Source organism: Notothenia rossii, assembly GCF_949606895.1.
Source record: "Notothenia rossii genome assembly, chromosome: 8".
Classification (NCBI taxonomy): domain Eukaryota; kingdom Metazoa; phylum Chordata; class Actinopteri; order Perciformes; family Nototheniidae; genus Notothenia; species Notothenia rossii.
The window spans coordinates 14,105,658-14,248,064 of NC_136906.1; the positions used below are offsets into that span (position 1 = coordinate 14,105,658).

Sequence of the window (142,407 nt, forward strand, 5' to 3'; positions counted from 1 at the left end):
AGAGCTGTCAGTTCTTCCCCTCGCTGCCGCGAGAGTCGCGCTCTTATGCTGGCTGAGTTTAACTCCACTCCCAGATAAACGATTGTCTTAGAGGGAAGAGGACAGCTCTTCTTCCAATTTATTATGAAACCCAGGCTTTGACAGATGCGATACGAGATGTATCGTCTGTAAAGCGACTTCCTCCCTGGGGCGAGCCAGCAAATAGCAGGTCGTCCAGAGGAAAACCACACTCTCATCCCTCCTCTGTGTAGTGGCTCCTGCCTTCTCTACACAAATGCGAGGAGCCAGGAAATATCCGAACGGCAGACGATTGTCTGGTCTGATATTCCCTGAATGGAAAACGCAGGAATTTCGGGATGCAGGTGTTTCGGGATGATGGGTACGTGGAAGTATGCATCCTTCAGGTGGAAGTGAACCAGTCGTCCTGGTGAAAACATTCCAGCACCTGTTTGATCGTCAGAATGTGGAATACTGACAGATCCAGGATGTCTCATTCCCCCAGTCTTTTTCGGGATTAGAAAAATAACGGGAGTGAAAACCCCTGATTTTTCTCCCTTTGAGGAACCCTGGAAATATCCTCTTTCAACAGGAGTTCCACCAGCTCGGATTGGAGCGCAAGACATAGCTTCTGGGAGGACAGGAGTGTTTCCTGTATCCCATTGAACTGTGGGGGTGGGGGAGAGGCGAACTGCAGGACGTATCCTCTGCTGATCAGCCTGCTCATCCATCTGTCCATCAGACACACGCGCTGCCACTCTGAGAAACACTCTAAGAGCGGGCGCACATGCTCGAGATGTTCTGTGGTCGTCATGGCAACGAGCCACGCCAGGGAGTCTCCACACGCTGCGTTTCACTCCGGCTCTCATCATGAGGCGTGTACACGCTCAGGGGATGAATGGAGGTGTGTGCAGTGCTGTCCACACGAGGCGTTATAACAGCGCTCATGGGTTTATTATGACCGTGTGTAGGAGGCGTATCTCGGACAGAGGAATGCCGCGAGCTCTGCAGGTTATTAACCGAGGTTAAAACCGGCAGGCTTCTGCAGCGAGCCCTGCTGTCTACTTAATCAACAGATTAGTGGCAGCCGGCTTAATTAGCGAACTCTGCAGGTTATTAACCGATAGGTTAAAACCAGCAGGCTTCTTGCAGCGAGACCTGGCGCCGTGGCGCTGCGGGCGCTACCGCTGGGGGCACTCAGCCTGGAATACTGCTCATTCCCCCGTTCTGGCTTCTCTGTGATGCCATTGCCCTCGCCGCCACTGTGAGGAAGCCTCCACACGCTGCGTTTCACTCCGACTCTCATCATGAGGCGCGTACACGCTCAGGGGATGGATGGAGGTGTGTGCAGTGCTGCCCACATGAGGCGTTATAACGGCGCTCATGGGTTTATTAAGGCCGTGTGTACGAGGCGTATTTCGGACAGAGGAATGCCGCGAGCTCTGCAGGTTATTAACCGATGTTAAAACGGGCAGGCTTCTGCAGAAAACCCACAGTTTAAAGGGAAAAATGGGAGAAACCTCAGGGAGATCAACAGAGGAGGGATCCCTCTCCCAGGACGGACAGACGTGCAATAGATGCCGTGTGTAAATTGAAAAGATAATACATTTGCAACATAGGTAGTCCAAATGTTTGGAAATGCATGTGTGTATAATAGGAAGATGAATCCACAAGTATATCCATCCAGGACTTATGATCCAGGACCACAGCCACGACTCAAGATCCAGGACTCGCAATCCATGAGACAGGACCGCAGGATCATCCATGACTCCGGATCCCGGCGTATATAGACACCAAAAAGAAAGACATTTGGGGAGGCTGGGTTAATTGGAACATGAGAGTACACAGGTATAGACAGAGAGAAGGAAGAAGTAAGATGTCCCCCGACAAACTAAGCCTATATCAGCAAAACTAGGGGCTGAATCTAATCAGCCCTAACTATAAGCTTTATCAAAAAGGAAGGTCTTAAGCGCACTCTTAAAAACGGATAGGGTGTCTGCCGTCCAAACACAAACTGGAAGCTGATTCCACAAAAGTGGAGCTTGATAAGAAAAGGCTCTGGCTCCCATTGTACTTTTAGAGACTCTAGGAACAACCAACAACCCTGCATTCTTGGAACGCAATGCCCTAGTAAGACAATAGGGTATAATGAGTTCTTTAAGGTAAGATGGCGCCTGCCCATTAAGGGCTTTGTAGGCGAGAAGAAGAATTTTAAATTCTATCCTGTGTTCTATAGGGAGCCAGTGTAAGGCAGCCAGAACAGGAGTAATGTGGTCCCTTTTCCTAACTCTGGTTAGTACACGAGCTGCAGCATTTTGATCAGCTGAAGCGACTTGACTGACTTCTTGGTACACCCTGATAATAAGGAGTTACAATAATCCAGCCTTGAAGTAACAAATGCATGGACTAGTTTCTCTGCATCGTTTTGAGGCAAGATATGCCTGATTTTTGCAATGTTACGTAGATGGAAGTAGGCGGTCCTTGAAATTGATTTTATGTGGGTGTTAAAGGATAAATCCTGATCAAATATAACACCAAGATTCCTTACAGTGTCACTGGAGGCCAAATTAATGCCATCCATAGTTAGTATATCTTTAGATAATTTGTTTCGTAGATTCTTCGGGCCAAGTACAATAACTTCAGTTTTGGTCGTGTTTAACATCAAAAAATTTAAAGTCATCCACGTTTTTAAGTCCTTGAGGCAGTCTTGAATTTTATTTAGATGATTAATTTCATCAGGCTTGATTGATAAATATAGTTGAGTATCATCCGCATAACAATGAAAGTTTACAGAATGATTCCTTATAATATTGCCTAACGGAAGCATATATAGGGTGAACAAAATAGGTCCAAGCACTGAGCCCTGTGGCACTCCATGGCTAACTTTGGTTTGCATGGAAGATTCATCGTTGACACGTACAAACTGAGAGCGTTCAGATAGATAGGACCTAAACCAGCCTAAAGCAGTTCCCTGTATGCCAACTAAGTGCTCTAGTCTTTGCAATAGGATATCATGGTCGATAGTATCAAATGCAGCACTAAGATCGAGCAAGACAAGAATAGAGACAAGTCCCTTGTCAGAGGCTATTAGAATGTCATTTGTGACTTTAACCAGAGCTGTCTCTGTGCTATGTTGTGTTCTAAAGCCAGACTGAAAATATTCAAATAAATCATAGTTTTTTAAGTAATCACACAGCTGTTTTGCGACTGCTTTCTCAATAATTTTTGAGAGGAACGGAAGATTAGAAATAGGTCTATAGTTGGCTAAAACCTCTGGATCGAGGTTGTGCTTTTTAAGAAGCGGTTTTATCACTGCTAATTTGAATGATTGTGGAACATAGCCTGATAATAAAGACATATTCATAATATTTAATAAAGAAGTGCTAATTAATGGAAAAACTTATTTTAACAGCTTAGTTGGAATCGGGTCTAAGATACACGTTGATGGTTTAGAAGAGAGAATCATTGAATTGAATTGTTCAAGGTTTATGGCTGAAAAGCATTCTAGTTTACTATCTAGTGTAATATTAGAACTTACGTTTCCGGGAGCTGTTGATAACACTATACTGGTCAAAGGCAAGAGGTCATTGATTTTGTTTCTAAGAGTAACAATTTTATCGTTAAAAAAGCACATAAAATCATTACTACTGAGTGCTATGGGAATAGAAGGCTCAGTCGAGCTGTGGCTCTCTGTCAGCCTGGCTACAGTGCTGAAAAGAAATCTTGCATTATTCTTATTCTCATCTATTAATGAAGAGTAGTAGGCTGCTCTCGCTTTACGCAGTGCTTTCTTATATTCATTGAGAGTAATATGCCAAATTAAACGAGATTCTTCAAGTTTAGTGGAACGCCATATCCTTTCAAGTTATCTCGACTTTTGCTTTATTTTGCGGGTTTCGGCATTATGCCATGGAGCTAATCTATGTTGTTTTATTTTCTTCTTTTTCAAAGGAGCAACAGAGTCTAATTTTATTCGCAGCGCATCTGTAGCACTATCAACAACATGATCAATTTGGGGTGGTGTACATTTTGTATAAGTTTCCTCCCCTACATGCAGACATGCTATCGAGTTAAGTATTGGTGGAATCTCTTCCTTAAATTTGGCTATAGCACTAACAGATAGGTTTCTGCTGCAGGAGCTTTTGGCTAATGCTTTGTAGTCTAGTAACAGTACTTCAAAAGTTACTAAGAAATGGTCGGATAAAGCAGGATTATGCGGTTCGACTAATAGTTGCTCAATTTCAATACCATAAGTCAGAACAAGGTCAAGAGTGTGATTATATGGGTTGGTTATGGGTTGGTTTATTTACACTCTGACAGAATCCAACAGAATCTAATATAGAGTTAAATGCAACAGTAAGGCTATTTTTATCATCGTCAACATGAATATTAAAGTCACCTAAGATAATTACTTTATCTGTTTTAAGTACCAAAGCTGATAAAAACTCAGAGAATTCTGATAAGAATTCTGAATAAGGACCTGGTGCACGGTACACTGTAACAAATAAGATTGGCTGCAAAGAGATTGATAGACAAATGTTGAATCCTTTATTGTCTGGATTGTTATGCTTCGCCTACTTGTAGGGCGAAACCATTAAAGGGCCCAGAGTAACAGTTTCACGTGCCACCAAATCTGAAACATGAATAACAATGAAAATGAGAATCAAATAATCTTTAGTTGGGACAGTTTTCACAGACAGATCACAGATTATGAAAGTTATAAAACTGTAGGATTTACAGTTTATCTTCAGGGATCAGACTTCCGACGTTTTTATGACCGGTGGGAGAGTTGCTGGAGCATGCATCGTCGCAACATCGACACACATCATCAATGCCATCGACATTTATCCATCTGATGATTAGAATACAGAATTAAATCATTGTTTTCCTTTCGCTTTAAGTTGAGGGCATTTACACCCAAATCCAATGTTGAAATAACCATTTATTTGTATACATATATTCCATGGGCAGCGTCAACATTCTAAAATATTCTTAAAGCTTACATTTAGCACATTCCTCTCACATGTGTACGGTTTCAGTCAAAATGCTGAGGTAAGCATCACTGTTACATTGATCTGGCTCTACAGAGACAGCATGGAAAATTCCTTTTAGAAAGTCTTTATCCTTATATTTACAGTAAACATTAGACCTCATTAAAAATATGTTTCCTTAATTAAGTAACTTGATTACTTAAGCAGCAAGAAATATTAATAGCAACAATTTGAACAAGTTTTAGCTTATAAATACTTTTTAACATGAGCCTTTGTAAATGATACACTGACAAACCTCTTGCAATATTACAGTAAGGAGCAACAATTCACAAAATAAGTAAAAGCACCTTGAATTTATATAATTGCAGGCCTTGTTGACGGGGCTGCTCTTCTGCATTTCAGAGGTCGCTTTCAGCTGGCAAGTGATACAAATCTAATATAAGAGAGACCAAAGAAATGTCATTATACAACTTTGAAGCATTTCCAAACATGACAGTTATTCAGGTTATAGAAGTGGCTCACTGAGTTCCTTGTGTCCTGGGGAAACAGGAAGGCATCGAGCTGCAGCTGAAGAGTATAAGATCTTGTTCTGGGATTGAAAAGTGCATTTGATCCTTCCTCTTTGGCATCATTGAAGCACCTGACGAAACAAAATTACATTTGAATGCATTTTAATCCGTCCCCCAAAACAGGAGTGAATAGATTTGCTAAGCTAAAGTAACAACTCAGGACTTTGTAAACCATCAAATTGTACCTCTAAAACATATTGAATACCCTAGTAGAGGTTTGGTTACTTTATTAGAATTCAGTCTCCAGTCAGAAAACGCAATGGGCCTGGACACAAAGTTATGAGACCATGTTTGTATCTTAATGTTCAGGTCATTATATTGCCAGGACCCCATGGTAACTCCCCTTTTAAAAAAGAGGCTACTCATGTACAAAGGCTTTGTTGCAGCAACTGAAGTTCAAATATAAACTGGCTGACCTCCAATACATCACCTTTATACAGCTGTTACAACTAAAGCAAATGACACCCCAGAAAATAAATGCCATGGTGTAGTACCGTTTTTAGCAGCAGACAAACCCAAGAAAAGACATGGAAGACCAATTGCAATTTTGAGTCCACTCCTAAATGTTTACAGTTATATGGAACACTTTTGCTCATTAGAAAACAATTGTTTGCATTTAATTGTTTTTAGCTGTGAGCAGGTCATCAGTTTTCTTTGTGTATTGCAACATTAAAAAGCAAACAAATTAAAGTTTGAATCATTTATTCTTTGGGTCCATCGTTTCAGAAAGGTCAGATTATGTTGCAGTGGTGTTGGACAGCGGGGGCACAGCCACAGTAACCGCAGCAGTTGGGAGGACTTCATCGAGTGCCGCTGTGTGGGTACTGTTCAGCACCGCTGCCTTCGACTGCAGGTGGGCCTCAGGAGAGGTTTTTTCTAGAAGTTCAGGAACTTCCTCAGAATCTTCATCTGTAGTCGCAGAATAAATGTGTTACTGTAAAAGGTGCATTCCAGAGTGCCATTTAAAAAAGGGTTGAGACTTTTCACATTTAACCTTTGTCTGTTCCATTTTCGTCTTCTTAGTCTTTATTCTGCTCAGAAGCTAAAGTCAGAACGTCCACCTGGTTTTGGGTCGATGATGAATCAGGAAGCAGTCCTTTCCTCTGATCTTTGACAGAAAAACAATTCAACATTAAGATTTCATCATGGGCAATTTTAATTTAGAGATTGTTAAAGGCTTCAAATGAACAAAGAATAATTCAATACCGGTATTGACCTACCAACTCGGTTTATTCCACCCCTCCACTGGCTGCCATACATTGTAGATCTGCTGATTTGATCAAGAATGGAAGAACGCTCCTCTGCAGGTATGGGCCGGCTTTTATGTTTGGCTGGCAAGACCATCATCGGACCCACTCTGGCCTGATGTTCCCACACTAACACAAACCAGCATAATGCATGTTAACTCAGTTACCCAGCCATCATCATGTCTAAAACCTATGCCAAAACATGTCACAATTGATCATTATGACAACATCTGCAGCCAATATTCATCATACAAGTTTCTACAAGCTCCCCACCTGTACTGGTCTTCTGTCCGCTCCTCCAGAGGGGTTCACGCTCTTCTGGCTTCACAAACCCTCGAGGCCTAAACTTGCTCTGGCTGCTGGGCTTACCGAGAGTTTGCTTAACTCCAATTGGTCTTTTGCATTGCCCACATAAGTAGTCATTACCATCAGCAGACCGCCATCTGATAAATTAAAAAACATTCAGCACCAATACTTGTGTGTAATTTGACATATTTTAAACTGGATCTCACTTACCTTCCATTCACAAAAGTGCACGCCTTGTTTGGTGCATCTGCGTTATTTATTGGCACAGCATACAGGTGACATGTGATGTAGAGCTATGAGAAAAGCAGGTGTAGGGAAACATAATACATTTGATTTTAACGGCACACGTTAAAGACAAACGTCATCTCAAGATGCTTCACAAAGCTAAAAGGAAAAAATAAATAAAAAGATATCTAAATGAGCATATGATAAAAAAAAAAAAGGCAATATAAAAAATAAAAAAGGTTAAGAGCATAAAAAGGATTAAAAATAAATAAATAAAGTAAAGTACAGTCTGTAAAATGCGGTGTGGAACAGGTGGGTCTTGAGGCATATCCTAATAACTGAGTGATGCCGAGGTCCGTATGTCCTCTGGAAGCTGATTCCACAGTCGTGGACCCAGGGAGGAGAACGCACGCTTTCCCATGGTGACCAGTGACCAACGTGCACACACAATCATGTTTAAGGCAATTTAATAGAGCCTCACCTCCCCTCTGTCCTCATTATAAAATCTGAAGGCATCAATGGACATGTGGAGCTTGTCATCCTGTGTCCTGGCTAAGAATTGAGACCTTGAGCCTGGAAGCTGAGAGTCAACAAAGCACCTATGATGAGGAAAAACAGCAACACTAAATTAGCACTCATTGACTACTATAACCAGAGTCTACATTACCCACAATGCAACCCCACCACTAACATTTCTAGTCATATAGAGAGGCGAAGTCCCTCCCTTTCCAGGGAAACTCCATGGGACCTTATTTCGAAAAAAGTTATGCATTGAAGTCAATGGGGAGAGAAAGATTACCTTTCGATCCCGTTTGAATTGTGCCACGAATTACACATATGATGTTTCTCAGATTTTAAAAGATACTTTTATTTTTTTGATTTGCAAAATTATGTCGTAAAATGACTAAAAACCGCTTATGTGTAAAACCGCTCAATGAACTACATCTCCCGTCCCGCACCAACACCAAAACGGCCGTCACGTTGGCACATTTCACTTCTTTCTTTCAGAATGAGGCGAAAGGTATTAAAAGAGGTGAAAATCACTACAAGTCTGGGCATGTTGAGAGCTGTACATACACACAAGGGGAGTTACTCGCTTCCTAAGAGCCAGCATGCGGGACCGGGATTCGTAGTCTTTCTAGTTGCGTAGTTTTCATAGTGTTATATTGCAACAGTTTTACGACAAACTGACTTTTTACATGGAATTTTTTTTATAAGATTGATAATCACCACATGTGTAATTCGTTGCACAATTGAAACGAGGTCGAAATATAATCTTTTTCTCTCCAATACATAATTTTTCCGAAATAAGGTCCCATCGGTCGGAAGTAAATGGGCAGGACTTCGCCTCTATAGGCAAGTTCTGGAAGTAGTTCTTTAGAGTCAGAACTGCACAAATCTGACCTGTGCATTTGCCAATAGTGGTACAGAAAGGAAGCACTAGAATACCAAAGATTAAAAGCAAACTGCAGCAAGCCTTAGCTAACTTGAAGACGACACTAATGGACTGATCTTTTATTAACCTGTCACTCGAGTCAGCATTGCTCGTGTCTGAATTAAACCACTTGAAGAGCCTTAGACATTAAAACAGCTCCCTCTAGGGTCAGAAAAAGACTTTACTTTTTGCCATTTAGCAATTTGCAGCCTTACCCATTTTCAATGAAGGCATGCCTGGGGCTGGAGTGCATATCAGGGCTCAGTGTAGCCACGCAGCTGCTCACAAATACTCGGAGCCCAATGTGATGCCCGATTCTGACCGAGGCCTCGATGCTGATGGGCTCACCGAGATGAAACACATTAGAGCCTCTTTTGTACTGCCAGTCACCTGCACGCGGACAGAAAAAAGTACTAAGCACAAATAGAGACATGACAACTCATAATAACATGAGAAAATCATCAAACCCCACTTGTCATGATTCTCAAGTTAAACTGCAACATTTCCACTGCAGCCTGGGTCGACATGAAGGGGATCCAGGTAGGCATGATTGAAGAACGGGACAAACTGTAATTCCTAAGAAACAGAAAACATGCATTTAAAAAGAGACAGACATCATTCAAAGATTTTTTACAATGCGAGCTTTAAAAACAAAGAGACAGACCTTTCGTAATGACATTCAATTGGAATTACAGCCTCCTCCATTCGAACAACACCATATGGAGAGGCCTCAGGAGAGTATATGAGGAGGTTTGTGTAGATCAGAGAGTCCTCAGTTACCTGCGGAGAGTAGACGTGTTTAAAACTAGAAGCTAATGAATTATATTTGAAATGAAATATTTTTAAAGTTACCAAGTGCCTGGTGCCACACTCCACAAGTCCAACACTGATACTGTACTCATCTGCTGAAGACGCTGTAGCTCTGCAGTACTGGTTGTTGGTCTCTACTCCAAGGCGTATCTCGTCACCATCAACAGGAGCTCCAACCGCAAACATGTCGGCTTTGATAACAATCTCCAAAGAGTCTGGATGACAGGTCACTCTGATGGTATTCACCTGCTGCGGTTCCTCAGCCGGAGACTTCTGCTGCCCGAGTTCAGACCTGCCTGTGTTCGCAAGGCTCTGAAACGAAGCATCTTGTGTGTAACGTGTGGGCGGGAAAGCAAAAGAGGTGCTAACACAGAGTCCTACAAGGAGAATAACCTGAAAATGAAAGGCCTTCATAACTGAAACTGGTCGGCTGCTCTCTGTCTTCCTGACTGACTCACAGTATGGTTCAGGGTGAGCGGTGGAGCTTTTTAAACTAGCCGATCATTATCCTCATCAGAGCAGCACACCTGCGTCCAATGAGACACTCATCAGGTTAATTGGCTGCACACTCTGAACTCAAAACATGAGGCTGATTGAGAGAGAGGTGAAGGGCGTTTTCACATGTTTAAAATGTGCACATATATTTGCTTCATTGCTTTTTACTTTGGATTTTAAATAAACTGTTTGTGTTGCAGTTCATGAAAACCATGCAGGAAGCATTTTGACATCCCCCCCGGATCCTTAATTTGTACACACTATCACATTATTATTGTGGTCTATGGTGTCATTTTATTATGTTTTTAAACTATCATTCATGTTTTGTTGATCTGTACAGACTAAATAAAATAAAATCAAATACAAATGTAAAACTTGTGATTTTGAGCTACATAAATACAATTTGATCTGTGTTTGAAACATAAGACACATATACAAATCAATCCATGCAGTTCAAACAAAGAAAGTATTGAAAATGCCTCCAAATACTTAAAATCAAATGACTTACGAAATATAAAGTTCAAAACTATATCCTTAATTATCCATTTCAGATGTTCACCCTGTACTGTTGCCTAAATATTTTATGTTATTTTAGATTGATCCATTTTGTTTTTTTCTGTTCATACTTTTTAGTTTTTTTCGGTCCAAAGGGCCGTTATTGGAGGTGTTAGAGTTGAAAGGGGGAGACAGAGGGGAGGACATGCCAGAAATGTTCAGCTGGTTCAGGATTCAAACTGGTTTACTAGGCAGCGGTGGCTGCATATGGGCTTCCAGCTCTAACCACTGACATATCAGGCGAACCTATTCTTATCAAGGGTTATTGACCTAACCTCTTTCACTCTTTCCTATTATTATCTCCTTTATATTTGGACACATTGTATTGTCTTGTATGTGAATAGCACTTTTTTTGGTGCGCTCAAAACACAACCTAAGCTTTAAAAAGATATATTTATTATTATTTATGAGAGCTTCTGAATCGGACTGTGCCGGCGTACATGTTTACAGGACACCAACTTATAATATATATCCACCCCTTTGCTGCTGATGACTCTCCTCCTGACCTGCACTTTCACACTCATCTTGCAGACACCAGACATATCCAGTGATACAACATGAAAGTGATGTTATCATATCTTCTTTTCTCACTTGATAATATCACAACAGGATCGCTATAAGAAGACTTACTATGATACTATAAAAAAGTGTTATATATAAAGTACTTCGTGGTGAGCAATGTTTATTATTGCTAGCAAATACTGAGCATTTTTTTTTGACAAGGGTTTTTTGGAGTAATTTTACACATTAGTGGTGTTAATCCAGTGGATGAGTCTGATTCAGTTCAGAAATTAAGTTAAACATCAGTGTGTGCAAAACCAACTGCAACGTTTCAACGGCAGTTCTTGCTTTGATTTCCCCTTCCTGCTCAGAGGTGAAGAACAATAAATAAAGTGAGGCTTTCCACAAAACCTCACAAAGACTGAAGGAAAGAGGAGGCGTACTGTTAGGGAATAATTCTTCCTTACTCATAAGATATTTAACCTTTTCTGTGTGTTGACGTTTATGACCAACCCTGAGTCTGTTATCTGTCTTAAGGAATGGGAGGGTTAAGCTATTGTTGATATTATCGGTCACGGAGGGTTTTATGACTGAGAGAACGCTGGCTTCTAAGCACCACAGACAGGTGATTCAGTGTCTCCAGATGTTAGGGCTATCTCCAGTGTTCCCAGAATGTTTACGTCAGCCCCCCAATATGTGGATTAACTCTCTGTAAGCTAGTTAAAAGGTCTATGGAGAGAGAGGCTGGTCAGAATTGATGTGGCAACCCACCGTGCAGTCAGAACCTGCTGTGACTTGTGATGTGAAATTTTCCAGCCGATACTTGTAATAAACTACCAGTGTTTGACATCAAAGCTCCAATTCTCCTCGTGTCTCTCTGAGTCCTGACTCTCCATTGCTGCAGAAGTTTCCCTTACAAGTACAATGAGAGTCAGCTTTAGTATTTATTAGTGAGTTCATAACTGAAAAGGCCATGAAGACGAGCTTGGCATGCATTCTTATTTTCATTCAGCTTTTTGAAGGTAGGAGAAATTCACATTTTATTTTCCTCTTTCAAAAACTGATACGTGTCTATCCTGACAGCTGGCATCAACATGTAATGTTCATACAGTGTAATCTGTTTTTATTTACGGGGATGTTTCATCAGACCAGTTGTGTGGCTTTGTTATGTTAGGTATTAACAGTAAAGACTAAACATTCTTGTTTATTTAATGTTTAATACACATTCCTTACTAAACAATCATTAAAATAATCGTGTTGCTCGTATTAAGCTATAAGTATTACGCTGAAGTTTGGTCAGGGAGGGTGAGATTGATAGACAAATGTTGAATCCTTTATTGTCTGGATTGTTATGCTTCGCCTACTTGTAGGGCAAAACCATCAAAGGGCCCAGAGTAACAGTTTCACGTGCCGCTAAATCTGAAACATGAATAAAAATGAAAGTGAGAGTCAAATAATATTTAGTTGGGACAGTTTTCACAGACAGATCACAGATTATGAAAGTTATAAAACTGTAGGATTTACAGTTTACCTTCAGGGATCAGACTTCCGAGGTTTGTATGACCGGTGGGAGAGTTGCTGGAGCATGCATCGTCGCAACATCGACACATATCATCACTGCCATCAACATTTATCCATCTGATGATTAGTATACAGAATTAAATCATTGTTTTCCTTTCGCTTTGAGTTGAGGGCATTTACACTCAAATCCAATGTTGAAATAACCATTTATTTGTATACATATATTCCATGGGCAGCGTCAACATTCTAAAATATTCTTAAAGCTTACATTTAGCACATTCCTCTCACATGTGTACGGTTTCAGTCAAAATGCTGAGGTAAGCATCACTGTTACATTGACCTGGCTCTACAGAGACAGCATGGAAAATTCATTTTAGAAAGTATTTATCCTTATATTTACAGTAAACGTTAGACCTCATTAAAAATATGTTTCCTTAATTAAGTAACTTGATTACTTAAGCAGCAAGAAATATTAATAGCAAAAATTTGAACCAGTTTTAGCTTATAAAGAATTTTTAACATGAGCCTTTGTAAATGATACACTGACAAACCTTTTGCAATATTACAGTAAGGAGCAACAATTCACAAAGTAAGTAATAAAAGCACCTTGAATTTATATAATTGCAGGCCTTCTTGACGGGGCTGCTCTTCCGCATTTCAGAGGTCGCTTTCAGCTGGCAAGTGATAAAAATCTAATATAAGGAAGGCATCGAGCTGCAGCTGAAGAGAAGAAGATCTTGTTCTGGGATTGAAAAGTGCATTCGATCCGTCCTCTTTGGCATCATTGAAGCACCTGACGAAACACAATTATATTTGAATGCAATTTAAGGGCCAATTATCAGTATCATACTGTATTATACTTCTCTTATCCATGGTTTTCGATAAAGTAGTATCTGGGGACTGATCTCGGGTCAGCAGACAGAGCGGCGACACAGTCGTCGATAAACATGCGTCTGTGTCCCGCATCAGGACCGCTGTAAGAGGCCTCGAGGTGCAGGACGTCTCCGGTGTAGAAGACACTGGTGAGCGTCTCTCCTGTCCAGTCCCCTGCAATTAAACACAAGCGTCACTTACCGTAATTGAAGTCAACATATTTCTGTGTTTCTGCTTATTCTCAGTTATATATTGTTTCCTCCCAAAAATTGCCTGACTTAACTCATAAAGTTAGGTAGATTTAAATGTATAATCAATTATATTTAACCATGTAACTTTGAATTTGGTGATTCTGTAATGAGTTTTGAAACTGTGAATGAGTCAGGCCCGGCTCCAGGATGAAATGACTGAGGGGGCTGTTAAAAAATCAGAGGGGGCGATTTTTTTTTTCTCACAACAACGAAAAATACTTGCAATATAATGAATTGACACACCAAGCTTTTTTCCTTCCCACTGCTCTACAATATCTTTCCTTCTTTATTTGTATTCCGGATTTACCCCTCTCATTCTGTTCTTTAATAACAGATAGTACATTATTAGATGGCTGCACTTTGGCTTACAGACTAACATTGATTTCCTCCATTTATAAATTAGCTCTGTAATTATACCATAACCTTTTCTCCTCTATCCCTTAACTCGTCTTCCTATACAGATGTTACTTACTTACTATCTAGAAAAATGTATCTGGTTGATTTTTTATTTCCAGGATTGAATGTTCAGACCAAGGCCTAAAACCTGGCATTTCATAAGAAAGTGACTAATATATAAACCAAATGTAATATTGGATAAAACACTACACCAAATGGACAGACACAGATTCAAAGTAAAGTCCCCTGGTTTGTCGCTAGAGTCAAACTGCCATGAGAAAAATCAAATCAATGTTCCACAATCCGCCACTAGATGTCGCTCATTGTACCAATACGGTTTATATAGTACAGATTACCACAACAGAGCTGTGTAAATGAATTTTCCCCTGGGGACAATAAATCTAATCTAAACTAATGTAATATTCAATCCCATACTTGGCGATTGAGAACATACATTCGTAATTTACCTCGTTTAAAGCACTTTTGTTGTAATACTATGGATTTAGTTGACACTACTAGCCGAGTTTCTTTTGTCAAATATCTCGCGGGGAGGTACATTGAATTAGAAGAAGTAGTAGAAGAAATACGCTAACGCTACAAAAAGGCACAACACTGTTACTCTGTTTTTACTGACATGTAACATTTTATTTCACCTTGCTCTTTTTTTTTAACGCACATTCAAAAACGGGAACATTTTCGGGAGTTTCAACCGGGTACCGGCCACCAAAAACGGGGACTTTGCCTGGAAAACGGGGACGTTTTGGTCACCCATCTGACTGTGTTTACAGCTAAGCACACACGCTAACATTAAGACTACAAGCTCACTTGGGGTTGAGGCTTGTTTACACGTTGCTTGACCCACACATCTGATCTAAACATAGTAACGTGTGTTGGGGAAAATAATTACTTAAAGTTATTTAATAATTGTGACATTTATTGTACTTTTTGATGGATGAATGATGCTCAAGGTGAGGGGGCAAATAAGACAACTGAGGGGGCAATGCCCCCTTGTGGCGCCGGGCCCGGATTGAATGTTTCTTTATTGGTTGAGAAAATGCTCCAATTTATAAATATGGAATACTTCACATATAAATGTTCATTTTGTATTAAACAATGACCAGTGGGTTTTTTCTAATTAAAATGGTGGTCGCATTTAACAAAAGCAAAACATCCAATTACAATGTCTTACAAAACTTGTGCAGGAAAATCAAAGACCCATTAGTAGTAGTGTACTAAAACCTTCTTAAAAATAAAATAATAATAATAATAATTGAACTGCGAAATACTACACTGTTTATGTATTATTTGAGAATTCAACGTAAGGAATGAATGTACACATTGTCTTGAGTGGGTGATATTCCTTTAACAAGATACATAAATTATATATTATTAAAAAAAACCTCCAGTTTTCAACATGCCTGGAAATTGAGAGGTGAGGGGTTCTATTTCGTATATGGCTTCGCCCTCTAAGGCTATCACTATTGGGTAATCCCCCTGCGTCCCCGCAGAGCACTGAAACACTTGTAGTCCACCCGTAAGGTGGGCCCCACCCTCGGGCCTCCTTCCGGTATGAATGGGAAGGCGGCCCGGCAATCTGCTCCCTCTTTTCTTCAGCAACCAGCAGCAGTACTGAAGCACAGGAAAATTAAGTCATGAGCAACAACTGTGTCCGTGATTGTCCCTCATGTAAGACAGGGTATATCATGAGCTATGACCTACACGCGATATGCGAATCCTGCCTGGGGCCAGAGCACGCGTACGCGGCTCTCAGCCAGCAGGTCGCTTGTTCGCATTGTGCCTGTCTCCCGTCAGCCGACAGGAAGCGAAGAGCGGATGCTCTAGCTGCTGCGGCTGAGGAGGACGATTGGCCCGTCCAGGAGCACAGGGACGACAACCTGTCTCTGGAGCCGAGTGCTGGGCAGGAGTCGGACGACTCCTAGCCTGTCTCCCTCCATGGCTCGCCATGCGGCTCTCCCCTCCCCCCCGGACGGGGGAGACGGGGTCGGAGTGAAGTACGGGTGTGGCGGCAGAGCACGCGGTCCCCTTCTCCGTTGCCACGGCGCTGCCGGCGTTGGGGGGCATCATGCTGGAGCTGCCGGAGATCATCGGCAAGGCGGCAGCCTGCAGAGGTATCCTCGTTCCCCCAGGACGGGAAAGGGTGGCTCTGGATGACATGGCCGGAGTTTTTTCCCGGGTTCAGACGGGCAGGAGTGACCCGATCTGGCCGCGCTTCCCAGCCATTAGGAGGTATCAGGAGGGGGCTGCGGCGAACCCGAGGACCCTGAGGGCTCCGGTGGCCACCTTTGTTCCCTTCACTAAGGTGGAGGGATTTACTGAGGAGGGTTTCCCAACCACCCCGCTCTGGAGCCGAGCTTGACGGCGTTTTTTGGAGTTAGGCAGGCCAACTTGATCGCCGGACGGCGCCCTACGTTGGCCTCCCCAAAGGACTAGTATGTCGCCCGCCAGGCTGACCGGGCGCACCAATGTGCGGTTCAGGCGTCTGCGGCGGAAAATAACATCGCGTTGCTGGCCAACTCGGTGGTTACGCTGGTGGAGCGGTCCACCACCGTGGCTCCAGAGGAGGCGGAGGAGATCGGCAAGGCGGCCAGCACGGCACTCACGCTGTGCGCATCCGTGGCTGTCTCCCAAGCGAAGATCGCAGCGTGGATGACGCAGATCCAGCGTCACCTCTGGCTGCAACAGGCGGCTGTTACAGAGCTGGCCAGGAAGGTCTTGCTGGATGCTCCGATCAGCCCGGACGGGCTGTTCGGACCCCATTTTTTAGCCATGGTAGAGTCCATGAAGGCGGCATCGGAGCAGGCGGATGATATCCGCCAGCACGTTGGCTGGCTCAAGCCGGCGGAGAAGCCTCAGCGGCACCAGCGGCAGCAGTAGTAGCAGCGGCCAACCCGGCCACAGCGACAGGCAGAGAGACGCTCATAGCAACCGCAGCCGAGGCATCAGACTCGTCCGTCGGCGGCGGCAGGGGCACCGTCCCGCGCCTCCGCCCCCCCACCAGTGGAGAGGGGGGTCAAAGGGGAGTGAGGTACTCCCGTTCGTCGTCTGCTCCACGAGAGCCGCCGAAGAACCAGAGCCGGCCATGACGGTTTGGGGGGGAGTGTGAAGGAAATAAAAATGAAAGCTTATTTCCCAACCTTTTGTCTGAGTCATCAGTTTCAAATGTGTTTCACATATCTCCCACTCTGGGTGAACCAGCTGCCTATGACCTATCGGTTAATAGCCAGCAGGGTTCGTTACAAAAGCCGGCACATTTTAATCTATCGGTTAATAAGTTGCAGAGCACAGTAACTACGCCAGCTGCCTCCAATCTGTTGATTAGTAGGCAGCAGGGTTCGCTGCAGAGACCTGGTGGTTATAACTTTTCGGTTATTAAACCACAGACCTCGCGGCATTCCTCTGTCCGAGATACGCCACCTACACACGGTCACAATAAGCCCATGAGCGTCGTGGTAACGCCTCATGTGGATATCACTGCACACACCTCCACTCATCCTCTGAGCGTGTACGCGCCTCATGATGAGAGTCGGAGTGAAACGCAGCGTGTGGAGGCTTCCTCACAGTCCTTTCGCTCTAGGCCCACCTTGGGTTGCCTCGCGGGCAGCGGCGGCGAGGGCTCTGGCGTGGCTCGTCGTCATGACGACCACAACCCATCTCGAGCATGTGCGCCCGCTCTCAGAGTGTTTCTCGGAGTGGCAGCGCGTGTGTCTGATGGACAGATGGATGAGCAGGCTGATCAGCAGAGGGTACACCCTGCAGTTCGCCTCCCCCCCCCCCCACAGTTCAACGGGATACAGGAAACACGCCTGTCATCCCGAGAACAGTGTCGGGCGCTCCAAGCAGAGCTACGGGAACTCCTGTTGAAAGAGGCTATTTCCAGGGTTCCCCGAGGGGAAGAAAATCAGGGGTATTACTCCCGCTACTTTCTTATCCCGAAAAAGACGGGGGGAATGAGACCCATCCTCGATCTGTCAGCTGTCAACGAGGCAATAATGAAAAGGCCTTTTCACATGCTGACGGTCAAAAGTGTGCTAGAGTGTGTTCACCAGGGAGACTGGTTCACCTCTATAGACCTAAAGGATGCATACTTCCACGTACCCATCATCCCACAACACAGGAAATTCCTGCGGTTTTCATTCCAGGGAATATCGTACCAGTACAACCGTCCGCCGTTCGGTTATTCCCTGGTTCCTCGCACCTTTTCAAAGTGTGTAGAGACGGCATTGCAGCCGCTACACAGAGGAGGGATGAGAGTACTATTTTACCTGGACGACCTGCTGCTGATGGCTCGCTCCAGGGAGGAAGTGGCTTTACAGACGGTACAACTCATATCGCATCTGTCAAAGCTGGGTTTCATGATAAACTGGAAAAAGAGCTGCCCTCTTCCCTCCCAGAGTATTGTTTACCTGGGTGTGGAATTGAACTCAGCCCGCATGAGAGCGCGACTCTCACGGCAGAGAGTGGAGGCACTGACAGTTCTCCTTCGACGCGTCACACCCTGCAGCGTGGTGACAGCCCTCTCCGTGATGCGGCTGCTCGTCATGATGGCAGCCGGCCACGGGGTGATTCTCCTGGGTCTCCTTCACATGAGAAGACTCCAGAGGTGGTTCATTCGCCTACGCATCGACCCCGTGCGACAGAGGAGGCGCATGGTTGCCATCCCTCTGTCCGTGGATTCAGACTTAACATATTGGAAAAGTCCCCACGTCCTGTCAGCGGGTGTGGCCCTGGGCAGAGTTACGTCACACATCTCGGTGTTCACAGACGCACCTCTCTCAGGGTGGGGAGGAACGTGCATGTCGCAGGCAGTGGGGGGACAGTGGCCGGCTCACATGTCCTTCCACATAAACGTGCTGGAATTGATCTCCGTACGGAGAGTAATTCAGCATTTTGCCTCGTTGCTGCAGAATCAGCATGTGTTGATTCGCAAAGACAACAGAGTCGCGGCAGCCTACATCAATCGCCAGGGCAGAAGTACGCTCAGCGCAGCTTCTGAACACAGCCAGACGGCTGTTGATCTGGGCGCGCGCACACCTGCTCTCCATCAGAGCACTGTATGTGCCCGGCGAATTGAACAAAGGGGCAGACCTCATGTCCAGAGGAGGTCCTCGCCAGGAGGACTGGAGCCTCCGTCCCGAGCTGATCGCCCAGGTTTGGAGCCGGTTCGGGAGGGCGGAGGCGGATCTGTTCGCCCCACACGGGAACGCGCAATGCACCCTCTGGTTCTCCCTGTCAGCACGGGACCTCCCCCCCCCCTGGGGGTGGGAGCGTTCGCACATCGTCCATGGCCCAGGGGGCTGCTGTACGCTTTCCCACCAGTCCCGCTGATTCCTCGGTTCCTGGACCGAGTGCAGGAGGAGCGGCTGTCAGTGATCCTAATTGCCCCAGAGAGCACGGGCGCTTCCTGGTTTCCATTCCTACAGCGTACGCTGTCAGGCAGGCTGTGGGAAATTCCGTGGCGCGGGGACGCTCTCTCACAGGTGGAGGGAGCGATCTACAGTCACCCAGTGATAGGCCAGCGCTTATGGTCATGGCCCCTGAACGGGAACACTGAGAGAGGTTGGGTCTCTCTCAAGATGTTGTACGCACCATTCAGGGAGCCAGGGCCGCGTCTACCAGAGCGTCCTCCACAGCCATGTGGGCAGCGTTCCAGCGTTGGTGTGTAGAAAGAAGCCTGGACCCCACTACGTGCCCCCTGCCTCACGTGCTGTCATTCCTCCAGCTGTTGTTGGACAGGAATTTGGCTTTCAGCACAATCAAGGTATATGCGGCTGCCATATCATCTTGTCACATGGTTTTCTGAGCCGGGACGTTGTTCAGTCATCCCCTGACGAAACGTTTTCTGCAAGGGGTACGAAGACTCAGACCGGTATCACGCGCACTGGCGCCTCAGTGGGATCTGGCTTTGGTGTTACGAGCACTAAGCAAAGCCCCATTTGAAACTTTAGAGCAGGTTCCCCTTAAAATGTTGTCAGCCAAAGTAGTACTGCTTTTGGCTCTAACATCAGCAAAAAGGGTGAGTGATCTATCCGCTCTCTCGGTGGCCCCATCATGCCTCCGGATCCAAGGAGATGGCAGTTCGGCTGTGCTACGTCCTAACCCAGCCTTTATGCCAAAGGTCATCACAAGCTCTTTTAGAGTGATCACCCTGGATGGGTTTTTTCCGCCTCCTTATAAATCGGAGGAAGAAGCCACATCTCATCTCCTCTGTCCGGTGCGCGCGCTGTCTTGCTATGTGACGCGCACGGCGGCCTGGCGCCGTTCTCAGCGCCTGTTTGTGCACTATAGAGAGCGCTCGATCGGGCAACCTCTGTCTGCACAACGGCTGTCACACTGGCTGTGTGAGGCTGTGTCACAGGCATATGTCTCCTCGGGGGTGGAGCCCCCGGAGAACATCAATGCGCACTCGACCAGAGGAATTTCCTCCTCCACGGCTTTGCACGGAGGAATGTCAGTGGAAGATATTTGCACGGCTGCATCTTGGTCTTCCCCCTGTTCATTTATTCATTTTTATTTGAGGGATGTCTCTCAATCCTCTCTGACACACCCTGTACTGGGTGTCCTGTCGGAGTGAGTGATGTCAGGGAGCCAGCTGTGCGCCTCTCTCATGCCTTTCGGCACACGGAGAGCGGCCCCTTTTTTTTTTCCTCTTATAGGAGGGATGTTCCTTTTTCCTCTGACACACTTTGTACGGAGTGCCTGGTCAGAGTGAGTGACGTCAGGGATCCAGCTGGGCACTCTCCTACCTGTCTGCACGCAGAGAGCTGCTGTTCCCCCACTACGATCGCAGGACAAGGTGGGACTTTCGTCTCTACTTTCTCACAGCGGCCGGTATGTATTGTTCCCAGCCTTCACCCCGTCGGGAAGAAAGGCATGTTTGCTATGTTCCAGGTACGGTGATGCGCCATTACGCATGGCACATCAGGCAGGGGGGTGTTATTGAGCAGGTATGACTGTGCTTCTAGTGCCGGGCGGACCCAGTGGGGCGCAGACTACATCATGCTTCGCCCTTAACCCAATAGCGATAGCCTTAGAGGGCGAAGCCATATACGAAATAGAACTGAGGTTAACTACTGTAACCCCAGCTTCTATGAGTAAATGGCGCAGCCCTCTAAGCGCTGGGCCCCACTGGCTCTACGAATAGCTGAAGAAAAGTTATGTTGTATGGGAGTAGATTGCCGGGCTGCCTTCCTATTTATACCGGAAGGAGGCCCGAGGGTGGGGCCCACCTTGCGGGTGGGCGTGGAATACAAGTGTTTCAGTGCTGCGCGGGGGCGCAGGGGGATTACCCAATAGCGATAGCCTTAGAGGGCTGCGCCATTTACTCATAGAAGCTGGGGTTACAGTAGGTAACCTCAGTTTTCCGTTCAAATCTGCAACATCACTGCTAGATGCCACTATATCCTACATACTGGTTCTTGAGGTAAAGTGTGTGACTACTTCATCCACCACAAACTACATGCACACTTAAAAAAAAACCTTCAATGAAACACTGGATAGGTCTCACATACCGTTCATCAGCTTGAGAGAGAAAGCAGCTGTTGAATACACAGCAGGAAGAGAGAGATGGGCGGCTGCTGAGAGTGACTTCCATCAAACTTTGTCCTGTCCCAGAAAGGTAACAAAGTCAGCCGAGAAGAAGAAGTCACAAAAAAGATTCTCTGCACAACACAATAAAAACATCTCACCTCTTATAGTGATGGGAAACAGGAACAACCGCATGGGTCGTTCTTTTAATGCCATGTTTCCCGACGACTAGTAAGATTATCAGCTTGTTTGAGTAGATCACAGAGTCCTTAGATGTCTAGAGAATAAAAAATAACTAAAATCAGAGACACTTCTGAAAACACAACAAATCAAAACTACCACTTAAGCAACCACAGTTATATATCCAGCATCTTCTATTAATCATCAACAACAGACAGTCACTTTGAAGCCACAGTCTTGTAGTCCAGCTTCAAATAAATATTCAGAGTTACCAGCAGCAACAGATCGACACTGACTGCTCTGTGAATGCTTGACTTCTCCCAGAAAAAAATCCCATGGAGACAAAAGGCGTTCATTTTTAAAGAAGTCAGCCTTTACCGAAATGATTATGGACACTTCTGTGCATTGTACGCTGATAGTGGATCCCTCATTGAATTGTCGTTCACTGATTTGACTTTGTGTCAAACCCTAATGCAGCAGTTTTATATTCCTTTCCTTCAGTATCGATCATTGGTCCATCTCTCAAAGTTCGAATGGCGTCTGCAAAACCAAAAGTAAAAAGTGACAGCAGTGCCACAGAGGCTGGCCGAGCTGCCGTGACCATTCTGCTCTTTTATCAGAACAGGAAAGCAAAGTAAGCAAACACACACAACACTACCAGTAAAACAAGTGATCATTTAGGAAATCTGAACCATACTGAATTTAAATCAGATGCAGAAGGTTCAAACTCTTAATGTCAAATACTTCCCAGTGCAGACTAATCATATGGAGAGGACAGCTGGAAGCAATTACTCATTAACTGATGAGAATTAAAGCTGCAGTCACACCGAAATACCTGCATGTGATCGGCCCACACCTGACATGTCGGTTTACATCTAGTAGTTAGACTGATGCTTCATTCCTTATGCATCAGTCAATGTTGAAATATTATACTACAGTTAATGGAGAGCAACTTAAAATGCAGGCCCGTTTTATTTTATTCAACATCATTCAGTATATTTTTTGCATGTATGTTTTAATGTGGTATATGAGTACGATTCAGTTCCAGTCCACTGTAAAGTGAAACAAAAACGGACACTTTTACAGCGTCACTGGTTTCTGGCTTTGAGTCCCAACAGGCACTTTGTTGCAGGGACCAAAAAACATCCCAGGAAGTTTCGTCTTCCACACGGCTTTTTGGTCTAAAAACAAATGTGTTATGTCATGGCTACAATTGCAATGCATTGAGCCAATATTTTCAAAGTCTTGCTTCAGTTTTTTCCCCCAGATGCCTTGAGATAATGGCATCCAAAACTATACTTATGAAAAATTCATATTGTCACTTTTTTAATCCGTCCCCAAAAACAGGAGTGAATAGATTTGCTAAGCTAAAGTAACAACTCAGGACTTTGTAAACCATCAAATTGTACCTCTAAAACATATTGACTACCCTAGTAGAGGTCTGGCTACTTTATTAGAATTCAGTCTCCAGTCAGAAAACCCAATGGGCCTGGACACAAAGTTATGAGACAATGTTGTTTATATCTTAATGTTCAGGGCCCAGGAGTTCAAAACTTTTAATCTCAATCAGATCAGATTTTGAAATCCCATTTGTGATCCAGCATCTGACATGTCAGCCAGATTTTGTCCCTGTAGTTCAAAGCAATTCAGGATAGGATCACCCTGATCCAGATTACGATTTTTCTATATTGCTAGATCCTGAATATCAGTGCTTTAATCCTACCGATCGCCATCTAGTGGACATGAAAAATACAAGGAAGACAAGAGACCACATTGCAGAGATCTATGTCTCTTTATATATATTTTTTTTTTTAATTTGAAAGGTGATGACAGATGGACTTTTTTTTGTTGAAGATATTTTTACTTTAATCTAAATTACATTTGTGATTGACAATCTTTGATACTTTGAGCATAAACATTTGTCAACATTTGGTTGAAAAAAAAAAAAAAAAAAAAAAAATCGGCCACCACCAACATGAGCAAAAATGGAAAAATAAAATGTATTTCCCATGAAGGCTAAAAATTGTGTATTAATTCAGTTAACAAACTTTGTCTTATTTAAATTGACTGACAATTACATTTTGCCCTGGTAATACACCCCTCTGGTGGGATCAGGATAATCCAGTTTTTTTGGATCAAACAGATCCCAATCCTGTGTTGTCGGTGTGAACTACCCATTTTGAAGATTTTGATCCAGATTAAAGCTTGGATTAGATTTCCTGATCGGTTATCAAAGTGATCCTAATCCTGTTTTTTGGTTTTGAACTACCCAAAATCAAAATGTGATCCGATAGGGATTAAACATTTTGAACTCCTGTGCTCAGGTCATTATATTAAATGACACCCCAGAAAATAAATGCCATGTTGTAGTACCATTTTTAGCAGCAGACAAGAACAAGCAAAGACATGGAACATGGATGTAAATTTGCAATTTTAGGTCCCCGCTAAATGTTTACCGTTATATGGAATACTTTGGCTAATTAGGAAACAATTTTGTTTGCATTTAATTGTTTTTAAGCTTTGAGCAGGTCATCAGTTTTCCTTGAGTATTGCAACATTAATAAGCAAACAAATTAAAGTTTGAATCATTTATTCTTTGGGTCCATTGTTTCAGAAAGGTCAGATTATGTTGCAGTGGTGTTGGACAGCGGGGGCACAGCCACAGTAACCGCAGCAGTTGGGAGGACTTCATCGAGTGCCGCTGTGTGGGTACTGTTCAGCACCGCTGCCTTCGACTGCAGGTGGGCCTCAGGAGAGGTTTTTTCTTGAAGTTCAGGAACTTCCTCAGCATCTTCATCTGTAGTCACAGAATAAATGTGTTACTGTAAAAGGTGCATTCCAGAGTGCCCTTTAAAAAAGGGTTAAGACTTTTCACATTTAACCTTTGTCTGTTCCACTTTTGTCTTCATCTTTATTCTGCTCAGAAGCTAAAGTCAGAACGTCCACCTGGTTTTGGGTCGATGATGAATCAGGAAGCAGTCCTTTCCTCTGATCTTTGACAGAAAAACAATTCAACATTAAGATTTCATCATGGGCAATTTTAATTTAGAGGTTGTTAAAGGCTTCAAATTAACAAAGAATAATTCAATACCGGTATTGACCTACCAACTCTGTTTATTCCACCCCTCCACTGGCTGCCATACATTGTAGGTCTGCTGATTTTATCAAGAATGGAAGAACGCTCCTCTGCAGGTATGGGCTGGCTCTTCTGCTTGGCTGGCAAGACCATCATCGGACCCACTCTGGCCTGATGTTCCCACACTAACACAAACCAGCATAATGCATGTTAATTCAGTTACCCAGCCATCATCATGTCTAAAACCTATGCCAAAACATGTCACAATTGATCATTATGACAACATCTGCAGCCAATATTCATCATACAAGTTTCTACAAGCTCCCCACCTGTACTGGTCTTCTGTCCACTCCTCCAGAGGGGTTCACGCTCTTCTGGCTTCACAAACCCTCGAGGCCTAAACTTGCTCGGGCTGTTGGGCTTACTGGGAGTTTGCTCAACTCCAACTGGTCTTTTGCATTGCCCACATAAGTAGTCATTACCATCAGCGGACCGCCATCTGAAAAATAAAAAAACATTCAGCACCAATACTTGTGTGTAATTTGACATATTTTAGACTGGATCTCACTTACCTTCCATTCACAAAAGTGCACGCCTGGTTTGGTGCATCTGCGTTATTTATTGGCACAGCATACAGGTGACATGTGATGTAGAGCTATGAGAAAAGCAGGTGTAGGGAAACATAATACATTTGATTTATACAGCACACTTTAAAGACAAACGTCATCTCAAGGTGCTTCACAAAGCTATAAGGAAAAATAAGTAAAAAGATATCTAAGGAGCATATTGGATAAAAAGGAAATATAAAAATAAAAATAAAAGGTTGAGCATAAAAAAGGTTTAAAAATAAATGAAGTAAAGGACAGTCTGTAAAATGTGGTGTGGAACAGGTGGGTTTTGAGGCATATCCTAATAACTGTGAGTGATGCCGAGGTCCGTATGTTCTCTGGAAGCTGATTCCACAGACGTGGACCCAGGGAGGAGAACGCACGCTTTCCCATGGTGACCAGTGACCAACATGCACACACACAATCATGTTTAAGGCAATTTAATAGAGCCTCACCTCCCCTCTGTCCTCATTATAAAATCTGAAGGCATCAATGGACATGTGGAGCTTGTCATCCTGTGTCCTGGCTAAGAATTTAGACCTTATGCCTGGAAGCTGAGAGTCAACAAAGCACCTATGATGAGGAAAAACAAAAAGAGCAACACTAAATTAGCACTCATTGACTACTATAACCAGAGTCTACATTACCCACAATGCAACTCCACCGCCAACATTTCTAGTCATATAGAGAGGCGAAGTCCCTCCCTTTCCAGGGGACTTCATTTAGAAAAAAGTTATGCATTGTAGTCAATGGGGAGAGAATTGCACAATAGAAACGGGGTCGAAAGATAATCTTTCTCTCTCCATTGACTTAAATACATAACTTTACCAAAATAAGGTCCCATGGGTCGGAAGTAGATGGGCGGGACTTCGCCTCTCTAGGAAAGTTCTGGAAGTAGTTATTTAGAGTCAGAACTGCATAAATCTGACCTGTGCATTTGCCAATAGTGGCACAGAAATGAAGAACTAGAATACCAAAGATTAAAAGCAAACTGCAGCAAGCCTTAGCTAACTTGAAGACGACACTAAATGACTGATCTTTTATTAACTTGTCACTCGAGTCAGCATTTCTCGTGTCTGAATTAAACCACTTGAAGAGCCTTACACATTACAACAGCTCCCTCTAGGGTCAGAAAAACACTTTACTTTTTGCCATTTAGCAATTTGCAGCCTTACCCATTTTCAATGAAGGCATGCCTGGGGCTGGAGTGCATGTCAGGGCTCAGTGTAGCCACGCAGCTGCTCACAAATACTCGGAGCCCAATGTGATGCCCAATTCTGACCGAGGCCTCGATGCTGATGGGCTCACCGAGATGAAACACATTAGAGCCTCTTTTGTACTGCCAGTCACCTGCACGCGGACAGAAAAAAGTACTAAGTGCAAATATAGACATGACAACTCATAATAACATGAGAAAATCATCAAACCCCACTTGTCATGATTCTCAAGTTAAACTGCAACATTTCCACTGCAGCCTGGGTCAACATGAAGGGGATCCAGGTAGGCATGAGTGAAGAACTGGACAAACTGTAATTCCTAAGAAACAGAAAACATGCATTTAAAAAGAGACAGACATCATTCAAAGATTTTTTACAATGTGAGCTTTAAAAACAAAGAGACAAAGACCTTTCGTAATGACATTCAATTGGAATTACAGCCTCCTCCATTCGAACAACACCATATGGAGAGGCCTCAGGAGAGTATATGAGGAGGTTTGTGTAGATCAGAGAGTCCTCAGTTACCTGTGGAGAGTAGACGTGTTTAAAACTAGAAGCTAATGAATCATATTTGAAATGAAATATATTTTAAAGTTACCCAGTGTCTGGTGCCGCACTCCACAAGTCCAACACTGATACTGTACTCATCTGCTGAAGACGCTGTAGCTCTGCAGTACTGGTTGTTGGTCTCTACTCCAAGGCGTATCTCGTCACCATCAACAGGAGCTCCAACCGCAAACATGTCGGCTTTGATAACAATCTCCAAAGAGTCTGGATGACAGGTCACTCTGATGGTGTTCACCTGCTGCGGTTCCTCAGCCGGAGACTTCTGCTGCCCGAGTTCAGACCTGCCTGTGTTCGCAAGGCTCTGAAACGAAGCATCTTGTGTCGGCGGGAAAGCAAAAGAGGTGCTAACACAGAGTCCTACAAGGAGGATAACCTGAAAATGAAAGGCCTTCATAACTGAAACTGGTCGGCTGCTCTCTGTCTTCCTGACTGACTCACAGTAGGCCTATGGTTCAGGGTGAGCGGTGGAGCTTTTTAAACTAGCCAATCATTATCCTCATCAGAGCAGCACACCTGCGTCCAATCAGACACTCATCAGCTTAATTGGCTGCACACTCTGAACTCAAAACATGAGGCTGATTGAGAGAGAGGTGAAGGGCGTTTTCACATGTTTAAAATGTGCATATATATTTGCTTCATTGCTTATTACTTTGGATTTTAAATAAACTGTTAGTGTTGCAGTTCATGAAAACCATGCAGGAAGCATTTTGACATCCCCCCCGGATCCTTAATTTGTACACATCACATTATTATTGTGTTCTATGGTGTCATTTTATTATGTTTTTAAACTATCATTCATGTTTTGTTGATCTGTACAGACTAAATGAAATAAAATCAAATACAAATGTAAAACTTGTGATTTTGAGCTACATAAATACAATTCGATCTGTGTTTGAAACATAAGACACATATACAAATCAATCCATGCAGTTCAAACAAAGAAAGTATTGAAAATGCCTCCAAATACTTAAAATCAAATAACTTACGAAATATAAAGTTCAAAACTATATCCTTAATTATCCATTTCAGATGTTCACCCTGTACTGTTGCCTAAATATTTTATGTTATTTTAGATTGATCCATTTTGTTTTTTTCTGTTCATACTTTTTAGTTTCTTTCGGTCCAGAGGGCCGTTATTGGAGGTGTTAGAGTTGAAAGGGGGAGACAGAGGGGAGGACATGCCATAAAAGTTCGGCTGGTTCAGGATTCAAACTGGTTTACTAGGCAGCGGTGGCTGCATATGGGCTTCCAGCTCTAACCACTGACATATCAGGCGAACCCATTCTTATCAAGGGTTATTGACCTAACCTCTTTCACTCTTTCCTATTATTATCTCCTTTATATTTGGACACATTGTATTGTCTTGTATGTGAATAGCACTTTTTTTGGTGCGCTCAAAACACAACCTAAGCTTTAAAAATATATATTTATTATTATTTATGAGAGCTTCTGAATCGGACTGTGCCGGCGTACATGTTTACAGGACACCAACTTATAATATATATCCACCCCTTTGCTGCTGATGACTCTCCTCCTGACCTGCACTTTCACACTCATCTTGCAGACACCAGACATATCCAGTGATACAACATGAAAGTGATGTTATCATATCTTCTTTTCTCACTTGATAATATCACAACAGGATCGCTATAAGAAGACTTACTATGATACTATAAAAAAGTGTTATATATAAAGTACTTCGTGGTGAGCAACGTTTATTATTGCTAGCAAATACTGAGCTTTTCTTTTTGAGAAGGGTTTGTTTGAGTAATTGTACACATTAGTGGTGTTAATCCAGTGGATGAGTCTGATTCAGTTCAGAAATTAAGTTAAACATCAGTGTGTGCAAAACCAACTGCAACGTTTCAACGGCAGTTCTTGCTTTGATTTCCCCTTCCTGCTCAGAGGTGAAGAACAATAAATAAAGTGAGGCTTTCCACAAAACCTCACAAAGACTGAAGGAAAGAGGAGGAGTACAATGAGAGTCAGCTTTAGTATTTATTAGTGAGTTCATAACTGAAAAGGCCATGAAGACGAGCTTGGCATGCATTCTTATTTTCATTCAGCTTTTTGAAGGTAGGAGAAATTCACCTTTTATTTTCCTCTTTCAAAAACTGACACGTGTCTATCCTGACAGCCGACATCAACATGTAATGTTCATACAGTGTAATCTGTTTTTATTTACGGGGATGTTTCATCAGGCCAGTTGTGTGGCTTTGTTCAGAGCCATGTTAGGTATTAACAGTAAAGACTAAACATCCTTGTTTCTTTAATATTTATGTTGTATACACATTCCTTACTAAACAATCATTAAAATAATTGTGTTGCTCGTATTAAGCTGTAAGTATTACACTGAAGTTTGGTCAGGGAGGGTGAGATTGATAGACAAATGTTGAATTCTTTATTGTCTGGATTGTTATGCTTCGCCTACTTGTAGGGCGAAACCATTAAAGGGCCCAGAGTAACAGTTTCACGTGCCACCAAATCTGAAACATGAATAAAAATGAAAATGAGAGTCAAATAATATTTAGTTGGGACAGTTTTCACAGACAGATCACAGATTATGAAAGTTATAAAACTGTAGGATTTACAGTTTACCTTCAGGGATCAGACTTCCAACGTTTGTATGACCGGTGGGAGAGTTGCTGGAGCATGTATCGTCGCAACATCGACACACATCATCAATGCCATCGACATTTATCCATCTGATGATTAGTATACAGAATTAAATCATTGTTTTCCTTTCGCTTTGAGTTGAGGGCATTTACACCCAAATCCAATGTTGAAATAACCATTTATTTATATACATATATTCCATGGGCAGCGTCAACATTCTAAAAATATTCTTAAAGCTTACATTTAGCACATTCCTCTCACATGTGTACGGTTTCAGTCAAAATGCTGAGGTAAGCATCACTGTTACATTGATCTGGCTGTACAGAGACAGCATGGAAAATTCATTTTAGAAAGTATTTATCCTTATATTTACAGTAAACATTAGACCTCATTAAAAATATGTTTCCTTAATTAAGTAACTTGATTACTTAAGCAGCAAGAAATATTAATAGCAACAATTTGAACCAGTTTTAACTTATAAATACTTTTTAACATGAGCCTTTGTAAATGATACACTGACAAACCTTTTGCAATATTACAGTAAGGTGCCACAATTAACAAAATAAGTAATAAAAGCACCTTGAATTTATATAATTGCAGGCCTTGTTGACGGGTCTGCTCTTCTGCATTTCAGAGGTCGCTTTCAGCTGGCAAGTGATACAAATCTAATATAAGAGAGACCAAAGAAATGTCATTATACAACTTTGAAGCATTTCCAAACTTGAAAGCCATTCAGGTTATAGAAGTGGCTCACTGAGTTCCTTGTGTCCTGGGGAAACAGGAAGGCATCGAGCTGCAGCTGAGTATAAGATCTTGTTCTGGGATTGAAAAGTGCATTTGATCCTTCCTCTTTGGCATCATTGAAGCACCTGACGAAAAAAAATTACATTTGAATGCATTTTAATCTGTACCCCAAAACAGGAGTGAATAGATTTGCTAAGCTAAAGTAACAACTCAGGACTTTGTAAACCATCAAATTGTACCTCTAAAACATATTGACTACCCTAGTAGAGGTCTGGCTACTTTATTAGAATTCAGTCTCCAGTCAGAAAACCCAACGGGCCTGGACACAAAGTTATGAGACCATGTTTATATCTTAATGTTCAGGTCATTATATTGCCAGGACCCCATGGTAACTCCCCTTTTAAAAAAGAGGCTACTCATGTACAAAGGCTTTGTTGCAGTAACTGAAGTTCAAATATAAACTGGCTGACCTCCAATAAATCACCTTTATACAGCTGTTACAACTAAAGCAAATGACACCCCAGAAAATAAATGCCATGATGTAGAACCGTTTTTAGCAGCAGACAAGCCCAAGAAAAAAGACATGGAAGACCAATTGCAATTTTGAGTCCACTCCTAAATGTTTACAGTTAGATGGAACACTTTTGCTCATTAGAAAACAATTGTGCATTTAATTGTTTTTAGCTGTGAGCAGCTCATCAGTTTTCTTTGTGTATTGCAACATTAAAAAGCAAACAAATTAAAGTTTGAATCATTTATTCTTTGGGTCCATTGTTTCAGAAAGGTCAGATTCTGTTGCAGTGGTGTTGGACAGCGGGGGCACAGCCACAATAACCGCAGCAGTTGGGAGGACTTCATCGAGTGCCGCTGTGTGGGTACTGTTCAGCACCGCTGCCTTCGACTGCAGGTGGGCCTCAGGAGAGGTTTTTTCTTGAAGTTCAGGAACTTCCTCCGCATCTTCATCTGTAGTCGCAGAATAAATGTGTTACTGTAAAAGGTGCATTCCAGAGCGCCATTTAAAAAAGGGTTAAGACTTTTCACATTTAACCTTTGTCTGTTCCATTTTTGTCTTCTTCATCTTTATTCTGCTCAGAAGCTAAAGTCAGAACGTCCACCTGGTTTTGGGTCGATGATGAATCAGGAAGCAGTCCTTTCCTTTGATCTTTGACAGAAAAACAATTCAACATTAAGATTTCGTCATGGGCAATTTTAATTTAGAGATTATTAAAGGCTTCAAATGAACAAAGAATAATTCAATACCGGTATTGACCTACCAACTCTGTTTATTCCACCCCTCCACTGGCTGCCATACATTGTAGGTCTGCTGATTTTATCAAGAATGGAAGAACGCTCCTCTGCAGGTATGGGCTGGCTCTTCTGCTTGGCTGGCAAGACCATCATCGGACCCACTCTGGCCTGATGTTCCCACACTAACACAAACCAGTATAATGCATGTTAATTCAGTTACCCAGCCATCATCATTTCTAAAACCTATGCCAAAACATGTCACAATTGATCATTACGACAAAATCTGCAGCCAATATTCATCATACAAGTTTCTACAAGCTCCCCACCTGTACTGGTCTTCTGTCCGCTCCTCCAGAGGGGTTCACGCTCTTCTGGCTTCACAAACCCTCGAGGCCTAAACTTGCTCGGAATGTTGGGCTTACTGGGAGTTTGCTCAACTCCAACTGGTCTTTTGCATTGCCCACATAAGTAGTCATTACCATCAGCGGACCGCCATCTGATAAATAAAAAAAACATTCAGCACCAATACTTGTTTAATTTGACATATTTTAGACTGGATCTCACTTACCTTCCATTCACAAAAGTGCACGCCTTGTTTGGTGCATCTGCGTTATTTATTGGCACAGCATACAGGTGACATGTGATGTAGAGCTATGAGAAAAGCAGGTGTAGGGAAACATAATACATTTGATTTATACAGCACACTTTAAAGACAAACGTCATCTCAAGATGTTTCACAAAGGGAAAAATAAGTAAAAAGATATTTAAAGGAGCATATTGGATAAAAAAAAAAAAGGCAATATAAAAATAAAAGGTTAAGAGCATAAAAAGGTTTAAAAATAAATAGATAAAGTAAAGGCAGTCTGTAAAATGCAGTGTGGAACAGGTGGGTTTTGAGGCATATCCTAATAACTGTGAGTGATGCCGAGGTCCGTATGTTCTCTGGAAGCTGATTCCACAGACGTGGACCCAGGGAGGAGAACGCACGCTTTCCCATGGTGACCAGTGACCAACATGCACACACACAATCATGTTTAAGGCAATTTAATAGAGCCTCACCTCCCCTCTGTCCTCATTATAAAATCTGAAGGCATCAATGGACATGTGGAGCTTGTCATCCTGTGTCCTGGCTAAGAATTGAGACCTTGAGCCTGGAAGCTGAGAGTCAACAAAGCACCTATGATGAGAAAAACAAAAAGAGCAACACTAAATTAGCACTCATTGACTACTATAACCAGAGTCCACATTACCCACAATGCAACTCCACCGCTAACATTTCTAGTCATATAGAGAGGCGAAGTCCCTCCCTTTCCGGGAGGACCTTCATGGGACCTTATTTCGAAAAAAGTTATGCATTGGAGTCAATGGGGAGAGAAAGATTACCTTTCAATTCCGTTTGAATTGTGCCACGAATTACACATATGATGTTTGTCATTTTAAAAAGATAATTTTGCAAGTCAAAAAAATAAAAGTGTGTCGTAAAATGAGTAAAAAAAAAACACTTTGTGTAAAACCGCTCAATGAACTACCTCTCCCGTCCCGCACCAACACCAAGACGGCCTTCACGTTGACACATTTCACTTCTTCCAGAAAGAGGCGAAAAGTATTAAAAGAGGTGAAAATCAGTCCAAGACTGGGCATGTTGAGAGCTGTACACACACAAGGGGAGTTAGTCGCTTCCTAAGAGCCAGCATGCGGGAGCGGGATTAGTCTTTCTAGTTGCGCATTTCTCATTGTGTTATAGTTCAACAGTTTTACAAAAAACTGACTTTTGTGACGTGGAAATGAGTTTTTAAAATTGACAATCATCATATCTGTAATTCGTTGCACAATTGAAACGGGGTCGAAAGATAATCTTTCTCTCTCCATTGACTTCAATACATAACTTTTCCGAAATAAGGTCCCATGGGTCGGAAGTAGATGGGCGGGACTTCGCCTCTCTATAGGAAAGTTCTGGAAGTAGTTCTTTAGAGTCAGAACTGCACAAATCTGACCTGTGCATTTGCCAATAGTGGCACAGAAATTAAGAACTAGAATACCAAAGATTAAAAGCAAACTGGTGTAAGCCTTAGCTAACGGCTAACTTGAAGACGACACTAAAGGACTGATCTTTTATTAACCCGTCACTCGATTCAGCATTGCTTGTGTCTGAATTAAACCACTTGAAGAGCCTTACACATTAAAACGGCTCCCTCCAGGGTCAGAAAAACACTTTACTTTTTGCCATTTAGCAATTTGCAGCCTTACCCATTTTCAATGAAGGCATGCCTGGGGCTGGAGTGCATGTCAGGGCTCAGTGTAGCCACGCAGCTACTCACAAACACTCGGAGCCCAATGTGATGCCCAATTCTGACCGAGGCCTCGATGCTGATGGGCTCACCGAGATGAAACACATTAGAACCTCTTTTGTACTGCCAGTCACCTGCACACGGACAGAAAAAAGTACTAAGTGCAAATAGAGACATGACAACTCATAATAACATGAGATAATTATCAAAATCCACTTGTCATGATTCTCAAGTTAAACTGCAACATTTCCACTGCAGCCTGGGTCGACATGAAGGGGATCCAGGTAGGCATGAGTGAAGAACTGGACAAACTGTAATTCCTAAGAAACAGAAACATGCATTTAAAAAAAAAAAAAAGACAGACATCATTCAAAGATGTTTACAATGTGAGCTTTAAAAACAAAGAGACAAAGACCTTTCGTAATGACATTCAATTGGAATTACAGCCTCCTCCATTCGAACAACACCATATGGAGAGGCCTCAGGAGAGTATATGAGCAGGTTTGTGTAGATCAGAGAGTCCTCAGTTACCTGTGGAGAGTAGACGCGTTTAAAACTAGAAGCTAATGAATCATATTTGAAATGAAATATATTTGAAAGTTACCCAGTGTCTGGTGCCGCACTCCACAAGTCCGACACTGATACTGTACTCATCTGCTGAAGACGCTGTAGCTCTGCAGTACTGGTTGTTGGTCTCTACTCCAAGGCGTATCTCGTCACCATCAACAGGAGCTCCAACCGCAAACATGTCGGCTTTGATAACAATCTCCAAAGAGTCTGGATGACAGGTCACTCTGATGGTGTTCACCTGCTGCGGTTCGTCAGCCGGAGACTTCTGCTGCCTGAGTTCTGACTTGCCTGTGTTCGCAAGGCTCTGAACCGAAGCATCTTGTGTGTAACGTGTGGGCGGGAAAGCAAAAGAGGTGCTCAAACAGAGTCCTAGGATAACCTGAAAATTAAAGGCCTCCATAACTGAAACTGGTCGGCTGCTCTCTGTCTTCCTGACTGACTCACAGTAGGCCTATGGTTCAGGGTGAGCGGTGGAGCTTTTTAAACTCTAGCCGATCATTATCCTCATCAGAGGAGCACACCTGCGTCCAATGAGACACTCATCAGGTTAATTGGCTGCACACTCTGAACTCAAAACATGAGGCTGATTGAGAGAGAGGTGAAGAGTAAATCGAGAAATGAAGCAAACAAGCTGATCTTCAAATTCCTCAAAAGCACTGGTCTGAGGACAAGGATTTAGTAGGGGAACATAGTGCTGCGTATCAGGGCTGTGAAGTGCAGAAAAAGGCCAAGGAGGTGCAGAGATACAAAGTGCAAAATAAAGTCTCATATGCTGAAGCAACAGAAAAGGTTTCACTAAACATAGCTAGGAAATCCCAAGTAACATCAAGTATTTTCTCTTCAAAAGATTTTCCCAAACTCCCACAGGCAAAGGAAAGCCCCACAAAGTGTTCACATAAGTGTGTGATAGGAGAGGATGCATTGATTGTTAATAAGTACAAGTTTGTGGCCTTTATTGGAAAAGTGGTGAATGTTGCGTTACAACAGACAAAAAAGAGGTCAAGACTGAAAACAATAGTGGAAGCAGCAGGTGAATTTTTGGGGATAAAGGATATAACCGTTGAAATGATACATGAAATGCTAGCCACCAATAATGATGATTCACAGATTGAGTAGATGAATGGTTTTTCTCATTCTGCAATGGAATGCTAGAAGCCTTATTGCAAATGGACAAGAATTCAAGACCTATATATATCAGTTAAAAGAAAAACCAGACGTTATTTGTATTCAAGAAACATGGCTGAAGACTCATTTGGACTTCATAATTGGGGGATATACTGCTATAAGACAAGATAGAAATGATGGCCAGGGAGGGGGATGTGCAATCTTTATCAGAGAAGTCATGTCTTATAGTAAGCTAACTTTTAAGAACAGTCATGATTTAGAAATAGTGGGTGTAGAAGTTTGGATTAATAAAAGGAAAATTAGTGTCCTGAATTTTTATAATCCATGTAATAAACTCAGAATAGAGGAATTAGACAGTCTTTGCCAAGGAAATGAAATAATATGGTGTGGTGATTTTAATGCACATAATACAATGTGGGGAGGGAGATCAACAGATTACAACGGACAGGTGGTGGAGGATTTAATGGAGGCAAAGGAATTAGTTTGTTTAAATAATGGGCAAGGTACAAGGATACATTTTAGAGATGGAACAGAGTCTGCGATCGACCTAACTCTTGTAACAAGTGAATTAGCTTCTGGTAGCAGTTGGGAAGTATTGACAAATAACAGTATTGGGAGTGATCATCTTCCAATTATAATCAAGTTTGATATAAATCATGTGGTTGAGCTAGACGGTATCATGAGATGGACTTTTTCTAAAGCAAATTGGGAGATGTTTGCTAAATTGTGCGACAATGAATTGGATCAGATTGATATGGCAGAAAGTATTGATGAAATAAATGAGCAATTTACTTCAAATATAATTAAAAGCGCTAATCAAACTATTGGGAATAAAACTGGGAAACTTGGTAAATGTGTTAAGATGGTACCGTGGTGGAACAAAGACTGTAATGATGCAATCCGAAACAAAATCAGGCTGTTTGGAAAGCTAAGAAAGACACATTCATTACATAATTTATTAGAATATAAAAAGGCACAGGCTCAGGTAAGGAACATTGTTAAAAGAGCAAAAAGTGAATGTTGGAGAGGATTCTGTTCAAGTATTGGGAGAACTACACCATTAGATAAAGTATGGGGAATGATTAAGAAGATGAGGGGAATAAGACATCAGAGTAACCTGCCAGTATTAGAGATTGGAGGGGAAGTTGCCACTGGTGCTTTGGAGAAGGCAGAAATTCTAGCTGAAAATTTTGTCAAAGTTCATTCTTCGGAAAATTTGACAGAAGAAGGTAAGATCAGGAGGCAGGAAGTGTTAGATGAGCATCCTAATGTATATGAAGAAAGACATTCGTCGCAGAGTGTTGTAAATATACCTTTCTCTATTCAAGAGTTGAGAAGAGCATTAAGTAAGTGTAAAATGACTGCTCCTGGGAAAGATAATGTATGTTATATAATGTTGACCAAATTAAGTGATTTTGCATTAGGAAAGCTGCTGGAGATGTACAATAAGATCTGGGAGAAAGGGAAGCTGCCAATAATATGGAAAGAGTCAGTCATTATTCCTATTAGGAAACCTGGGAAAGATCCAACCAGTCCAGGCAGTTATAGACCTATAGCTCTGACATCACACTTGTGTAAAGTTATGGAAAGAATGATAACAGAAAGGCTAACATACTACATTGAGAAAAATGAACTAATGACTCCTTATCAGAGTGGGTTTAGAAGAGGGCGGAGTACTTTAGATTCACTGCTGTGCCTGGAGTCTGAAGTCAGGAAAGCCCAAGCGAACAAGGAGTGTGTTGTAGCTGTATTCTTTGATGTGGAAAAAGCTTACGATATGATGTGGAAGGAAGGATTATTAATAAAACTGGACATTATGGGTCTGGGAGGTAATGTATATAATTGGATTAGGGATTTTTTGTTTGGCCGTGCCATCAGAGTCCGAGTTGGCAAGTCATATTCTCGAAGGCATGAAGTTGAAAATGGAACCCCGCAGGGGAGTGTCATCAGTCCTCTTTTATTTTCTATCATGATCAATGATATATATACACAAGTAGGATCTGATATTGGTAAGTCACTTTTTGCAGATGATGGAGCTATTTGGAAAAGGGGCAGAAATGTAAAATATATTGTAGCTAAGATTCAGGAAGCCATTAGGGAAATTGAAAGCTGGTCTCTGACATGGGGGTTTAGATTGTCGGTGGAAAAAACGGAAACTTTATTTTTTACGAGGAAAAGGATAGGTGAGGAGGTTAGGTTAAAACTTTATGGACAAGATCTAAAGAAAGTGAAGACATTTAAATTTCTGGGAATATGGTTGGACGAGAGAGTCACATGGAGTACTCACATTGATAAAGTCGTAGATAAATGTAAAAGGGTTTTAAATGTTATGAGGTGCTTGGCAGGCACTAAGTGGGGGGCTGATAAAGCTGCTTTGAGGAACGTATACACGGCCTTAATTAGATCAGCCATAGAATATGGACTAATAGTGTATGGGTCAGCTGCATACTCTTCTCTTCAAAAATTAGATAGAGTCCAGGCACAAGCACTAAGGATATGCTGTGGGGCAGTAAGATCTACACCAGTGTCGGCACTTCAGGTAGAGGTCAGAGAAGTACCTATTTCTTTGAGGAGAAAGCAGTTAATTGTTCATTACTGGGCAAATCTACAGGGTCATAAAGATACTCACCCTACTAAACAAACTGTACAAACAAGTTGGGAAAGTAACAAAATAAAAAAAGAAAGTTTTTGTTTTTGTGTTTCGGAAATATGTAAGGAATTCAAAGTTAAGGAATGGAATATTAGTCCGACGGTGTTGTTATCAGCGGTTCCACCATGGTTGCTACCTCAACCTATAGTAGATTTATCACTATTGAAACGGGTACATTCAATGAAAAACAAATTCAATGTACAGGCTTATGTGAACACTGTTCTACATGAACAATATGGGCACTTTATAAAAATAGTTACTGATGGATCCAAAAATCCAGATAATGGTCTAACGAGTTGTGCATTTTATGTTCCTGAGTTAAAAGTCAAAGTGGGAAAGCGTACAAGTGATCACATTGCAGTATATACAGTAGAGATGATGGCTATCTCTCTAGCACTTCAGTGGGTAGAGGAAATACAGCCAATGCGAGTGGTCATTTGCTCTGACTCCAGTGCAGCTCTGGAGAGTATAAACAACTTCTCTTCAGAATGTCGTCAGGATATTTTACATGAAATTTTACAAAGCATGTTTAGGTTAGTTCATCTGGGAATTGTTGTTCAATTTGTGTGGGTTCCAGCGCATGTGGGCATTAGAGGGAATGAAGTAGTGGATCAACTGGCAAAATGTGGTTTGAAAGCAAACGAGATTGATATTATGGTACCCATCAGTAGAGCAGAAGTCAAATCTTTTACTAAAGTGGTTATCAAGCAACAATGGCAAAAACTATGGGACAGTAACACCAAAGGAAGACATTTATATCAGATACAAAGGGAAGTAGGAACAGGAAGCACTTGGGGGAGTAGTAGAAGAGAGCAGAGCATCAACAGCAGGATAAAATTGGGACACTCTGGACTAAACTCATCACTGCATCTGATTGGAAAACATCCAAATGGCAATTGTGATGGTTGCCAACAACCAGAGACAATACATCATGTATTTTTTAGCTGCCCGGACTATAACACATCGGCGTCGCGAGACCCTTTTCACGGGGGCACGTGCCCCCCTGTAGATCTGAGGTGCCCCGGTATGCCTGGGTCACTGATTTTTTTATTAATTTATTAATTTATTCAGGGTTCGAAATGGCGACACGCCCGCACGCCCGGGTCTAGTAACTTTCCTATCGGACTAGTAACTCTATGCACTTGCCTGCCCGTGTGTCTGGTAACTTTATAACCCCTTTGCACGGAGCGTCTTTTACAAGCATTGTGGCCGTCAATGCTGTTAAATATGTTCTTTATTCTCGCGTCCAGGAGAGAAGCTTTAAAATGAGACTAAATGGAGTCTCTGAAAAGATTCAAATGGGATACTTTAATTAAAAAAGGCGCGGTAGTGTTACAGACAGAATATTGTTCCGGCAGAAAACAGCTGTGATCTGGTTCTCCTGAGCAAGAAGAAGACAGCGGATCTCTCCTCCGGCGCTGCTATATATATCCTCTGCTGGCTCCTCCCCGCCAGCCGGCTCACCTCGTCTCCAATGTCCGTTATTGCATTTAAACAGAGGATAGGTTCTTTTCACATTCAATATATGCTTAACACGCCGTTTCTCCTCATATTCTCTTTCATCACTTTTCATTTAACACATTCTAAACGCTGTAATCAATACTCTAAACAATACTTCTCGGCTCGTTTGGTTTCCGGTCATTCCGGATGTTGCCACATGCTACTCTCGTCTGTAAACAATAATGTATTCAAATAAACTGTACTTTCATTTAATATTCAACATGGTAGTATCTCGACATCTATCGTTGTAGTGTTAAATCAGTAGGTTTCGGTTTTCAACACACCAAGTCATTTCGCTTCTCAATTCATCTCTAGGAAATCGTATATTAGCCACATGCTACATGCTAACCGTAGATGAAGGATTTTCAGAATAAAAGCTTAACTGCTTGTGCACAAGAATTTCTGTTTTTTCAGTATAAAAGAGCGTTTAAACTGACGGTATGTTTAAGCTACATTATACCATCAAAACATTGATTTTAATTTCTAACAATGCGAACTCAATTTTGCTACTGTAAACCTCTCTTGCACAGCATAAGACTAGTCCTATTCAGCACACGCTGCTTTCATTTGTTTATTCGAATGTTTTTTGTCCCTTCTGATAACCCGTAGTGTTGATGCGTGTTTTGCCTTGGTAGTTCAGGATACCATGAAATAAAGCTTGCGGTCAATCTGGTAAGCAACGTAATTTTACGATGAACATAATCTTAGTTTTAGAAGTGAAGGTCACACAGGAGTAGGCTATATATTTTAATGAGTTTGCCTGGAAGCTAATCGTATAGGCTACACTGTTAAATGTTATGTGATTTGTATAAATAGCACTTTTTAATAATTTATAAAACATAATAGACTAGGCTAAATGGATGGAGATGTGAATAGCAGTGACATGCGCTGAGGTTCGTGGCTGGTGAGGCACTGACAGTTTCAGTGTCAGATTTAGAAATATATAAACCCAAGTATCTTAAATCACGAAATCTATTATTGAGGTGAAACATTTTCAAAGAAATGTGGCTTTGAACGTGAGTAGTCGATGGAGTTATCCTAACCGTCTTTTGAAACATACCTTTTAGCTCCGGCGTTGGTTTCCCATTATTTATCACTTCACGATTTGATTGATTTGATAGTATTCTGTATTTTAGTATTTAGTATCTTGTAAATGGACATCAGAAAGTTATTCGCTCGGAGCAGGGATAAAGCAGCAAGGAGAAATGAGAGCGGTAAGCAGGGGTTCCCAAACTTTTCCATGCCAAGGCCCCCCAAAAATCATTAGCTTCTGGCCGGGGACCCCCTTTGCAAACCCACCAACAATGCTACAAAATATGTCACACATCAACTTTAAGAACGTTTTTGTTACTTTTATTCTCTATTCAATACTGTAATTATTACATTTGTTTAGCATGAGAATAATATTAACAATATGTTTTCAACACAGAATAAGATTTGTATGGCAGGGCATCTTTGTTCCACCACAATGTTTTTCTTATTATAGACACTATGTTGCAATACATTTTACCCTACAGAAAATATATTTACATATGCAAGAGTTTTTTTTTTTTGTCTTTCTTGCATTATGTCTTCAAAAGTTTTCAGTCAAAAAAGAAAAAAAATCTATTAAACTGACTTGGTTCTGTAAGTTCAACACTATATTCCCACTGAATAACAAACCTTTCAACAAACTGTTGATGATACAAAAACAGAAAAAAGAAACCAAACCTCTCTTTTGTGTGTGTGTGTGTGTGTGTGTGTGTGTGTGTGTGTGTGTGTGTGTGTGTGTGTGTGTGTGTGTGTGTGTGTGTGTGTGTGTGTGTGTGTGTGTGTGTTGGAAGTGACAGACAGTGATCACACTAGTGGGAGGGATGGGCTTGGTGGCTCCTACACAGTCTGTCAAGCCTGGGCTTAATGTCTGTCAGTGCCATACGCATGTCATTGTCCACATGTAGACGTGCTCTATGTTTAGTTTTGAGTACCTTTAAAGTTGAAAAGCCAGACTCACACAAGTAAGTTGTTGCAAAAGGGAGAAGGCATTTCAGTGCCCTGTCAGCCAAGGTGGGATAGTCCTTTCTTACATGTAGCCAGTAGTTAGACAGGGGAAGAGCCTCAAAGTTTAGTTTTAAATCCCCTGAATTTGTCATCTCAATCAGCTCCTCCTGTGACTTTATGTCCAAACTAGAACCGACACCGGGGGAAAAGGGGTTCCTAACCCAGTTTAAATGTGTGTTTTCAAGGTCAGGGAAATAGTCTTTAAAATATCCTTGGAGGTGCTCCAGGTGGGACTGGATCATTGGAGAGATGGAGCCCAAATCATCACATGACAGCAGCTCCTGGTGAAGTAGTGGGAACATCTCTGTGACTCCCTCCTGGAGCTTGTTTGACCACAGCATAATCTTTTTGGAAAAAGCACGCACTTTGTCTTGCACCTGCAGTATGTACGTGTCACGTCCTTGCATGCTTTGGTTCAGTACATTTAGATGCAGAAAAATGTCTGACATGTATGCAAGTTTGCGGATCCAGGTTGCATCAGTGAACCGCTCTGCCAGCTGATGCTTTTCAGAAGAGAGGAACTCTCCAACCTCCCTCCGCAGCTCATAGACACGGTTCAAAACTGCGCCCCGTGACAGCCAGCGCACGTTTGAGTGAAGCAGCAGCCCCTCAAAACGGGCGCCCATCTCATTACAAAGCAGGGTAAACAGTCTGTGTTTCAAGGGGCGGGCTTTAATAAAATTCACCACTTGTACAACCTCCTGTAGTACCTGATTCAACTCGTTATCCATCCTTTTTGCGACAAGTGCCTCACGGTGGAGCATGCAGTGTGTGGCGACTACATGCGGGGCTTTCTGCTTAATGAGAGCGGTCACTCCACTGATCTTGCCGGTCATTGCCGCGGCTCCGTCCGAACACACCCCCACACAGCGGGCCCAGTTCAATCCGTTAGACTCGATGTAATCGTCCAAAACTTGAAAAATATCTTTCCCAGTGGTTCTTCTTTCAAGTGCTTTACAAAACAGTATTTCCTCGACAAATCTCTCCTGGGAAATAAATCGAATGTACACAAGCAGTTGGGCCTCATTCGATATGTCTGTGCTCTCATCTAGTTGAAGAGCGAAGTACTCGCTGGCTCTCACCTGCTCCAAAAGCTGAGCAGATACGTCCTGCGCCATGTCACCAATCCGTCGGCTGACGGTGTTGTCCGAGAGTGGGACAGCGTAAATTTTTTTAGCAGCATCCTCGCCAAGCAATTCTCGGACAATGTCTTTGGTAGCTGGTAAAAGCAAATCCTCTCCGATTGTGTGAGGTTTTTTTGCACGAGCAATGTGGTATGAAGCTAAAAATGATGCCTTCAGGGCCCGCTCGGGAACGGTAGCTTGCTGTGTGAATGCAGCAGATTGCCTGGCCAAATGCTCCTCTTTACGTCTGAAGAAGTCTGCCGTTTTTTCGGCCTCTGCCGGATGTTTTTGCATCAAGTGACGCTGAAGTTTCGAAGGTTTTAAACACTCGTTTGAGAGGGTCTCCAGACAGAGCACACACTTCGGGCAATCATGGCCATTTTTCTGTATGGCTGTAAAGCCATACTTAATGTACGCTGCCTCGTACCTTCTGATTTTAATTGGCCAGGAGTTCTTAGGTTTTTTTGCAGCAGTGTCCTCCACAGCAGGGCTGTTGGTCGGTTCCGTTGACCTGTTCTTTGTCAAAAACCTGTCCATTTTGAGCTAGCTAGCTTGCTCGCTTGAGGAGCAAAGCAGCTTGATAAATGGCGCAAACCGCCAGGTCTAAACATGACGCCATGGCGTCGTGAACGATGTTTTGACTGGTAGGCAATCAGAAAGATGACTATGGCAAATTATATGTTCCATTATTATAAATTATATTTTATAATTATGATTTGTTTTTAAAAATCAGATTTAAAATATTTATTAAAAAATAATTAGAATTTTTTTTTTTTGTCTTTCCTTTTTTTTTCTTATCTTCCCTCCAATTTTCTGAGGCCCCCCTAGCGCCCCCTGGCGGCCCCCCAGGGGGCCGCGGCCCCCACTTTGAAAACCACTGAGCTAGGTAACAAGGCAACCCAAACCACTTTTAGGTAACAACCCACAAGTTGAGTTCACCACTGGTCACTAGCCTAACAGTTACATATCTGTCCAGACAAAGAGGAGCAGCAGAGTGTCGGAGGAGGTGAAGGAGAGAGGGATGTTGATGAGCACGAGCAGAGGTGATATGGCTATTAATTTAATATTAATTAGGAATAACTGCAAACAGGTTATACACAAGTAACCTTACATCTGCATATGTAAAAATGTAGATAATGAAAATGCAGACATTAGACTGTAATATGTTCATGTTGTTTCAAGACTCAGTGCAGCAGAGTGCAGAGGAGGAGAGGAGGAGATTGAAGGGACACAGGAAGGGATGACACTGAGAGATGACACTGACAGGTGAGAGTGAGACTCAGCTGACAATGTAGTTAGCTACTGTAAATGTCCCTACTTATAGATGTGATGAATGTTATTTGAACTTTTAATGGTTATCTGAGGTAACTATTGAGCATATGATTTTTTTGTACGTTGCACCAGACAGGAGAGTCAGAGGGCAGAAGAGATTGAGCTGGTTGAGGCAGGGGAAAGGCAGAGAGAGAAGGAAGGACAACAAGAGACAGACAGGCCGGAGAGATCACACCCCAGAGATGAGACTGAGAAAACAGTTGCCACAGTGGCAGAGAACATTAGACTGGGGGCAAGAGAAAAAAGCAGTGTCCACAATCTTGAGGGACATACAAGTGATCTTGGGGGAAAGGAGTCTGGCCCAAACCAAGTTAAGTTGTCAAAATATCCCCAGCACAACTTTGGTGCAAAGAATCGATCATTTAACGCCAACTGGTTTGAAAGCTTTACATGGCTGGAATATTCCAAGGCTAAAGATGCAGCGCTTTGTTTTCCCTGTAGAATATTTGGGAAACATTTGAAGAATGACACCTTTGTAAACACTGGCTTTCAAAATTGGAAAAAAGCTCTGGATGTCTATAGAGAGCATGAGAAATCACCAGCACATAAGGCAAGCATGCAGTCTTGGTGTAGTTATAAAGCCAGTGAGGCTCATGGCAGTGTTGTCGACCATTTGGATTCTGCCAGTGAGCATGAAATAAAAGAGAGACGGGAGTACCTCAGCCGGGTTGTGGCTGTTACCAAGTTTTTGGGAAAACAAAATATCCCATTCCGTGGCCATGATGAGGGCATGTCCAGCGACAACCAGGGGAACTTTCTGGAATGCATGAACCACTTGAAAGAGTTCGACCCTTTCCTTCAGACATATTCAGCACCATCACACACTACATACTTGTCACCTTCATCACAAAATGAAGTAATTCAGTGCTGTGCCCAGGAGATAACAAAAGCTATCAGTAAAGACATTAAGGAGGCTGGAATGTTTTCAGTGATGGCTGACGAAGCAAGAGATGGCAGCACTGAGCAGCTAGCTGTGTGTGTCCGATATGTTGCTGGGGGGAGTGTGCAAGAACATTTACTAGCTATGGTAGATTTGAAGGGTTTTGACGCAGAGTCCATTACAACTGCCATTGAACAACAGCTAAGGTTGAATGGCATAGACCATGTGAAGGTGGTTGCACAGGCTTATGATGGCGCCTCAGTCATGAGTGGGGCTGTTGGAGGGGTCCAAGCAAAGTTCCGAGAGAACCATCCCATGGCCATTTATGTGCACTGCTATGCACATCAATTGAATTTAGTGCTCTGTTCCACATGTCTGGCCATACCAGAGGCCAGGAAGTTATTTGACCTCCTGCAGAATGTCTATACATTCTTTTCTGGCTCCCTTGTGAACCATGACAAGTTTAAGGAGACTCAGAAACAGCTTGGCTTACAAGCTTCTTAGCTTGTACAGCTGTCCAAGACCCGATGGTCTTGCCAGCTGAGGTCTATCAACGCTATGATAGAGAATTTCCCAGCAGTTCTCACGTGCCTGTCCAATATCAGCAACCCTACGGCTGTGGGTCTGCATGCCAACCTTGCAAGGTTCTCCACAGTTTATCTATTGATGATGTTCAAGACTTTTTTGTCTGTGACAGAAAGTCTACACAAATACCTACAAAGTGAAACTGTGGACCTGGCAAAAGCTGAGGAGTTCAAATGCGCTGTGTGCGCCACTCTACAAGAAATGCGCACTGATGACAAAGCAGCTGAGGTTTATGACCGCGCAAAGGCCTTGTGCGAAACACACCAAATCCCTGAGTCATGTGCTGTACCAAGACAAAGGCAGAAGCAGAGACGCATGGAGGAGTATGTAGTCGAGTCTAGTTGTGGGACAGCGAGTGACCTAGGGCAGGGGTACTCAAATACAAATCTTAAAGGTCCAATATTTTTTTTTCAATAAGACAAAGGTCCGTTTATTACGGTCATTCAAACTTTTAAACAATTACAACAAGATTCTTAACACGAGGTTGCAAAAACTAAAATAATCTGTATGCAGCAGTTTTCATTGTTATTGTGTCTGTGCTCGATCCCTCAGAGCTGCACAGTTATGAATAAAGGCAACTGCACCCTCTTTCATTTAGCATTCCCAATATTGCTTTATAAATGTCTTGCCCCCTTTTCTGTCGACTGAGGTTCGTCAGGCCCAACACATCTTCAACAAACTCCCCCTTTGCCTCATCATAAAAACTCACAAACACCAGCAACTGAGCATTGTCAGTGGTGTCAATGGACTCATCCACCGCTAAGGAAATGCACTATGCATTTTGTATTCCATCACAAAGCTGATTCATCAAATCACCAGCCAGTATGTTCTTCTGGTTGCTGTGGAATCTGAGATGGGGATTTGCTTGATTTGACCTGTTATTTCCTCTTTTAGTTTGCCTTCAAACATGGTCTCCATCACTTCAGTCATGCATTCTTTTATACTTCAGTTATTATCCAGTGGAAAGCCCTTACCTACTGGCCTAGTTCAATCAAAGTGGTTACTTTCTTTTTGCTGGGCAGTGTAGTTTTACACACCGTCTTATTTGACTTTCTCAGGACTTAAAACTGTTTTTTGGGGGAAGACCCCCACAAAGAAAAACATATATTTACACACGTAAGGTCATCCTCTTAACAGTTTGGTATGCTCATCCGTGAGCAGAGCATCAAGTTGACATGTCTATTAGCTGAATGCGGCGATTACCATCTTGTTCAGCAAAACGCCTCACAAACGTATTAAGATCAACAGCTTTAGTGCGTTTTGATTCAATGATGAGTACAGCCAACCTGACAGTCTCTTCTCTGTCATTGTAGACCGCAAATACCTAATTCCTTCAGTACTTGGGTCCGAATGCTTCTCGTTTTGCGCCGTACCGTTCAAATGAAATCGCCGCCAATCATATTTCCACGCTCGCGCCAGGTCCGGGGGAGGGGTTACAAGGCGTGCGTCTTGTGCTGCATTCACTTGTACTCGGACATTAGAGACTTTCTCTCATAAATGTCCGATGAGCCACAACTTTTCTTTCAAAACAAAGCTGCCCACTGGGGTGGCAGCTGGGGTGGCAAGGCCTATTTTGAGGGTAGCAGTTGCCCCCCCATGCCACCCCAGTAGGTGAAACTAGACTACTAGCTACAGTACAGATGCATGCAACTAGATGAGCTGTTAACTCTCGCTCGGACTTTTTCTTTTTTTAAACACACGCATCTTTCCCACCCGCATTCCGCGAAGACCCGCCCTACTGTGCCTCTGATTCGCAGACTGTTGGTGGGGGAAAAAAACGCTGACAGGATGCTGAATGTGATTGAACCAATGCGTTGACAGACACACAGACAGTGGAACAGTCGGACATGCAGAGCGCTGTTTGTAGTGGACATAGCGGAACATTTTGACTCGTTGCGTTGTGGCGATGTCTCGCAGATAACACAAATGAAAAGTATAATTTGCTCAGAGTCCAGAGACAGTTGTGGTTCGGTCCGGATCCGGACCGGAGTCCGGACTTTGAGGATGCCTGACCTAGGGAATGCCGAGAAGTTGAGAACCGCAGTGTATCTACCTTGCCTTGACAGGATGGTTGCTGAGATGGAGCAGCGTTTTTCATCTCTCAACAGCACAGTTCTAAAAGGTGTTCAGGCCTGTAATCCAGGATCTAGCAACTTTCTCTGTGAGGAGGACCTCAGAGGTCTGGCAGATCATTATAATGTGGATCTAAAGCAAGAGGAATTGCTGGTGGCTAAAAACTATCTGGCCAGAAAGCAGGAAAGCCTTCCAATCACTGACATGCAATGTCTTTTCAGTTTGCTGGATCATGTCATGTTCCCAACATTGACACAGGTCATTCAGATATCTCTGACCATTCCAGTGTCCAGCTGCACTTGTGAACGTACATTCAGCGTGCTGAGACGCCTCCACACGTGGTTAAGAAGCACAATGGGGCAAGACAGACTCCACCATCTTGCCATCATGTCTGTTGAGAGAGGAGCACTCTCCAAGTTAAGCCACTGTCAATTGATTGATAGCTTTGCAAAACTGAAACCGAGACGTTACAGTTTACTTTAAAAAAAATGAACATAGACCTCTCCCATCTCTCTGACCATGTACACACCTCATAGGATAGTCACCATCACACCATCATAGGATGGGGGGTTCTCTTTCAGTTTTCAGTTTTCAAGTCCATGTTTGCTGACAGATATTTCATGAAGATTCATTGTGCCTCTTTTGCCTTCATCAGTTAGTGATTTAGAGATACTGTATACAGTTAAGTTCACAAGTAGGCCAATTCAATTCAGTTTGGTTCAGGTAGGCTAGATATTTAATGATGCAGAAAATAACAATCTGATTGTACTATTTATTTATGACACTTTATTATAATAAATAAGTGCAAAAAAATGTTTGCTCGCGTGCTTGCATTAATTATCTGTGCCCATGCTTTTTTCAAAGAAATAACTGCAAAACATTTTTTTTTTCTGTGCCCCTGTTGTGCCCCTGTATAGTATTGGGTCAGCTGACGCCCCTGCTATAACAGACAAAGATTCATTCTGAAAACTGCACTGGAACAACTCAACATCAAGGACATGGATTTCAAGGCAATATTTGAAAGTAAATCAAGAAATGAAGCAAACAAGCTGATCTTCAAATTCCTCAAAAGCACTGGTCTGAGGACAAGGATTTAGTATGAACATTTAATAACTAAACAGTAGGTGGCGATATATGCTCCAAGTGGAAGCGATTCGCCATTAAAGAAAAGAAGAAGAAGAAGAAGAAGATTCGCCATTAAAGAGAAGAAGAAGAAGAAGAAGAAGAAGAAGAAGAAGAAGAAGAAGAAGAAGAGAGGTGAAGGGCGTTTTCACATGTTTAAAATGTACATATATTTGCTTCATTGCTTGTTACTTTGGATTTTAAATAAAACGTTACTGTTGCAGTTCATGAAAACCATGCAGGAAGCATTTTGACATCCCCCTGGATCCTTAATTTGTACACATCACATTATTATTGTGGTCTATGGTGTCATTTTATTATGTTTTTAAACTATCATTCATGTTTTGTTGATCTGTACAGACTAAATGAAATAAAATCAAATACAAAATGTAAAACTTGTGATTTTGAGCTACATAAATACAATTTGATCTGTGTTTGAAACATAAGACACATATACAAATCAATCCATGCAGTTCAAACAAAGAAAGTATTGAAAATGCCTCCAAATACTTAAAATCAAATGACTTACGAAATATAAAGTTCAAAACTATATTCTTAATTATCCATTTCAGATGTTCACCCTGTACTGTTGCCTAAATATTTTATGTTATTTTAGATTGATCCATTTTGGTTTTTTCTGTTCATACTTTTTAGTTTTTTCCGGTCCAGAGGGCCGTTATTGGAAATGTTTGAGTTGAAAGGGGAGACAGAGGGGAGGACATGCCATAAAAGTTCAGCTGGTTCAGGATTCAAACTGGTTTAGGCAGCGGTGGCTGCATATGGGCTTCCAGCTCTAACCACTGACATATCACGCGAACCATCAATCAATGTTTATTTATATAGCCCAATATCACAAATGTTACATTTGTCTCAGTGGACTTCACAGTTTGTACAGAATATCAGTATGACAATACGACACCCTCTGTCCTTAGACCCTCACATCGTACAAGGAAAAACTTCGTGAGAAAACCTACAGTTTAAAGGGAAAAATGGGAGAAACCTCAGGGAGAGCAACAGAGGAGGGATCCCTCTCCCAGGACGGACAGGCGTGCAATAGATGCCGTGTGTAAATTGAAAAGATAATACATTTGCAACATAGGTAGTCCAAATGTTTGGAAATGCATGTGTGTATAATAGGAAGATGAATCCACGAGGATATCCATCCAGGACTTATGATCCAGGACCACAGCCACGACTCAAGATCCAGGACTCGCAATCCATGACACAGGACCGCAGGATCATCCATGACTCCGGATCCCGGCGTATATAGAAACCAAAAAGAAAGAAATTTGGGGAAGCTGGGTTAATCGGAACATGAGAGTACACAGGTATAGACAGAGAGAAGGAAGAAGTAAGATGTCCCCCGACAAACTAAGCCTATATCAGCAAAACTAGGGGCTGAATCTAATCAGCCCTAACCATAAGCTTTATCAAAAAGGAAGGTCTTAAGCGCACTCTAAAAAACGGATGGGGTGTCTGCCGCCCGAACACAAACTGGAAGCTGATTCCACAAAAGTGGAGCTTGATAAGAAAATGCTCTGGCTCCCATTGTACTTTTAGAGACTCTAGGGACAACCAACAACCCTGCATTCTTGGAACGCAATGCCCTAGTAGGACAGTAGGGTATAATGAGTTCTTTAAGGTAAGATGGCGCCTGCCCATTAAGGGCTTTGTAGGCGAGAAGAAGAATTTTAAATTCTATCCTTTGTTCTATAGGGAGCCAGTGTAAGGCAGCCAGAACAGGAGTAATGTGGTCCCTTTTCCTAACTCTGGTTAGTAAACGAGCTGCAGCATTTTGAATCAGCTGAAGCAACTTGACTGACTTCTTGGTACACCCTGATAATAAGGAATTACAATAATCCAGCCTTGAAGTAACAAATGCATGGACTAGTTTCTCTGCATCGTTTTGAGGCAAGATATGCCTGATTTTTGCAATGTTACGTAGATGGAAGTAGGCGGTCCTTGAAATTGATTTCATGTGGATGTTAAAGGATAAATCCTGATCAAATATAACACCAAGATTCCTTACAGTCTCACTGGAGGCCAAATTAATGCCATCCATAGTTAGTATATCTTTAGATAATTTGTTTCGTAGATTCTTCGGGCCAAGTACAATAACTTCAGTTTCGTGTTTAACATAAAAAAATGTAAGGTCATCCACGTTTTTAAGTCCTTGAGGCAGTCTTGAATTTTATTTAGATGATTAATTTCATCAGGCTTGATTGATAAATATAGTTGAGTATCATCCGCATAACAATGAAAGTTTACAGAATGATTCCTTATAATATTGCCTAACGGAAGCATATATAGTGTGAACAAAATAGGTCCAAGCACTGAGCCCTGTGGCACTCCATGGCTAACTTTGGTTTGCATGGAAGATTCATCGTTGACACGTACAAACTGAGAGCGTTCAGATAGATAGGACCTAAACCAGCCTAAAGCAGTTCCCTGTATGCCAACTAAGTGCTCTAGTCTTTGCAATAGGATATCATGGTCGATAGTATCAAATGCAGCACTAAGATCGAGCAAGACAAGAATAGAGACAAGTCCCTTGTCTGAGGCTATTAGAATGTCATTTGTGACTTTAACCAGAGCTGTCTCTGCGCTATGTTGTGTTCTAAAGCCAGACTGAAAATCTTCAAATAAATCATAGTTTTTTAAGTAATCACGCAGCTGTTTTGCGACTGCTTTCTCAAGAACTTTTGAGAGGAACGGAAGATTAGAAATAGGTCTATAGTTTGATAAAACCTCTGGATCGAGGTTGTGCTTTTTAAGAAGCGGTTTTATCACTGCTACTTTGAATGATTGTGGAACATAGCCTGATAATAAAGACATATTCATAATATTTAATAAAGAAGTGCTAATTAATGGAAAAACTTATTTTAACAGCTTAGTTGGAATCGGGTCTAAGATACACGTTGATGGTTTAGAAGAGAGAATCATTGAATTGAATTGTTCAAGGTTTATGGCTGAAAAGCATTCTAGTTTACTATCTAGTGTAATATTAGAACTTACGTTTCCGGGAGCTGTTGATAATACTATACTGGTCAAAGGCAAGAGGTCATTGATTTTGTTTCTAAGAGTAAAAATGTTATCGTTAAAAAAGCACATAAAATCATTACTACTGAGTGCTATGGGAATAGAAGGCTCAGTCGAGCTGTGGCTCTCTGTCAGCCTGGCTACAGTGCTGAAAAGAAATCTTGCATTATTCTTATTCTCATCTATTAATGAAGAGTAGTAGGCTGCTCTCGCTTTACGCAGTGCTTTCTTATATTCATTGAGAGTAATATGCCAAATTAAAAGAGATTCTTCAAGTTTAGTGGAACGCCATATCCTTTCAAGTTGTCTCGACTTTTGCTTTATTTTGCGGGTTTCGGAATTATGCCATGGAGCTAATCTATGTTGTGAACCCATTCTTATCAAGGATTATTGACCTAACCTCTTTCACTCTTTCCTATTATTATCTCCTTTATATTTGGACACATTGTATTGTCTTGTATGTAAATAGCACTTGTTTTGGTGAGCTTAAAACACAACCTAAGCTTTAAAAAAATATATTTATTATTATTTATGAGAGCTTCTGAATCGGACTGTGCCGGCGTACATGTTTACAGGACACTAACTTATAATATATATCCACCCCTTTGCTGCTGATGACTCTCCTCCTGACCTGCACTTTCACACTCATCTTGCAGACACCAGACATATCCAGTGATACAACATGAAAGTGATGTTATCATATCTTCTTTTCTCACTTGATAATATCACAACAGGATCGCTATAAGAAGACTTACTATGATACTATAAAAAAGTGTTATATATAAAGTACTTCGTGGTGAGCAATGTTTATTATTGCTAGCAAATACTGAGCATTTTTTTTTGAGAAGGGTTTGTTTGAGTAATTGTACACATTAGTGGTGTTAATCCAGTGGATGAGTCTGATTCAGTTCAGAAATTCAGTTAAACATCAGTGTGTGCAAAACCAACTACAACGTTTCAACGGCAGTTCTTGCTTTGATTTCCCCTTCCTGCTCAGAGGTGAAGAACAATAAATAAAGTGAGGCTGTCCACAAAACCTCACAAAGACTGAAGGAAAGAGGAGGAGTACAATGTGAGTCAGCTTTAGTATTTATTAGTGAGTTCATAATTGAAAAGGCCATGAAGACGAGCTTGGCATGCATTCTTATTTTCATTCAGCTTTTTGAAGGTAAGAGAAATTCACATTTTATTTTCCTCTTTCAAAAACTGATACGTTTCTATCCAGACAGCTGACATCAACATGTAATGTTCATACAGTGTAATCTGTTTTTATTTACGGGGATGTTTCATCAGACCAGTTGTGTGGCTTTGTTTAGAGCCATGTTAGGTATTAACAGTAAAGACTAAACATCCTTGTTTCTTTAATATTTATGTTGTATACACATTCCTTACTAAACAATCATTAAAATAATTGTGTTGCTCGTATTAAGCTATAAGTATTACACTGAAGTTTGGTCAGGGAGGGTGAGATTGATAGACAAATGTTGAATCCTTTATTGTCTGGATTGTTATGCTTCGCCTACTTGTAGGGCGAAACCATTAAAGGGCCCAGAGTAACAGTTTCACGTGCCACCAAATCTGAAACATGAATAAAAATGAAAGTGAGAGTCAAATAATATTTAGGTGGGACAGTTTTCACAGACAGATCACAGATTATGAAAGTTATAAAACTGTAGGATTTACAGTTTACCTTCAGGGATCAGACTTCCGACGTTTTTATGACCGGTGGGAGAGTTGCTGGAGCATGGATCGTCGCAACATCGACACACCTCATCAATGCCATCGACATTTATCCATCTGATGATTCGAATACAGAATTAAATCATTGTTTTCCTTTCGCTTTGAGTTGAGGGCATCTACACCCAAATCCAATGTTGAAATAACCATTTATTTGTATACATATATTCCATGGGCAACGTCAACATTCTAAAAATATTCTTAAAGCTTACATTTAGCACATTCCTCTCACATGTGTACGGTTTCAGTCAAAATGCTGAGGTAAGCATCACTGTTACATTGATCTGGCTGTACAGAGACAGCATGGAAAATTCATTTTAGAAAGTCTTTATCCTTATATTTACAGTAAACATTAGACCTCATTAAAAATATGTTTCCTTAATTAAGTAACTTGATTACTTAAGCAGCAAGAAATATTAATAGCAACAATTTGAACCAGTTTTAGCTTATACATACTTTTTAACATGAGCCTTTGTAAATGATACTCTGACAAACCTTTTGCAATATTACAGTAAGGAGCAACAATTCACAAAAGAAGTCATAAAAGCACCTTGAATTTATATAATTGCAGGCCTTGTTGACGGGGCTGCTCTTCTGCGTTTCAGAGGTCGCTTTCAGCTGGCAAGTGATACAAATCTAATAAGAGAGACCAAAGAAATGTCATTATACAACTTTGAAGCATTTCCAAACATGACAGTCATTCAGGTTATAGAAGTGGCGCACTGAGTTCCTTGTGTCCTGGGGAAACAGGAAGGCATCGAGCTGCAGCTGAAGAGAAGAAGATCTTGTTCTGGGATTGAAAAGTGCATTTGATCCTTCCTCTTTGGCATCATTGAAGCACCTGACGAAACAAATTACATTTGAATGCATTTTAATCCGTCCCCCAAAACAGGAGTGAATAGATTTGCTAAGCTAAAGTAACAACTCAGGACTTTGTAAACCATCAAATTGTAACTCTAAAACATATTGAATACCCTAGTAGAGGTCTGGCTACTTTATTATAATTCAGTCAGAAAACCCAATGGGCCTGGACACAAAGTTATGAGACAATGTTTATAGCTTAATGTTCAGGTCATTATATTGCGAGTACCCCATGGTAACTCCCCTTTTAAAAAAGAGGCTACTCATGTACAAAGGCTTTGTTGCAGCAACTGAAGTTCAAATATAAACTGGCTGACCTCCAATACATCACCTTTATACAGCTGTTACAACTAAAGCAAATGACACCCCAGAAAATAAATGCCATGGTGTAGAACCGTTTTTAGCAGCAGACAAGCCCAAGAAAAGAAATGGAAGACCAATTGCAATTTTGAGTCCACTCCTAAATGTTAACCGTTATATGGAACACTTTTGCTCATTAGAAAACAATTGTGTGCATTTAATTCTTTTTAGCTGTGAGCAGCTCATCAGTTTTCTTTGTGTATTGCAACATTAAAATGCAAACAAATTAAAGTTTGAATCATTTATTATCTCTTGGGTCCATTGTTTCAGAAAGGTCAGATTCTGTTGGATAGCGGGGGCACAGCCACAGTAACCGCAGCAGTTGGGAGGACTTCATCGAGTGCCGCTGTGTGGGTACTGTTCAGCACCGCTGCCTTCGACTGCAGGTGGGCCTCAGGAGAGGTTTTTTCTAGAAGTTCAGGAACTTCCTCAGCATCTTCATCTGTAGTCACAGAATAAATGTGTTACTGTAAAAGGTGCATTCCAGAGTGCCATTTAAAAAAGGGTTAAGACTTTTCACATTTAACCTTTGTCTGTTCCACTTTTGTCTTCATCTTTATTCTGCTCAGAAGCTAAAGTCAGAACGTCCACCTGGTTTTGGGTCGATGATGAATCAGGAAGCAGTCCTTTCCTCTGATCTTTGACAGAAAAACAATTCAACATTAAGATTTCATCATGGGCAATTTTAATTTAGAGATTGTTAAAGGCTTCAAATGAACAAAGAATAATTCAATACCGGTATTGACCTACCAACTCGGTTTATTCCACCCCTCCACTGGCTGCCATACATTGTAGATCTGCTGATTTTATCAAGAATGGAAGAACGCTCCTCTGCAGTTATGGGCTGGCTCTTCTGCTTGGCTGGCAAGACCATCATCGGACCCACTCTGGCCTGATGTTCCCACACTAACACAAACCAGCATAATGCATGTTAATTCAGTTACCCAGCCATCATCATGTCTAAAACCTATGCCAAAACATGTGACAATTGATCATTATGACAACATCTGCAGCCAATATTCATCATATAAGTTTCTACAAGCTCCCCACCTGTACTGGTCTTCTGTCCACTCCTCCAGAGGGGTTCACGCTCTTCTGGCTTCACAAACCCTCGAGGCCTAAACTTGCTCGGGCTGCTGGGCTTACTGGGAGTTTGCTCAACTCCAACTGGTCTTTTGCATTGCCCACATAAGTAGTCATTACCATCAGCGGACCGCCATCTGATAAATAAAAAGCATTCAGCACCAATACTTGTGTAATTTGACATATTTTAGACTGGATCTCACTTACCTTCCATTCACAAAAGTGCACGCCTTGTTTGGTGCATCTGCGTTATTTATTGGCACAGCATACAGGTGACATGTGATGTAGAGCTATGAGAAAAGCAGGTGTAGGGAAACATAATACATTTGATTTATACAGCACACTTTAAAAGACAAACGTCATCTCAAGGTGCTTCACAAAGGGAAAAATAAGTTAAAAGATATCTAAAGGAGCATATTGGATAAAAAAAAAAAGGCAATATAAAAATAAAAGATTAAGAGCATAAAAAGGTTTAAAAATAAAATAAATAAAGTAAAGGACAGTCTGTAAAATGCGGTGTGGAACAGGTGGGTTTTGAGGCATATCCTAATAACTGTGAGTGATGCCGAGGTCCGTATGTTCTCTGGAAGCTGATTCCACAGACGTGGACCCAGGGAGGAGAACGCACGCTTTCCCATGGTGACCAGTGACCAACGTGCACACACAATCATGTTTAAGGCAATTTAATAGAGCCTCACCTCCCCTCTGTCCTCATTATAAAATCTGAAGGCATCAATGGACATGTGGAGCTTGTCATCCTGTGTCCTGGCTAAGAATTGAGACCTTGAGCCTGGAAGCTGAGAGTCAACAAAGCACCTATGATGAGGCAAAACAAAAACAGCAACACTAAATTAGCACTCATTGACTACTATAACCAGAGTCCACATTACCCACAATGCAACTCCACCGCTAACATTTCTAGTCATATAGAGAGGCGAAGTCCCTCCCTTTCCGGGAGGACCTCCATGAGACCTTATTTCGAAAAAAAAGTTATGCATTGGAGTCAATGGGGAGAGAAAGATTACCTTTCGATTCCGTTTGAATTGTGCCACGAATTACACATATGATGTTTGTCATTTTAAAAGATAATTTTGAAAGTCAAAAAAATAAAAGTATGTCGTAAAATGAGTAAAAACAAAAATTACTTTTTTTGTGTAAAACCGCTCAATGAACTACCTCTCCCGTCCCGCACCAACACCAAGACGGCCTTCACGTTGGCACATTTCACTTCTTTCTTTCAGAATAAGGCGAAAGGTATTAAAAGAGGTGAAAATCACTACAAGTCTGGGCATGTTGAGAGCTGTACATACACACAAGGGGAGTTACTCGGTTCCGTAAGAGCCAGCATGCGGGACCGGGATTCGTAGTCTTTCTAGTTGCGTAGTTCTCATTCATAACACTCCGTTCGATGTCTCACTATGGGATGCGCCTCAACGCATATGCACCAGAAGCATCAATCTCATTACGCCAATCCTGATTGGCTGGTGATCTTGACGCCAACGTCAGGGAATCCACCAACCCTATAAGTAGCTTGCGCCACGACGCAGGCGTCATTCAAACACCTCTTCTCGCTTCGGAGCACATCTCGAGAAAGATCAGTAGCTAGCTAGCTTAACGGTCCACAGACTGATATACGAAGCTAACCTTCGGTCGACGGGCGCTCGCCAGCTACTTTTGCTTCGCACGGGAATTTACTGTATTAACACTCCAGTTAATATCAGAATCTACCCTGCCGTTTTTTTCCAACGGATAACGGTAAGGTTTTTGGATTTTTTCCCGCAAACGGTAACACGCCTGTTGCTCGTTTGTCCTTTCTACGCCGCACCAAGGCTAGCTAAGATGGACTCTTCCCTCCCTCACACCAGAGGAGACGGAGTGTCGGAGGCTCGGCTCTGCGGCTGCGGGCTAAAAATATCGAGTACTGACTCACACCAGGTCTGCTCGTCTTGCCTCGGGCTGCAACATGCCCAGGAGGCTATCGACACCCCCGGCGCGTGCGGGCATTGTTCCCGTTTTACCGCCAAAAGCCGCCGCCGGCGTCTAGCGCGCCAAGCTAGCATGCCGGTCCGAGACCTCCCCATGCCTGTAGACTCGCCGGCCGGCGAGCAGGGCATGGTGGCGACCGCCACGGGTGCCGGGTCCCGCGCTGTGTCAAGCTGGGACTCGGTGGCGGCGACAGCCGCGGGAAGGGGGCCCCGTGCTGTGTCAAGCTGGGGCTCCCAACTGGACCTCACCATGGCCTCACCCGCGGAGGATGTCCTGGAGCTGGACTATGAGGAGGAGGAAGAAGAATACGCCTCGGAGTTTCTTCTCTCCGACTCAGACGAAGGCGAAGATGACATCTTCGTCTCGTCTGCCCAGGCTGCCAAGCCTGAGGCCATGTCTACCTCCCCGGGCGGGGACGAGCCACCGCTCCCCCGCCTCAGCATGGACCTGCAGGCCGTGTGTCAACGCGCTGCATCTAAGCTGGACATCCCCTGGCCTGAAGCGGCCAGAGAGCCCTCCAGGTCTAGATACGAGGGAAAGAACTTGCCCCAAGCCGCAAGGCTGACCAGGCAACTTCTCCCCGTATTTCCGGAGCTGCTGGATGAGGTGTCGGTCTCCTGGAGAGACCGCCCCTTCAGCAGCAAGGCCCCAATCCAGGGAGCCTCCTCTCTGGACTGTGAGGGCATGGAGAAGCTCGGGTTACTCCGCATGCCTCCTATGGAGCCGCTTGTGGCAGCCCACCTCCAACCGCGGGTGTCGGCGGCCCCGAGCAGGAACCCCACACTGCCGACAAAGGCGGACCGGTTCCAGTCCGCAATGACTGAACGGGCCTACAAAGCGGCTGCTTTGTCCGCCAGGGCGCTAAATGTCTCCTCCATGCTAACCGCGTACCAAGCGGAGCTGTGCGCGGACATGACGGTGAAGCCTGAACCGGCCGTGTGGGAGGAGATCATGGCGATCACGGATATTTGCCTCCGCGTGCAGCGCTGTGCAGTACAGGCCACAGGAAAATCGCTGGGGATGATGGTGGTGCAGGAGAGAGCCAGATGGCTAAACCTGACAAACCTCCCCGACCGGGAAAAGGAGGACGTGTTGGACATGCCAATCGTCCCTGAGGGCATATTCGGCTCAGCTCTTGCCTCCATGCAACAGCGGTGTGAGGCCAAGAAGAAGGAGGATGAAGCTCTCCAGCTTTGCCTCCCTCGGAAAGCCCAGCCGCCGCCCCCAACGGTCCTGCGACGGAACTTCCCCCAGGCTACCCCGCACTCGGCCCTGTTCAAGGTCCCGAGATGGCAGAAGCCACAGCCCGCCCCCGGTCTCCCACCGAGACGCGAGGCGCGGACGAATTGGCCGAGAAAGTCCCCGGTCCCGGCAGCAGCCACACAGGCACCGCCGACCCAGACTTTCAGTCACCAGGCGAGGAAGAAGAAGAGGGCAGCCTGACAGCCTTCCCTCCCCCCCTCGGGGAAAGGGCTGGAGGTTTCCTGTTCTCTTTCAGCCCTGGATCGTGTTCCACACGTATCCAGCACCCATGTGTTTCCGGGGGACAACCACGCTCCCGCCTTCCCGCCGCCTCGGGTGATGACTGCACGTCATCCTCCAGTTCGCGCCATGAGGGAAGCAGACTTCACAGCACTGGCAGCAGTTCCTGCCAGTCGTTCAAGTCACACAAACACACACAAGGGTCTAAAAATAAAATGTTTGCCACTGTTGCTTCCAGGCTTAAAGCCAAGGGCACAGTCGAAAATATTAAAAAGACAAATAATAATGTCAATAAACAGTCAGGCGACTGCTCCGCTTCTGAGAGTGGCTATGAACGCCTCTCTCGGAATGCGGACGGTGGCGGCGGTGCATGCGCAGTGTCAACCGAGGTTGTCACCCTAGAGCGCCACCGTGTTCAGACACTAGAGGGCGCCATAACACAACCAATGCGGTCACAGGGTGCAGACAACAGAGATATGGTGACATCCCCGCTCGCTCTGAGGAGCGAAAGGTGGAAAATGCTCACATGCTCTGCTTGGGTTTTCAAAACGATATCACGGGGCTACAGACTCCAATTCGCTGTCACCCCCCCTCGCTTCTCGGGCATTGTGCAATCACATGCCCGGGGAGCGTCGGCTCACATTCTAGAGCAGGAGATTCTCTCGCTACTAGAAAAGAAAGCCATATCCATCGTACCCTCCAAACGGAGTCAGAGCGGCTTCTATTCCAAATATTTCCTCGTTCCCAAACGGGGAGGGAATGGAATTCGCCCCATCCTAGATTTAAGGGCTCTGAACGGGTATCTCAGAAAATACAAATTCCGGATGCTCACTCACACATCCCTACTGCGTCTCGTGCGTCAGGACGATTGGTTCACATCAATCGACCTGAAAGACGCGTATTTTCACATCCCAGTATATTATCCACACAGGAAATATCTGAGGTTCGCTTTTCAGGGTGTCTGTTACGAGTACAGAGTGCTTCCCTTCGGTCTGTCTCTCAGCCCACGGGTGTTTGTGCGATGTACGGAGGCAGCGATAGCCCCGTTAAGACAACAGGGGATTCGCCTGGCAACCTATTTAGACGACTGGCTCCTTCTGGCACAGTCGGAGCAGGAGGCTATTATGCAGACGAATATCCTCATGAAACACCTGCTCGACCTGGGTTTTTGTAATAAACACAGAAAAGAGCATGTTGTCCCCAGCCCAGTCGGTGCTCTTCCTGGGCTTACGCCTGAGCTCGGTGCCCTTCACAGCCCGCCTGTCAGCGGAGAGAGTGAGAGCCTTCAGGGCTTGCCTCGCTCGTTTCCAGCCACGCAAATATGTTCTCTTCAGATCGTGTCTGCGGTTACTGGGGCTCATGGCGTCAGCCATCCTAGTAGTACGTCTGGGCCGCTTACACATGAGGGAATTTCAGCGCTGGGTAGCTGCCCTCAGACTAAACCCCACGCGTCATGGCGCGCGGAGAGTGATGGTCACTGTGCACTGCGTAACGGCGCTACGCCACTGGCTGCACCCGACTTTCCTGGTGCGAGGCGTGCCTATGGGTGCTGTCTTATCGCGGAAGGTGGTCACCACGGACGCATGTCTGACGGGCTGGGGGGGCATATACGAAGGTCGACCTGTGAGGGGTCTCTGGAGCAGAGACCTCCAACGGTCACACATAAATTATCTGGAGCTCTTAGCGGTGTTTCTCACCCTAAGACGCTTTCTGCCTTCTCTCAGGGGACATCATGTCCTCGTGAGGACAGACAACACGACCACGATATCGTATATAAACCGCCAAGGGGGTTTGCGTTCTCTACAGTTACACAGGCTGGCACGCAAACTGATCTTATGGAGCTGCGGACGTCTCCTCTCTCTGAGAGCGACACACGTACCGGGAGTGATGAACCTCGGGGCAGATCTGCTGTCCAGAGGTGCACCACTGTACGCAGACTGGACTCTACATCCAACGATTGTGAGTCAGCTGTGGGTGCGTTACGGCCGGGCCGCGGTAGATCTGTTCGCATCAAAAGAAAATGCTCAATGTCAGCTGTTCTTTTCAATGCGCGATCTAAATGCACCGTTAGGCGTGGACGCGCTCGCGCACGTTTGGCCCCCGGTCCTTCTATACGCGTTCCCACCCCTGGCTCTAATTCCTCCAACTCTGGCCAGAGTGAGAGAACAACGCCACACACTGATCCTGATAGCTCCACACTGGCCTGCAATGTACTGGCTGGCGGAGATATATCAGCTGCTGTGCGGACAGCCATGGCAGCTCCCGCTACACAGGGACATTCTATCTCAGGCGGGGGGAATGATTTTTCACCCTCACCCGGAGCACCTGGCGCTATGGGCCTGGCCCGTGAGTGGTATAACCTGAGTACAGTGGGGCTCCCTCAGAAAGTGATAAACACTATTCAGAGTGCAAGGGCTTCCTCCACCAGGTCTCTCTATGACTGTAAGTGGAGGGTGTTTGAGGAGTGGTGTCTTCAAAAGAAACACATCTCTTTTCAATGCCCTGTCGGTGTGATTCTATCATTTCTACAGGATCTGATTGATAAACACAGAGCTTTCTCCACGATCAAAGTGTACCTGGCTGCTATTGCCGCATGCCATGTGGGCTTTGGGGGAAAGACGGCTAGTCAACATCCCTTGGTCTGCCGTTTTATGAAAGGGGCTCGCCGGCTCCTCCCCGTTTCCAGGTCATTGGTGCCCTTGTGGGACTTGACGGTGGTTTTAGATGGGCTCGCTCGAGCTCCATTTGAACCCCTGGAAGACGCTGACATGAAGCACTTGTCACTGAAGACAGTGTTGTTACTGGCTCTGGCATCTGCCAAACGAGTCAGTGATATTCACGCGCTCTCTGTGCATCCTTCGTGTACTCAGTTTGCCCCGGGGCAAACGAGAGTATTGCTGAAGCCCAACCCGGCCTTTGTGCCTAAGGTGGTTGGCTCATGCACTCCCATTGACCTTGAGGCATTTCCTTCACCGCTAGGTTCCTCTGGGGAACAGCGGCCGAATTTGCTTTGCCCGGTTCGTGCTTTGCGCACTTATATGGACAGGTCGAAAGAGTTTCGGTGCAATGACCAACTCTTTGTATCTTGGGCTAACCCTCATAAGGGCAAGCCCGTTACCAGGCAACGGCTCTCCCACTGGATTGTGGAGACGATTGCTCTGGCTTATACGAGTCAGGGTTTGCAGGCACCAACGGGCCTGCGCGCTCATTCTACTCGTGGATTGGCTACATCCTGGGCTTTGTTCAAGGGTGTTTCCATTCAAGACATTTGTGCAGCAGCGAGCTGGTCCTCGCCGCTCACTTTTGTCCGCTTTTACAGGCTAGATGTTTCTGCTCCAAGTGTGGCCCGCGCAGTGCTGGGCCCCGTATTGGGACAGGGTTCTACCTGTTAAGTTCTGTTTTTGTGTTGGTGATTTTCGAGATAAGCATGTCTGGCAATGCGGGAGTCTCAATATCCCATAGTGAGACATCGAACGGAGTGTTATGAATGAGAACTATAGGTTACTTACGTAACCCCAGTTCTCAGAGTAACATGAAGTGAGATGTCTCACCTGACGGCCCTTCTTGCTGAGGCGAAGCGAGAAGAGGTGCTTATTTTGAATGACGCCTGCGTCGTGGCGCAAGCTACTTATAGGGTTGGTGGATTCCCTGACGTTGGCGTCAAGATCACCAGCCAATCAGGATTGGCGTAATGAGATTGATGCTTCTGGTGCATATGCGTTGAGGCGCATCCCATAGTGAGACATCTCACTTCATGTTACTCTGAGAACTGGGGTTACGTAAGTAACCTATAGTTTTCATAGTGTTATATTGCAACAGTTTTACGACAAACTGACTTTTTACACGGAAATTATTTTTTAAGATTGATAATCACCACATGTGTAATTCGTTGCACAATTGAAACGGGGTCGAAAGATAATCTTTTTCTCTCCAATACATAACTTTTCAGAAATAAGGTCCCATCGGTCGGAAGTAGATGGGCGGGACTTCGCCTCTCTATAGGAAAGTTCTGGAAGTAGTTCTTTAGAGTCAGAACTGCACAAATCTGACCTGTGCATTTGCCAATAGTGGCACAGAAATGAAGAACTAGAATACCAAAGATTAAAAGCAAACTGCTGCAAGCCTTAGCTAACGGCTAACTTGAAGACGACACTAAAGGACTGATCTTTTATTAACCTGTCACTCGAGTCAGCATTGCTTGTGTCTGAATTAAACCACTTGAAGAGCCTTAGACATTAAAACAGCTCCCTCTAGGGTCAGAAAAAGACTTTACTTTTTGCCATTTAGCAATTTGCAGCCTTACCCATTTTCAATGAAGGCATGCCTGGGGCTGGAGTGCATGTCAGGGCTCAGTGTAGCCACGCAGCTGCTCACAAACACTCGGAGCCCAATGTGATGCCCAATTCTGACCGAGGCCTCGATGCTGATGGGCTCACCGAGATGAAACACATTAGAGCCTCTTTTGTACTGCCAGTCACCTGCACGCGGACAGAAAAAAGTACTAAGTGCAAATAGAGACATGACAACTCGTAACATGAGATTATCAAAACCCACTTGTCATGATTCTCAAGTTAAACTGCAACATTTCCACTGCAGCCTGGGTCGACATGAAGGGGATCCAGGTAGGCATGAGTGAAGAACTGGACAAACTGTAATTCCTAAGAAACAGAAACATGCATTTAAAAAAAAAAAAGACAGACATCATTCAAAAGATGTTTACAATGTGAGCTTTAAAAACAAAAAGAGACAAAGACCTTTCGTAATGACATTCAATTGGAATTACAGCCTCCTCCATTCGAACAACACCATATGGAGAGGCCTCAGGAGAGTATATGAGGAGGTTTGTGTAGATCAGAAAGTCCTCAGTTACCTGTGGAGAGTAGACGTGTTTAAAACTAGAAGCTAATGAATCATATTTGAAATGAAATATATTTTAAAGTTACCCAGTGTCTGGTGCCGCACTCCACAAGTCCAACACTGATACTGTACTCATCTGCTGAAGACGCTGTAGCTCTGCAGTACTGGTTGTTGGTCTCTACTCCAAGGCGTATCTCGTCACCATCAACAGGAGCTCCAACCGCAAACATGTCGGCTTTGATAACAATCTCCAAAGAGTCTGGATGACAGGTCACTCTGATGGTATTCACCTGCTGCGGTTCCTCAGCCGGAGACTTCTGCTGAACGAGTTCAGACCTGCCTGTGTTCGCAAGGCTCTGAAACGAAGCATCTTGTGTCGGCGGGAAAGCAAAAGAGGTGCTCACACAGAGTCCTAGGATAACCTGAAATTGAAAGGCCTTCATAACTGAAACTGGTCGGCTGCTCTCTGTCTTCCTGACTGACTCACAGTAGGCCTATGGTTCAGGGTGAGCGGTGGAGCTTTTTAAACTAGCCAATCATTATCCTCATCAGAGCAGCACACCTGCGTCCAATCAGACACTCATCAGGTTAATTGGCTGCACACTCTGAACTCAAAACATGAGGCTGATTGAGAGAGAGGTGAAGGGCGTTTTCACATGTTTAAAATGTGCATATATATTTGCTTCATTGCTTGTTACTTTGGATTTTAAATAAACTGTTAGTGTTGCAGTTCATGAAAACCATGCAGGAAGCATTTTGACCTCCCCCCTGGATCCTTAATTTGTACACTATCACATTATTATTGTGGTCTATGGTGTCATTTTATTATGTTTTTAAACTATCATTCATGTTTTGTTGATCTGTACAGACTAAATAAAATAAAATAAAATACAAATGTAAAACTTGTGATTTTGAGCTACATAAATACAATTCGATCTGTGTTTGAAACATAAGACACATATACAAATCAATCCATGCAGTTCAAACAAAGAAAGTATTGAAAATGCCTCCAAATACTTAAAATCAAATGACTTACGAAATATAAAGTTCAAAACTATATTCTTAATTTTCCATTTCAGATGTTCACCATAGGCGGAGTTTGACATTTGCGCTTGGGGGGGCAAACTTTTTCACTGACGTCAGTACACAGTCCCAACTATTGCGTGGTGTGCTACGGATACAGTAGCAATGAAGCCAGCGTTCACCGCACTGAGTATGACTTTTCCACATACGAACACAACTCGTCCCGTCATGCACGCCTCATGCCCGCCGTACACACACACTCATATGGAAGGGTCGGTCTCTCCCCCCAACAACAGTGCATTACATAACTGTAAAACGTATCATAACTGTGCACATCTTATGCTCATTTGATAACTACTATATCCCTTGGTTACTTGAACACGCTACAATATTATTAACCAGTGTCCTACTTAGTGCAGAAGCAGATGCCTGAAAGGTCACAGAAATTGGACATTTTAAAAATCGCTGCATACTCAAGGGAACTTGCCCTTGACCTCATACTTCACAAACACACGTCACAACATTCGACTGCTCAAAAATGAAATTATTTCAAACAAAACATGATATTATTCAGATTTGTATTGTAACAATCATTATATCACATCTATTAAAATATTGATATAAAGAAATATTTGTATTGGAACAGTTTTAGACGTAGTAATGCTGTAACATATTTCAGCCACTAGGGGGGGCAATGCCCCCCCTGCCCCCCCTCAAAATCCGTCTATGATGTTCACCCTGTATTGTTGCCTAAATATTTTATGTTATTTTAGATTGATCCATTTTGGGTTTTTCTGTTCATACTTTTTAGTTTCTTTCGGTCCAGAGGGCCGTTATTGGAGGTGTTAGAGTTGAAAGGGGGAGACAGAGGGGATAACATGCCAGAAATGTTCGGCTGGTTCAGGATTCAAACTGGTTTACTAGGCAGCGGTGGCTGCATATGGGCTTCCAGCTCTAACCACTGACATATCAGGCGAACCCATTCTTATCAAGGGTTATTGACCTAACCTCTTTCACTCTTTCCTATTATTATCTACCTATTATTTATATTTGGACACATTGTATTGTCTTGTATGTGAATAGCACTTTTTTTGGTGCGCTCAAAACACAACCCAAGCTTTAAAAATATATATTTATTATATTTATGAGAGCTTCTGAATCGAACTGTGCCGGCGTACATGTTTACAGGACCCTAACTTATAATATATATCCACCCTGACTGTGAGAACGTTGGCTTCTAAGTACCACAGACCAGAGTCCTGCACGGGTCTGATTTTCAAGACCCGCTCCCGCCCCGCACCCGCAACGTGCAATACCGAACCCGCCCCGCTACCCGCACATATTGCCAATTAGTTCCGCAACCCGACTCGACCAGCCGGCACAAGATCCGCAACCCGACCCGAACCCGCATATATATGAGCAGTGAAAACGTGTAATTATTAACACACGCAGTTGCATATTTGGCTCAAAAAGCGTGGGATGTTGGTTATATTCTCCATCTAGAATGACACCAAAAGCCTCCCAGACGTTGGATTTCGCTCTTGAGGAAGAGTTATTGAAAATGCTGTATTCTCCGCTAGAGAGCGTCACCTCAGCCATTCAGAATGTGGCGTGCTCAGCAGCAGATAGATGCGCTTCAGAGGTTATGATTATGCTTGTTCCCGTGGGGGGGAGAGGTCTGAGGATTTAAACATTAAACTAAATTATTATTATTTAAATATATTTATTATGCGACACCCGCAACCCGACCCGCATCATCTTTGTTTTACCCAGGAAAAAGCGTTTGAAAAAATACCACCCGCAAATCACATTTTTTGCGGGTCACCCGTCGGGTACCCGTGGATACCCGACCCGATGCAGGACTCTGCCACAGACAGGTGATTCAGTGTCTCCAGATGTTGGGGCTATCTCCAGTGTTCCCAGAATGTTTACGTCAGCCCCCCTGTTAAGTATTATTATTTGATTACGCCCTTAGTCTGTGTACTACGGTAGCAGTCGCACTGTTATTCTGTTCTTGTATGAAGGTACGTCCTAATGTGACGTCACTACGTTGACTGTTGTCAGTCTGTGAATAAACTTACCGGAGACATGCTGAAGAAAATACCGAGTCTGATTTACTTATTGTTCATACGCGATTCATGTGCACCCAAGCTTAACAGGTTATGGGCCCAGGCAGAGTTGGACACAAACCGACTTGGAGATAAGTGAGTTAGATTATCGGAAGAAGTGTTACGCGACGTATTACGCGTTAGCCAATTAAGCTAACAAGCTAGCTTAGCAAGTGAAGTATATTAGCAAGCTAGTAGCCCTCGCGGTAAAGTTGGCGCGCAAAAATGGCAAGCAGAGCAACAGGTCTCCTGGCACCGCAGCTCTTATTCAAAGGATGTGAAGATAAGTATGACCTTTGGGAAACAAGATTCCTAGGCTGCTTACATACTCTGAGGCTAAAAGAGACTATCTTACATGAGCCCACCGGTGCTGATCAAGAACAGCTAGATGCAGATAGAAGGAAGAATGCTGATTGCTATGCTGAGCTAATAAGGCTGATAGATGATAAGAGCCTGTCGCTAATAAGACATGAGGCCGCAGATGACGGCAGGAAGGCTCTGAAAATACTGAAAGAACATTATTCAGGGAAAAGCAAGCCGAGGATAATAAACTTATACACGTCGTTAACGAGGCTGCACATGGCAGACAACGAGAGTGTTACCGACTACATGATAAGGGCAGAGAACGTGATTACAGCCCTGAGAGATGCAGGCGAGACCATGAGTGATGGACTGACCATAGCCATGATACTAAATGGGTTACCAGACTCCTTCAAGCCATTCGCCGTCCATGTAACACAGAACGAAGATAACGTTACGTTCACAGACTTTAGAAGAAGATTAAGGGTCTATGAAGAGTCGGAGAAAATGAACACAGCAGAATCCACAGATAATGTGATGAAAACATGTGCAAGGCAAGGCCGAGGCACCAAGACGCACGCTAGCAACAGAAGAGATGAAGATGCCAATGTGACGTGCTACAAGTGTGGAATAAAAGGACACATATCAAGAAAATGTTTTCGAAAAGTGTGGTGCGGTTACTGCAAAAGGAATACACACGATGAATCACTCTGTAAGAAAAAGGGGGGAGAAGATGGTGCCAGAAAAGTCGCAGAGGAACAGAATGGCGACCAAGACCATCTCTTCAAGGCCAAGCACACAAAGAGCGGGAAACCACCAGACAACGTGAAGATGAAAGGCATCATGGTGGACGCAGGAGCGACATCCCACATCGTGAACGACATCGGAAAGTTTAAAAGCTTCGACGATTCATTCCAGCCCGAGTCTCATTCAGTGGAGTTAGCTGACGGGACCAAGTGCAATGGAACAGCACAGAGAAGAGGAACGGCGGTGATATGTCTATTAGACGACGCCGGACGACAACACAGAGCACAGCTACGGGATGCACTGTACATGCCCTCATACCCACATGACATCTTTTCGGTGGCAAGAGCAACAAACGGAGGGGCGACAATCACCTTCAAGAAAGGGGACAGTCACATGGTTACCAAAGACGGCAGCAGGTTTGACATCCATGAAAGTGTAAATTTGTATTACTTACCAACTGTTGAGGGGAATGTTGACCAATGTAAAGGGTGTCACGACATGCAAACTTGGCATGACATTTTGGGTCATTGCAATTACGAAGATGTACAAAATCTACAAGGTGTAGTGAAAGGCATGGAGATAAGAGGAAGTGCAGTCAAACCAGCTCAGTTGTGTGAAGTGTGTACACAGGGCAAGTTCACCCAAACGAGAAATAGGGAGCCAGACAAAAAGGCTAAGATGCCCTTAGAACTAGTCCACACAGACTTAGCCGGTCCCATGTCAACACCAAGCATAGAAGGGCACAGATATACACAGTCTTTTACAGACGACTACTCTGGTACTATTTTTGTGTATTTTCTAAGGTCCAAGAGTGATACAGTGCAGGCCACAGAAAGGTTCTTAGCAGACATAGCACCTTACGGAGAAGTTAAGTGTATCCGTTCAGATAACGGCACTGAGTTTACAAGCCGAGACTTCCAGGCACTGTTAACCAAAAATAGGATTAGACACGAGACGTCTGCACCCTATTCACCCCACCAAAATGGTACAGCAGAGAGAGGTTGGCGAACTCTCTATGATATGGGCAGATGCTTACTGATAGAAAGCAAGTTACCAAATAAACTATGGAACTATGCCATACAGACAGCAGCTTATGTAAGGAACAGGTGTTACAGTAGGCGCACAAAGAAAACGCCATACGAGCTGTTCACAGGCAAAGAACCAAATATATCCAAACTTCAGAAATTTGGGTCAGTGTGTTTTGCTTACAAACAAGAGAAGGGAAAGCTCGACCCTAGGTGTGAGCAAGGTGTTTTCATAGGCTATGATAAAAATAGCCCAGCTTACCTGGTGTATTATCCAGACACAGAGAGGGTCCAAAAGCACAGATTGGTAAAATTCACAACAAAGGGGGATAAAGAAAAGGAAACACAAACACCAGTCATACAATGAATATGGTGATAGTGATGTACATCCCAGGGTCAAGGACAGCGATGAAAATGTTGTTGATGAATGTGATGTGGGAAATGTGCCAGGTCAAGATACTCAAAGTGGTGCTTCTGGGACTTTACCTGAACAGACTGAACGTACACAGCCGGGTAAAGTCACCGAGACTCCAAACAGAAAAAACCCACCCAGAACCAGGAGGAGACCAGCTCACCTACAGGAGTTTGAGACTGACGATACGGAGGACAAACTGCAAACATGCATGGATTTTTGTTACAGAGCAGTATGCGACATTCCTCAAACCTTCCAGGACGCCATAGCGTCACCCAAATCAAGGCAGTGGAAAAATGCCATGAACAAGGAGATGAGATCACTGGAGGAGAACGAGACCTTCAACCTCACCCAATTGCCACCAGGCAAACGGGCAGTGGGGGGTAGATGGGTCTACGCACTCAAGAGTGACATTGATGGGTCAGACAAGTACAAGGCGCGATTTGTAGCTAAAGGCTACAGTCAGAAACCAGGAATCGACTATGATGAGACATTCTCACCCACAGCTGATATGACAAGTGTAAGAGTACTCATGCAAAAGGCAGCACAGGAGAACTTAATCTTACACCAAATGGATGTTAAAACAGCCTATTTACATGCACCCATTGATTGTGAAATATATATGACACAACCAGAAGGTTATGAGAAACAGTCAAAAACAGGTGAAGAGTTAGTATGCAAGTTGCACAAATCTCTCTATGGTTTAAAGCAGTCAGGCAGAAACTGGAATGCTATGTTACATACATGTTTGACTGAAAATGGTTTTGTACAAAACCCCGCTGATCACTGTGTGTATACAAGAGAAAAGCACAGCGAAAAGGTAATCCTAATAATATGGGTTGACGATCTCATTATAGCAGCCAGCAACGAGGGTGTATTGGAAAGTGTAAAGGGGATGCTCACTGAAAGGTTCAAAATGAAAATCCTGGGAAAGTTGAAATATTTCTTAGGTATAGATTTTGAGCAAACAGAAGGTCAAGTCAAAATGTCTCAAAAGAGATATGTGAGCAAAACACTGGAGAGATTTGAAATGCAGGATTGCAAGTCCAGAGACACACCATGTGAGCCAAAACTAGAATACACAGCAGACGCTGAAAACATTAAAGAGCCAAGAAAGTACAGGGAGGCAGTAGGAAGTTTAATCTACTTGTCCACATGCACTCGACCAGATATATGTTTTGTGGTCAGTAAACTATCTCAGCACTTTGCTGAACCAACTGAAGAGCACTGGAACACAGTAAAACATGTGTTCAGATACCTTAAAGGTACAGCAGAACAGGGGTTATGCTTTAAGAGAAATGACACAGATAGACTAGGTCTGAGAGTGTACAGTGATGCTGACTGGGCATCAGACGTAACAGACAGACGTAGTACATCAGGATATTGTGCCAGTCTCAGTGAAGGAAGCTCCTTGATCTCATGGAAGGCAAGGAAACAACCTACGGTTGCACTATCTACCTGCGAGGCAGAGTACATGGCCTTAGCATCAGCCATACAGGAATACATCTACTTAGAACAATTACTCAGAGGTATAGACAAATACAAATATGCACAAACAAAGGTGTACGAAGACAACCAAGGTACTATAGCACTAGCCAGAAACCCAGTAAACAGGCAAAGGTGCAAGCACATTGATATAAAGTACCATTTCATAAGGGAGACTGTAAATAGTGGAAAGGTAATTTTGGAATACTGTCCTACTGAGCAAATGATCGCTGATGTGATGACAAAACCAGCCACCAAAATAAAGCTAAAGAGGTTTGCTCAGGATATGTTTGGCACCTAGAAGGGCAAAGAGTTAACATAGTTAAGGTAAAAGAAAAAGAAGCCTTATTTTGTTTTGTTCTCAGGTAACCCAGTAAGCTAAGAGCGAGTGGGGGTGTTAAGTATTATTATTTGATGACGCCCTTAGTCTGTGTACTACGGTAGCAGTCGCACTGTTATTCTGTTCTTGTATGAAGGTACGTCCTAATGTGACGTCACTACGTTGACTGTTGTCAGTCTGTGAATAAACTTACCGGAGACATGCTGAAGAGAATACCGAGTCTGATTTACTTATTGTTCATACGCGATTCATGTGCACCCAAGCTTAACACCCCCAATATGTCGATTAACACTGTAAGCTATTCAAAGGTCTATCGAGAGAGAGAGGCTGGTCAGAATTGATGTCGCAACCCACCGTGCAGTCCGAACCTCTGGCTGCTGTGACTTAATGTGAAATTCTCCGGCCGATACTTGTAATAAACTACCAGTGTTTGACATCAAAGCTCTAACTCTCATCGTGTCTCTCTGAGTCCTGACTCTCCATTGCTGCAGAAGTTTCCCTTACAAGTACAATGTGAGAGTCAGCTTTAGTATTTATTAGTGAGTTCATGACTGAAAAGGCCATGAAGACGAGCTTGGCATGCATTCTTATTTTCATTCAGCTTTTTGAAGGTAAGAGAAATTCACATTTTATATTCCTCTTTCAAAAACTGATATGTGTATCCTGACAGCTGACATCAACATGTAATGTTCATACAGTGTAATCTGTTTTTATTTACGGGGATGTTTCATCAGGCCAGTTGTGTGGCTTTGTTTAGAGCCATGTTAGGTATTAAAAGTAAAGACTAAACATCCTTGTTTCTTTAATGTTTAATACACATTCCTTACTAAACAATCATTAAAATAATCGTGTTGCTAGTATTAAGCTATAAGTATTACGCTGAAGTTTGGTCAGGGAGAGTGAGAGATTGATAGACAAATGTTGAATCCTTTATTGTCTGGATTGTTATGCTTCGCCTACTTATAGGGCAAAACCATCAAAGGGCCCAGAGTTACAGTTTCATGTGCCGCTAAATCTGAAACATGAATAAAAAGGAAAGTGAGAGTCAAATAATATTTAGTTGGGACAGTTTTCACAGACAGATCACAGATTATGAAAGTTATAAAACTGTAGGATTTACAGTTTACCTTCAGGGATCAGACTTCCGAGGTTTGTATGACCGGTGGGAGAGTTGCTGGAGCATGTATCGTCGCAACATCAACACACATCATCAATGTCATCGACATTTATCCATCTGATGATTAGAATACAGAATTAAATCATTGTTTTCCTTTCGCTTTGAGTTGAGGGCATTTAAACCCAAATCCAATGTTGAAATAACCATTTATTTGTATACATATACTCCATGGGCAGCGTCAACATTCTAAAATATTCTTAAAGCTTACATTTAGCACATTCCTCTCACATGTGTACGGTTTCAGTCAAAAATGCTGAGGTAAGCATCACTGTTACATTGATCTGACTGTACAGAGACAGCTTGGAAAATTCATTTTAGAAAGTATTTATCCTTATATTTACAGTAAACGTTAGACCTCGTTAAAAATATGTTTCCTTAATTAAGTAACTTGATTACTTAAGCAGCAAGAAATATTAGCAACAATTTGAACCAGTTTTAGCTTATAAATACTTTTTAACATGAGCCTTTGTAAATGATACACTGACAAACCTTTTGCAATATTACAGTAAGGAGCAACAATTCACAAAATAAGTAATAAAAACACCTTGAATTTATATAATTGCAGGCCTTGTTGACGGGGCTGCTCTTCTGCATTTCAGAGGTCGCTTTCAGTTGGCAAGTGATACAAATCTAATATAAGAGAGACCAAAGAAATGTCATTATACAACTTTGAAGCATTTCCAAACATGAAAGCCATTCAGGTTATAGAAGTGGCTCACTGAGTTCCTTGTGTCCTGGGGAAACAGGAAGGCATCGAGCTGCAGCTGAGTATAAGATCTTGTTCTGGGATTGAAAAGTGCATTTGATCCTTCCTCTTTTGCGACATTGAAGCACCTGACGAAACAAATTACATTTGAACGCATTTTAATCCGTCCCCCAAAACAGGAGTGAATAGATTTGCTAAGCTAAAGTAACCACTCAGGACTTTGTAAATCAAATTTTACCTCTAAAACATATTGACTACCCTAGTAGAGGTCTAGGTACTTTATTAGAATTCAGTCTCCAGTCAGAAAACGCAATGGGCCTGGACACAAAGTTAGACCATGTTTATATCTTAATGTTCAGGTCATTATATTGCCAGGACCCCATGGTAACTCCCCTTTTAAAAAAGAGGCTACTCATGTACAAAGGCTTTGTTGCAGTAATTGAAGTTCAAATATAAACTGGCTGACCTCCAATACATCACCTTTATACAGCTGTTACAACTAAAGCAAATGACACCACAGAAAATAAATGCCATGGTGTAGAACCGTTTTTAGCAGCAGACAAGCCCAAGAAAAGACATGGAAGACCAATTGCAATTTTGAGTCCACTCCTAAATGTTTACAGTTATATGGAACACTTTTGCTCATTAGGAAACAATTGTTTGCATTTCATTGTTTTTAGCTGTGAGCAGGTCATCAGTTTTCTTTGTGTATTGCAACATTAAAAAGCAAACAAATTAAAGTTTGAATCATTTATTCTTTGGGTCCATTGTTTCAGAAAGGTCAGATTCTGTTGCAGTGGTGTTGGACAGCGGGGGCACAGCCACAGTAACCGCAGCAGTTGGGAGGACTTCATCGAGTGCCGCTGTGTGGGTACTGTTCAGCACCGCTGCCTTCGACTGCAGGTGGGCCTCAGGAGAGGTTTTTTCTTGAAGTTCAGGAACTTCCTCAGCATCTTCATCTGTAGTCGCAGAATAAATGTGTTACTGTAAAAGGTGCATTCCAGAGTGCCATTTAAAAAAGGGTTAAGACTTTTCACATTTAACCTTTGTCTGTTCCATTTTTGTCTTCATCTTTATTCTGCTCAGAAGCTAAAGTCAGAACGTCCACCTGGTTTTGGGTCGATGATGAATCAGGAAGCAGTCCTTTTCTTTGATCTTTGACAGAAAAACAATTCAACATTAAGATTTCATCATGGGCAATTTTAATTTAGAGATTGTTAAAGGCTTCAAATGAACAAAGAATAATTCAATACCGGTATTGACCTACCAACTCGGTTTATTCCACCCCTCCACTGGCTGCCATACATTGTAGGTCTGCTGATTTTATCAAGAATGGAAGAAGACTCCTCTGCAGGTATGGGCTGGCTCTTCTGCTTGGCTGGCAAGACCATCATCGGACCCACTCTGGCCTGATGTTCCCACACTAACACAAACCAGCATTATGCATGTTAATTCAGTTACCCAGCCATCATCATCATGTCTAGAACCTATGCCAAAACATGTCACAATTGATCATTATGACAACATCTGCAGCCAATATTCATCATACAAGTTTCTACAAGCTCCCCACCTGTACTGGTCTTCTGTCCGCTCCTCCAGAGGGGTTCACGCTCTTCTGGCTTCACAAACCCTCGAGGCCTAAACTTGCTCGGGCTGCTGGGCTTACTGGGAGTTTGCTCAACTCCAACTGGTCTTTTGCATTGCCCACATAAGTAGTCATTACCATCAGCGGACCGCCATCTGATAAATAAAAAAACATTCAGCACCAATACTTTGTTTTTTGTGTGTAATTTGACATATTTTAGACTGGATCTCACTTACCTTCCATTCACAAAAGTGCACGCCTTGTTTGTTGCATCTGCGTTATTTATTGGCACAGCATACAGGTGACATGTGATGTAGAGCTATGAGAAAAGCAGGTTTAGGGAAACATAATACATTTGAACGGCACACGTTAAAGACAAACGTCATCTCAAGATGCTTCACAAAGCTATAAGGAAAAAAATAAAAAGATATCTAAAGGAGCATATGATTAAAAAAAAAGGCAATATAAAAAATCAAAAAGGTTAAGAGCATAAAAAGGATTAAAAATAAATAAATAAAGTAAAGGATAGTCTGTAAAATGCGGTGTGGAACAGGTGGGTTTTGAGGCATATCCTAATAACTGTGAGTGATGCCGAGGTCCGTATGTCCTCTGGAAGCTGATTCCACAGACGTGGACCCAGGGAGGAGAACGCACGCTTTCCCATGGTGACCAGTGACCAACATGCACACACACAATCATGTTTAAGGCAATTTAATAGAGCCTCACCTCCCCTCTGTCCTCATTATAAAATCTGAAGGCATCAATGGACATGTGGAGCTTGTCATCCTGTGTCCTGGCTAAGAATTGAGACCTTGAGCCTGGAAGCTGAGAGTCAACAAAGCACCTATGATGAGGAAAAACAAAAACAGCAACACTAAATTAGCACTCATTGACTACTATAACCAGAGTCTACATTACCCACAATGCAACCCCACCGCTAACATTTCTAGTCATATAGAGAGGCGAAGTCCCTCCCTTTCCAGGAGGACCTCCATGGGACCTTATTTCGAAAAAAGTTATGCATTGGAGTCAATGGGGAGAGAAAGATTACTTTTCGATTCGGTTTGAATTGTGCCACGAATTACACATATGATGTTTGTCATTTTAAAAGATAATTTTGCAAGTCAAAAAAATAAAAGTGTGTCGTAAAATGAGTAAAAAAAAAAACACTTTGTGTAAAACCGCTCAATGAACTACCTCTCCCGTCCCGCACCAACACCAAGACGGCCTTCACGTTGACACATTTCACTTCTTTCAGAAAGAGGCGAAAAGTATTAAAAGAGGTGAAAATCACTCCAAGTCTGGGCATGTTGAGAGCTGTACATACACACAAGGGGAGTTACTCGGTTCCATAAGATCCAGCATGCGGGACCGGGATTCTTTTCAAAGTGTTATATTCCAACAGTTTTACGACAAACTGACTTTTTACATGGAAATTATTTTTTAAATTGACAATCACCACATGTGTAATTCGTTGCACAATTGAAACGGGGTCGAAAGATAATCTTTTTCTCTCCAATACATAATTTTTCCAAAATAAGGTCCCATCGGTCAGAAGTAGATGGGCAGGACTTCGCCTATAGGCAAGTTCTGGAAGTAGTTCTTTAGAGTCAGAACTGCACAAATCTGACCTGTGCATTTGCCAATAGTGGTACAGAAAGGAAGCACTAGAATACCAAAGATTAAAAGCAAACTGCAGCAAGCCTTAGCTAACTTGAAGACGACACTAAAGGACTGATCTTTTATTAACCTGTCACTCGAGTCAGCATTGCTCGTGTCTGAATTAAACCACTTGAAGAGCCTTAGACATTACAACAGCTCCCTCTAGGGTCAGAAAAAGACTTTACTTTTTGCCATTTAGCAATTTGCAGCCTTACCCATTTTCAATGAAGGCATGCCTGGGGCTGGAGTGCATATCAGGGCTCAGTGTAGCCACGCAGCTGCTCACAAATACTCGGAGCCCAATGTGATGCCCAATTCTGACCGAGGCCTCGATGCTGATGGGCTCACCGAGATGAAACACATTAGAGCCTCTTTTGTACTGCCAGTCACCTGCACGCGGACAGAAAAAAGTACTAAGTGCAAATATAGACATGACAACTCATAATAACATGAGAAAATCATCAAACCCCACTTGTCATGATTCTCAAGTTAAACTGCAACATTTCCACTGCAGCCTGGGTCGACATGAAGGGGATCCAGGTAGGCATGAGTGAAGAACTGGACAAACTGTAATTCCTAAGAAACAGAAAACATGCATTTAAAAAGAGACAGACATCATTCAAAGATTTTTTACAATGTGAGCTTTAAAAACAAAAAGAGACAAAGACCTGTCGTAATGACATTCAATTGGAATTACAGCCTCCTCCATTCGAACAACACCATATGGAGAGGCCTCAGGAGAGTATATGAGGAGGTTTGTGTAGATCAGAGAGTCCTCAGTTACCTGTGGAGAGTAGACGTGTTTAAAACTAGAAGCTAATGAATCATATTTGAAATGAAATATATTTTAAAGTTACCCAGTGTCTGGTGCCGCACTCCACAAGTCCAACACTGATACTGTACTCATCTGCTGAAGACGCTGTAGCTCTGCAGTACTGGTTGTTGGTCTCTACTCCAAGGCGTATCTCGTCACCATCAACAGGAGCTCCAACCGCAAACATGTCGGCTTTGATAACAATCTCCAAAGAGTCTGGATGACAGGTCACTCTGATGGTGTTCACCTGCTGCGGTTCCTCAGCCGGAGACTTCTGCTGCCCGAGTTCAGACCTGCCTGTGTTCGCAAGGCTCTGAAACGAAGCATCTTGTGTCGGCGGGAAAGCAAAAGAGGTGCTAACACAGAGTCCTACAAGGAGGATAACCTGAAAATGAAAGGCCTTCATAACTGAAACTGGTCGGCTGCTCTCTGTCTTCCTGACTGACTCACAGTAGACCTATGGTTCAGGGTGAGCGGTGGAGCTTTTTAAACTAGCCAATCATTATCCTCATCAGAGCAGCACACCTGCGTCCAATCAGACACTCATCAGCTTAATTGGCTGCACACTCTGAACTCAAAACATGAGGCTGATTGAGAGAGAGGTGAAGGGCGTTTTCACATGTTTAAAATGTGCATATATATTTGCTTCATTGCTTGTTACTTTGGATTTTAAATAAACTGTTAGTGTTGCAGTTCATGAAAACCATGCAGGAAGCATTTTGACATCCCCCCCGGATCCTTAATTTGTACACATCACATTATTATTGTGTTCTATGGTGTCATTTTATTATGTTTTTAAACTATCATTCATGTTTTGTTGATCTGTACAGACTAAATGAAATAAAATCAAATACAAATGTAAAACTTGTGATTTTGAGCTACATAAATACAATTCGATCTGTGTTTGAAACATAAGACACATATACAAATCAATCCATGCAGTTCAAACAAAGAAAGTATTGAAAATGCCTTCAAATACTTAAAATCAAATGACTTACGAAATATAAAGTTCAAAACTATATTCTTAATTATCCATTTCAGATGTTCACCCTGTACTGTTGCCTAAATATTTTTATGTTATTTTAGATTGATCCATTTTGGTTTTTTCTGTTCATACTTTTTAGTTTTTTTCGGTCCAGAGGGCCGTTATTGGAGGTGTTAGAGTTGAAAGGGGGAGACAGAGGGGAGGACATGACAGAAATGTTGGGCTGGTTCAGGATTCAAACTGGTTTACTAGGCAGCGGTGGCTGCATATGGGCTGCCAGCTCTAACCACTGACATATCAGGCGAACCCATTCTTATCAAGGGTTATTGACCTTACCTCTTTCACTCTTTCCTATTATTGTCTCCTTTATATTTGGACACATTGTATTGTCTTGTATGTGAATAGCACTTTTTTTGGTGCACTCAAAACACAACCCAAGCTTTAAAAATATATATTTATTATTATTTATGAGAGCTTCTGAATCGAACTGTGCCGGCGTACATGTTTACAGGACACTAACTTATCATATATATCCACCCTGACTGTGAGAACGCTGGCTTCTAAGCACCACAGACAGGTGATTCAGTGTCTCCAGATGTTGGGGCTATCTCCAGTGTTCCCAGGATGTTTACGTCAGCCCCCCAATATGTGGATTAACACTGTAAGCTAGTTAAAAGGTCTATCGAGAGAGAGCGAGGCTCGTCAGAATTGATGTGGCAACCCAACGTGCAGTCCGAACCTCTGGCTGCTGTGACTCGTGATGTGAAATTCTCCGGCCGATACTTGTAATAAACTACCAGTGTTTGACATCAAAGCTCCAACTCTCCTCGTGTCTCTCTGAGTCATGACTCTCCATTGCTGCAGAAGTTTCCCTTACAAGTACAATGTGAGAGTCAGCTTTAGTATTTATTAGTCAGTTCATGACTGAAAAGGCCATGAAGACGAGCTTGGCATGCATTCTTATTTTCATTCAGCTTTTTGAAGGTAAGAGAAATTCACATTTTATATTCCTCTTTCAAAAACTGATACGTGTCTATCCGGACAGCTGACATCAACATGTAATGTTCATACAGTGTAATCTGTTTTTATTTACGGGGATGTTTCATCAGACCAGTTGTGTGGCTTTGTTTAGAGCCATGTTAGGTATTAACAGTAAAGACTAAACATCCTTGTTTCTTTAATGTTTATGTTGTATACACATTCCTTACTAAACAATCATTAAAATAATCGTGTTGCTCATATTAAGCTATAAGTATTACGCTGAAGTTTGGTCAGGGAGGGACAGATTGATAGACAAATGTTGAATCCTTTATTGTCTGGATTGTTATGCTTCGCCTACTTGTAGGGCAAAACCATCAAAGGGCCCAGAGTTACAGTTTCACGTGCCGCTAAATCTGAAACATGAATAAAAATGAAAGTGAGAGTCAAATAATCTTTAGTTTGGACAGTTTTCACAGACAGATAACAGATTATGAAAGTTATAAAACTGTAGGATTTACAGTTTACCTTCAGGGATCAGACTTCCGAGGTTTGTATGACCGGTGGGAGAGTTGCTGGAGCATGCATCGTCGCAACATCGACACACATCATCAATGCCATCGACATTTATCCATCTGATGATTAGAATACAGAATTAAATCATTGTTTTTGCTTTCACTTTGAGTTGAGGGCATCTACACCCAAATCCAATGTTGAAATAACCATTTATTTGTATACACATATTCCATGGGCAGCGTCAACATTCTAAAATATTCTTAAAGCTTACATTTAGCACATTCCTCTCACATGTGTACGGTTTCAGTCAAAATGCTGAGGTAAGCATCACTGTTACATTGATCTGGCTGTACAGAGACAGCATGGAAAATTCATTTTAGAAAGTATTTATCCTTATATTTAAAGTAAACGTTAGACCTCGTTAAAAATATGTTTCCTTAATTAAGTAACTTGATTACTTAAGCAGCAAGAAATATTAATAGCAACAATTTGAACCAGTTTTAGCTTATAAATACTTTTTAACATGAGCCTTTGTAAATGATACACTGAAACCTTTTGCAATATTACAGTAAGGAGCAACAATTCACAAAATAAGTAAAAGCACCTTAAATTTATATAATTGCAGGCCTTCTTGACGGGGCTGCTCTTCTGCATTTCAGAGGTCGCTTTCAGCTGGCAAGTGATACAAATCTAATATAAGAGAGACCAAAGAAATGTCATTATACAACTTTGAAGCATTTCCAAACATGACAGTCATTCAGGTTATAGAAGTGGCTCACTGAGTTCCTTGTGTCCTGGGGAAACAGGAAGGCATCGAGCTGCAGCTGAAGAGTATAAGATCTTGTTCTGGGATTGAAAAGTGCATTTGATCCTTCCTCTTTGGCATCATTGAAGCACCTGACTAAACAAATTACATTTGAATGCGTCCCCCAAAACAGGAGTGGATAGATTTGCAAGCTAAAGTAACAACTCAGGACTTTGTGAACCATCAAATTGTACCTCTAAAACATATTGACTACCCTAGTAGAGGTCTAGGTACTTTATTAGAATTCATTCTCCAGTCAGAAAACCCAATGGGCCTGGACACAAAGTTATGAGACCATGTTTATATCTTAATGTTCAGGTCATTATATTTCCAGGACCCCATGGTAACTCCCCTTTTAAAAAAGAGGCTACTCATGTACAAAGGCTTTGTTGCAGTAACTGAAGTTCAAATATAAACTGGCTGACCTCCAATACATCACCTTTATACAGCCGTTACAACTAAAGCAAATGACACACCAGAAAATAAATGCCATGGTGTAGAACCGTTTTTAGCAGCAGACAAGCCCAAGAAAAGACATGGAAGACCAATTGCAATTTTGAGTCCACTCCTAAATGTTTACAGTTAGATGGAACACTTTTGCTCATTAGAAAACAATTGTGTGCATTTAATTGTTTTTAGCTGTGAGCAGGTCATCAGTTTTCTTTGTGTATTGCAACATTAAAATGCAAACAAATTAAAGTTTGAATCATTTATTATCTCTTGGGTCCATTGTTTCAGAAAGGTCAGATTCTGTTGGATAGCGGGGGCACAGCCACAGTAACCGCAGCAGTTGGGAGGACTTCATCGAGTGCCGCTGTGTGGGTACTGTTCAGCACCGCTGCCTTCGACTGCAGGTGGGGCTCAGGAGAGGTTTTTTCTAGAAGTTCAGGAACTTCCTCAGCATCTTCATCTGTAGTCACAGAATAAATGTGTTACTGTAAAAGGTGCATTCCAGAGTGCCATTTAAAAAAAGGGTTAAGAATTTTCACATTTAACCTTTGTCTGTTCCACTTTTGTCTTCTTCATCTTTATTCTGCTCAGAAGCTAAAGTCAGAACATCCACCTTGTTTTGGGTCGATGATGAATCAGGAAGCAGTCCTTTCCTCTGATCTTTGACAGAAAAACAATTCAACATTAAGATTTCATCATGGGCAATTTTAATTTAGAGATTGTTAAAGGCTTCAAATGAACAAAGAATAATTCAATACCGGTATTGACCTACCAACTCTGTTTATTCCACCCCTCCACTGGCTGCCATACATTGTAGATCTGCTGATTTGATCAAGAATGGAAGAAGGCTCCTCTGCAGGTATGGGCCGGCTCTTCTGCTTGGCTGGCAAGACCATCATCGGACCCACTCTGGCCTGATGTTCCCACACTAACACAAACCAGCATAATGCATGTTAATTCAGTTACCCAGCCATCATCATGTCTAAAACCTATGCCAAAAATATGTCACAATTGATCATTATGACAACATCTGCAGCCAATATTCATCATACAAGTTTCTACAAGCTCCCCACCTGTACTGGTCTTCTGTCCACTCCTCCAGAGGGGTTCAGGCTCTTCTGGCTTCACAAACCCTCGAGGCCTAAACTTGCTCGGGCTGCTGGGCTTACTGGGAGTTTGCTCAACTCCAACTGGTCTTTTGCATTGCCCACATAAGTAGTCATTAACATCAGCGGACCGCCATCTGATAAATAAAAAAACATTCAGCACCAATACTTGTGTAATTTGACATATTTTAGACTGGATCTCACTTACCTTCCATTCACAAAACTGCACGCCTTGTTTGTTGCATCTGCGTTATTTATTGGCACAGCATACAGGTGACATGTGATGTAGAGCTATGAGAAAAGCAGGTGTAGGGAAACATAATACATTTGATTTGAACGGCACACTTTAAAGACAAACGTCATCTCAAGATGCTTCACAAAGCTATAAGGAAAAAATAAATAAAAAGATATCTAAAGGAGCATATGATAAAAAAAAAGGCAATATAAAAAATAAAAAAGGTTAAGAGCATAAAAAGGTTTAAAAATAAATAAATGAAGTAAAGTACAGTCTGTAAAATGCGGTGTGGAACAGGTGGGTTTTGAGGCATATCCTAATAACTGTGAGTGATGCCGAGGTCTGCATGTCCTCTGGAAGCTGATTCCACAGACGTGGACCCAGGGAGGAGAAAGCACGATTTCCCATGGTGACCAGTGACCAACATGCACACACAATCATGTTTAAGGCAATTTAATAGAGCCTCACCTCCCCTCTGTCCTCATTATAAAATCTGAAGGCATCAATGGACATGTGGAGCTTGTCATCCTGTGTCCTGGCTAAGAATTGAGACCTTGAGCCTGGAAGCTGAGAGTCAACAAAGCACCTATGATGAGGAAAAACAAAAACAGCAACACTAAATTAGCACTCATTGACTACTATAACCAGAGTCCACATTACCCACAATGCAACTCCACCACTAACTAGTCATATAGAGAGGCGAAGTCCCTCCCTTTCCAGGGGACCTCCATGGGACCTTATTTCGAAAAAAAGTTATGCATTGAAGTCAATGGGGAGAGAAAGATTACCTTTCGATCCCGTTTGAATTGTGCAAGTCAAAAAAATAAAAGTATGTCGTAAAATGACTAAAAACCACTTATGTGTAAAACCGCTCAATGAACTACATCTCCCGTCTCGCACCAACACCAAAACGGCCGTCACGTTGGCACATTTCACTTCTTTCTTTCAGAATGAGGCGAAAGGTATTAAAAGAGGTGAAAATCACTACAAGTCTGGGCATGTTGAGAGCTGTACATACACACAAGGGGAGTTACTCGCTTCCTAAGAGCCAGCATGCGGGACCGGGATTCGTAGTCTTTCTAGTTGCGTAGTTTTCATAGTGTTATATTGCAACAGTTTTACGACAAACTGACTTTTTACATGGAAATAATTTTTTAAGATTGACAATCACCACATGTGTAATTCGTTGCACAATTGAAACAGGGTCGAAAGATAATCTTTTTCTCTCCGATACATAATTTTTCCGAAATAAGGTCCCATCGGTCGGAAGTAGATGGGCAGGACTTCGCCTCTATAGGAAAGTTCTGGAAGTAGTTCTTTAGAGTCAGAACTGCACAAATCTGACCTGTGCATTTGCCAATAGTGGTACAGAAATGAAGAACTAGAATACCAAAGATTAAAAGCAAACTGCTGTAAGCCTTAGCTAACGGCTAACTTGAAGACGACACTAAAGGACTGATCTTTTATTAACACGTCACTCGAGTCAGCATTGCTTGTGTCTGAATTAAACCACTTGCAGAGCCTTACACATTACAACAGCTCCCTCTAGGGTCAGAAAAAGACTTTACTTTTTGCCATTTAGCAATTTGCAGCCTTACCCATTTTCAATGAAGGCATGCCTGGGGCTGGAGTGCATGTCAGGGCTCAGTGTAGCCACGCAGCTACTCACAAACACTCGGAGCCCAATGTGATGCCCAATTCTGACCGAGGCCTCGATGCTGATGGGCTCACCGAGATGAAACACATTAGAGCCTCTTTTGTACTGCCAGTCACCTGCACACGGACAGAAAAAATTACTAAGCGCAAATAGAGACATGACAACTCATAACATGAGATTATCAAAACCCACTTGTCATGATTCTCAAGTTAAATTGCAACATTTCCACTGCAGCCTGGGTCGACATGAAGGGGATCCAGGTAGGCATGAGTTTAGAACTGGACAAACTGTAATTCCTAAGAAACAGAAAACATGCATTTAAAAAGAGACAGACATCATTCAAAGATTTTTTACAATGCGAGCTTTAAAAACAAAGACAGACCTTTCGTAATGACATTCAATTGGAATTACAGCCTCCTCCATTCGAACAACACCATATGGAGAGGCCTCAGGAGAGTATATGAGCAGGTTTGTGTAGATCAGAGAGTCCTCAGTTACCTGTGGAGAGTAGACGTTTAAAACTAGAAGCTATAATGAATTATATTTGAAATGAAATATTTTTAAAAAGTTACCCAGTGTCTGGTGCCGCACTCCACAAGTCCAACACTGATACTGTACTCATCTGCTGAAGACGCTGTAGCTCTGCAGTACTGGTTGTTGGTCTCTACTCCAAGGCGTATCTCGTCACCATCAACAGGAGCTCCAACCGCAAACATGTCGGCTTTGATAACAATCTCCAAAGAGTCTGGATGACAGGTCACTCTGATGGTATTCACCTGCTGCGGTTCCTCAGCCGGAGACTTCTGCTGCCCGAGTTCAGACCTGCCTGTGTTCGCAAGGCTCTGAAACGAAGCATCTTGTGTGTAACGTGTGGGCGGGAAAGCAAAAGAGGTGCTAACACAGAGTCCTAGGATAACCTGAAAATGAAAGGCCTTCATAACTGAAACTGGTCGGCTGCTCTCTGTCTTCCTGACTGACTCACAGTAGGCCTATGGTTCAGGGTGAGCGGTGGAGCTTTTTAAACTAGCCAATCATTATCCTCATCAGAGCAGCACACCTGCGTCCAATGAGACACTCATCAGCTTAATTGGCTGCACACTCTGAACTCAAAACATGAGGCTGATTGAGAGAGAGGTGAAGGGCGTTTTCACATGTTTAAAATGTGCATATATTTGCTTCATTGCTTGTTTCTTTGGATTTTAAATAAACTGTTAGTGTTGCAGTTCGTGAAAACCATGCAGGAAGCATTTTGACATCCCCCCCGGATCCTTAATTTGTACACACTATCACATTATTATTGTGGTCTATGGTGTCATTTTATTATGTTTTTAAACTATCATTCATGTTTTGTTGATCTGTACAGACTAAATGAAATCAAATCAAATACAAATGTAAAACTTGTGATTTTGAGCTACATAAATACAATTTGATCAGTGTTTGAAACATAAGACACATATACAAATCAATCCATGCAGTTCAAACAAAGAAAGTATTGAAAATGCCTTAAAAATACTTAAAATCAAATGACTTACGAAATATAAAGTTCAAAACTATATCCTTAATTATCCATTTCAGATGTTCACCCTGTACTGTTGCCTAAATATTTTATGTTATTTTAGATTGATCCATTTTGTTTTTTCTGTTCATACTTTTTAGTTTCTTTCGGTCCAGAGGGCCGTTATTGGAGGTGTTAGAGTTGAAAGGGGGAGACAGAGGGGAGGACATGCCAGAAATGTTCGGCTGGTTCAGGATTCAAACTGGTTTACTAGGCAGCGGTGGCTGCATATGGGCTGCCAGCTCTAACCACTGACATATCAGGCGAACCCATTCTTACCAAGGGTTATTGACCTAACCTCTTTCACTCTTTCCTATTATTATCTCCTTTATATTTGGACACATTGTATTGTCTTGTATGTGAATAGCACTTTTTTTGGTGCGCTCAAAACACAACCTAAGCTTTAAAAATATATATTTATTATTATTTATGAGGGCTTCTGAATCGAACTGTGCCGGCGTACATGTTTACAGGACACTAACTTATAATATATATCCACCCTGATCCACCACAGGTGATTCAGTGTCTCCAGATGTTGGGGCTATCTCCAGTGTTCCCAGAATGTTTACGTCAGCCCCCCAATATGTGGATTAACACTGTAAGCTAGTTAAAAGGTCTATCGAGAGAGAGAGAGAGGCTGGTCAGAATTTATGTGGAGTCCACCACCGTGCAGTCCGAACCTCTGGCTGCTGTGACTTGTGATGTGAAATTCTCCGGCCGATACTTGTAATAAACTACCAGTGTTTGACATCAAAGCTCCAACTCTCCTCGTGTCTCTCTGAGTCCTGACTCTCCATTGCTGCAGAAGTTTCCCTTACATAACACGTACAATGTGAGAGTCAGCTTTAGTATTTATTAGTGAGTTCATGACTGAAAAGGCCATGAAGACGAGCTTGGCATGCATTCTTATTTTCATTCAGCTTTTTGAAGGTAAGAGAAATTCACATTTTATATTCCTCTTTCAAAAACTGATACGTGTGTATCCTGACAGCTGGCATCAACATGTAATGTTCATACAGTGTAATCTGTTTTTATTTACGGGGATGTTTCATCAGGCCAGTTGTGTGGCTTTGTTTAGAGCCATGTTAGGTATTAACAGTAAAGACTAAACATCCTTGTTTCTTTAATGTTTAATACACATTCCTTACTAAACAATCATTAAAATAATCGTGTTGCTCGTATTAAGCTATAAGTATTACACTGAAGTTTGGTCAGGGAGGGTGAGAGATTGATAGACAAATGTTGAATCCTTTATTGTCTGGATTGTTATGCTTCGCCTACTTGCAGGGCAAAACCATCAAAGGGCCCAGAGTTACAGTTTCACGTGCAGCTAAATCTGAAACATGAATAAAAAGGAAAGTGAGTCAAATAATCTTTAGTTGGGACAGTTTTCACAGACAGATCACAGATTATGAAAGTTATAAAACTGTAGGATTTATAGTTTACCTTCAGGGATCAGACTTCCGAGGTTTACAGTACTCAAGTTGTAAAAAAAAATCAAGGGGGATGGTGGATTTTATCATATGGGGACATAATTGGTGCTGATAACCCGCAGAGGGTGGGAGACCAACCAGCATAAAGATAATTATTATACTCCTAAAACAACATGCATGTTATGGATGTTCAGATACTCCTTTCATTGCTCTTGACCAAGGCACCTCAGAATTAGAGTCGGTCCCCGGGCTGCCATGGCACCACTAACATTTAGGGTAAAAGACAGAGGACAATTAGTGCAAAATCTTTTTTTCAATTTAATTTAAAGGGGGGGAGGGGAAACAAAAATGTGGTTATAATGGAAGTCTATTGTACAAATCTTGGTTAACAGTCCCTCATTTATTATTCAGATGGATCAGCTGATTATACTAATAACAGAGTCAAAATAGTTTTTAGACTATTGAATTATAGTGTATTTTTTCAAAAAAGCAGTTACTGGTATACGATCAAGGCTGGTATCTAAAGGGTTACATTTTTATTGGAATCAATGAAATCAATATGTAAATTAAACACTTCATGAAAAATCTGAGGAAAAAAATTAAAAATATTGATCCGTCATCATTTTATTGCAGTTCAAATACAAATATTTTATGTTAACATTCCCAATGTTACTTTTTTAAAAAGGGCATTAAGTGTAGATTGAAATTGTTTGCAAAATATGAATATATATTCAAAGATTATACAGATAATAGAAAATAGGACCAATGTTGTCAATGGCTGCCTACTCCACTCTCCCCCATCTCATAGAAGTTTCCAAAGATTTTCATAATCATGCTTTTTGGTCTCAATTTTTCTGGCTCTTGCTTTCGGATTGTTAGCTAAGCAATGGCTTTGAAGCCAAGTCTTGACATATATCTCTGAACTTGTTCAGTGGAACGCACTTGACGAAAAGCAAGACACTTTCCATCTGATGAAGGCAAATGCCTTCCCAGATGTAAAAAAGTAGAAAACATTACATGCAGTTATAACTGCCAAAACAAACATTATCTACACTATTATGGCCCCTGTTAAAAATGTTTGTAATGTTATCTACTGGAAGTTGGTCGAAGGAATGCCTCCTCATCCAGAAGCTGAAGGAGCAGACCCGAGAAGCCGAGTGCATGCGCGAAGCACACACAATGGCGACGTCAGAGTTCCCGTTAGCAAGCAAATCTAAATCTCTTCGGTCAAAATAATTTCCCTTTAGCGCAATACCGCTTCAGTTGCGCCACTTATGTGACAGACAAGAAGAGTATGCGACAGACAAGAATAGTCAATTCTAATGTCTAACACTTAATGTGGAGAAAGAGATGTGCTGTATGGGTTGATTGTGCGTTGATCTGTTGCTAATGCCTCGGGGTTCCGGTGGGCATGTAAACAAATGCATAATGCTGCGCTATACTTTGTGGCCTCACCCACTTGGATAGCGACACTTATTGTTTAGGTCACGGTGTCTTTTAATAAGCAGATAGTCATATCATTAGCTAGAACTAGCTGGATCTGATCGATATGGACATAAACGCGAGTGAAGTCTAATCTGGCGGGAGAGAGAGATCAGCTGCTGCTGACGAGTCGACACGCAGCTCTGCATGATCACATGCAGCGGTGAGCGGAACAAAACACACACTTCAGGTTAGAATATCACACGTAGCTATTTTAATTACCTACCTAAACTAGTTATAGATATGTTTAGTTTTACTGTTGGGTCACTCATTACTGGATCCGCGAGCTGCATGATACTGGCATAATAGATTGGCCTATCGGGCAACCAGCAGGTGAGGCTTCATTGCCCAAGCTAAATACTAGATGGCCCCGGGCCATCGGGCAGTCCTTAATGTCGAGCCCTGGCTGACATGCTTTTTACCTCTAGGGAGCTTCTAGTTGTGGTTAAAATGTTCATCTGACTAAACCCACGTTCGCACTCAGCTGTGGAGATGACAAGAGTGTTCACTGCTTGAAGGAGGGGTTTCAGCTCTTCTGGTGCTGGTGGTATCATTTCATCAACAGTTTTGAGTCTTACCAGCTAGCTAACACGAGAGAAAAACGTAGCTAAACTCCAAACTAAGTTGTTATTGTTGCTTATGTCCATAGATTCCGCCTTTGGTGAGTAAAGTAATGAGTAATGACAAAGATTACCGACTCTTGACTTACCTGAAATGTTATTTTTAGTATGTTTAAATATGAAGTCCCTCAGATTGCGTTGTCCTCCTGGTCGCTTGGCCATTGTGATGACCGTTAACTGCGCTTCTGGCATCATTCAAACAGGCGCATCACGGCGCTCTGGCGCCCTCTAGGGCACTCGCATAGCATAGCGTCAGTGACTTGGTAAAAATGTCATTGCGTGTGTGTGTGCTCCCTCGCCCACAGCATTTTACTAAAAATGCGCAAAATTAATGTTGAAATAGCAGTAATACCAGTGCCACGTTCATTGATAAAATGACATAAGGGGTGGGAAGGGGAAATGGCAGTTTTAGAAGGGGGATGATTTTGACCGTTTTTATTTCAGGGGGGATGCCATCCCCCCTCAACTCGAGTACTGTGTATGACCGGTGGGAGAGTTGCTGGAGCATGCATCGTCGCAACATCGACACACATCATCACTGCCATCGACATTTATCCATCTGATGATTAGTATACAGAATTAATCATTGTTTTCCTTTCGCTTTGAGTTGAGGGCATCTACACCCAAATCCAATGTTGAAATAACCATTTATTTGTATACATACTCCATGGGCAGCGTCAACATTCTAAAATATTCTTAAAGCTTACATTTAGCACATTCCTCTCACATGTGTACGGTTTCAGTCAAAATGCTGAGGTAAGCATCACTGTTACATTGACCTGGCTGTACAGACAGAGCATGGAAAATTCATTTTAGAAAGTATTTATCCTTATATTGACAGTAAACATTAGACCTCATTAAAAATATGTTTCCTTAATTAAGTAACTTGATTACTTAAGCAGCAAGAAATATTAATAGCAATAATTTGAACCAGTTTTATCTTATACATACTTTTTAACATGAGCCTTTGTAAATGATACACTGACAAACCTCTTGCAATATTACAGTAAGGAGCAACAATTCACAAAATAAGTAAAAGCACCTTGAATTTATATAATTGCAGGCCTTGTTGACGGGGCTGCTCTTCTGCATTTCAGAGGTCGCTTTCAGCTGGCAAGTGATACAAATCTAATATAAGAGAGACCAAAGAAATGTCATTATACAACTTTGAAGCATTTCCAAACATGACAGTCATTCAGGTTATAGAAGTGGCGCACTGAGTTCCTTGTGTCCTGGGGAAACAGGAAGGCATCGAGCTGCAGCTGAAGAGTATAAGATCTTGTTCTGGGATTGAAAAGTGCATTTGATCCTTCCTCTTTGGCATCATTGAAGCACCTGACTAAACAAATTACATTTTAATGCATTTTAATCCGTCCCCCAAAACAGGAGTGGATAGATTTGCAAGCTAAAGTAACAACTCAGGACTTTGTGAACCATCAAATTGTACCTCTAAAACATATTGACTACCCTAGTAGAGGTCTGGCTACTTTATTAGAATTCATTCTCCAGTCAGAAAACCCAATGGGCCTGGACACAAAGTTATGAGACCATGTTTATATCTTAATGTTCAGGTCATTATATTGCCAGGACCCCATGGTAACTCCCCTTTAAAAAAAGAGGCTACTCATGTACAAAGGCTTTGTTGCGGTAACTGAAGTTCAAATATAAACTGGCTGACCTCCAATACATCACCTTTATACAGCTGTTACAACTAAAGCAAGTGACACCCCAGAAAATAAATGCCATGGTGTAGTACCGTTTTTAGCAGCAGACAAGCCCAAGAAAAAAGACATGGAAGACCAATTGCAATTTTGAGTCCACTCCTAAATGTTTACAGTTATATGGAACACTTTTGCTCATTAGAAAACAATTGTGCGCATTTAATTGTTTTTAGCTGTGAGCAGCTCATCAGTTTTCTTTGTGTATTGCAACATTAAAATGCAAACAAATTAAAGTTTGAATCATTTATTATCTCTTGGGTCCATTGTTTCAGAAAGGTCAGATTCTGTTGGATAGCGGGGGCACAGCCACAGTAACCGCAGCAGTTGGGAGGACTTCATCGAGTGCCGCTGTGTGGGTACTGTTCAGCACCGCTGCCTTCGACTGCAGGTGGGCCTCGGGAGAGGTTTTTTCTAGAAGTTCAGGAACTTCCTCAGCATCTTCATCTGTAGTCACAGAATAAATGTGTTACTGTAAAAGGTGCATTCCAGAGTGCCATTTAAAAAAGGGTTAAGACTTTTCACATTTAACCTTTGTCTGTTCCATTTTTGTCTTCTTCATCTTTATTCTGCTCAGAAGCTAAAGTCAGAACGTCCACCTGGTTTTGGGTCGATGATGAATCAGGAAGCAGTCCTTTCCTCTGATCTTTGACAGAAAAACAATTCAACATTAAGATTTCATCATGGGCAATTTTAATTTAGAGATTGTTAAAGGCTTCAAATGAACAAAGAATAATTCAATACCGGTATTGACCTACCAACTCGGTTTATTCCACCCCTCCACTGGCTGCCATACATTGTATGTCTGCTGATTTTATCAAGAATGGAAGAACGCTCCTCTGCAGGTATGGGCTGGATCTTCTGCTTGGCTGGCAAGACCATCATCGGACCCACTCTGGCCTGATGTTCCCACACTAACACAAACCAGCATAATGCATGTTAATTCAGTTACCCAGCCATCATCATGTCTAGAACCTATGCCAAAACATGTGACAATTGATCATTACGATAACATCTGCAGCCAATATTCATCATATAAGTTTCTACAAGCTCCCCACCTGTACTGGTCTTCTGTCCGCTCCTCCAGAGGGGTTCACGCTCTTCTGGCTTCACAAACCCTCGAGGCCTAAACTTGCTCGGGCTGCTGGGCTTACTGGAAGTTTGCTCAACTCCAACTGGTCTTTTGCATTGCCCACATAAGTAGTCATTACCATCAGCGGACCGCCATCTGATAAATAAAAAGCATTCAGCACCAATACTTGTGTGTAATTTGACATATTTTAGACTGGATCTCACTTACCTTCCATTCACAAAAGTGCACGCCTTGTTTGGTGCATCTGCGTTATTTATTGGCACAGCATTCAGGTGACATGTGATGTAGAGCTATGAGAAAAGCAGGTGTAGGGAAACATAATACATTTGTTTTATACAGCACACTTTAAAGACAAACTTCATCTCAAGGTGCTTCACAAAGGGAAAAATAAGTTAAGATATCTAAAGGAGCATATTGGATAAAAAAAAAAAAAGGCAATATAAAAATAAAAGATTAAGAGCATAAAAAGGTTTAAAAATAAAATAAATTAAGTAAAGGACAGTCTGTAAAATGCGGTGTGGAACAGGTGGGTTTTGAGGCATATCCTAATAACTGAGTGATGCCGAGGTCCGTATGTTCTCTGGAAGCTGATTCCACAGACGTGGACCCAGGGAGGAGAACGCACGCTTTCCCATGGTGACCAGTGACCAACGTGCACACACAATCATGTTTAAGGCAATTTAATAGAGCCTCACCTCCCCTCTGTCCTCATTATAAAATCTGAAGGCATCAATGGACATGTGGAGCTTGTCATCCTGTGTCCTGGCTAAGAATTGAGACCTTGAGCCTGGAAGCTGAGAGTCAACAAAGCACCTATGATGAGGCAAAACAAAAACAGCAACACTAAATTAGCACTCATTGACTACTATAACCAGAGTCCACATTACCCACAATGCAACTCCACCGCTAACATTTCTAGTCATATAGAGAGGCGAAGTCCCTCCCTTTCCGGGAGGACCTCCATGAGACCTTATTTCGAAAAAAAAGTTATGCATTGGAGTCAATGGGGAGAGAAAGATTACCTTTCGATTCCGTTTGAATTGTGCCACGAATTACACATGATGTTTGTCATTTTAAAAGATAATTTTGAAAGTCAAAAAAATAAAAGTATGTCCTAAAATGAGTAAAAACAAAACTACTTTTTTTGTGTAAAACCGCTCAATGAACTACCTCTCCCGTCCCGCACCAACACCAAGACGGCCTTCACGTTGACACATTTCACTTCTTTCAGAAAGAGGCGAAAAGTATTAAAAGAGGTGAAAATCACTACAAGTCTGGGCATGTTGAGAGCTGTACATACACACAAGGGGAGTTACTCAGTTCCATAAGATCCAGCATGCGGGACCGGGATTCTTTTCATAGTGTTATATTCCAACAGTTTTACGACAAACTGACTTTTTACATGGAAATTATTTTTTAAAAATTGACAATCACCACATGTGTAATTCGTTGCACAATTGAAACGGGGTCGAAAGATAATCTTTTTCTCTCCAATACATAATTTTTCCGAAATAAGGCCCCATCGGTCGGAAGTAGATGGGCAGGACTTCGTCTATAGGCAAGTTCTGGAAGTAGTTCTTTAGAGTCAGAACTGCACAAATCTGACCTGTGCATTTGCCAATAGTGGTACAGAAAGGAAGCACTAGAATACCAAAGATTAAAAGCAAACTGCAGCAAGCCTTAGCTAACTTGAAGACGACACTAAAGGACTGATCTTTTATTAACCTGTCACTCGAGTCAGCATTGCTCGTGTCTGAATTAAACCACTTGAAGAGCCTTAGACATTAAAACAGCTCCCTCTAGGGTCAGAAAAAGACTTTACTTTTTGCCATTTAGCAATTTGCAGCCTTACCCATTTTCAATGAAGGCATGCCTGGGGCTGGAGTGCATATCAGGGCTCAGTGTAGCCACGCAGCTGCTCACAAACACTCGGAGCCCAATGTGATGCCCAATTCTGACCGAGGCCTCGATGCTGATGGGCTCACCGAGATGAAACACATTAGAGCCTCTTTTGTACTGCCAGTCACCTGCACGCGGACAGAAAAAAGTACTAAGTGCAAATATAGACATGACAACTCATAATAACATGAGAAAATCATCAAACCCCACTTGTCATGATTCTCAAGTTAAACTGCAACATTTCCACTGCAGCCTGGGTCGACATGAAGGGGATCCAGGTAGGCATGAGTGAAGAACTGGACAAACTGTAATTCCTAAGAAACAGAAAACATGCATTTAAAAAGAGACAGACATCATTCAAAGATTTTTTACAATGTGAGCTTTAAAAACAAAGAGACAAAGACCTTTCGTAATGACATTCAATTGGAATTACAGTCTCCTCCATTCGAACAACACCATATGGAGAGGCCTCAGGAGAGTATATGAGCAGGTTTGTGTAGATCAGAGAGTCCTCAGTTACCTGTGGAGAGTAGACATGTTTAAAACTAGAAGCTAATGAATCATATTTGAAATGAAATATATTTTAAAGTTACCCAGTGTCTGGTGCCGCACTCCACAAGTCCAACACTGATAATGTACTCATCTGCTGAAGACGCTGTAGCTCTGCAGTACTGGTTGTTGGTCTCTACTCCAAGGCGTATCTCGTCACCATCAATAGGAGCTCCAACCGCAAACATGTCGGCTTTGATAACAATCTCCAAAGAGTCTGGATGACAGGTCACTCTGATGGTGTTCACCTGCTGCGGTTCCTCAGCCGGAGACTTCTGCTGCCCGAGTTCAGACCTGCCTGTGTTCGCAAGGCTCTGAAACGAAGCATCTTGTGTCGGCGGGAAAGCAAAAGAGGTGCTAACACAGAGTCCTACAAGGAGGATAACCTGAAAATGAAAGGCCTTCATAAGTGAAACTGGTCGGCTGCTCTCTGTCTTCCTGACTGACTCACAGTAGGCCTATGGTTCAGGGTGAGCGGTGGAGCTTTTTAAACTAGCCAATCATTATCCTCATCAGAGCAGCACACCTGCGTCCAATCAGACACTCATCAGCTTAATTGGCTGCACACTCTGAACTCAAAACATGAGGCTGATTGAGAGAGAGGTGAAGGGCGTTTTCACATGTTTAAAATGTGCATATATATTTGCTTCATTGCTTGTTACTTTGGATTTTAAATAAACTGTTAGTGTTGCAGTTCATGAAAACCATGCAGGAAGCATTTTGACATCCCCCCCGGATCCTTAATTTGTACACATCACATTATTATTGTGTTCTATGGTGTCATTTTATTATGTTTTTAAACTATCATTCATGTTTTGTTGATCTGTACAGACTAAATGAAATAAAATCAAATACAAATGTAAAACTTGTGATTTTGAGCTACATAAATACAATTCGATCTGTGTTTGAAACATAAGACACATATACAAATCAATCCATGCAGTTCAAACAAAGAAAGTATTGAAAATGCCTTAAAAATACTTAAAATCAAATGACTTACGAAATATAAAGTTCAAAACTATATTCTTAATTATCCATTTCAGATGTTCACCCTGTACTGTTGCCTAAATATTTTTATGTTATTTTAGATTGATCCATTTTGTTTTTTCTGTTCATACTTTTTAGTTTCTTTCGGTCCAGAGGGCCGTTATTGGAGGTGTTAGAGTTGAAAGGGGGAGACAGAGGGGAGGACATGCCAGAAATGTTGGGCTGGTTCAGGATTCAAACTGGTTTACTAGGCAGCGGTGGCTGCATATGGGCTGCCAGCTCTAACCACTGACATATCAGGCGAACCCATTCTTATCAAGGGTTATTGACCTTACCTCTTTCACTCTTTCCTATTATTATCTCCTTTATATTTGGACACATTGTATTGTCTTGTATGTGAATAGCACTTTTTTTGGTGCGCTCAAAACACAACCCAAGCTTTAAAAATATATATTTATTATTATTTATGAGAGCTTCTGAATCGAACTGTGCCAGCGTACATGTTTACAGGACACTAACTTATAATATATATCCACCCTGACTGTGAGAACGCTGGCTTCTAAGCACCACAGACAGGTGATTCAGTGTCTCCAGATGTTGGGGCTATCTCCAGTGTTCCCAGGATGTTTACGTCAGCCCCCCAATATGTGGATTAACACTGTAAGCTAGTTAAAAGGTCTATCGAGAGAGAGCGAGGCTCGTCAGAATTGATGTGGCAACCCACCGTGCAGTCCGAACCTCTGGCTGCTGTGACTCGTGATGTGAAATTCTCCGGCCGATACTTGTAATAAACTACCAGTGTTTGACATCAAAGCTCCAACTCTCCTCGTGTCTCTCTGAGTCATGACTCTCCATTGCTGCAGAAGTTTCCCTTACAAGTACAATGTGAGAGTCAGCTTTAGTATTTATTCGTCAGTTCATGACTGAAAAGGCCATGAAGACGAGCTTGGCATGCATTCTTATTTTCATTCAGCTTTTTGAAGGTAAGAGAAATTCACATTTTATATTCCTCTTTCAAAAACTGATACGTGTCTATCCTGACAGCTGACATCAACATGTAATGTTCATACAGTGTAATCTGTTTTTATTTACGGGGATGTTTCATCAGACCAGTTGTGTGGCTTTGTTTAGAGCCATGTTAAGTATTAACAGTAAAGACTAAACATCCTTGTTTCTTTAATGTTTATGTTGTATACACATTCCTTACTAAACAATCATTAAAATAATCGTGTTGCTCGTATTAAGCTATAAGTATTACGCTGAAGTTTGGTCAGGGAGAGTGAGAGATTGATAGACAAATGTTGAATCCTTGATTGTCTGGATTGTTATGCTTCGCCTACTTGTAGGGCAAAACCATCAAAGGGCCCAGAGTTACAGTTTCACGTGCCGCTAAATCTGAAACATGAATAAAAATGAAAATGAGAATCAAATAATCTTTAGTTGGGACAGTTTTCGCAGACAGATCACAGATTATGAAAGTTATAAAACTGTAGGATTTACAGTTTACCTTCAGGGATCAGACTTCCAACGTTTTTATGACCGGTGGGAGAGTTGCTGGAGCATGCATCGTCGCAACATCGACACACATCATCAATGCCATCGACATTTATCCATCTGATGATTAGAATACAGAATTAAATCATTGTTTTCCTTTCACTTTAAGTTGAGGGCATCTACACCCAAATCCAATGTTGAAATAACCATTTATTTGTATACATATATTCCATGGGCAGCGTCAACATTCTAAAATATTCTTAAAGCTTACATTTAGCACATTCCTCTCACATGTGTACGGTTTCAGTCAAAATGCTGAGGTAAGCATCACTGTTACATTGACCTGGCTGTACAGACAGAGCATGGAAAATTCATTTTAGAAAGTATTTATCCTTATATTTACAGTAAACGTTAGACCTCGTTAAAAATATGTTTCCTTAATTAAGTAACTTGATTACTTAAGCAGCAAGAAATATTAATAGCAATAATTTGAACCAGTTTTAGCTTATACATACTTTTTAACATGAGCCTTTGTAAATGATACACTGACAAACCTTTTGCAATATTACAGTAAGGAGCAACAATTAACAAAATAAGTAATAAAAGCACCTTGAATTTATATAATTGCAGGCCTTGTTGACGGGGCTGCTCTTCTGCATTTCAGAGGTCGCTTTCAGCTGGCAAGTGATACAAATCTAATATAAGAGACACAAAATAAATGTCATTATACAACTTTGAAGCATTTCCAAACATGACAAAACCATTCAGGTTATAGAAGTGGCTCACTGAGTTCCTTGTGTCCTGGGGAAACAGGAAGGCATCGAGCTGCAGCTGAAGAGAAGAAGATCTTGTTCTGGGATTGAAAAGTGCATTTGATCCTTCCTCTTTGGCATCATTGAAGCACCTGACGAAACAAATTACATTTGAATGCATTTTAATCCGTCCCCCAAAACAGGAGTGAATAGATTTGCTAAGCTAAAGTAACAACTCAGGACTTTGTAAACCATCAAATTGTACCTCTAAAACATATTGACTACCCTAGTAGAGGTCTGGGTACTTTATTAGAATTCAGTCAGTCAGAAAACCCAATGGGCCTGGACACAAAGTTATGAGACCATGTTTATATCTTAATGTTCAGGTCATTATATTGCCAGTACCCCACGGTAACTCCCCTTTTAAAAAAAGAGGCTACTCATGTACAAAGGCTTTGTTGCAGCAACTGAAGTTCAAATATAAACTGGCTGACCTCCAATACATCACCTTTATACAGCTGTTACAACGAAAGCAAATGACACCCCAGAAAATAAATGCCATGGTGTAGAACCGTTTTTAGCAGCAGACAAACCCAAGAAAAGACATGGAAGACCAATTGCAATTTTGAGTCCACTCCTAAATGTTAACCGTTATATGGAACTGAGGTTACCTACTGTAACCCCAGCTTCTATGAGTAAATGGCGCAGCCCTCTAAGGCTATCGCTATTGGGTAATCCCCCTGCGCCCCCGCGCAGCACTGAAACACTTGTAGTCCACGCCCACCCGCAAGGTGGGCCCCACCCTCGGGCCTCCTTCCGGTATAAATAGGAAGGTGGCCCGGCAATCTGCTCCCATACAACATAACTTTTCTTCAGCTATTCGTAGAGCCAGTGGGGCCCAGCGCTTAGAGGGCTGCGCCATTTACTCATAGAAGCTAGGGTTACAGTAGGTAACCTCAGTTCTATTTCGTATATGGCTTCGCCCTCTAAGGCTATCGCTATTGGGTTAAGGGCGAAGCATGATGTAGTCTGCGCCCCACTGGGTCCGCCCGGCACTAGAAGCACAGACATACCTGCTCAATAACACCCCCCTGCCTGATGTGCCATGCGTAATGGCTCATCACCGTACCTGGAACATAGCAAACATGCCTATCTTCCCGACGGGGTGAAGGCTGGGAACAATACATACCGGCCGCTGTGAGAAAGTAGAGACGAAAGTCCCACCTCGTCCTGCGATCGTAGTGGGGGAACAGCAGCTCTCTGCGTGCAGACAGGCAGGAGAGCGCACAGCTGGATCCCTGACGTCACTCACTCTGACCAGGCACTTCGTACAAAGTGTGTTAGAGGAAAAAGGAACATCCCTCCTATAAGAGGGGAAATGGGCCGCTCTCCGCGTGCCAAAAGGCAGGAGAGAGGCGCACAGCTGGCTCCCTGACGTCACTCACCCCGACAGGGTGTGTCAGAGAGGAATGGGAGACATCCCTCAAATAAAAATGAATAAATGAACAGGGGGAAGACCAAGATGCAGCCGTGCAAATATCTTCCACTGACATTCCTCCGTGCAAAGCCGTGGAGGAGGAAATTCCTCTGGTGGAGTGCACCTTGATGTTCTCCGGAGGCTCATATAGACATATGCCTGTGACACAGCCTCACACAGCCAGTGTGACAGCCGTTGTGCAGACAGAGGTTGCCCGATCGAGCTCTCTCTATAGTGCACGAACAGGCGCTGAGAACGGCGCCAGGCCGCCGTGCGCGCCATAGCAGGACAGCGCGCGCACCGGACAGAGGAGATTTAGAAAAATAGCGTGGGTAAAAACCGCGCAAGACACTGTTCCTGGGATGACAGGAGTGTTTCTTGTATCCCATGGAACTGCTGGGGGAGAGGCTTCTCTGTGAAGTGCCGTAATGGTCTTCATGGTGACGAGCCACGCCATCCCCGCCGCTGCCCGTGAGGCAAAAGGGCTGCGAGGGAGTTTCCACACGTTGCCTTTCACTCCGTCTCTCCTCATGAGGCGCGTACACGCCCAGGGGATGAGAGGTGTGTGCATGCTGTCCACACGAGGCGTTATAACGGTGCTCGTGGTTATTATGACCGTGTGTAGGAGGCATATCTGGGACAGAGGAATGCCGCGAGTTCTGCAGTTTATAAACCAATAGGTTAAAACAGCAGGCTTCTGCATCGAATGAACCACCTCTGGAGTGTCCCCCTGTTGGAAGAGACTCAGGGGGATCATCACGTGAACAGCTGACGCCAACGCCGAGCAGCTGCGTCACGGAGAGGGCTGTGTGGGTTGTGACACGCCGGAGGAGAGCTGTCAGTTCTTCCCCTCGCTGCCGCGAGAGTCGCGCTCTTATGCTGGCTGAGTTTAACTCCACTCCCAGATAAACGATTGTCTGAGAGGGAAGAGGACAGCTCTTCTTCCAATTTATTATGAAACCCAGGCTTTGACAGATGCGATACGAGATGTATCGTCTGTAAAGCGACTTCCTCCCTGGGGCGAGCCAGCAAATAGCAGGTCGTCCAGAGGAAAACCACACTCTCATCCCTCCTCTGTGTAGTGGCTCCTGCCTTCTCTACACAAATGCGAGGAGCCAGGAAATATCCGAACGGCAGACGATTGTCTGGTCTGATATTCCCTGAATGGAAAACGCAGGAATTTCGGGATGCAGGTGTTTCGGGATGATGGGTACGTGGAAGTATGCATCCTTCAGGTGGAAGTGAACCAGTCGTCCTGGTGAAAACATTCCAGCACCTGTTTGATCGTCAGAATGTGGAATACTGACAGATCCAGGATGTCTCATTCCCCCAGTCTTTTTCGGGATTAGAAAAATAACGGGAGTGAAAACCCCTGATTTTCCTCCCTTTGAGGAACCCTGGAAATATCCTCTTTCAACAGGAGTTCCACCAGCTCGGATTGGAGCGCAAGACATAGCTTCTGGGAGGACAGGAGTGTTTCCTGTATCCCATTGAACTGTGGGGGTGGGGGAGAGGCGAACTGCAGGACGTATCCTCTGCTGATCAGCCTGCTCATCCATCTGTCCATCAGACACACGCGCTGCCACTCTGAGAAACACTCTAAGAGCGGGCGCACATGCTCGAGATGTTCTGTGGTCGTCATGGCAACGAGCCACGCCAGGGAGTCTCCACACGCTGCGTTTCACTCCGGCTCTCATCATGAAGCGTGTACACGCTCAGGGGATGAATGGAGGTGTGTGCAGTGCTGTCCACACGAGGCGTTATAACAGCGCTCATGGGTTTATTATGACCGTGTGTAGGAGGCGTATCTCGGACAGAGGAATGCCGCGAGCTCTGCAGGTTATTAACCGAGGTTAAAACCGGCAGGCTTCTGCAGCGAGCCCTGCTGTCTACTTAATCAACAGATTAGTGGCAGCCGGCTTAATTAGCGAACTCTGCAGGTTATTAACCGATAGGTTAAAACCAGCAGGCTTCTTGCAGCGAGACCTGGCGCCGTGGCGCTGCGGGCGCTACCGCTGGGGGCACTCAGCCTGGAATACTGCTCATTCCCCCGTTCTGGCTTCTCTGTGGTGCCATTGCCCTCGCCGCCACTGTGAGGCGAAAGGGCTGCGAGGAAGCCTCAGCACGCTGCGTTTCACTCCGACTCTCATCATGAGGCGCGTACACGCTCAGGGGATGGATGGAGGTGTGTGCAGTGCTGCCCACATGAGGCGTTATAACGGCGCTCATGGGTTTATTAAGGCCGTGTGTACGAGGCGTATTTCGGACAGAGGAATGCCGCGAGCTCTGCAGGTTATTAACCGATGTTAAAACGGGCAGGCTTCTGCAGAAAACCCACAGTTTAAAGGGAAAAATGGGAGAAACCTCAGGGAGATCAACAGAGGAGGGATCCCTCTCCCAGGACGGACAGACGTGCAATAGATGCCGTGTGTAAATTGAAAAGATAATACATTTGCAACATAGGTAGTCCAAATGTTTGGAAATGCATGCGTGTATAATAGGAAGATGAATCCACAAGTATATCCATCCAGGACTTATGATCCAGGACCACAGCCACGACTCAAGATCCAGGACTCGCAATCCATGAGACAGGACCGCAGGATCATCCATGACTCCGGATCCCGGCGTATATAGACACCAAAAAGAAAGACATTTGGGGAGGCTGGGTTAATCGGAACATGAGAGTACACAGGTATAGACAGAGAGAAGGAAGAAGTAAGATGTCCCCCGACAAACTAAGCCTATATCAGCAAAACTAGGGGCTGAATCTAATCAGCCCTAACTATAAGCTTTATCAAAAAGGAAGGTCTTAAGCGCACTCTTAAAAACGGATAGGGTGTCTGCCGTCCGAACACAAACTGGAAGCTGATTCCACAAAAGTGGAGCTTGATAAGAAAAGGCTCTGGCTCCCATTGTACTTTTAGAGACTCTAGGAACAACCAACAACCCTGCATTCTTGGAACGCAATGCCCTAGTAGGACAGTAGGGTATAATGAGTTCTTTAAGGTAAGATGGCGCCTGCCCATTAAGGGCTTTGTAGGCGAGAAGAAGAATTTTAAATTCTATCCTGTGTTCTATAGGGAGCCAGTGTAAGGCAGCCAGAACAGGAGTAATGTGGTCCCTTTTCCTAACTCTGGTTAGTACACGAGCTGCAGCATTTTGAATCAGCTGAAGCGACTTGACTGACTTCTTGGTACACCCTGATAATAAGGAGTTACAATAATCCAGCCTTGAAGTAACAAATGCATGGACTAGTTTCTCTGCATCGTTTTGAGGCAAGATATGCCTGATTTTTGCAATGTTACGTAGATGGAAGTAGGCGGTCCTTGAAATTGATTTTATGTGGGTGTTAAAGGATAAATCCTGATCAAATATAACACCAAGATTCCTTACAGTGTCACTGGAGGCCAAATTAATGCCATCCATAGTTAGTATATCTTTAGATAATTTGTTTCGTAGATTCTTCGGGCCAAGTACAATAACTTCAGTTTTGGTCGTGTTTAACATCAAAAGATTTAAAGTCATCCACGTTTTTAAGTCCTTGAGGCAGTCTTGAATTTTATTTAGATGATTAATTTCATCAGGCTTGATTGATAAATATAGTTGAGTATCATCCGCATAACAATGAAAGTTTACAGAATGATTCCTTATAATATTGCCTAACGGAAGCATATATAGGGTGAACAAAATAGGTCCAACCACTGAGCCCTGTGGCACTCCATGGCTAACTTTGGTTTGCATGGAAGATTCATCGTTGACACGTACAAACTGAGAGCGTTCAGATAGATAGGACCTAAACCAGCCTAAAGCAGTTCCCTGTATGCCAACTAAGTGCTCTAGTCTTTGCAATAGGATATCATGGTCGATAGTATCAAATGCAGCACTAAGATCGAGCAAGACAAGAATAGAGACAAGTCCCTTGTCAGAGGCTATTAGAATGTCATTTGTGACTTTAACCAGAGCTGTCTCTGTGCTATGTTGTGTTCTAAAGCCAGACTGAAAATCTTCAAATAAATCATAGTTTTTTAAGTAATCACACAGCTGTTTTGCGACTGCTTTCTCAATAATTTTTGAGAGGAACGGAAGATTAGAAATAGGTCTATAGTTGGCTAAAACCTCTGGATCGAGGTTGTGCTTTTTAAGAAGCGGTTTTATCACTGCTAATTTGAATGATTGTGGAACATAGCCTGATAATAAAGACATATTCATAATATTTAATAAAGAAGTGCTAATTAATGGAAAAACTTATTTTAACAGCTTAGTTGGAATCGGGTCTAAGATACACGTTGATGGTTTAGAAGAGAGAATCATTGAATTGAATTGTTCAAGGTTTATGGCTGAAAAGCATTCTAGTTTACTATCTAGTGTAATATTAGAACTTACGTTTCCGGGAGCTGTTGATAACACTATACTGGTCAAAGGCAAGAGGTCATTGATTTTGTTTCTAAGAGTAACAATTTTATCGTTAAAAAAGCACATAAAATCATTACTACTGAGTGCTATGGGAATAGAAGGCTCAGTCGAGCTGTGGCTCTCTGTCAGCCTGGCTACAGTGCTGAAAAGAAATCTTGCATTATTCTTATTCTCATCTATTAATGAAGAGTAGTAGGCTGCTCTCGCTTTACGCAGTGCTTTCTTATATTCATTGAGAGTAATATGCCAAATTAAACGAGATTCTTCAAGTTTAGTGGAACGCCATATCCTTTCAAGTTATCTCGACTTTTGCTTTATTTTGCGGGTTTCGGTATTATGCCATGGAGCTAATCTATGTTGTTTTATTTTCTTCTTTTTCAAAGGAGCAACAGAGTCTAATTTTATTCGCAGCGCATCTGTAGCACTATCAACAACATGATCAATTTGGGGTGGTGTACATTTTGTATAAGTTTCCTCCCCTACATGCAGACATGCTATCGAGTTAAGTATTGGTGGAATCTCTTCCTTAAATTTGGCTATAGCACTAACAGATAGGTTTCTGCTGCAGGAGCTTTTGGCTAATGCTTTGTAGTCTAGTAACAGTACTTCAAAAGTTACTAAGAAATGGTCGGATAAAGCAGGATTATGCGGTTCGACTAATAGTTGCTCAATTTCAATACCATAAGTCAGAACAAGGTCAAGAGTGTGATTATATGGGTTGGTTATGGGTTGGTTTATTTACACTCTGACAGAATCCAACAGAATCTAATATAGAGTTAAATGCAACAGTAAGGCTATTTTTATCATCGTCAACATGAATATTAAAGTCACCTAAGATAATTACTTTATCTGTTTTAAGTACCAAAGCTGATAAAAACTCAGAGAATTCTGATAAGAATTCTGAATAAGGACCTGGTGCACGGTACACTGTAACAAATAAGATTGGCTGCAAAGAGATTGATAGACAAATGTTGAATCCTTTATTGTCTGGATTGTTATGCTTCGCCTACTTGTAGGGCGAAACCATTAAAGGGCCCAGAGTAACAGTTTCACGTGCCACCAAATCTGAAACATGAATAACAATGAAAATGAGAATCAAATAATCTTTAGTTGGGACAGTTTTCACAGACAGATCACAGATTATGAAAGTTATAAAACTGTAGGATTTACAGTTTATCTTCAGGGATCAGACTTCCGACGTTTTTATGACCGGTGGGAGAGTTGCTGGAGCATGCATCGTCGCAACATCGACACACATCATCAATGCCATCGACATTTATCCATCTGATGATTAGAATACAGAATTAAATCATTGTTTTCCTTTCGCTTTAAGTTGAGGGCATTTACACCCAAATCCAATGTTGAAATAACCATTTATTTGTATACATATATTCCATGGGCAGCGTCAACATTCTAAAATATTCTTAAAGCTTACATTTAGCACATTCCTCTCACATGTGTACGGTTTCAGTCAAAATGCTGAGGTAAGCATCACTGTTACGTTGATCTGGCTGTACAGAGACAGCATGGAAAATTCATTTTAGAAAGTATTTATCCTTATATTTACAGTAAACGTTAGACCTCGTTAAAAATATGTTTCCTTAATTAAGTAACTTGATTACTTAAGCAGCAAGAAATATTAATAGCAACAATTTGAACCAGTTTTAGCTTATAAATACTTTATAACATGAGCCTTTGTAAATGATACACTGACAAACCTCTTGCAATATTACAGTAAGGAGCAACAATTCACAAAATAAGTAAAAGCACCTTGAATTTATATAATTGCAGGCCTTGTTGACGGGGCTGCTCTTCTGCATTTCAGAGGTCGCTTTCAGCTGGCAAGTGATACAAATCTAATATAAGAGAGACCAAAGAAATGTCATTATACAACTTTGAAGCATTTCCAAACATGACAGTTATTCAGGTTATAGAAGTGGCTCACTGAGTTCCTTGTGTCCTGGGGAAACAGGAAGGCATCGAGCTGCAGCTGAAGAGTATAAGATCTTGTTCTGGGATTGAAAAGTGCATTTGATCCTTCCTCTTTGGCATCATTGAAGCACCTGACGAAACAAAATTACATTTGAATGCATTTTAATCCGTCCCCCAAAACAGGAGTGAATAGATTTGCTAAGCTAAAGTAACAACTCAGGACTTTGTAAACCATCAAATTGTACCTCTAAAACATATTGAATACCCTAGTAGAGGTTTGGTTACTTTATTAGAATTCAGTCTCCAGTCAGAAAACCCAATGGGCCTGGACACAAAGTTATGAGACCATGTTTGTATCTTAATGTTCAGGTCATTATATTGCCAGGACCCCATGGTAACTCCCCTTTTAAAAAAGAGGCTACTCATTTACAAAGGCTTTGTTGCAGCAACTGAAGTTCAAATATAAACTGGCTGACCTCCAATACATCACCTTTATACAGCTGTTACAACTAAAGCAAATGACACCCCAGAAAATAAATGCCATGGTGTAGTACCGTTTTTAGCAGCAGACAAACCCAAGAAAAGACATGGAAGACCAATTGCAATTTTGAGTCCACTCCTAAATGTTTACAGTTATATGGAACACTTTTGCTCATTAGAAAACAATTGTTTGCATTTAATTGTTTTTAGCTGTGAGCAGGTCATCAGTTTTCTTTGTGTATTGCAACATTAAAAAGCAAACAAATTAAAGTTTGAATCATTTATTCTTTGGGTCCATCGTTTCAGAAAGGTCAGATTATGTTGCAGTGGTGTTGGACAGCGGGGGCACAGCCACAGTAACCGCAGCAGTTGGGAGGACTTCATCGAGTGCCGCTGTGTGGGTACTGTTCAGCACCGCTGCCTTCGACTGCAGGTGGGCCTCAGGAGAGGTTTTTTCTAGAAGTTCAGGAACTTCCTCAGAATCTTCATCTGTAGTCGCAGAATAAATGTGTTACTGTAAAAGGTGCATTCCAGAGTGCCATTTAAAAAAGGGTTGAGACTTTTCACATTTAACCTTTGTCTGTTCCATTTTCGTCTTCTTAGTCTTTATTTTGCTCAGAAGCTAAAGTCAGAACGTCCACCTGGTTTTGGGTCGATGATGAATCAGGAAGCAGTCCTTTCCTCTGATCTTTGACAGAAAAACAATTCAACATTAAGATTTCATCATGGGCAATTTTAATTTAGAGATTGTTAAAGGCTTCAAATGAACAAAGAATAATTCAATACCGGTATTGACCTACCAACTCTGTTTATTCCACCCCTCCACTGGCTGCCATACATTGTAGATCTGCTGATTTGATCAAGAATGGAAGAAGACTCCTCTGCAGGTATGGGCCGGCTTTTATGTTTGGCTGGCAAGACCATCATCGGACCCACTCTGGCCTGATGTTCCCACACTAACACAAACCAGCATAATGCATGTTAACTCAGTTACCCAGCCATCATCATGTCTAAAACCTATGCCAAAACATGTCACAATTGATCATTATGACAACATCTGCAGCCAATATTCATCATACAAGTTTCTACAAGCTCCCCACCTGTACTGGTCTTCTGTCCGCTCCTCCAGAGGGGTTCACGCTCTTCTGGCTTCACAAACCCTCGAGGCCTAAACTTGCTCGGGCTGCTGGGCTTACCGAGAGTTTGCTTAACTCCAATTGGTCTTTTGCATTGCCCACATAAGTAGTCATTACCATCAGCAGACCGCCATCTGATAAATTAAAAAACATTCAGCACCAATACTTGTGTGTAATTTGACATATTTTAAACTGGATCTCACTTACCTTCCATTCACAAAAGTGCACGCCTTGTTTGGTGCATCTGCGTTATTTATTGGCACAGCATACAGGTGACATGTGATGTAGAGCTATGAGAAAAGCAGGTGTAGGGAAACATAATACATTTGATTTTAACGGCACACGTTAAAGACAAACGTCATCTCAAGATGCTTCACAAAGCTAAAAGGAAAAAATAAATAAAAAGATATCTAAATGAGCATATGATAAAAAAAAAAAGGCAATATAAAAAATAAAAAAGGTTAAGAGCATAAAAAGGATTAAAAATAAATAAATAAAGTAAAGGATAGTCTGTAAAATGCGGTGTGGAACAGGTGGGTCTTGAGGCATATCCTAATAACTGAGTGATGCCGAGGTCCGTATGTCCTCTGGAAGCTGATTCCACAGACGTGGACCCAGGGAGGAGAACGCACGCTTTCCCATGGTGACCAGTGACCAACATGCACACACAATCATGTTTAAGGCAATTTAATAGAGCCTCACCTCCCCTCTGTCCTCATTATAAAATCTGAAGGCATCAATGGACATGTGGAGCTTGTCATCCTGTGTCCTGGCTAAGAATTGAGACCTTGAGCCTGGAAGCTGAGAGTCAACAAAGCACCTATGATGAGGAAAAACAGCAACACTAAATTAGCACTCATTGACTACTATAACCAGAGTCTACATTACCCACAATGCAACCCCACCACTAACATTTCTAGTCATATAGAGAGGCGAAGTCCCTCCCTTTCCAGGGAAACTCCATGGGACCTTATTTCGAAAAAAGTTATGCATTGAAGTCAATGGGGAGAGAAAGATTACCTTTCGATCCCGTTTGAATTGTGCCACGAATTACACATATGATGTTTCTCAGATTTTAAAAGATACTTTTATTTTTTTGATTTGCAAAATTATGTCGTAAAATGACTAAAAACCGCTTATGTGTAAAACCGCTCAATGAACTACATCTCCCGTCCCGCACCAACACCAAAACGGCCGTCACGTTGGCACATTTCACTTCTTTCTTTCAGAATGAGGCGAAAGGTATTAAAAGAGGTGAAAATCACTCCAAGTCTGGGCATGTTGAGAGCTGTACATACACACAAGGGGAGTTACTCGCTTCCTAAGAGCCAGCATGCGGGACCGGGATTCGTAGTCTTTCTAGTTGCGTAGTTTTCATAGTGTTATATTGCAACAGTTTTACGACAAACTGACTTTTTACATGGAATTTTTTTTTTAAGATTGATAATCACCACATGTGTAATTCGTTGCACAATTGAAACGAGGTCGAAATATAATCTTTTTCTCTCCAATACATAATTTTTCCGAAATAAGGTCCCATCGGTCGGAAGTAGATGGGCAGGACTTCGCCTCTATAGGAAAGTTCTGGAAGTAGTTCTTTAGAGTCAGAACTGCACAAATCTGACCTGTGCATTTGCCAATAGTGGTACAGAAAGGAAGCACTAGAATACCAAAGATTAAAAGCAAACTGCAGCAAGCCTTAGCTAACTTGAAGACGACACTAATGGACTGATCTTTTATTAACCTGTCACTCGAGTCAGCATTGCTCGTGTCTGAATTAAACCACTTGAAGAGCCTTAGACATTACAACAGCGCCCTCTAGGGTCAGAAAAATACTTTACTTTTTGCCATTTAGCAATTTGCAGCCTTACCCATTTTCAATGAAGGCATGCCTGGGGCTGGAGTGCACATCAGGGCTCAGTGTAGCCACGCAGCTGCTCACAAATACTCGGAGCCCAATGTGATGCCCGATTCTGACCGAGGCCTCGATGCTGATGGGCTCACCGAGATGAAACACATTAGAGCCTCTTTTGTACTGCCAGTCACCTGCACGCGGACAGAAAAAAGTACTAAGCACAAATAGAGACATGACAACTCATAATAACATGAGAAAATCATCAAACCCCACTTGTCATGATTCTCAAGTTAAACTGCAACATTTCCACTGCAGCCTGGGTCGACATGAAGGGGATCCAGGTAGGCATGATTGAAGAACTGGACAAACTGTAATTCCTAAGAAACAGAAAACATGCATTTAAAAAGAGACAGACATCATTCAAAGATTTTTTTAAATGCGAGCTTTAAAAACAAAGAGACACAGACCTTTCGTAATGACATTCAATTGGAATTACAGCCTCCTCCATTCGAACAACACCATATGGAGAAGCCTCAGGAGAGTATATGAGGAGGTTTGTGTAGATCAGAGAGTCCTCAGTTACCTGTGGAGAGTAGACGTGTTTAAAACTAGAAGCTAATGAATTATATTTGAAATGAAATATTTTTAAAGTTACCAAGTGCCTGGTGCCACACTCCACAAGTCCAACACTGATACTGTACTCATCTGCTGAAGACGCTGTAGCTCTGCAGTACTGGTTGTTGGTCTCTACTCCAAGGCGTATCTCGTCACCATCAACAGGAGCTCCAACCGCAAACATGTCGGCTTTGATAACAATCTCCAAAGAGTCTGGATGACAGGTCACTCTGATGGTATTCACCTGCTGCGGTTCCTCAGCCGGAGACTTCTGCTGCCCGAGTTCAGACCTGCCTGTGTTCGCAAGGCTCTGAAACGAAGCATCTTGTGTGTAACGTGTGGGCGGGAAAGCAAAAGAGGTGCTAACACAGAGTCCTACAAGGAGAATAACCTGAAAATGAAAGGCCTTCATAACTGAAACTGGTCGGCTGCTCTCTGTCTTCCTGACTGACTCACAGTATGGTTCAGGGTGAGCGGTGGAGCTTTTTAAACTAGCCGATCATTATCCTCATCAGAGCAGCACACCTGCGTCCAATGAGACACTCATCAGGTTAATTGGCTGCACACTCTGAACTCAAAACATGAGGCTGATTGAGAGAGAGGTGAAGGGCGTTTTCACATGTTTAAAATGTGCATATATATTTGCTTCTTTGCTTTTTACTTTGGATTTCAAATAAACTGTTTGTGTTGCAGTTCATGAAAACCATGCAGGAAGCATTTTGACATCCCCCCCGGATCCTTAATTTGTACACACTATCACATTATTATTGTGGTCTATGGTGTCATTTTATTATGTTTTTAAACTATCATTCATGTTTTGTTGATCTGTACAGACTAAATAAAATAAAATCAAATACAAATGTAAAACTTGTGATTTTGAGCTACATAAATACAATTTGATCTGTGTTTGAAACATAAGACACATATACAAATCAATCTATGCAGTTCAAACAAAGAAAGTATTGAAGATGCCTCCAAATACTTAAAATCAAATGACTTACGAAATATAAAGTTCAAAACTATATTCTTAATGATCCATTTCAGATGTTCACCCTGTACTGTTGCCTAAATATTTTATGTTATTTTAGATTGATCCATTTTGTTTTTTTCTGTTCATACTTTCTAGTTTTTTTTCGGTCCAAAGGGCCATTATTGGAGGTGTTAGAGTTGAAAGGGGGAGACAGAGGGGAGGACATGCCAGAAATGTTCAGCTGGTTCAGGATTCAAACTGGTTTACTAGGCAGCGGTGGCTGCATATGGGCTTCCAGCTCTAACCACTGACATATCAGGCGAACCTATTCTTATCAAGGGTTATTGACCTAACCTCTTTCACTCTTTCCTATTATTATCTCCTTTATATTTGGACACATTGTATTGTCTTGTATGTGAATAGCACTTTTTTTGGTGCGCTCAAAACACAACCCAAGCTTTAAAAAGATATATTTATTATTATTTATGAGGGCTTCTGAATCGGACTCTGCCGGCGTACATGTTTACAGGACACCAACTTATAATATATATCCACCCCTTTGCTGCTGATGACTCTCCTCCTGACCTGCACTTTCACACTCATCTTGCAGACACCAGACATATCCGGTGATACAACATGAAAGTGATGTTATCATATCTTCTTTTCTCACTTGATAATATCACAACAGGATCGCTATAAGAAGACTTACTATGATACTATAAAAAAGTGTTATATATAAAGTACTTCGTGGTGAGCAATGTTTATTATTGCTAGCAAATACTGAGCATTTTTTTTTGACAAGGGTTTTTTGGAGTAATTTTACACATTAGTGGTGTTAATCCAGTGGATGAGTCTGATTCAGTTCAGAAATTAAGTTAAACATCAGTGTGTGCAAAACCAACTGCAACGTTTCAACGGCAGTTCTTGCTTTGATTTCCCCTTCCTGCTCAGAGGTGAAGAACAATAAATAAAGTGAGGCTGTCCACAAAACCTCACAAAGACTGAAGGAAAGAGGAGGCGTACTGTTAGGGAATAATTCTTCCTTACTCATAAGATATTTAACCTTTTCTGTGTGTTGACGTTTATGACCAACCCTGAGTCTGTTATCTGTCTTAAGGAATGGGAGGGTTAAGCTATTGTTGATATTATCGGTCACAGAGGGTTTTATGACTGAGAGAACGCTGGCTTCTAAGCACCACAGACAGGTGATTCAGTGTCTCCAGATGTTAGGGCTATCTCCAGTGTTCCCAGAATGTTTACGTCAGCCCCCCAATATGTGGATTAACTCTCTGTAAGCTAGTTAAAAGGTCTATGGAGAGAGAGGCTGGTCAGAATTGATGTGGCAACCCACCGTGCAGTCAGAACCTGCTGTGACTTGTGATGTGAAATTTTCCAGCCGATACTTGTAATAAACTACCAGTGTTTGACATCAAAGCTCCAACTCTCCTCGTGTCTCTCTGAGTCCTGACTCTCCATTGCTGCAGAAGTTTCCCTTACAAGTACAATGAGAGTCAGCTTTAGTATTTATTAGTGAGTTCATCATTGAAAAGGCCATGAAGACGAGCTTGGCATGCATTCTTATTTTCATTCAGCTTTTTGAAGGTAGGAGAAATTCACATTTTATTTTCCTCTTTCAAAAACTGATACGTGTCTATCCTGACAGCTGACATCAACATGTAATGTTCATACAGTGTAATCTGTTTTTATTTACGGGGATGTTTCATCAGACCAGTTGTGTGGCTTTGTTATGTTAGGTATTAACAGTAAAGACTAAACATTCTTGTTTATTTAATGTTTAATACACATTCCTTACTAAACAATCATTAAAATAATCGTGTTGCTCGTATTAAGCTATAAGTATTACGCTGAAGTTTGGTCAGGGAGGGTGAGATTGATAGACAAATGTTGAATCCTTTATTGTCTGGATTGTTATGCTTCGCCTACTTGTAGGGCAAAACCATCAAAGGGCCCAGAGTAACAGTTTCACGTGCCGCTAAATCTGAAACATGAATAAAAATGAAAGTGAGAGTCAAATAATATTTAGTTGGGACAGTTTTCACAGACAGATCACAGATTATGAAAGTTATAAAACTGTAGGATTTACAGTTTACCTTCAGGGATCAGACTTCCGAGGTTTGTATGACCGGTGGGAGAGTTGCTGGAGCAAGCATCGTCGCAACATCGACACACATCATCAATGCCATCGACATTTATCCATCTGATGATTAGTATACAGAATTAAATCATTGTTTTCCTTTCGCTTTGAGTTGAGGGCATTTACACTCAAATCCAATGTTGAAATAACCATTTATTTGTATACATATATTCCATGGGCAGCGTCAACATTCTAAAATATTCTTAAAGCTTACATTTAGCACATTCCTCTCACATGTGTACGGTTTCAGTCAAAATGCTGAGGTAAGCATCACTGTACATTGATCTGGCTGTACAGAGACAGCATGGAAAATTCATTTTAGAAAGTATTTATCCTTATATTTACAGTAAACGTTAGACCTCATTAAAAATATGTTTCCTTAATTAAGTTACTTGATTACTTAAGCAGCAAGAAATATTAATAGCAAAAATTTGAACCAGTTTTAGCTTATAAAGAATTTTTAACATGAGCCTTTGTAAATGATACACTGACAAACCTTTTGCAATATTACAGTAAGGAGCAACAATTCACAAAATAAGTAATAAAAGCACCTTGAATTTATATAATTGCAGGCCTTCTTGACGGGGCTGCTCTTCCGCATTTCAGAGGTCGCTTTCAGCTGGCAAGTGATAAAAATCTAATATAAGGAAGGCATCGAGCTGCAGCTGAAGAGAAGAAGATCTTGTTCTGGGATTGAAAAGTGCATTCGATCCGTCCTCTTTGGCATCATTGAAGCACCTGACGAAACACAATTATATTTGAATGCAATTTAAGGGCCAATTATCAGTATCATACTGTATTATACTTGTCTTATCCATGGTTTTCGATAAAGTAGTATCTGGGGACTGATCTCGGGTCAGCAGACAGAGCGGCGACACAGTCGTCGATAAACATGCGTCTGTGTCCCGCATCAGGACCGCTGTAAGAGGCCTCGAGGTGCAGGACGTCTCCGGTGTAGAAGACACTGGTGAGCGTCTCTCCTGTCCAGTCCCCTGCAATTAAACACAAGCGTCACTTACCGTAATTGAAGTCAACATATTTCTGTGTTTCTGCTTATTCTCAGTTATATATTGTTTCCCCCAAAAAATTGCCTGACTTAACTCATAAAGTTAGGTAGATTTAAATGTATAATCAATTATATTTAACCATGTAACTTTGAATTTGGTGATTCTGTAATGAGTTTTGAAACTGTGAATGAGTCAGGCCCGGCTCCAGGATGAAATGACTGAGGGGGCTGTTAAAAAATCAGAGGGGGCGATTTTTTTTTTCTCACAACAACGAAAAATACTTGTAATGTAATGAATTGACACACCAAGCTTTTTTCCTTCCCACTGCTCTACAATATCTTTCCTTCTTTATTTGTATTCCGGATTTACCCCTCTCATTCTGTTCTTTAATAACAGATAGTACATTATTAGATGGCTGCACTTTGGCTTACAGACTAACATTGATTTCCTCCATTTATAAATTAGCTCTGTAATTATACCATAACCTTTTCTCCTCTATCCCTTAACTCGTCTTCCTATACAGATGTTACTTACTTACTATCTAGAAAAATGTATCTGGTTGATTTTTTATTTCCAGGATTGAATGTTCAGACCAAGGCCTAAAACCTGGCATTTCATAAGAAAGTGACTAATATATAAACCAAATGTAATATTGGATAAAACACTACACCAAATGGACAGACACAGATTCAAAGTAAAGTCCCCTGGTTTGTCGCTAGAGTCAAACTGCCATGATAAAAATAAAATCAATGTTCCACAATCCGCCACTAGATGTCGCTCATTGTACCAATACGGTTTATATAGTACAGATTACCACAACAGAGCTGTGTAAATGAAATTTCCCCTGGTGACAATAAATCTAATCTAAACTAATGTAATATTCAATCCCATACTTGGCGATTGAGAACATACATTCGTAATTTACCTCGTTTAAAGCACTTTTGTTGTAATACTATGGATTTAGTTGACACTACTAGCCGAGTTTCTTTTGTCAAATATCTCGCGGGGAGGTACATTGAATTAGAAGAAGTAGTAGAAGAAATACGCTAACGCTACAAAAAGGCACAACACTGTTACTCTGTTTTTACTGACATGTAACATTTTATTTCACCTTGCTCTTTTTTTTAACGCACATTCAAAAACGGGAACATTTTCGGGAGTTTCAACCGGGTACCGGCCACCAAAAACGGGGACTTTGCCTGGAAAACGGGGACGTTTTGGTCACCCATCTGACTGTGTTTACAGCTAAGCACACACGCTAACATTAAGACTACAAGCTCACTTGGGGTTGAGGCTTGTTTACACGTTGCTTGACCCACACATCTGATCTAAACATAGTAACGTGTGTTGGGGAAAATAATTACTTAAAGTTATTTAATAATTGTGACATTTATTGTACTTTTTGATGGATGAATGATGCTCAAGATGAGGGGGCAAATAAGACAACTGAGGGGGCAATGCCCCCTTGTGGCGCGGGGCCCGGATTGAATGTTTCTTTATTGGTTGAGAAAATGCTCCAATTTATAAATATGGAATACTTCACATATAAATGTTCATTTTGTATTAAACAATGACCAGTGGGTTTTTTCTAATTAAAATGGTGGTCGCATTTAACAAAAGCAAAACATCCAATTACAATGTCTTACAAAACTTGTGCAGGAAAATCAAAGACCCATTAGTAGTAGTGTACTAAAACCTTCTTAAAAATAAAATAATAATAATAATAATTGAACTGCGAAATACTACACTGTTTATGTATTATTTGAGAATTCAACGTAAGGAATGAATGTACACATTGTCTTGAGTGGGTGATATTCCTTTAACAAGATACATAAATTATATATTATTAAAAAAAACCTCCAGTTTTCAACATGCCTGGAAATTGAGAGGTGAGGGGTTCTATTTCGTATATGGCTTCGCCCTCTAAGGCTATCACTATTGGGTAATCCCCCTGCGTCCCCGCAGAGCACTGAAACACTTGTAGTCCACCCGTAAGGTGGGCCCCACCCTCGGGCCTCCTTCCGGTATGAATGGGAAGGCGGCCCGGCAATCTGCTCCCTCTTTTCTTCAGCAACCAGCAGCAGTACTGAAGCACAGGAAAATTAAGTCATGAGCAACAACTGTGTCCGTGATTGTCCCTCATGTAAGACAGGGTATATCATGAGCTATGACCTACACGCGATATGCGAATCCTGCCTGGGGCCAGAGCACGCGTACGCGGCTCTCAGCCAGCAGGTCGCTTGTTCGCATTGTGCCTGTCTCCCGTCAGCCGACAGGAAGCGAAGAGCGGATGCTCTAGCTGCTGCGGCTGAGGAGGACGATTGGCCCGTCCAGGAGCACAGGGACGACAACCTGTCTCTGGAGCCGAGTGCTGGGCAGGAGTCGGACGACTCCTAGCCTGTCTCCCTCCATGGCTCGCCATGCGGCTCTCCCCTCCCCCCCGGACGGGGGAGACGGGGAGACGGGGAGACGGGGTCGGAGTGAAGTACGGGTGTGGCGGCAGAGCACGCGGTCCCCTCCTCCGTTGCCACGGCGCTGCCGGCGTTGGGGGGCATCATGCTGGAGCTGCCGGAGATCATCGGCAAGGCGGCAGCCTGCAGAGGTATCCTCGTTCCCCCAGGACGGGAAAGGGTGGCTCTGGATGACATGGCCGGAGTTTTTTCCCGGGTTCAGACGGGCAGGAGTGACCCGATCTGGCCGCGCTTCCCAGCCATTAGGAGGTACCAGGAGGGGGCTGCGGCGAACCCGAGGACGCTGAGGGCTCCGGTGGCCACCTTTGTTCCCTTCACTAAGGTGGAGGGATTCACTGAGGAGGGTTTCCCAACCACCCCGCTCTGGAGCCGAGCTTGACGGCGTTTTTTGGAGTTAGGCAGGCCAACTTGATCGCCGGACGGCGCCCTACGTTGGCCTCCCCAGAGGACCAGTATGTCGCCCGCCAGGCTGACCGGGCGCACCAATGTGGCGTCTGCGGCGGAAAATAACATTGCGTTGCTGGCCAACTCAGTGGTTACGCTGGTGGAGCGGTCCACCACCGTGGCTCCAGAGGAAGCGGAGGAGATCGGCAAGGCGGCCAGCACGGCACTCACGCTGTGCGCATCCGTGGCTGTCTCCCAAGCGAAGATCGCAGCGTGGATGACGCAGATCCAGCGTCACCTCTGGCTGCAACAGGCGGCTGTTACAGAGCTGGCCAGGAAGGTCTTGCTGGATGTCCGGGATGATCGGACCCCATTTTTTAGCCATGGTAGAGTCCATGAAGGCGGCAGCGGAGCAGGCGGATGATATCCGCCAGCACGTTGGCTGGCTCAAGTCGGCGGAGAAGCCTCAGCGGCACCAGCGGCAGCAGTAGTAGCAGCGGCCAACCCGGCCACAGCGACAGGCAGAGAGACGCTCATAGCAACCGCAGCCGAGGCATCAGACTCGTCCGTCGGCGGCGGCAGGGGCACCGTCCCGCGCCTCCGCCCCCCCACCAGTGAAGAGGGGGGGTCAAAGGGGAGTGAGGTACTCCCGTTCGTCGTCTGCTCCACGAGAGCCGCCGAAGAACCAGAGCCGGCCATGACGGTTTGGGGGGGAGTGTGAAGGAAATAAAAATGAAAGCTTATTTCCCAACCTTTTGTCTGAGTCATCAGTTTCAAATGTGTTTCACATATCTCCCACTCTGGGTGAACCAGCTGCCTATGACCTATCGGTTAATAGCCAGCAGGGTTCGTTACAAAAGCCGGCACATTTTAATCTATCGGTTAATAAGTTGCAGAGCACAGTAACTACGCCAGCTGCCTCCAATCTGTTGATTAGTAGGCAGCAGGGTTCGCTGCAGAGACCTGGTGGTTATAACTTTTCGGTTATTAAACCACAGACCTCGCGGCATTCCTCTGTCCGAGATACGCCACCTACACACGGTCACAATAAGCCCATGAGCGTCGTGGTAACGCCTCATGTGGATATCACTGCACACACCTCAACTCATCCTCTGAGCGTGTACGCGCCTCATGATGAGAGTCGGAGTGAAACGCAGCGTGTGGAGGCTTCCTCACAGTCCTTTCGCTCTAGGCCCACCTTGGGTTGCCTCGCGGGCAGCGGCGGCGAGGGCTCTGGCGTGGCTCGTCGTCATGACGACCACAACCCATCTCGAGCATGTGCGCCCGCTCTCAGAGTGTTTCTCGGAGTGGCAGCGCGTGTGTCTGATGGACAGATGGATGAGCAGGCTGATCAGCAGAGGGTACACCCTGCAGTTCGCCTCCCCCCCCCCCCCCCCACAGTTCAACGGGATACAGGAAACACGCCTGTCATCCCGAGAACAGTGTCGGGCGCTCCAAGCAGAGCTACGGGAACTCCTGTTGAAAGAGGCTATTTCCAGGGTTCCCCAAGGGGAAGAAAATCAGGGGTATTACTCCCGCTACTTTCTTATCCCGAAAAAGACGGGGGGAATGAGACCCATCCTCGATCTGTCAGCTGTCAACGAGGCAATAATGAAAAGGCCTTTTCACATGCTGACGGTCAAAAGTGTGCTAGAGTGTGTTCACCAGGGAGACTGGTTCACCTCTATAGACCTAAAGGATGCATACTTCCACGTACCCATCATCCCACAACACAGGAAATTCCTGCGGTTTTCATTCCAGGGAATATCGTACCAGTACAACCGTCCGCCGTTCGGTTATTCCCTGGTTCCTCACACCTTTTCAAAGTGTGTAGAGACGGCATTGCAGCCGCTACACAGAGGAGGGATGAGAGTACTATTTTACCTGGACGACCTGCTGCTGATGGCTCGCTCCAGGGAGGAAGTGGCTTTACAGACGGTACAACTCATATCGCATCTGTCAAAGCTGGGTTTCATGATAAACTGGAAAAAGAGCTGCCCTCTTCCCTCCCAGAGTATTGTTTACCTGGGTGTGGAATTGAACTCAGCCCTCATGAGAGCGCGACTCTCACGGCAGAGAGTGGAGGCACTGACAGTTCTCCTTCGACGCGTCACACCCTGCAGCGTGGTGACAGCCCTCTCCGTGATGCGGCTGCTCGGCATGATGGCAGCCGGCCACGGGGTGATTCTCCTGGGTCTCCTTCACATGAGAAGACTCCAGAGGTGGTTCATTCGCCTACGCATCGACCCCGTGCGACAGAGGAGGCGCATGGTGGCCATCCCTCTGTCCGTGGGTTCAGACTTAACATATTGGAAAAGTCCCCACGTCCTGTCAGCGGGTGTGGCCCTGGGCAGAGTTACGTCACACATCTCGGTGTTCACAGACGCACCTCTCTCAGGGTGGGGAGGAACGTGCATGTCGCAGGCAGTGGGGGGACAGTGGCCGGCTCACATGTCCTTCCACATAAACGTGCTGGAATTGATCTCCGTACGGAGAGTAATTCAGCATTTTGCCTCGTTGCTGCAGAATCAGCATGTGTTGATTCGCAAAGACAACAGAGTCGCGGCAGCCTACATCAATCGCCAGGGCAGAAGTACGCTCAGCGCAGCTTCTGAACACAGCCAGATGGCTGTTGATCTGGGCGCGCGCACACCTGCTCTCCATCAGAGCACTGCATGTGCCCGGCGAATTGAACAAAGGGGCAGACCTCATGTCCAGAGGAGGTCCTCGCCAGGAGGACTGGAGCCTCCGTCCCGAGCTGATCGCCCAGGTTTGGAGCCGGTTCGGGAGGGCGGAGGCGGATCTGTTCGCCCCACGCGGGAACGCGCAATGCGCCCTCTGGTTCTCCCTGTCAGCACGGGACCTCCCCCCCCCTGGGGGTGGGAGCGTTCGCACATCGTCCATGGCCCAGGGGGCTGCTGTACGCTTTCCCACCAGTCCCGCTGATTCCTCGGTTCCTGGACCGAGTGCAGGAGGAGCGGCTGTCAGTGATCCTAATTGCCCCAGAGAGCACGGGCGCTTCCTGGTTTCCATTCCTACAGCGTACGCTGTCAGGCAGGCTGTGGGAAATTCCGTGGCGCGGGGACGCTCTCTCACAGGTGGAGGGAGCGATCTACAGTCACCCAGTGATAGGCCAGCGCTTATGGTCATGGCCCCTGAACGGGAACACTTAGAGAGTTTGGGTCTCTCTCAAGATGTTGTACGCACCATTCAGGGAGCCAGGGCCGCGTCTACCAGAGCGTCCTCCACAGCCATGTGGGCAGCGTTCCAGCGTTGGTGTGTAGAAAGAAGCCTGGACCCCACTACGTGCCCCCTGCCTCACGTGCTGTCATTCCTCCAGCTGTTGTTGGACAGGAATTTGGCTTTCAGCACAATCAAGGTATATGCGGCTGCCATATCATCTTGTCACATGGTTTTCTGAGCCGGGACGTTGTTCAGTCATCCCCTGACGAAACGTTTTCTGCAAGGGGTACGAAGACTCAGACCGGTATCACGCGCACTGGCGCCTCAGTGGGATCTGGCTTTGGTGTTACGAGCACTAAGCAAAGCCCCATTTGAAACTTTAGAGCAGGTTCCCCTTAAAATGTTGTCAGCCAAAGTAGTACTGCTCTTGGCTCTAACATCAGCAAAAAGGTTGAGTGATCTATCCGCTCTCTCGGTGGCCCCATCATGCCTCCGGATCCAAGGAGATGGCAGTTCGGCTGTGCTACATCCTAACCCAGCCTTTATGCCAAAGGTCATCACAAGCTCTTTTAGAGTGATCACCCTGGATGGGTTTTTTCCGCCTCCTTATAAATCGGAGGAAGAAGCCACATCTCATCTCCTCTGTCCGGTGCGCGCGCTGTCTTGCTATGTGACGCGCACGGCGGCCTGGCGCCGTTCTCAGCGCCTGTTTGTGCACTATAGAGAGCGCTCGATCGGGCAACCTCTGTCTGCACAACGGCTGTCACACTGGCTCTGTGAGGCTGTGTCACAGGCATATGTCTCCTCGGGGGTGGAGCCCCCGGAGAACATCAATGCGCACTCCACCAGAGGAATTTCCTCCTCCACGGCTTTGCACGGAGGAATGTCAGTGGAAGATATTTGCACGGCTGCATCTTGGTCTTCCCCCTGTTCATTTATTCATTTTTATTTGAGGGATGTCTCTCAATCCTCTCTGACACACCCTGTACTGGGTGTCCTGTCGGAGTGAGTGATGTCAGGGAGCCAGCTGTGCGCCTCTCTCATGCCTTTCGGCACACGGAGAGCGGCCCCTTTTTTTTTTCCTCTTATAGGAGGGATGTTCCTTTTTCCTCTGACACACTTTGTACGGAGTGCCTGGTCAGAGTGAGTGACGTCAGGAATCCAGCTGGGAACTCTCCTACCTGTCTGCACGCAGAGAGCTGCTGTTCCCCCACTACGATCGCAGGACAAGGTGGGACTTTCGTCTCTACTTTCTCACAGCGGCCGGTATGTATTGTTCCCAGCCTTCACCCCGTCGGGAAGAAAGGCATGTTTGCTATGTTCCAGGTACGGTGATGCGCCATTACGCATGGCACATCAGGCAGGGGGGTGTTATTGAGCAGGTATGACTGTGCTTCTAGTGCCGGGCGGACCCAGTGGGGCGCAGACTACATCATGCTTCGCCCTTAACCCAATAGCGATAGCCTTAGAGGGCGAAGCCATATACGAAATAGAACTGAGGTTACCTACTGTAACCCCAGCTTCTATGAGTAAATGGCGCAGCCCTCTAAGCGCTGGGCCCCACTGGCTCTACGAATAGCTGAAGAAAAGTTATGTTGTATGGGAGCAGATTGCCGGGCTGCCTTCCTATTTATACCGGAAGGAGGCCCGAGGGTGGGGCCCACCTTGCGGGTGGGCGTGGAATACAAGTGTTTCAGTGCTGCGCGGGGGCGCAGGGGGATTACCCAATAGCGATAGCCTTAGAGGGCTGCGCCATTTACTCATAGAAGCTGGGGTTACAGTAGGTAACCTCAGTTTTCTGTTCAAATCTGCAACATCACTGCTAGATGCCACTATATCCTACATACTGGTTCTTGAGGTAAAGTGTGTGACTACTTCATCCACCACAAACTACATGCACACTTAAAAAAAAACCTTCAATGAAACACTGGATAGGTCTCACATACCGTTCATCAGCTTGAGAGAGAAAGCACCTGTTGAATACACAGCAGGAAGAGAGATATGGGCGGCTGCTGAGAGTGACTTCCATCAAACTTTGTCCTGTCCCAGAAAGGTAACAAAGTCAGCCGAGAAGAAGAAGTCACAAAAAAGATTCTCTGCACAACACAATAAAAACATCTCACCTCTTATAGTGATGGGAGACAGGAACAACCGCATGGGTCGTTCTTTTAATGCCATGTTTCCCGACGACTAGTAAGATTATCAGCTTGTTTGAGTAGATCACAGAGTCCTTAGATGTCTAGAGAATAAAAAATAACTAAAATCAGAGACACTTCTGAAAACACAACAAATCAAAACTACCACTTAAGCAACCACAGTTATATATCCAGCATCTTCTATTAATCATCAACAACAGACAGTCACTTTGAAGCCACAGTCTTGTAGTCCAGCTTCAAATAAATATTCAGAGTTACCAGCAGCAACAGATCGACACTGACTGCTCTGTGAATGCTTGACTTCTCCCAGAAAAAAATCCCATGGAGACAAAAGGCGTTCATTTTTAAAGAAGTCAGCCTTTACCGAAATGATTATGGACACTTCTGTGCATTGTACGCTGATAGTGGATCCCTCATTGAATTGTGGTTCACTGATTTGACTTTGTGTCAAACCCTAATGCAGCAGTTTTATATTCCTTTCCTTCAGTATCGATCATTGGTCCATCTCTCAAAGTTCGAATGGCGTCTGCAAAACCAAAAGTAAAAAGTGACAGCAGTGCCACAGAGGCTGGCCGAGCTGCCGTGACCATTCTGCTCTTTTATCAGAACAGGAAAGCAAAGTAAGCAAACACACACAACACTACCAGTAAAACAAGTGATCATTTAGGAAATCTGAACCATACTGAATTTAAATCAGATGCAGAAGGTTCAAACTCTTAATGTCAAATACTTCCCAGTGCAGACTAATCATATGGAGAGGACAGCTGGAAGCAATTACTGATTAACTGATGAGAATTAAAGCTGCCGTCACACCGAAATACCTGCATGTGATTGGCCCACACCTGACATGTCGGTTTACATCTAGTAGTTAGACTGATGCTTCATTCCTTATGCATCAGTCAATGTTGAAATATTATACTACAGTTAATGGAGAGCAACTTAAAATGCAGGCCCATTTTATTTTATTCAACATCATTCAGTATATTTTTTGCATGTATGTTTTAATGTGGTATATGAGTACGATTCAGTTCCAGTCCACTGTAAAGTGAAACAAAAACGGACACTTTTACAGCGTCACTGGTTTCTGGCTTTGAGTCCCAACAGGCACTTTGTTGCAGGGACCAAAAAACATCCCAGGAAGTTTCGTCTTCCACACGGCTTTTTGGTCTAAAAACAAATGTGTTATGTCATGGCTACAATTGCAATGCATTGAGCCAATATTTTCAAAGTCTTGCTTCAGTTTTTTCCCCCAGATGCCTTGAGATAATGGCATCCAAAACTATACTTATGAAAAATTCATATTGTCACTTTTTTAATCCGTCCCCAAAAACAGGAGTGAATAGATTTGCTAAGCTAAAGTAACAACTCAGGACTTTGTAAACCATCAAATTGTACCTCTAAAACATATTGACTACCCTAGTAGAGGTCTGGCTACTTTATTAGAATTCAGTCTCCAGTCAAAAACCCAATGGGCCTGGACACAAAGTTATGAGACAATGTTGTTTATATCTTAATGTTCAGGGCCCAGGAGTTCAAAACTTTTAATCTCAATCAGATCAGATTTTGAAATCCCATTTGTGATCCAGCATCTGACATGTCAGCCAGATTTTGTCCCTGTAGTTCAAAGTAATTCAGGATAGGATCACCCTGATCCAGATTACGATTTTTCTATATTGCTAGATCCTGAATATCAGTGCTTTAATCCTACCGATCGCCATCTAGTGGACATGAAAAATACAAGGAAGACAAGAGACCAAATTGCAGAGATCTATGTCTCTTTATATATATATTTTTTTAATTTGAAAGGTGATGACAGATGGACTTTTTTTTGTTGAAGATATTTTTACTTTAATCTAAATTACATTTGTGATTGACAATCTTTGTGATACTTTGAGCATAAACATTTGTCAACATTTGGTTGAAAAAAAAAAAAAAAAGAAAAAAAATCGGCCACCACCAACATGAGCAAAAATGGAAAAATAAAATGTATTTCCCATGAAGGCTAAAAATTGTGTATTAATTCAGTTAACAAACGTTGTCTTATTTAAATTGACTGACAATTACATTTTGCCCTGGTAATACACCCCTCTGGTGGGATCAGGATAATCCAGTTTTTTTGGATCAAACAGATCCCAATCCTGTGTTGTCGGTGTGAACTACCCATTTTGAAGATTTTGATCCAGATTAAAGCTTGGATTAGATTTCCTGATCGGTTATCAAAGTGATCCTAATCCTGTTTTTTGGTTTTGAACTACTCAAAATCAAAATGTGATCCGATAGGGATTAAACATTTTGAACTCCTGTGCTCAGGTCATTATATTAAATGACACCCCAGAAAATAAATGCCATGTTGTAGTACCATTTTTAGCAGCAGACAAGAACAAGCAAAGACATGGAACATGGATGTAAAATTGCAATTTTAGGTCCCCGCTAAATGTTCACCGTTATATGGAATACTTTGGCTAATTAGGAAACGATTTTGTTTGCATTTAATTGTTTTTAAGCTTTGAGCAGGTCATCAGTTTTCCTTGAGTATTGCAACATTAATAAGCAAACAAATGAAAGTTTGAATCATTTATTCTTTGGGTCCATTGTTTCAGAAAGGTCAGATTCTGTTGCAGTGGTGTTGGACAGCGGGGGCACAGCCACAGTAACCGCAGCAGTTGGGAGGACTTCATCGAGTGCCGCTGTGTGGGTACTGTTCAGCACCGCTGTCTTCGACTGCAGGTGGGCCTCAGGAGAGGTTTTTTCTTGAAGTTCAGGAACTTCCTCAGCATCTTCATCTGTAGTCACAGAATAAATGTGTTACTGTAAAAGGTGCATTCCAGAGTGCCCTTTAAAAAAGGGTTAAGGGTTTTTCACATTTAACCTTTGTCTGTTCCACTTTTGTCTTCTTCATCTTTATTCTGCTCAAAAGCTAAAGTCAGAACGTCCAGCTGGTTTTGGGTCGATGATGAATCAGGAAGCAGTCCTTTCCTCTGATCTTTGACAGAAAAACAATTCAACATTAAGATTTCATCATGGGCAATTTTAATTTAGAGGTTGTTAAAGGCTTCAAATGAACAAAGAATAATTCAATACCGGTATTGACCTACCAACTCTGTTTATTCCACCCCTCCACCGGCTGCCATACATTGTAGGTCTGCTGATTTTATCAAGAATGGAAGAACGCTCCTCTGCAGGTATGGGCCGGCTCTTCTGCTTGGCTGGCAAGACCATCATCGGACCCACTCTGGCCTGATGTTCCCACACTAACACAAACCAGCATAATGCATGTTAATTCAGTTACCCAGCCATCATCATGTCTAAAACCTATGCCAAAACATGTCACAATTGATCATTATGACAACGTCTGCAGCCAATATTCATCATACAAGTTTCTACAAGCTCCCCACCTGTACTGGTCTTCTGTCCACTCCTCCAGAGGGGTTCACGCTCTTCTGGCTTCACAAACCCTCGAGGCCTAAACTTGCTCGGGCTGTTGGGCTTACTGGGAGTTTGCTCAACTCCAACTGGTCTTTTGCATTGCCCACATAAGTAGTCATTACCATCAGCGGACCGCCATCTGATAAATTAAAAAACATTCAGCACCAATACTTGTGTGTAATTTGACATATTTTAGACTGGATCTCACTTACCTTCCATTCACAAAAGTGCACGCCTGGTTTGGTGCATCTGCGTTATTTATTGGCACAGCATACAGGTGACATGTGATGTAGAGCTATGAGAAAAGCAGGTGTAGGGAAACATAATACATTTGATTTATACAGCACACTTTAAAAGACAAACGTCATCTCAAGGTGCTTCACAAAGCTATAAGGAAAAATAAGTAAAAAGATATCTAAAGGAGCATATTGGATAAAAAGGAAATATAAAAATAAAAATAAAAGGTTGAGCATAAAAAAGGTTTAAAAATAAATAAAGTAAAGGACAGTCTGTAAAATGTGGTGTGGAACAGGTGGGTTTTGAGGCATATCCTAATAACTGAGAGTGGTGCCGAGGTCCGTATGTTCTCTGGAAGCTGATTCCACAGACGTGCACCCAGGGAGGAGAACGCTCGCTTTCCCATGGTGACCAGTGACCAACATGCACACACACAATCATGTTTAAGGCAATTTAATAGAGCCTCACCTCCCCTCTGTCCTCATTATAAAATCTGAAGGCATCAATGGACATGTGGAGCTTGTCATCCTGTGTCCTGGCTAAGAATTGAGACCTTGAGCCTGGAAGCTGAGAGTCAACAAAGCACCTATGATGAGGAAAAACAAAAAGAGCAACACTAAATTAGCACTCATTGACTACTATAACCAGAGTCTACATTACCCACAATGCAACTCCACCGCCAACATTTCTAGTCATATAGAGAGGCGAAGTCCCTCCCTTTCCAGGGGACTTCATTTAGAAAAAAGTTATGCATTGTAGTCAATGGGGAGAGAATTGCACAATAGAAACGGGGTCGAAAGATAATCTGTCTCTCTCCAATGACTTAAATACATAACTTTACCAAAATAAGGTCCCATGGGTCGGAAGTAGATGGGCGGGACTTCGCCTCTCTAGGAAAGTTCTGGAAGTAGTTTTTTAGAGTCAGAACTGCATAAATCTGACCTGTGCATTTGCCAATAGTGGCACAGAAATGAAGAACTAGAATACCAAAGATTAAAATCAAACTGCTGTAAGCCTTAGCTAATGGCTAACTTGAAGACGACACTAAATGACTGATCTTTTATTAACTTGTCACTCGAGTCAGCATTTCTCGTGTCTGAATTAAACCACTTGAAGAGCCTTACACATTACAACAGCTCCCTCTAGGGTCAGAAAAACACTTTACTTTTTGCCATTTAGCAATTTGCAGCCTTACCCATTTTCAATGAAGGCATGCCTGGGGCTGGAGTGCATGTCAGGGCTCAGTGTAGCCACGCAGCTGCTCACAAACACACGGAGCCCAATGTGATGCCCAATTCTGACCGAGGCCTCGATGCTGATGGGCTCACCGAGATGAAACACATTAGAGCCTCTTTTGTACTGCCAGTCATCTGCACACGGACAGAAAAAAGTACTAAGTACAAATAGAGACATGACAACTCGTAACATGAGATAATTATCAAAACCCACTTGTCATGATTCTCAAGTTAAACTGCAACATTTCCACTGCAGCCTGGGTCGACATGAAGGGGATCCAGGTAGGCCTGAGTGAAGAACTGGACAAACTGTAATTCCTAAGAAACAGAAAACATGCATTTAAAAAAAAAAAAAGACAGACACCACTCAAAGATTTTTACAATGTGAGCTTTAAAAACAAAAACAGACAAAGACCTTTCGTAATGACATTCAATTGGAATTACAGCCTCCTCCATTCGAACAACACCATATGGAGAAGCCTCAGGAGAGTATATGAGGAGGTTTGTGTAGATCAGAGAGTCCTCAGTTACCTGTGGAGAGTAGACGTTTAAAACTAGAAGCTAATGAATCATATTTGAAATGAAATATATTTTAAAGTTACCCAGTGTCTGGTGCCGCACTCCACAAGTCCAACACTGATACTGTACTCATCTGCTGAAGACGCTGTAGCTCTGCAGTACTGGTTGTTGGTCTCTACTCCAAGGCGTATCTCGTCACCATCAACAGGAGCTCCAACCGCAAACATGTCGGCTTTGATAACAATCTCCAAAGAGTCTGGATGACAGGTCACTCTGATGGTATTCACCTGCTGCGGTTCCTCAGCCGGAGACTTCTGCTGCCCGAGTTCAGACCTGCCTGTGTTCGCAAGGCTCTGAAACGAAGCATCTTGTGTCGGCGGGAAAGCAAAAGAGGTGCTAACACAGAGTCCTACAAGGAGGATAACCTGAAAATGAAAGGCCTCCATAACTGAAACTGGTCGGCTGCTCTCTGTCTTCCTGACTGACTCACAGTAGGCCTATGGTTCAGAGTGAGCAGTGGTGCTTTTTAAACTCTAGCCGATCATTATCCTCATCAGAGCAGCACACCTGCGTCCAATGAGACACTCATCAGCTTAATTGGCTGCACACTCTGAACTCAAAACATGAGGCTGATGGAGAGAGAGGTGAAGGGCGTTTTCACATGTTTAAAATGTGCATATATTTGCTTCATTGCTTCTTACTTTGGATTTTAAATAAAATGTTAGTGTTGCAGTTCATGAAAACCATGCAGGAAGCATTTTGACATCCCCCCGGATCCTTAATTTGTACACTATCACATTATTATGGTTGTCTATGGTGTCATTTTATTATGTTTTTAATCTGTAATCCATGTTTTGTTGATCTGTACAAACTGTAAATCCCACAGGGACAAATGTATTACTTGTGATTTTGGGCTACATAAATAACATTCGATCTAATTTGACCTTTTGTTTAAAACATAAGACATGTCATCCAAAAATCCATCCATGCAGTTCAAACTAAACGAAAGTATTGAAAATGCATACAAATACTTAAAATAAAATGATATCTCAACTAATTTAAATTGACTTAAAAAATATAAATCCATAGAGTTGAAAGCTAGTCTTAATGATCCATTTCAGATGTTCACCCTGTACTGTTGCCTAAATACTTTGATCATGTTCTTTTATTTTATTTTAGCTTGATTGATTCGTTTTTGTTTTACTGTTCATTCTTTTCAGGTATTTTTGGGTGATTTATTGTAGATGTTAGAGTTGAAAGGGGGAGACAGGGGAGGACATGCCAGACATGTTCAGCCAGCTCAGGATTCAAACTGGCTTACTAGTTATTGACATAACCTCACTCTTTCCTATTCCTTTGCTCTTCTATATTTGGACACATTGTATTGTCTTGTAGTGAATTGCACTTTTTTTTGTGCGCTCAAAACACAACCTAAGCTTTAAAAATATATATTTATTATTATTTATGATTGCAGAGCTTCTGAATCGTACTGTGCCGGCGTACCAGCCTGTCCTCCTACAAAAAACGACCATATAGCCCAATTGTTCAAGCCCTTATTAAGACCCAGAGGTTTAAAACACGTTTTAAAGTGTATGTTGTTTCTTACAAGACCACAAGAGGTGCTCTAGTGGTCATGTAAGAAACAACATGCTTGATTGCAAACGCTCTGGAGGGACGTTTATTCACAAATAACTAGTGATGGCGAGATGAAGCCTCATGAAGCTTTGAAGCTTTCCAGCCAATTGGTTCGCAAAAGGGTTCATCTCATGAGGCTTCATCATGGGCTTCATTTGAACACAAACCCCCTGTTGGTCAAAGTGTGTAAAACAGGCAGAGATTGGACATCTCAACAGTGCTTTATCTGATATCTCATACCGAGTTCCCAACGAGTAAAGCCTTAGAATAAATCTAAACAACGAGCATTAAATCATATGTTCATGTTAACAATATTGTTTTTATTCCAGTTTATTGTGATTGAAAAGCCTAAGGAGGCTGGTAAACATTGCAAAGAGGGATTTGTATTCCTTACTAATATTCATAAACTTAACCATGTTGTAGCCTGAGAAAGGCTAAACCATATCAAAGAATACATTTATTAACTACATTATCTCCTTTAGCGGTAGCTTTTATAAACAACAAAAAATACGTATTGACAAGTCGTTGAACCAGGGACCCTGCGGTCGTGAGTCAACTGCTTTCCAGCTGAGCCACAGCACACACAAGAATCTCCCTAAAAACACTGTAAGATATTTATTCCTGTATTTATTCAGTCATGTTTTTATTCCTACATTTATTTATGCTTGTATCTATTTATACTTATGACATGTTCCGACCTCTATATAAGTGAGGTTCTGAGCTCTTTTAATTCCATCGTGTCACCAGCGGACCCGGGTACAGGAGGGGTAATATCGTTCTTATTATACATCCATGGGTATTATGAGCGTTGTGGTTCAACCATGGTTCAACCTATCTGAATCGCTTCCTGAAGCAGTCACGTGGTATCGACAGGCAGCGAGGCTTCGTTTGTCATCGATGACGTCACTGTCCCAAAACGATACAAGCCTCGATACATGCTTCACAAAAAGCTTCGGGGATTACTCGACACACGCTCCGAAGCCTCGGCGCAATACGTAACATCACTACAAATAACCCTCTCTGGAAAATCCTAAATTGTGGAATAGTTTGGCCATTAAAATGCTTTTTGATTCAACTTCTAGCGAGAAGTGTATATTCTACTCTTAGAATCCACGTCCAGTCGATGTGTAGGATCTATAGTTTGATAGATATTTCGAAGATGATTTGAGGTCTCGCCAGGATTACGTGTACTGTATATGCGGCAGCTTCCATTTAAAGTTAGCATCAACCCTCACGGGGTGAAAACAGTTTTTCCGGTCTCAAAGTTTTCATAATAAAACCGGATGTATTCCCCTCACTGTCAAATGATTACACAGTGATATCTGCATTACTCATCCACTAAAAAACTTCAGTTTATCTTTATTAATTACACAATATTGATTGGTTTGAATTGTGTACAATGCTTTTGTTTTTTAACGTTCGATTCGGAGAAACAAATAGTTTTTTCGGAGTTTAAACACTACAGAGTTTCCGAAGACACTACACTACCCAGAATCCCCAGCTATCGTTTTGGACTACAACATCCGCCTTGCTTTACAAACCCCGTGATTAGTCCTCAAGCCCTGTGATTGGATTTTGGAGTGGCAGTGCGACAAGGTTACGCCCAGCGTCAACAGCTCTTGGAATGGAACCACGGCAGACTATCCAAAACTCAGCCCCCCCCCCCCCCCCCCCCCCAAGAACTACACCTGCTGAGAAGCGAAGTCCCGCCTATCTACTTCCGACCCATGGGACCCCGGAAGCGGAAAATTATACATTGAAGTCAATGGAGAGAGAAAAGTCATCTTTCGATCCCGTTTGAATTGTGCCACGAATGACACATATGATGTTTGTCAAATTAAAAGAACATTTTGCAAGTCAAAAAAATTAAAATGTGTCGTAAAACTGTGAAGTTACAATTTTTTTTGTGTGAAACCGCTCAGTGAACTACAGGTCTCTGGTCTCGAACAATACGCGTCACCATCAAAAATATGGCCGTCACGTTAGCAAATTTCACCTGTTTCTTTCAGAATGAGGCGAAAAAGTATAAAACGAGGTGGAAAATCACTACAAGTCTGGGCATGTTGAGAGCTGTACATACACGAAAGGGGAGTTAGTCGGTTCTGTAAGAGCCAGCATGCGGGACCGGCTTTACAAGGTTTCAGGGAGTAATATGAGTGCAATGTTTAACGTTAATGTCAGCTAGCTAAAATTAGCTAACAAGGTACACTAACGTGTTTTGTTTTAGCAACTAGTTTTCTCCTTAACAACTTCGTGGTATCTGTGTATGCTGTGGATAACATTAGTGTTCACAAGAACAAGATACACTCCCGTGTTTTGTTTTAGTTGCTCTTCAGATTGAAGCGGCCAGTTTTATATCGACTATGTGTGATCTCCTTTTTACATCTCGTTATGTCATTTGAGTTTATTTGCTGTGTGTAGATTCAAGTTTTTTGGTTATCTTGTCAATTTGTTTGGTTATCTACGCAGAGCTGTGTGTGACTCCCTCTGGTACACTGGTATGTGTTTTCCTAATGTAGAGAGCATTGATTAATTAATAAACTACACACTGACTCTAGATCCTGACCAAATCCTTTTTTGTTGATCAAATGTTTTTCAAAAATGTATTGTATATTATATAACAGCTGCACATCACAGACCGGAGTCTCTGCTACTGTGGACCACGAAGGAGGCAATCATCATCCCCATCCCCATCCCCAAAGACCCTGCATGGCATGGAAATCTCCTCCTGGAACAATTCTACACCCAGCATATGCTCCCTGTGTTGGCCAGTAGAGAGGAGGACATTTAAATAAACATACTCTTAACACCCTCGGACTCTGCGTTGTGTTTCGTATGTGTGATGGGGTGTTATGCAGAGGGGAGGAAAACAGGACACAGCAGATTGGGATTGCGGTGGAGATGCTGAGCAGTTATTTAATTGTTGCATGTAATTATTATTATACTGCGTGCTTCTTAGTTATTCCATCTTTTGCTGTAACACGGATCTGTATGTAACTCTATATTTACTTGTTATCTACCACACTTCCTTCTACATCATACACCATCATTATACATGGTGTATATACTGTAGGATATATATATATATTTGTATACATATCTGTAAATTGTATAATTTTATTTTTCGTATTTGGGATTTCTCTTTTGTCCACTCAAATACACTTGGCCCTTTCTCTTTTCAATGTGGAAAATGGCAGCTGCATATTCTGCTTTTCTCATCTGGCTCCCTGTCTGCTCGTCTACAATGAGAAAATTATTTAATGATTTACTAATAATCATTTAAACCTGTTATTACCAATATTTCACAAATTCTTCATGTAAACTTAAGAGCACAGCTGTATGTTGAGTGTCAACTTTGCTTGGTTCATCTTACTGGGGGGGTGGGGGTGGGGGTGGGGGGGCAGCTACATGGATGTCGGTGCAGTCCACAATAATTTTGCAGTTGAAGGCAGAATGAATTTATTATTGACTCAGAATGAAGCACAACTTCATGTTATACAATACATTGACTTTATTTGTAATTGTGTAAAAAAGGATGAATATTGATTAGCAAGCAGGACCTGCAGGAACAGAGAATGGTGATGGATGGAGCTGGGAAGAGAGAAGAATAAAGAAAACAGATCAACTTTATTATCGGATATTAAAAATTCAATTTCAAAACAAGTTGCCGCTCCTACAGTTTTCTAGTATGTAAAGATGATTTCACATGACCAATACAAAAATATCACACTCAATACATGCGTCTCTGGGGGGTGCATTGTGCCTTTGATGTATATAAATAATATACCATAAAATACTATTACGTACAGTGGAAATCAGGTTGCCAGAGCAGGTCAGTCCAGTGTACATGTTCCTCAGGGTCTCAGCAGTTACAGGTGAGGTAAAGAAAATAAAAGAGAAAAAGGTCAGTAACAACACTTTAAAGTAACAACACTGAATAATTATATCTTTTAATAATTTTCTCTCAGTAATCACTCAACTACTGTCTTTCCAACAAACAGATTGACTCACTCTCACTATCATCACAATGAAACACGTCCAGAAGAATGTCATGCAAAGCTGCCTGCCTTCCTTCCTTCGACTCTCCCTGAACTGCCTGATCTTTTAATGTTCAATGTTAACCATTTGTGCAGATAGCATTAAGTAGAAAAGATCGCTGATGCTAATGTGGCGTTAGCCTACTTCCCGCCCCCTTAACTGCGGTCAAACCATAGGGTCAAACCAGCCGCCCCTGTATTTCGAGTGCGCGATTAGTTACAGGTTTACGGTAATGCAATAAAACAACCCTGGGAAGCTGGATTTCAAAGTAAAGGATGGCATGTGGTTCATTTCTAGTATTTGCGATTGAGGAACAGGGTAATTTATGAGAATAATGTTAGGACTTATTGCTTCATAAACGTGTTGCACAAATACTATGAACTACTTTTACTGTGTACTTTTTGAGAATGGCAAAATTCCCTCCAGAGAACAAGAAGGAGCATTTTCGTCTAACTTTGATGTGGGATAAAAAACATTTCTTCCATAAGTAATTTATGAGTCTGCCATGTTTGTACTTAATACTTCTTAGACTAGTTGCACAAATAATATGAACTACTTTTACGGTGTACTTTTTGAGTAATTTGAGTTTCAAAGTCCCCTCCAGAGAAAAAAGATTGAGCATTTTCATCTAACTTTGGTGTGGGATAAAAAACATTTCTTCCATAAGTAGTTTATGAAACTGCCATGTTTGTACTTAATACTTCTAGGACTACTTGCAAACATAATATGAACTACTTTTACCGTGTACTTTTTCAGTAATTTGAGTTTCAAAGTCCTCTCCAGAGAACAAGAATGACCATTTTTGTCAACTTTAATGTGTGTTTAAAGGTGTTCATATTTATATTATTTTCAAATATATGTGTTATAAGTATCTAAGTTTATTGATATTATAAATGTAAAAAAATGTAAATAGTAATTTTGTATTTCAAATAGATCATGCTAATTTCAAAGATGCTTGTATGTGTGTGTTTATTGCAACATCAAAGCAACCTTAGGTAAGTTGAACATCAAAAGCCAAAACAAAAGTTAAAAAACAAACGATAAAAAGTCTAATATTGGCACGTGCTACTAGAGTTAAACCGTTTTAAGGTAAAAGTTAAAATATCTTCTTGCAATACATCCAAAACATTGTTTCACTGTGTTCCGTTAAATGTTGACAATGCAGTCTAAAAGTATAATTAACCAACCCTGTTCATTTGTGCTAGATAATCAAAAACAAAACCTGTCATTCCACAACTACATGTTCATGACTTTTTGCTAAAACTATTGTATTGATTCAATAATTTAGAATTGCAATGTCATTGTGAAATAGAAATGATAATTAAAAGGAAAAAGAAAAAATCGAAACCCAAGTGGCAAAGAATAAGTTAACATTCCAAGAAAGTATCACTGTCTATTGCACACATTAACTCAAAGTAATAATAATAAATTACCTCTAAAGTGATCACTCCACACATCAACCAGCTCCTCAGCAAGAGCACGCCACTAGGGCGTGGAAAAGGTAAGTGTTAGGTTTCATTGTAGTTCTTAGTTAGAAATGGTCATTTTGAGTGTATTGTCGTGAAACAATGACTATGAGGGGCCCCCTATGTCGCGGTGTCAGCCGTATCTCCAGTTGGATTGCTGGTGTTTTCCCCTTCTGCTGTGTCTCCTGTGCTCCCTTGTCTTTCTCTCTTTCTGTTTGTATGAGCATGTGTCTTTGTCGTGGACGTGGTGCTCCTCTTCCATTCCCGTCTCCCCATTTGATCATCAGCCTTAACGCCTGTCTACCATCTACTCATCGGCGCAGCAGTACTTCAAACACGGTTTCTCATCCAGTCTTCGCCAGATCGTTCAGTTAGCCAGTGAGGTACTAACACACTTCTGCCTCCTTGATTTAATGTGCCTTTTTGATTCCTTTTGTGTTGTTTTGACTTCGGGTTAATCCTGCTCTCCTTGTGCCCTCAGGTCCACTACCACTTTGTCTGCTTGCCTGCTTCACCTAACCAACTGCTTACCAGACGCTCAACCATATCCCCTGCATTCATTCCACTGAGCCCCTCTCCAGCCACCAGCTTGCCAGCCAGCCACACTCACTCCCTCCCTCCCTTTCCTTCTTCCCTACTCTGCCCGCTCTGTCAGCCTTCTTACCACTTATCCAGGCAATATTAGGCTCATGAACTAATAAAATAAATATTTTATCCCACATCAAAGTTAGACAAAAATGCTAATTCTTGTTCTCTGGAGAGGACTTTGAAACTCAAATTACTCAAAAAGTACACAGTCAAAGTAGTTCATATTATGTTTGCAAGTAGTCTAAGAAGTACTAAGTACAAACCTGGCAGTTTCATAAACTACTTATGGAAGAAATGTTTTTTATCCCACATTAAAGTTGACAAAAATGCTCATTATTGTTCTCTGGAGGGGACTTTGAAACTCAAATTACTCAAAAAGTACACAGTAAAAGTAGTTCATATTATTTGTGCAAGTAGTCTAAGAAGTATTAAGTACAAACATGGCAGACTCATAAACTACTTATGGAAGAAATGTTTTTTATCCCACATCAAAGTTAGACGAAAATGCTCCTTCTTGTTCTCTGGAGGGAATTTTGCCATTCTCAAAAAGTACACAGTAAAAGTAGTTCATAGTATTTCTGCAAAAAGTTTATGAAGCAATAAGTCCTAACATTATTCTCATAAATTACCCTGTTCCTCAATCGCAAATAATAGAAATGAACCACATGCTATCCTTTACTTTGAAATCCAGCTTTCCAGGGTTGTTTTATTGCATTACCGTAAACCTGTAACTAATCGTGCACTCGAAATACAGGGGCGGCTGGTTTGACCACGCAAAAGTGAAAGACGGCTGGCTTGACCGCAGTCCCTCTTAGCACCTGGTGGAGGGGGCGATAGGCTACTCTTCAAATGTTTCACAAAATACTTAACATCATGACTACTCTTACTATTTAACATTTTGGTTTACTTCATGTTAAGGCTAATACAAATGACAAGGCTAAGTAATGTAATGTAATGCTAACTAACATGCTCGCTACAAGCTAGGTAGCTAACTTGACTATGTTCCATGCAATACATGTATATTACCTGATATGTTTGGTCCAACGACTCCTGGTCCTTTCATCCGACGGGAAGCGATAGAACGAGCAAGTGGTATGATCACTTTTGTGATTACAACCTGGTACAAAGCACACAGGCATCTTGTAAAAGTGAATTTATTGGAGCAATCTCTTATATTTATTGGAGGGAATAAATCAGTCTTCTTCTTCTTCTTTGCTTTAATTGCGAGATCTTCTTCTTCTTCTTTGCTTTGCGAGTCGCAAGGTCGCAACCATTCTTGGAGTATTATCACCTATATGCAGTAGTCGAGTTGAGGGGGGATGGGGGGGGATGGCATCCCCCTTAGGTATTAAAATGGTCAAAACCATCCCCCTTATGAAACGGCCATCCCCCCTTATGAAACGGCCATCCCCCCTTCCCATCCCCTGTTATTTGATCAATTAATGTGGAAATATTGCCAATGTTTAATTTTCAACATTCTACATTTTATATGTGCACGTCACGTGCCCCTCGCCCACATTATTTTAGCCGCTAAAATACTGTTGACGAGGGGCTCGTGCACATATCACGATCACGAAATTGATGTCAAGTCAGTCAGCGTCAACGATAGCAGCGCAGCCTGTGCAAGCATCATGGCCAGTAAGCGACAAGGACAGCTTGACCTGAGGGACTACTTCGGCTTTAAGAGGACAAAAAGTACCACTAAAGGTAAGTCAAGAATACTTTTGATATGTCACCAAATGTGTAATCTCTGGACAGAGGCGATAACAACAGAGTTAGAGTTTGGGAGCTTACGTTTTTTTTCTTGTTAACTAGCCTAACGCCAGGCAGCTAGTACTAGCTGCCTGGCGTAACCAACGTCAGGTTAGACCTTTCTTATATTCACAAAGTTAATGTCAGATTTGATTTCTTTTTCACATGGAATATCTCGCAGGGTTTCCCACAGCTCTTTACTGCTTAGGCGACCGCATAAGCAACTCACTTAACTAGCCTAGACATGTTCAGTCGGGGAAAAAAATTAAATGTAATTTAGGATGAGGCAGAGCAAGCTAGTGTACAAGCAGAGACGACAGGGGCAGAAGAACACAGAGAAGAACAGGTGTCGTTGACGGTTCCTGAAACAGTTCCGAAAGAACCCATTTGAATTAAGGTTCCTGGAGGATCTTTAGGCTGATTTTGTGTATCAATTCGATGATCATGTATGCACTAGTGATTTAAGCACTTTGTTTGATAAGCTTTCCATTCATTTTAGTGAGATCATATAACATAAATTAAGTGTGAAAATTGCACCTTTAGTCACTGTGAGCGACCAAAATGTATTACTTAAAAAGCTTTAAATGTGATGCATGCCTCCGAATCGTGTGATAGCGGCTTCTGGTGGTTGAATGTCATCGCTCTTATTTTATATGAAAAAAAAACACAACTTGACAGTAGGCCTACTTCACTGTCTGCTCATTCTAACAAAACCATAATGCCGTTGTTTTCTTCATATAGAGGATAATCATGGCGAGGAAGCAGGAAGGAGAGCAGAGGAGACTAGAGCTGGAGAAGGAACAGGTTTGATATTTCTAAATAGACACTTTTCTTTTTCGAAGAGGGGGAAATGTAGCTAATCCTACCAAGTGGGGTTTTAACATAGATTTTATGTTTTTGTGGTAGAAAAAAGAAGAGAGGAGGAGGCAGAAGCAGAGGAGCCTAGAGCTGGAGAAGGAACAGGTTTGATCATTCTAAATAGACACTTTTCTTTTTCGAAGAGGGGAAATGTATCTTACCAAGTGGGGTTTTAACATAGATTTTATGTTTTTGTGGTAGAAAAAAGAAGAGAGGAGGAGGCAGAAGCAGGGCGAGATAGTGTCGATGATTCTGACCAAAATAACCAGGGAGATAATGAGCAAGATATCCCTGAATGCTGGACATCTACCAAGTTCAGGGAGAAAAAAAAGTATTATCCATGGCTAATATGTCAAAGCAAAAAACTTGGCTGCCTAAACTGCCAGAAAATGAAAGTGGTTGGGCCAAGTACAGGTGGGAGCAGCCAGTTGCATATTGCTGAGGAGTGGTCCAACGTTAAGGTTACAGCCTATGGTACAAACCGAGCAGCACAGCTGCAGTCTCTTCGTAAGAAAATACACAAGCATAAAATGTCAGACTATCACCAAGCAGCTGAGAAAACCATGGAAAAAGCAAAAGAAAAGACATTGGAAACATTGACTTCTGAAATGCAAAGGGATCACTTCTTAACTACTGATAGGGTATTTCGTACAGTTTACAAGATTGTGAAATCTGGAAGGCCTTTCACAGATCTACCGTCCGATATTGATCTGCAAGTCTTGAATGGACTAGACATGGGAAGAACTTTACATTCAGACTATTCCTGTGCAACAATCAGCCAACACATAGCAAATGAAATGCGAAAGAGAGTAGTTGGAAAGGTCCTTCAAAGTGGAACAAAACTTTCTGTTATGATAGATGAAGCTACAACTGACAGTAAAAAATCAGTATTGATCATTTATATTAGAGCGAGCTTAGGGATGAGTGAAGAGCCCCTAACATTCTTCTTGGATCTAGTTGAGCTTTCTGCTACCAATGCAGGTGAAATCTATCAAGCTCTAATGAAAAATCTGTCACATCATGGCTTCTCTGAAGCTATTCTGAGTGAACGCTTTGTTTGCTTTGCATCAGATGGAGCTTCTGTAATGCTTGGAAGTAAAGCAGGTGTTGCAACCAAAATCGTAGAAAAGTTTCCAAACGTAATGGTGTGGCACTGCATGAACCACCGTCTTGAGCTGAGTGTTGGAGATGCTGTTGAAGAAACTGTAGGAATGAATGACTTCCAGTTTTTCTTTGACAAAGTGTACAGTCTCTATCATGCATCGGCCAAAAACCGCCGTGAGCTCACTGAATGTTGTGAGGAACTTGCTTTACAGTGTCTGAACATAGGGAGAATTCTCAGCACTAGATGGGTGGCATCCAGTTACAGGACCATTAAAGCTGTATGGCAGCAGTACCCTGCAATCCACAAGCACTTTTTCAATGCCTCAGTTGATCCTAAAAGAAGTTCAACAGAGAAATGCATGTTCAGTGGTTTAATAGATCGCCTTTCTAATGTCACCTTTGTGCACAATCTTGGAATCATGTATGATGCTTTAGAAGAGTTGTCTGAATTCTCTCTCTCTCTTCAAGACAGAAACATGACGCTCCCCAAGGCTGTAGCAATACTCAGTCGGCAGGTCCGTGTGTTGAAGTCCATGGCAGAGCAGCCTGGACCAGCGGCAGAAGTGGCTCAGACTGCAATCGGTTTGAAGCTATTCAAAGGGGTGCCACTAACAAATAATTTAAGACACAGCAGAGAAATAATCCACCAACATTTTTTTCATGCTTTGGCTGCTAAAATTGAGACAAGAATGGGATCACTGCCTGGAAAACAGAGAAGCAAAGAAGAGTACCAGAGCTTTCTTGACAATGTCAAAGTGCTGCAGCCATCAAACTGGCCAGATGTGTGTGGTGTTCGTTATGCCGAAAAGGAAATACAGGAACTCTGCTCCTTTTTCAAGCTTGATGATGGCAGACAAATTCAGAGAGGAATGAGGGAATATGTTGATATGGTGAAACTCAAAACTGTTGATGAAATGACACCACAAGCACCAGAAGAGCTAAAACCCCTCCTTCAAGCAGTGAACACACTGGTCATCTCCACAGCTGAGTGTGAGCGTGGGTTCAGTCAGATGAACATTTTAACCACAACTAGAAGCACGCTAGAGGTAAAAAGTATGTCAGCCTTGCTTTTCATCAAGTGTGTTGGCCCTCCACTACAAATGTTCAAACCAGAAGTTTATGTCAAGTCTTGGCTTCAAAGTCATAGCTTGGCTAATGATCTGAGAGCAAGAGCCCGGAAAGTTGTCATTAAAAAACATGATTATGAAACTCTTTGGAAGATCCTATGAGATACTACAGTATAGGGGAGAATTGGGTTGGTAGCCATTGAATAAAACTGTTTATTTGTATTTGTATATCATATTATATGTATTATTTTCAGATTTTGTAAATAGTATATTTGTTTAATCCATGTTCTTGCACTTGAATTAAAATGGATTTGACTAGAGAGGATTCATGTTTAATGTTTTGTGAGGTTTTGTTTCAACATTTAATGGATGAATTCCCAGTAGATTTATAGGTATTGTGAGTGTGAAGTTGAAGTTGCACTTGCACCCAGTGGGAAAATGTGTCCTCTGCATTTACCCTAACTATGTAGGAGCAGTGGTAGCCATGGGACCAACTCTAATTCTGAGGTGCCTTGGTCAAGATCAATGACAGGAGTATCTGACACGTAATATATCCATAGCATGCAAGTTGTTTTACAGTAATAGAATATAATAATTATCTTTGTGCTTAAACACTAATCAAAAGGGTACAACGTTGGTCTCCCACCAAATGCGCTGTCATCAGATCAAATTAAGGGCCCTTAAGGCAGTCAGCACCAAACATATATCCAGTCTACTCAACTACCCTGAATTGCAGGTTAGTTTTTGTTTTTAATCTCCGGGGTGGGGGGGCATGCAGATCCACCATCCCCCCTGGCTTTTTTTTACAACTTGACCACTGCCTATATGACATCACTTACGCGACCCAGAATGCATTTGGGATTTGTAATCTTTCTAGTTGCGTATTTTTCATAGTCTTATATTTCAACAGTTTTACGACAAACTGTGACTTTTTTTTACATGGAAATGATTGTTTAAGATTGACAAACATCATATGTGTCATTCGTGGCACAATTCAAACGGGATCAAAAGATAACTTTTCTCTCTCCATTGACTTCGATGTATAATTTCCCGCTTCCAGGGTCCCATGGAGGCTACCGGAAGGGGAGGGACTTCGCCTCTCTATTGTGTGTTTCGCAACATGCTCTATGGCACGTCTCTACTGGGAATTGTAGTTTTATAAGACGTTTTCGTATTTCCCACAATTATAAGTTGCCAGTATTAAACTGTGTACACCCTGGAGGTTTAGGGTATATGAAACACAGTGGTGTTATCACATTTATGTATAATTAATAAATGGGTGAAAATTGCTTGTGTCCATAATGGTTAGCATTAATATACCCACATGACAGCTAAGGTCAGAAGAGCTTTATTTAACAGCTGGTCTTATGTCTGTGACCCAGAGCCGGCCCGACCCATTAAGCGACATAAGCTTCGAGCCCCGCAGCCGCTAAGGGGCCCCTTAAAAAAATCCCAGTACACCGTCGCCGTGATAAGTATGTTTAATTCATTGTGTTAATATGCCTAGATTGCCTACTCTCAAAGTCATGTATTATATTATTGAGTCAATAATATAATACATTAACCGTGCTTTACCTGAACCTCATCATGACACTAGAGAGGACAGCAGGATTGTAATTTCCCGTGTTCAGTGAATGCAACAGAGGCAAGACACCAGACCAACCAGAGAGTTGCATGGAAATAAACATCTGTCTTATTGGCTGACAGGTACCTATCCTGTGAGCTGTGACAATGTTTAAAATAAACTGTCAGTCGGACTCAGAGTTTTTGAAGATGGACATGAAACAATTTTCTTAAAAAAGACGACAATTCTCAAGTGGCGGCTCACACAACAACCCCAGAGCCACCACTTGAGCCAGGTAAACAAGGTATGTAAATGTCAGTAA

At 42.6% G+C, this 142,407-nt stretch overlaps 8 protein-coding genes, 6 long non-coding RNA genes and 2 pseudogenes across 17 annotated transcripts; all 16 read right to left on the minus strand.

Moving 5' to 3' along the window:
• Positions 1 to 6,242: 6,242 nt before the first annotated feature.
• Positions 6,243 to 7,534, minus strand: LOC307017047. The gene is made up of 4 exons (XR_013802000.1): positions 7,321 to 7,534; positions 6,778 to 7,247; positions 6,552 to 6,665; positions 6,243 to 6,466 (listed from the first exon to the last, which is right to left on the minus strand). It is a non-coding gene; the product is annotated as an uncharacterized lncRNA (long non-coding RNA).
• A 252-nt stretch (positions 7,535 to 7,786) lies between these two features.
• On the minus strand, positions 7,787 to 10,036 carry LOC307017038 (zona pellucida sperm-binding protein 3-like). Its single transcript, XM_079646471.1, has 5 exons — positions 9,623 to 10,036; positions 9,435 to 9,550; positions 9,243 to 9,346; positions 8,986 to 9,160; positions 7,787 to 7,934 (listed from the first exon to the last, which is right to left on the minus strand). Exons 1-5 carry the CDS (start codon positions 9,992 to 9,994, stop codon positions 7,802 to 7,804), a joined length of 900 nt encoding a protein of 299 aa, XP_079502597.1. The 5' UTR covers positions 9,995 to 10,036; the 3' UTR covers positions 7,787 to 7,801.
• An 11,671-nt stretch (positions 10,037 to 21,707) lies between these two features.
• LOC307016132 (zona pellucida sperm-binding protein 3-like) lies at positions 21,708 to 22,664 on the minus strand (annotated as a pseudogene). The gene is made up of 3 exons: positions 22,114 to 22,664; positions 21,879 to 21,994; positions 21,708 to 21,795 (listed from the first exon to the last, which is right to left on the minus strand). The product of its transcript is annotated as a zona pellucida sperm-binding protein 3-like (transcript).
• Positions 22,665 to 24,470: 1,806 nt separating this feature from the next.
• On the minus strand, positions 24,471 to 25,641 carry LOC307017041 (uncharacterized protein). Of its 2 annotated transcripts, none has more exons than XR_013801998.1 (5): positions 25,546 to 25,641; positions 25,303 to 25,472; positions 24,999 to 25,158; positions 24,780 to 24,890; positions 24,471 to 24,694 (listed from the first exon to the last, which is right to left on the minus strand). XR_013801998.1 is itself a non-coding variant. In XM_079646474.1 (5 exons), exons 3-5 carry the CDS (start codon positions 25,127 to 25,129, stop codon positions 24,522 to 24,524), a joined length of 411 nt encoding a protein of 136 aa, XP_079502600.1. In that variant the 5' UTR covers positions 25,130 to 25,158; positions 25,303 to 25,472; positions 25,546 to 25,629; the 3' UTR covers positions 24,471 to 24,521. The 2 variants fall into 2 exon arrangements, 1 of the variants encoding a protein (XP_079502600.1); XM_079646474.1 differs by having other exon boundaries at positions 25,003 to 25,158; positions 25,546 to 25,629.
• A 380-nt stretch (positions 25,642 to 26,021) lies between these two features.
• LOC307016133 (zona pellucida sperm-binding protein 3-like) lies at positions 26,022 to 27,818 on the minus strand (the record flags this gene model as incomplete). The annotated part of the gene is made up of 5 exons (XM_079645168.1): positions 27,397 to 27,818; positions 27,208 to 27,323; positions 27,014 to 27,117; positions 26,757 to 26,931; positions 26,022 to 26,154 (listed from the first exon to the last, which is right to left on the minus strand). Exons 1-5 carry the CDS (start codon positions 27,757 to 27,759, stop codon positions 26,022 to 26,024), a joined length of 891 nt encoding a protein of 296 aa, XP_079501294.1. The 5' UTR covers positions 27,760 to 27,818.
• A 3,646-nt stretch (positions 27,819 to 31,464) lies between these two features.
• LOC307016134 (zona pellucida sperm-binding protein 3-like) lies at positions 31,465 to 95,604 on the minus strand. Its single transcript, XM_079645169.1, has 10 exons — positions 95,174 to 95,604; positions 94,985 to 95,100; positions 94,791 to 94,894; positions 94,534 to 94,708; positions 93,377 to 93,524; positions 92,889 to 92,971; positions 82,856 to 83,025; positions 82,555 to 82,710; positions 55,784 to 55,894; positions 31,465 to 31,688 (listed from the first exon to the last, which is right to left on the minus strand). Exons 1-10 carry the CDS (start codon positions 95,534 to 95,536, stop codon positions 31,477 to 31,479), a joined length of 1,638 nt encoding a protein of 545 aa, XP_079501295.1. The 5' UTR covers positions 95,537 to 95,604; the 3' UTR covers positions 31,465 to 31,476.
• On the minus strand, positions 31,708 to 33,975 carry LOC307014281 (uncharacterized protein; the record flags this gene model as incomplete). Its single annotated transcript, XM_079642156.1, has 6 exons — positions 31,708 to 31,887; positions 32,000 to 32,155; positions 32,300 to 32,469; positions 32,542 to 32,624; positions 33,033 to 33,150; positions 33,968 to 33,975. 6 exons carry the CDS (start codon positions 33,973 to 33,975, stop codon positions 31,769 to 31,771), a joined length of 654 nt encoding a protein of 217 aa, XP_079498282.1. The 3' UTR covers positions 31,708 to 31,768.
• Positions 34,225 to 34,786, minus strand: LOC307017048. The gene is made up of 3 exons (XR_013802001.1): positions 34,677 to 34,786; positions 34,478 to 34,581; positions 34,225 to 34,395 (listed from the first exon to the last, which is right to left on the minus strand). It is a non-coding gene; the product is annotated as an uncharacterized lncRNA (long non-coding RNA).
• LOC307017052 lies at positions 64,115 to 64,680 on the minus strand. The gene is made up of 3 exons (XR_013802005.1): positions 64,562 to 64,680; positions 64,362 to 64,465; positions 64,115 to 64,285 (listed from the first exon to the last, which is right to left on the minus strand). It is a non-coding gene; the product is annotated as an uncharacterized lncRNA (long non-coding RNA).
• On the minus strand, positions 74,723 to 75,424 carry LOC307017040 (uncharacterized protein). The gene is made up of 3 exons (XM_079646473.1): positions 75,255 to 75,424; positions 75,032 to 75,142; positions 74,723 to 74,946 (listed from the first exon to the last, which is right to left on the minus strand). The coding sequence occupies exons 1-3, from the start codon at positions 75,379 to 75,381 to the stop codon at positions 74,735 to 74,737; spliced, it is 450 nt and encodes a 149-aa protein (XP_079502599.1). The 5' UTR covers positions 75,382 to 75,424; the 3' UTR covers positions 74,723 to 74,734.
• LOC307017051 lies at positions 82,027 to 82,444 on the minus strand. Its single transcript, XR_013802004.1, has 2 exons — positions 82,329 to 82,444; positions 82,027 to 82,242 (listed from the first exon to the last, which is right to left on the minus strand). It is a non-coding gene; the product is annotated as an uncharacterized lncRNA (long non-coding RNA).
• Positions 87,379 to 90,488, minus strand: LOC307017053. The gene is made up of 3 exons (XR_013802006.1): positions 89,960 to 90,488; positions 87,782 to 88,032; positions 87,379 to 87,671 (listed from the first exon to the last, which is right to left on the minus strand). It is a non-coding gene; the product is annotated as an uncharacterized lncRNA (long non-coding RNA).
• Positions 91,820 to 92,498, minus strand: LOC307017042 (uncharacterized protein). Its single transcript, XM_079646475.1, has 3 exons — positions 92,347 to 92,498; positions 92,121 to 92,234; positions 91,820 to 92,035 (listed from the first exon to the last, which is right to left on the minus strand). The coding sequence occupies exons 1-3, from the start codon at positions 92,471 to 92,473 to the stop codon at positions 91,869 to 91,871; spliced, it is 408 nt and encodes a 135-aa protein (XP_079502601.1). The 5' UTR covers positions 92,474 to 92,498; the 3' UTR covers positions 91,820 to 91,868.
• Positions 95,605 to 106,929: 11,325 nt separating the features above from the next.
• On the minus strand, positions 106,930 to 108,027 carry LOC307017046. The gene is made up of 5 exons (XR_013801999.1): positions 108,008 to 108,027; positions 107,765 to 107,934; positions 107,465 to 107,620; positions 107,239 to 107,352; positions 106,930 to 107,153 (listed from the first exon to the last, which is right to left on the minus strand). It is a non-coding gene; the product is annotated as an uncharacterized lncRNA (long non-coding RNA).
• A 14,532-nt stretch (positions 108,028 to 122,559) lies between these two features.
• Positions 122,560 to 123,297, minus strand: LOC307016135 (zona pellucida sperm-binding protein 3-like; annotated as a pseudogene). Its single transcript has 2 exons — positions 122,799 to 123,297; positions 122,560 to 122,679 (listed from the first exon to the last, which is right to left on the minus strand). The product of its transcript is annotated as a zona pellucida sperm-binding protein 3-like (transcript).
• Positions 123,298 to 125,157: 1,860 nt separating this feature from the next.
• On the minus strand, positions 125,158 to 128,523 carry LOC307016136 (zona pellucida sperm-binding protein 3-like). Its single transcript, XM_079645170.1, has 10 exons — positions 128,097 to 128,523; positions 127,910 to 128,025; positions 127,709 to 127,812; positions 127,455 to 127,629; positions 126,728 to 126,845; positions 126,235 to 126,317; positions 125,992 to 126,161; positions 125,692 to 125,847; positions 125,466 to 125,579; positions 125,158 to 125,379 (listed from the first exon to the last, which is right to left on the minus strand). The coding sequence occupies exons 1-10, from the start codon at positions 128,457 to 128,459 to the stop codon at positions 125,168 to 125,170; spliced, it is 1,611 nt and encodes a 536-aa protein (XP_079501296.1). The 5' UTR covers positions 128,460 to 128,523; the 3' UTR covers positions 125,158 to 125,167.
• Positions 128,524 to 142,407: the final 13,884 nt, after the last annotated feature.

Bases quoted from the DNA above. Each gene is read 5' to 3' on its own strand.
- LOC307016136 (XM_079645170.1), bottom strand. From the start codon at position 128,459: ATGGAGGCCTTTCATTTTCAGGTTATCCTCCTTGTAGGACTCTGTGTT. The intron at 126,318-126,727 runs GTGAGGCTCTAT...CTTTTCTCATAG, and splicing joins ATAATGAGGACAGAGGGGAG to CTCTACATCACATGTCACCT. The intron at 125,380-125,465 runs GTTAAATGTGAA...CTGTGACTACAG, and splicing joins CAAAAGTGGAACAGACAAAG to ATGAAGATGCTGAGGAAGTT.
- LOC307017040 (XM_079646473.1), bottom strand. From the start codon at position 75,381: ATGATGGTCTTGCCAGCCAAGCAGAAGAGCCAGCCCATACCTGCAGAG. The intron at 75,143-75,254 runs GTAGGTCAATAC...TTTCTGTCAAAG, and splicing joins GGGTGGAATAAACCGAGTTG to ATCAAAGAAAAGGACTGCTT. The intron at 74,947-75,031 runs GTTAAATGTGAA...CTGCGACTACAG, and splicing joins CAAAAATGGAACAGACAAAG to ATGAAGATGCTGAGGAAGTT.
- LOC307017038 (XM_079646471.1), bottom strand. From the start codon at position 9,994: ATGAAGGCCTTTCATTTTCAGGTTATTCTCCTTGTAGGACTCTGTGTT. The intron at 9,347-9,434 runs GTCTGTCTCTTT...TCTGTTTCTTAG, and splicing joins ATTGAATGTCATTACGAAAG to GAATTACAGTTTGTCCCGTT. The intron at 7,935-8,985 runs GTAAGGCTGCAA...TCCTCATCATAG, and splicing joins CATGCCTTCATTGAAAATGG to GTGCTTTGTTGACTCTCAGC.
- LOC307016134 (XM_079645169.1), bottom strand. From the start codon at position 95,536: ATGAAGGCCTTTCATTTTCAGGTTATCCTCCTTGTAGGACTCTGTGTT. The intron at 94,709-94,790 runs GTGGGGTTTGAT...GTCCGCGTGCAG, and splicing joins TAACTTGAGAATCATGACAA to GTGACTGGCAGTACAAAAGA. The intron at 93,525-94,533 runs GTAAGGCTGCAA...GTGCTAATTTAG, and splicing joins CATGCCTTCATTGAAAATGG to TGTTGCTGTTTTTGTTTTGC.
- LOC307017041 (XM_079646474.1), bottom strand. From the start codon at position 25,129: ATGATGGTCTTGCCAGCCAAGCAGAAGAGCCAGCCCATACCTGCAGAG. The intron at 24,891-25,002 runs GTAGGTCAATAC...TTTCTGTCAAAG, and splicing joins GGGTGGAATAAACAGAGTTG to ATCAGAGGAAAGGACTGCTT. The intron at 24,695-24,779 runs GTTAAATGTGAA...CTGTGACTACAG, and splicing joins CAAAAGTGGAACAGACAAAG to ATGAAGATGCTGAGGAAGTT.
- LOC307017042 (XM_079646475.1), bottom strand. From the start codon at position 92,473: ATGATGGTCTTGCCAGCCAAGCAGAAGATCCAGCCCATACCTGCAGAG. The intron at 92,235-92,346 runs GTAGGTCAATAC...TTTCTGTCAAAG, and splicing joins GGGTGGAATAAACCGAGTTG to ATCAGAGGAAAGGACTGCTT. The intron at 92,036-92,120 runs GTTAAATGTGAA...CTGTGACTACAG, and splicing joins CAAAAATGGAACAGACAAAG to ATGAAGATGCTGAGGAAGTT.